Below are 144179 nucleotides of genomic sequence, written 5' to 3' on the forward strand. Positions count from 1 at the left end.
AATCAAGTAGGCTTCATCCCAGGGATGTAGGGATAGTTCAATATACAGAAATCATTCAGTGTCATCCACTATATAAACAAACTCAAAAAATCAAAAAATAAACTCCCCAAAAACATGATCATCTCATTAGTTGCTGATAAAGTATTTGACAAAATTCAATACTTCTTTATTTAATCCAATATTTCGACAAACTCAAAACAAACAAACAAATGACCATTTCATTAGATTCTGAGAAAGCATTTGACAAAATTCAGTACATCTTCACATTAAAAGTCTTGGAAAGATCAGGGATTCAGGGGCCATTCCTAAAATTATTAGAAGCAATATACATTAAACCTGTAGCCAACATCAAAATAAGTGGAATAAAACTTGAAGCAAGCCCACAAAACTCAGGAACTAAACAAGGCTGCCCATTCTCTCACTACCTATTCAATATAGTACTCAAAGTCCTACCCAGAGCAATCAGACAACAAAGGAGGTCAAAGGAATACAAACTGGAACAAAAGAAGAAAAAAATATCACTATTTTCAGAAAATATGATAGTATACTTAAGTGACTTAAAAAAAATTCTAACTGAGAATGCCTAAACCTGATTAACAACTTCAGAAAAGTCACTGGAAACAGAATTAACTCAAACAAATCAGTGACCTTCTTTTACTCAAAGGGAAAACAGACTGAGAAAGAAATTAGGGCAATGACACTGTTCACAATAATCACAAATAACATAAAGTGCTTTGGGGTGACTCTAACCAAGGAAGTAAAAAATCTGTATGACAAGAACTTCAAGTCTCTGAAGTAAGAACTTGAGGAAGAACTCAGAAGATGGACAGATCTCGCATGCTCATAGATTGGCCAGATTAATATTCTAAATCAATCTACAGATTCAATGCAATTCCCAGAAAAATTCCAACTCAATTCTTCACAGAATTAGAAAGATCAATTTGTAAATTCATTTGGAATAACAAAAAAAAAAAAAAACAGGATAGTGAAAAATACACTCAACAATAAAAGAACTGCTGGGGAAATCACCATCCCTGACCTCAAACTGTATTACAGAGCAATAGTGTTAATAAAAACTGTATGATATTGGTACAGAGACAGGCAGGTAGATCAATAGAATAAAATTGAAGACCCGGAACTGAACCGACACGTTATGGTCACTTCATCTTTAATGAAGGAGCTAAAATCATCCAGTGAAAAAGTGATAGCATTTTCAACAATTGGTATTGATTCAACTGGTGGTCAGCATGTAGGAGGATGCAAATTGAACCATTCTTATTGCCTTGTACAAAGCTCAAATCCAAGAGGATCAAGGACCTCCAAATACAACCAGGTACACTCAAACTAATAGTAGAAAATGTGGGGAAGAGCCTCAAACAAAAGTGCACTTGGGAAATTTTTTTCTGAACAGAACACCATTGCTTATGCTCTAAAATAAAGAATTGACAAACGGAATTTCATAAAATTACGAAGCTTCTGTAAAGCAAAGGACACTGTCAACAGGACAAAATGGCAACCAACAGATTGGGAAAACATCTTTACCAATCCTATGTCTGACGGAGGGCTAGTATACAATATATAAAAGAACTCAAGAAGTTAAACTCCAGAGAATCAAATAACTCTATTTAAAACGGGCTACAGAACTAAACAAAAAATTCTCTCCTTAGTCATCAAGGAAATGCCAATCAAAACAAACAACTGTAAGATTCTACCTCACACCTGTCAGAATGTCTAAGATAAAAACCTCAGGTGACAACAGATGCTGGCATGGATGTGGAGAAAGAGAACACTCCTCCATTGTTGGTGGGATTGCAAGCTGGTAGAACCATTCTGGAAATCAGTCTGGAGGTTCCTCAGAAAATTGGCCATTGTACTACCTGAGGACCCAGCTATACCTCTCCTGGCCATATACCCAAAAGATACTCCAACATATAACAAGGACACATGCTCCACTATGTTCATAGCAGCCTTATTCATAATAGCCAGATGCTGGAAAGAACCCAGATGTCCCTCAACAGAAGACTAGACATAGACAATAATGGAGTATTATTGAGCTACTAAAAACCAGTGATTTCATGATATTCTTAGGCAAATGGATGGAACTACAAAATATCATGCCGAGTGAAGTAACTCAATCACAAAAAATCACACATGGTATGCACTCACTGATAAGTGGGTACGAGCCCAAAATTTTGGATTACCCAAGCTACCATCCACAAACTACATGAAGCTCAAGAAGAAGGACAACCAAAGTGGGGGTACTTCAATCCTTCTTAGAATGGGAAATAAAAATATTCACAGGATGAAATATAGAGACAAAGTTTGGAGCAGACTGAAGGGAAGGCCATCCTGAGGCTGCCCCACCTGAGGATCCTGCTCATATATAGCCACCAAACCCAGACAATATTGATGATGCAAATAAGTGCATGGTGACAGGAGCCTGATATAACTGTCTCTTAAGTCTCTGCCAGAGCACGATAAATACATAGGTGGATGCTTGCAGCCAACCATTGAACTGAGAATTGCATCCCCTTCGAGGAGTTACAGAAAGGATGGAAGGAGCTGCAGTGGTTTGCAACCCCATAAGAACAATACCAACCAGTCAGAGCTCCCATGTTCTAAACCATCCTCCAAAGGCTACACATGCACAGACCCATGGCTCCAGCTGCAAATATAGCAGAGGATGGCCGTGTTGGGTGTTGCTGTAAAATTAAATAAATGGTTTATTTTATCCTGTACTGGGTCCAGCACCATAGTGCTCCATGACATCTGTTTGATATTTTCATCTCAGTTAGCAAAATTTCTCAGTTGCTTTGCTCCATCCCATATCACACTGCCAATGGCTACTCTCTGAGCCTGGCAACAATCTCTCTACCTGTCTAGTTCCCAAGGCAGGTTCCCACCATGCCAGACACACACATCCCAATTCCGTGGTGGCCCAGTGTCTCCATCTCCAGACACTCTCTGGAATTCAATTAAATTGCCACATGAAAGAACATACAACACAATAACCTCTAATCCAATTGATAAGATATAATTGCCCACCTAGACATACAAAGCCTTGTACACATCCATCTCTTAAGACTATTCATAGCAACCTGTAAATGTGCAGAGAGGAATCTTAACATCCACCTCCATGTTCTCTAGAATGCTTCTTCCCCTCTTTGCTTTACTCTTCTCCTTCTCTCTAAAATTTTCTCCCACCCATCCTTCCTTCTCATCCAATGAAGGTCTCGTTTTATCTTGTACCTACATTCATCTGCATAATGACCTCATCCTATAGTTGGGTATCAATGGGAGGAGAAGCCCTCGGTCCTGCCTAAGCTTGATTACTCAGTGTTCAGGAATGTCAGGGCAGGGATTCGGGGTGGGTGGGTGGGTGGGTGGGTGGGAGGGTGGGGGAACACCCTTACAGAAGCAGGGGGAGGGGATATGTGATAGGGAGTTTATGGATGGGAAACCAGGAAAGGCAGTAACACTTGAAATGTGAATAAAATTTATTCAATAAAAATGGAGAAAAAAGAAATTAAAAATGCTAAATTGGTAACCTCTTGTGTGGAAGGATCAGCAGGTAGTAACTGAGGACAGTTTGAGCATCAGCAATGTATTTTGTATATTAAGTATTTAGAACTGTATATGAAGTGAAATATCAGGACTAACTTCTCAGGTACCTTTGGCAAAGAAATCTGGAGTAAAATGCCTTGTAGAATCAGAATAATGCTAGCCATTGTAAAATTCCACAGACTATACACTACTTTGGTATAATTTGGCCTAGAGGATTCTGAGGGCAGAGGGCAGTAGATAATATGGTGGAAAAAACTGGTGCCACATTTAGAAAACTGCAAGATTTCTCAGAAGAGTGACACTTATATTACATATATAATAAACTTATTCTTCGTTTGGCGAAAGCAATGCCATTTTCAACATTCAAATATGTATATAGGAACATCATGGAAACAAGGAAACTATTGGGAAGCTATATCTGCCTAAAAGGATTTGGTTTGCGTCTAGGAAAAGTGTAAGTAGTAAACATGAAGAAAACAGAAATAAATTTGTATACTTTTTCTGTTGTAAGCTGGCTAGTAGTTGGCTTATTGGGAAGGTAACATGAATATTAGCATTAAATATTGCAGTGCTTGGTTATGCTAACTGATAAATCTTTTTGGAATGGGAAACTAGAGTGGAATTTATTTGACATGAAAGAAATATGGGCTTTGGGCATTGCATATGCCACATTTTCACCACTTGACAGCTACTTTAGCAAACTTGAATTTAAAGGGGCAAATATTTGTTTTCACAAACGTTTTCAGTGGTTTTGTTCTATTCAGTTGTCTGTGCCTTGGGGTGTGATCTAAGCCTGGTCAACATGTCAAGAAGCATGTGGTAGAATGAAGCTCATTTCAAGAAACCGGGTTTCAGCATGCTATAACAAGGAGAATTCAGGATAGGAGAACCTCAAAAGAGAGATGTCTGATAATTTTCCTACAACCATGATCTACTTTCCAAATTCTACAACCCTCTTATAGTCTACCCTAATTTAATCTTACAAGCGTCCACTAATTATGAAGTCAGGGCCTATAGGCTTTAATCTCTTTCTCTAAACTCAACCTCTGAATGCTGCTTGCATTAAGGACCAAACCTCCAATATATGAGCTATTTCAGGCTATATTTACATAAAAATTATAACTGATATATACCTCGTGTGCAAATAGCCACAGAGACAAAACCGAATATGTGAAGGTGTTCTCTAACTCCTTGTTGTTCTTTTTTCATTTTTTTGAGCCTCCTGGATGTTTTTAATGCCGTCATATTACATTGTAAGAAAAAGTTAATTCTTAAAATTTTTACCATATGTTCTATATTGGAAACTTTCTACCTAGGAAGTCTGTTTAAATTCAAAATGATCATCATCATTAACTTTTCCAGGCATTTCATTGTAATTTGCCAATAAACTCTAAATCAAGTATCTGAGATTGGACATAGGATAATCACATTGACTTTTTAGATGTAGGTCTGATAGTATGTTATTGGCCTCTTACAAGGCAGTGTAATAAATGCTTCTCTATTGGAATTCTAATATAATTTATTTTAAGAGGTCTATGTCCTTACAAAAACCTTATATGATGTGTTCATTATGATAATTTCCCAATTAAATTACTGTTAATGATAAAAATAAGCTAGAGAGGGGTTGAGGATTCAGCTCAGTGGTAGAGCGCTTGCCTAGCAAGCACAAGGCCTTGGGTTCGGTCCCCTGCTCCGAAAAAAAGAAAAAAAAAATAAGTTAGAGAGATTTACTTATCTCAAAATGTTTCTGTCAAAATATGAACACTAATAATCCAGCTTAAGAATAAGTTAACTCCAATCTTTTAAGTAACCACATACTTTATGGTAAACTTCAGGAAAATAAATGTCTTTAGGCTAAATATATCAGAAATTCTACTTTTAACTTTGATCTCTTAATGATATGAGGCTTCAATATCTAGAGACGAATTAGAGCAGATCATTTCCAAAACTGGAGTTATTTCATGATTTGACAGAGGTTCCTGAGGTTTCTAATTATTTGTAGTCATGGAGATGGGGAAAATTGATTGGTGTTTTTCAAGCAATTGGTCACAGAGCTGTTCAACCTAGAGTCTGGTATTTAGCCTCTTGACTCTGCAATGCTAGAAATCAATTGAACATGGAACATGTATCTGCCCTGAGTATACTTTTCCTTACATTACTACTTGTATCATGACAACTAAAGTAACATGATGAATTAAAGCACACAGTATTGCTGCTATTTACTTGATTCATCTCCTTTATCCTGTTTAATCAGGGGAGTATCAAGGCACCATAATTCACTGAGAATAAATTAGGGGTTTCATTTCAATTTCACAAAATGTCTCCAGATCTGGTAAATATCACTGGCTTAAAGCATTTAGAGATCAAAGTGAGAATTTAACAATCAGATAAGCTGAGAACTGATATGAAAGAATCATTTTGTAAGATAAAAAATCAGTAGCACAGATATGTAGTAACGTGCAAGCATTCTGGAGAGACTTAAGTTGAAAATGGAGGACATAGAATTTCACAAATTCCACCCACAGTCACCCCCCATTTAGAGTGGAATAAAAATTAGAAGGAATTGCAAAAATCTTTTATATTGGTGATTCTCTAAAATAAACATTTTAAACCTCATAAAAGATAGAGTGGTAGGTATGTGAAACAAAGTACTAGCAGAAATATGTGGCCACTCCCGGTCAAGTTACAAAATGATTTCAAAGAAATTGAAGAAGAGATATATTAAAATTGTTTAAACATGAGAGATTTATTAGATCTATACATTAAAATAACACTATAAATATGCAGAAAGGACTCTCAAGAACACAATACTTACCCAAATAAATCATATACAACACATGCACCACCCTAGCTATACAAATAGAAGCACATGTAAAACAAACAGCTTTAAGTTAAAGATAACAGAATTGAGGCCCATGTAACTGAGAGATAATTTAAGCAACATCTGGAAGTCCCAGTCCTAGATTTACATGGATGAAGGTATATGTTCAGTCATGTACTGTAAAATAATGTTGTAAAAGTACTATAATTAAAATTTTAAATCCCAGAAAGTGAACAGTAAATATTTTTTCATAAATTTTTTTCTTCTAAATAAGACTTAAACAAAATTTAAGGCATGTCGAAATAATGAATTTTAGGGTTATTTTATATCTGATTATTAAAATAACATTTAAAATTGGAAAAAGAATCTAAAGAAAACTAAAATATAAGTAGACTATTAATTTTCTATTTTCTGCTGGGTCGTGATTATGCCACTTTTATCCTTTCTTTCTTCCAAATGTATCCATTAAATTTATTTTTTTATTAAAATTCCTTCTTAAGGCCAAGTTAAATTGATAACCTTCTTTGATTAGTGATCTTAAGGTGCGGCTAGAGCAAGAAGCTGCAAATTTTGCTTCTCCTTACCAAATACAAATAGTACATACATCTGGAGGAGAGACTCTGGCTGTCTAACATGGGTCTCCCATGTTACTGATGCCATTGTTTAATCACTTTTCAGTTACTTGGTCTTCAAAAGTCAAATGGGACTACAGTATACCCTTTGCTGTTAGAATGTTTTAATGTTTGACAATAAAAACATAGGAATTCATAGAACTGTACCAAATACATACAAGTTCTTCAGTATCTGTCATAATTTTTAACTGTTTTCATCTTTCATTATTTGGACACTGTCAAATGAGTTTTCTCTTTCTGTCTTTGTCTGTAGACCTCTGTTTGTGAACCAATGATGTGCTTTTCAATATGAATTGGTCAACTTAGGGTTTAAGTTTAGTTTATCCATGTAGTAATTATTATCGAACTATACTTATAACTAGGGTGTAATCAAAACATATGAGTTATATTCAAGTATCAACATATATACAAGCTATTTTCAATGTAATTTTCATATCAGATTTTCTAAGTTCTCTTTGTATGTCATGTCAAACAAATGCCCATTTCTCCACTACTCCTTCAACATTTTACAGTATAACCTGTATGTTAATATCTCAGGGAATAAACTCACAGAGCAGTCATAATGCATTCTTTTTCAAGCACTCAGAGAATAACACCCAGAGTTTGAGACTATGAGTTCATGAGGTTCAGACTCCATTCTCTGTTTTTAAACTTCACTTAAGTTTCCACTGGCTTGATTATCCTACCTGGAGGTAGATGCAGTTTCAAAATATAGCATTTTTTAGTATCAACAATAGGAAACTCTGTATGTTTAGACATGTTCAAGGTCATAGGAGAGAATGGCACTAGATCTTTCTTAATAAAAATAGTGGAGTGCATGATTGATTGAAAGTTCAAAAAATGTATTAGAAACAATAAAAAACTAAATGTGAAACTCTAGCAAACCATGGCCAATACTGAAGTTATAAAAAAATATTCCTTTTAATATAACTATGGTCAGAGAAGTAGTCATGCCACAAAACTGAGGGTTGATTATAATATGCACACACATGTATAAACACACACACACACACACACACACACACACACACAGATACACACACTTTTATTCCTAGCAACAATGAAAGAGAAAGTTTAAGTATAAAGAGTTGAATAGGGTGTGTAGTGGTTTGAATAGGTTTGGTTCCAATAGACTCTGTTTGAATTTGCTTATCCCTTAGAGAATCACACTATTAAGAGGTATGTTTTTCTTGGAATAGGTGTGTGATTATTGGAGGAAGTGATGTTCTAAGCTCCACCCTGTGCAGAAGAGAGCCTTCCCCTGACTGACTGAGAAACATAGTCTCTTCTGACTCTCTTCATATCAAAATGGAGAATGCTCAGCCCTTCTAGCAAAATGCCAGCCTAGATGCTGCCATGTTTTCCACCATGATGATAATGGACTGAACCTCTAAACAATTAGATGTTGGCCCTTATAAGAATTACCTTGGTCATGGCATCCCTTTACAGCAGTAAAACCCTAACTAAGACCACACATTCATGTCTACTCAGAAAGTAAGAACTGACTTTATTTGAAAATATAATCTTCGTACTATAATCTTACTAACCATAGATATAGCAGCCTACTGGATTTATGTTGGCACAAATCAAACACTAGAATCCTTATCTCAGTGCATACACAGTATTTAGAAAGTGATATGAAAACAGAAGCAGATGCTATACTGACACATCTTTAAGCCAGAGAGTGCAAGGCATGTGGAGACTCCAGAAATCAGCAGAGACAGACAGGGGGCATTTTTCCCTCAGAGCCTATGAAGCAGAAGCATAAGGACAAAACTTCATTGTGAGAGATGAGTTGAATGGTGATAACCCTTCTTAATAACCCTTCTGGCTAATGCATCATTTATTTCTGGCTTCCTGAACAGTGGGATGATATTTTTCTCCTTTACAGGTCACCATATGTGAGAAAATTTATGACTAAAGCCTATGAAATATAAGAAACCTAGCAAAGAGGATGTTAGGGAAAAAACCAACTGAAGAGACTCTCCAGGAAGGAGGGGGAGCTGAGGGGCAGGAGCAAAGGAACCACCACTGCAACCGGGTTCCTTTCTGATGCTCTTCCTGGCTAAACATACACTGAACTTTATTTATGCTCACTCCCATCTTTTATTGATTTAAACCTTCTAGTTCTTCATTTTGCTTTATGTATGGTCTTGAATTCTATTTGAAGCCTCAGCTGGGTTTAAACTTTGAGTACTCATTCTGCCTCAGAATTCCAAGTGCTGTAATAACAGGCATGAGTTCCAACCTTAACTAATTGACCATTGAAAAGAAGCACAACTAATTTAATAACAAGAGATTAAATGATAGTTAACTACCGCTGATTGATTATAACCCTTTGTGATATCAACAAATAACTGTTTACTTCTCTTTTACTGTTCCCTGCACATCATGGAAAGAGCACTGACTTGTCATCCAGAGTCCACTGTTGTCTTAAGCAGTGTGACTAGAAACTAAAGTAGCATCATGCCACCTATGTGCGATCATGGATTGTGCCAGACAACCATCAGCAACATCAATGAAGAAGGTACATGGAACATGGTGCGATGTATGTGCACATTTTCAATTAACATGATTGCACAAAACACTTGATTAGGCTGTTCACTAGTAGGTATCTATTACTTAAGGGAGCAGTTTATATTTAATAAAAATATTTGATATTGCAATAGTAAAGTCCAAAAGGAAATGCCACAGATTCAGAATTACTTCGACTGCTCATTGGAGTGCATAAACATTGGAATTGGTTAACTTTGACATATAAATCTTTAACTTGTGAGTTCTTCATAGTGCAGTTTTAATGTAAAAAAATTCAAATAACCCTTACTGCAGAAGTCAACTATATTTAGCTTGCACTGAATGGAAAGGGGATTCTGTGTAGATATGAATGTTATGAGGCAGATATCATTTAAGTTATTTTTAGAACTACTTGTCTCATGATAAAAAAAATTGAAAGTAGAAAAATTGTTAATGAATAAATACAAAGAAGCAGGTATTAAAGATAGTGCAATACAGAAATATCAAGACACAAAAAATGTTTACATGTGAAAATTAACAATGATAACCTTAGAAAAATTAAAGGAGGTAAAAAAAATAGAAACTCCTAAAAATATTTAGGATTAAATCCCAAAGGAAACGTAAAGGTTAGTACAATGAAAATAAAGTTAGCTAATTTGAGAATGTTTAATCAATAAATGATGTAGGGAAACTTACACAATGTAGGAAATAAAGGTGTGTGTCCATTCGTCATAGTTAGGATTTTACTATTGTGAACAGACACCATGGCAAAGGCAAGTCTTATAAGGACAACATTTAATTGAGGCTGGATTACAGGTTCAGAACTCAGTCCACTATCATCAAAATGGGAGCATGGCAGCATTCAGGCAGACATGGTACAGGAGGAGATGAGAGTTCTACATCTATATCTGAAGGCAGCTAAGAGAAGACTGGCTTCCAGGAATCTAGGATGAGGGTCTTAAAGCCCACTCTCACAATGCCATACTTGTTCCAATAAGACCATACCTACTTCAGTAAGGTCATACTCCTAATAGTATCACTTCCTGGGTCAAGCACATTCAAATCACCACATTCCGATCACTGATCACCATAGGCTTGTTCAAACACATATGTCTATGCGAAACAAACCTGGTCATAGTATAATGCAAAATACATTTAATCCAACTTCAAAATCATCAGAAGCTATAGCAGTCTCAACAGTGGTAAGAATACAAAGTTCAAAGTCTCTTCTGAGATTTATGCACTTAACTATAATCTTGTACAACATCAAAAATATTGGACCAAGGCAAGACAGAAAACCCACTGGGTAAATTCCAAATCCCATATCTCCATGTCTGATGTCAAAGCACTCTTCACATCTCCAACTTCTTTCATTCTTGTTGACTGCGGTTGGCAGATCTACCATTCAGCAGCAACAAACTTCATTATCTTGGGCTGGTTCCACCCCATTTTAGCAGCTTTCCTCAGCTAGTATCCTATGGTTCTGGTATCTCAAACATCTCAGTGTATCTAAGGCAACTTCCATTTTTCAGCTTTTTACTGGCTGGTTTCTGTGTCAATTTGACACAAGCTGGAGATGTCATAGAGACATACCTCATTGTATCCAGCTCTAAGATATTTTCTCAATTAGATATCAAGGGTACGAGGGCCCATTTTGAGTGGTGGTATTCCAGGGCTGTTAGTCTTGGGTTTTATAAGAAAGCAAGCTACACAAGCCAGGAGAAGCAATCCAGTAAGTAACATCCCTCTATGTCCTCTGTGTTAGCTCCTGCTTCCTGACATGCTTGAATTCCAGTTCTGACTTCCTTTGGTGATGAACATCAATGTAAAAATATAAGCTGAATAAACCCTTCCCTCTAAAACTTGCTTCTTGGTCATGATATTTTCTTCAGAAATAGAAACCCTGACTAAGAAAAACTTATTATTCCAATGTCGTGTATCCCCCCACCCCCCATGATCTTCTGTGCTCCTTCAAAGAGCTTGGATCACTTCTCTAGCTCTTCCTCTCTGTAGGAATCTTAGGCTGTTATTGACTCCACTTCACTGCTGTTGCTGCTGTTCTTGGTGATCAGCCCATGGTACTGTCATCTTCAATCTGCCACAGTAATCCACTGCAACTAGGCCTCAGGAATAGTCTCTCATAGGCTCCTTTCATGGTGCTAACTCAAATTCTTTGTGTGAACCCTTCAGTCCTAGGCCACCAACTACATCAATGCCTGCACCTCCACAAATGGCTTTCCATGGCCTCTCACAGTACCAAGGCTCAGCTTCCCTTCGTGACCCTTTCATGCCTTCAAAAACAGCACTACCTTGCCTGGGCCTAAGCTTTTCATGGCCATGTTCCTCAAAGTGTGGGACAAAAACCTATGTCTTCCAGCCTCAAGAGCTAGATCACAGTATACCTTTAATTTCTAGATTGTAATTCATTCCAGATTAAACGTCCAAACAATCCCTTGTTCAATACAAAGACAAACAATAAGCTTAACTGGGTGGAATCTTGCCCTGAGGTCACCACTCCCTTGATCTCTTAATTTCCTTGAACTCAGGATTCAGTTCCATTTCACTTTGAACCATACAATATATATTTATTTCTTTTGAAGCATGCTACTTTTCATTAATGAACCTAAAATAAAACATAATATCAGAATGAATAACACAATTAACTGCATGTATGAGGTAGTCATTTATTGGCATTATTATATTGGAAAAGAAAAATCTATTCATAATGAACAGAGAGTAAAGATTCCTTTACAAAATCCATATCTTAAGCTATATATCATTTAAATACATGAAAATGGTAAAAGAGATGTCAGGGCTGCCAAAAGAAATATACACAACCACCCATGCTGGCCATACCAACCCCGGTAGCCAGAAGAAAGACATCCCTTGGGTGCCACTATCATGGACAGATGTGCGGTGGAGTGATGGAAAAGATAAATCATGGTGGAGAGATGGGAAAGAAAGCATGGCTGAGGTCTTCCCATACTATGAAGAAAGGTAGAACTGGATATTGGATGGTAGTGACAAATAGACCCATATGAGGATGCCACGGTAAGGTTCTGGCCCAGGATTTCACCAATGGCCATGTCTGCGTCCATGATTCTGCTGTATTTGGGGCCTATGTCCATGTTTATGGCTCAAGTTATAAAAAAAAGCCAAGTGGATGTCCATGGTCTGGGCTGCCATGAGAGACTATGTGGAAATCTGAGGGTTATGCTGTTGATATTGGGGGAGTAGGGATTGTGCATGACACAAATTCTAATCTGAGTGGCCTGCACTGTCACTTGAGGCCATTGAAACATCTGGGCCCACACTGCTACAAGGGCCACATATGGGTGTGTGTTCCTATGGCACCTTGGAACTGTGTTGATGTTACAGGCCTATGTTACTCCCAAAGGCTGTGCAAATGTCCCTGGTCTGAACTTCACTGTGATGAGCTGGGCCCACACCTCTCCTGAGCAGCACAGTAAAGCTGGCCCTGGTAGCAAATGTGCAGGTGGTCTGGCCCAAGGTCATGAGAGCAGAGAGATGTCTTCATGTTGGCTGCAGCATTGTGTAAGTCAGGGAAGTTCTGGAAATATAGCCCAATTGGTGCAGGCACAGGAGAATTGGTGAGCTGACCAACTAAGTTATTTCCCAAATCCAGATCTGGATCTTTGAGTTTCTCCACCCCAATATCTATTCAATCTGTGATCTGCTGGAGCACATGAAAAGGTTGGTCCTAAAGATCCAAAGCTCCTAAGGATCCACATGACCCAAGGCAACAATGGAATATCTAAGTATTACCATGAGGATCCTGTATTAATAGTGTAGGAGAAGCCAAAGGCTTCAAAACAGGTGAATGACTCATTGTAATGAGCATTTACAAGTAAAGATGCATGGACAAAAAGGCATACCCTTTGTTACACTGTGAAAGACAAGACATATTTTTTATCCGATTTTATTTGGGGGGTTGGTCGTAAGGGAGAGGGAAGATGTGAAGGTAAATGAGTGGGTCTGGGAAATATAATGTGAAATTCCCTAAGAATGAATAAAAAGTGTAAAAAGAATTAAAGGTCCCACTGCAGTTAAGGCTGCAGCAATCAGACAGTATTCTGACCTGCTTGGCTATGCTTAGTGTTTATAGTCTTTGAGTGGAGAAGGAATCCAGAAAGCAGAGCCAGGAAAGGAGATCTGAGGTTGGGAAGTAGAGGAAGGTTATTGTGTCCTTGCCTGAGTGCTAATAAATGTCTTTCTAACATTCCTTGATATGTGGTTATGTTATTACAGTACCATCAGAAGACCCCCAGGCTTCTGTCTTAGAGATCCTAATGTAGACTTTTGCTATATTACCCTTAGAAGATCTGAACTTTCTTCCCTAAAACAGTTAAACTTGTAAATCAATAATAGGACATACATTAAAAAATATAGCCAATAACGAACTTTATCAAGGATACATAAAATTCCCCTGAAAATAACCATGAAATATTATAATAATCCATCAAGATTTAAATGGAATCAAATGAAGATAGATAACTGAAAAACGCTTAAAGATATATGACTAATTTAATTGTCAAATAAATACAATTAAAGCCAGATATTGCTATCATTACATGCCAAACCAAAATCATTTAGTGTTGTTTTCTCATATGTATGCATTTTTAAATGTGTTGTGTGTGTGTGTGTGTGTGTGTGTGTGTGTGTGTGCGTGTGTGTGTGTGATTTATTAGTCCTGCTTAATGAGTAGTAAAGGATAGGGGAAAGAACCAGATATGGTATGTCCATGAACATACAGAGCTAAACAGCAAGGTCACTTCTACAATAAGGATTTGACAGCACTGGAGGGACAGAGACAGATGAGTGGCAGGGTTTTTGTTAGTAAATAATACAGCCCCCAAAACAAATAAAGTACACATTGGAAAGGCAGAGCCATCAGGGAGGGAGTTAGGAAAGATGTGCAGAGGTAGATTTAGAGAGACCAACTATTAGGGTAATCCCCTGCTAGTCAAACCTCCTGATCTTGCTGGAAGGGATAGCTTGAAATATCCAAGAGAAGATCTAGGGTTTCTAGTTACTCCAGACAGACAGCTACTGGTGGCTCACTCAGACTTCTGGGAGATGACAGCTCTTTAACTTAGTTCTCTGCCAGGGTCTGGACATCCTTTTGGCAATTCACTTATAATATGTGCTTGATCCCTGTCAGCTTCACATTATTGGCATCTTTAGAGCTGACTTAGATCAATTTGCTGTCAAGAGGTGCAAACTCAGATTCCCAGAAGATGAAGACCCAGTCCTACCTATTGGTCTCAGATTGCATAGTAGAAAAAAAAAATACTTGCAATTCTTGTCTGGAAACATTGTCACAAAAGTAGTGTAGCATTATAACATTTTGCATGTACCAGGTTCCATGATCACTTACCATACTTCCAGATGATCTTCCTGCAAAAAAATGAAAACATTCTTGCACTTGTTACTTCCTCTAGCATTGATGACTTGTAAACATTCATGGCACTAAACACATTGAAACAGCAAAACCAGAAGCTATGTTTTCAGAAATGAAAGAGAGACAAGGAGAGCCACACTGGAGCTGAGTTTCCTCAGCTGCTTCAGGGAATCACATAAAAGAAGTTTTAGTTCCACATATTAGTGAAACTATATAGCAATAGAACTTCTATGAGAGCCAGAACATGTAACTACTTATACTACTTTGACAAGTTACCTGAATATTTCTTTCAGGATAAACATACATTTACTATATAGTCCTCAAATTCCACTCCCACAAAAATGGAAGTTAATGCTCATAGAATAAAAAAAAGTTGCATGAAAATATCAGTAGTGTTTTATTAATGGTAATTCCAAACTCAGCTCAAGAGATGGAGTAATTTTGAAAGAATTAACTTAATGTAATACTGTAGCAAAAAATATTTAACAAATTCTGGCCTAGGGTTCTTGCCTACCTTAATCCATTTATGTCTCTAGATGAAACACACACACACACACACACACACACTCCAGAGCCTTATACTTTTAGATATCCTTATGCAGCACAGTAGCAGGTTAACTGCCTATCCATGCTGTTAGAATCTTCTTTCCTATCAATAGTTCCAAGTTTTCACTTACTATTTGCTATGTTGCATCTGATCTGCTCTTACCCTAATTGGGCAGCCCTCTGGGCAATGTTCTCCTGGCCCTTAGCCTATGGAAGCTTTCCTTTTTCTTCCTGAACTTTCTTCTCCCATCGCCACTCTTTCCTTTTTCTCCTCTTGTGGTCCTCTGTCCCATAAGCCCTCAAAACTTCAACTCCACCCATGACTCTTCTGCCCAGCTATTGAATGTGGGCTCCTTTATTCAACAATTGGAATTAACCTGGGGGAAAGTACCAAGAGCCATGTGTAAACTCCAGGTTTTTCAGACAAGCACATGACATTATAATAGACAGTAAAAGACAAGAAGACAAAACCTCAACATAATACTTAAAATTAAAAAGAAAATATAGTTAGTGATATTGGCACATATCAATGGATTATCATAGATTTATGTAGGGTGAAAACAGACAGAAAGATGGTTGTACAAATTGATTTCATTTTCATGGCATTCTATAATAGGCAAATTTAATTAGTAACAAGACAGAAAAATAATAGCCTTGGAGTGAAGGGAATTGCCCAGAAATGGATACGTGAGATCTCCGTGTGTCTGGAATTTGATAATAAAAGTGGTCTTTGTATTACTTCAAATGGATTACAGGACCATGATGTCTTTCCCAAAGGCCACATTGTGTAGGTAAATCAATGGACGATAAAAAAAATGGAGAGAAAGATTAAAATGTGATAGAATAATCTAAATGCATGAAGCAGCTTCGACTGAAAGAGGCAAGGGATATAACACTGACTTAAGTATCTTCAAGAAAAACATGCAGATGGCTGTATTTATATCTCACCTCCAGGGAGAAAGTAGTAAAAGGAGTAAACTTCATTGTTCAAATGCTCTCAATATTTCCTTCTCATAAAACTCAAGTGTGTGCAACAATATTTTCCTCTTCTATATGCTGTGATTCATTCATTCAGAAGCCTCTGTGTTTTAAGAAGTGCAATGTTCAGATGTGTCTCCTACCCAGTGACATTGGCAATATAAATATTTGAAGAGGTGGAATTCTTGCTGTGATTGCAAGCAGAGATTGTTTTTCCTGTGATTTAGTGGAAAGATGTTGGAAATGTGGTGGCTATGCAGCTGTATTCACACAGAAGTCCCTCCTTTAATAGTCGTTTGAACCTAGATGGTCTTAACGAGCAGCCATGCCGGAATCCCCTGCTTTCATTCATTTTGTCAAATAGAAATTGAAGAGATATGTTCTTGAAGGAAGTTGTTTGAGCAAAACAGCTGACACCTGCAGAGGAAGAAGAGACAGCTTTCGAGAGTTCTAGGAGCAATGGGGGAATAAGCTTTAGAATAATTTCCTAAAGGCTGTCCTATAGTAACTTTAAAATCTTTAATTTCTAGTCAATGCTGGTGTGCTGTGTCCGAGAAATGTAAGTCTTTGCCTTACGGTTCTTATTACATATTCTCATAAGATATTGGAAGGACCATTTAGTTGTTGCCTCAGCCATGCAAACAGGTACCTCTGTATCCTCAAAACAGCCTCTTTGAGGCTTCGTTGCTAACTCATTTAAACTTGGGATTTCATAGATGGGAGCTCTGTGACAATGAAGAGGATAAAATGAATCTCTTTTTGTTTTTAGTAACTGAAAACCTTTACCTCAATGGACTGTCACTGATTCAATGTAATAGGAAAAATGGTCCCACATATATGTGTGCATGTGCATGTGTGCATCTTCTATCCCTCTGCATGCCAACCAATCCCTCATGGTTCAAGGTCTATCTTCCTGTCCTCTTCCATTCCTGCCACCACCCCAATTGCAAAATAAACAACGAAAAGACAAGTAAGTGGTAATGGAGTTGATGAAATTTGTAATCTTCTGCAAAGAAAAAAAAATAAACACATTAGATTACTGCCTGACAAAGACTGTTCTGAAAACAAGGATTACTCTGCCTGAATGCCCTTGAAGTCATAAAAGTTCACTGGCTCAGCAAACAGAAGTGCAGAACAAATTCTAAATAAACCAGTGAGGTCTACCCAAAGAAGTTATTGGCTTAAATAGAAGCAATCTATGATACTGAGAATGTTTCACACCCAGACCACTTTCCTCTAAAGCAGAAAATACCCTCTATTTAAAAGTTGTAATATTGGCCTCTAGCCAGATAATTAGCTATGACCATGATGTTCTCTAAATTTGCCTAATTGGGTCTGGCTCTGCTTAACATAGCTCAATGTTGCTTTGAATTATCCTTCTTTATGAACAAAACTCCATTAAATAATTCGAATGCAAAATTTGTTTGTTTCAAGACAGGGTTTCTTAATGTATCCTTGACTGTCTTGGAACTAACTGTGTGCACTAGGCTGGTTGTGAACTAAGATATCTGCCTGCTTATGCCTCAAGAGTGCAGAGATTAAAGATGTGTACTTTAAAGTGGCTTTACCTCTTCTGTACATCTGCAACCGTAGTGCAGCTGGGTTGTCATGTGGGACTCCTAAAGTGAGAGCAGGGGCTCTGACTCTGTTGCTTGCCTTTGGACCACATTCCATAACTGGGCTACCTGCTTTACTATCAATGAAAAAGATGCACCTAGTTTTACCAGAACTTGATATGCCAAGCCTGGTAGATGTTCATGGGAGGCCTTCTTTTTTCTGAGGAGAGAGGGAGGGAGAGAGAGTAGGAGTGAGATTGGGAAAAAAGGAAGGAGGGAGGGAGAGAAGGGTGAAGGGATAGAGAAAGGGGGGGAGCTTATATCAAGAATCATCCTATAGCTACATTCATGCAAGAGAATCTGATTTGGTTTTATGCAAAGTTACATTTATCTAGGATTAATTTATTAATGTTTCTGTTTTCAAAAATACATTTACACTAAAGAATAAAGTGCATCTGTTTTGAAGATACCTTTAAAGTTCTTCTCATTTGGAGTGGTTAAAAGTTATCCTCCATAGGCTAGGTGAGAACCAAAATTCTCTAACAGTTTGTTTTTTTGAAAATAAAATAGAATACAAGTCAATTAAGTCATTCTAAGCCACAATATAGTCCCCAGTTAGGTTGGCTAAAAGCACTGTGCAGATGAGGCATCATACATGAGTAAATGAGTAAAAGGCCTATTAAGTCTTTGTTAAACCACATACTTCAGATCCATTATAGAGGCCCCTGGATAGATTTCACTGTTGGAACACTAGATTAGCCTGCAAGATGTTCTCAAGTTTGAACCTTAGCAATGCAAAATAAGATAATATTCACCATTTGTTAATTCTTAGTAATTGTGTAGATTGCCTCATTCTGGAGGTGTTTTGGGTGGTACACAAGAAAGAATGCATTTCTTTGTGGAAACATGCATTCGTAAAACCTGAACCTCAAGAAGAGAGTAATGGCATCTCAGGCTGTTGAGTGGGAAGAAGAAGGTAGAGGCAATACATAGAGCTCCATATGACTCCAACAAAATGACACCTCTCTTAGCAAAATTCTTCAAATTCACAAGCATTTTCATAGTACTGATAAGGTAATCAAAATATAAAAAGTTGTTTTAGTTTCCTGTGTATTTTTAAGCTCTAATAGTTTAAATAGCCAACTGGTCAGAAGAAAAAAAATAAACATTCCAATAATAAAATGTCTTTGGGATTAATACTTAGGTTTTTCAGGATTTCAAGAACTCTCTCTTAAGCCCAGAGGCAATTTATGAAAATAGTGATTGTACATTTTAAATTAAGTAAATTCTACTAAAAAAAAGCAAAACAGCATTATAAAATACCAAATGAAATTATGAAACTATGACACTATGAAATTATATTGATGAGATACTGGGCTTTCAATTCAGTTCCAATGCCATCATATCGGCTTTTGTGCAAATATCATTCTATTTTTATTGTTATAATTCTGTCTTTTGTACAACTGGAAAACAGGGATGGTGATACCTCAAACAGGTTTTTTTTTTCAGGATTGTTTTAGCCATCCTGGGTATCTTGTGTTTAGTTTATGTAGATAAAAATTGCCTTCTCAAGCTCTCAGAAAGATTGTGCTGAAATTTTGATAAGAATTTCATAGAATCTATGAATTGCTTTTTTGGGGAGGTTATTTTTACTATGGTAAGTCTATGTTAATCTATTAACATGGAGATATTTACATCTCCTGATAATTTCAATTTCTTTCCTCTAAGACTTCAAATCCCAATATTCAAAATTTGTGTTATTGTTATTTTGTTTGTTTTGTTTTTGTTTTTGTTTTGTTAGAAGTACACAAAGATATTTTAACTTATTTGATGATAATATTGACGGTGTTGTTCTCATGATTTTCTTTCTCTGTCCATTTGTCTTTTGTACATAGGTGGGTTACTGACTTTTGTGTGTTAGTTTTATATCCAGCTACCTTGCTAAAAGTGACTATTAGCTATTGGTATTTCCTGATGAAACTTTTTGTGTCACTTTTGTATACTATTAGATTATCTGCCAATATATACATATGCTTTGACTTTTCACTTTCCAATTTGTATAAACTTTATTTCCTTCAACTGTCTTATTGCTTTAGCTAAGATTTCAAGTACTATATTAAATAGATATGGAGAAACTGGAAAACTTTGACTTGTTTCTAATTTTAGGAAAACTGCTTTGAGTTTCTCTCCATTTAGGTTAATATTGGGTATTAGCTCCTTATAAACTATTTTTATTATGCTAAGGTATGTGTCTTGTAACCCTAATATCTTTAGGTATTTATCATAAAGGTGTTGGAATTTGTCAAAGGTAAGGGGTCTATCCTTGATGTTTAGGTGTGTTTCTGGTACGAAGCAAAGAAATAGATCTTTTTTTGTGTTCATTCTGTTAGTCCGGGTCTTTTTATTTGGGGAATTGAGACTGACTTGATATTTATGAATATCAGTGACCAATGGTGAATGATTCCTGTTAATTGTTGTTGCATCTGGTAGTGATGGTAGTATGCTCTCTCTCTCTCTCTCTCTCTCTCTCTCTCTCTCTCTCTCTCTCTCTCTCTGTGTGTGTGTGTGTGTGTTTCTCTTCTTTTGAATTTTCTGGTCTAAGATTTACTTTTTCCCTAAATTTTCGTGAATGACGTTAACCTCTATAGATTGGAGTTCAGTTCTTAGCCTCTTCTGTGGGGCTAGATTTGTAAATAAATATTGCTTAAATTTAGTTTTCTGTCTTATTTTCACATTGTAATTTCTTCTATAGTAATTAAAACTTTTGCTGGGTATAGTAGACTAGGGTGGTATTTGTGGTCTGATAAATTCTGAAGTATATCTTTCTAGGCCTGTCTAGCTTTTTGATTCTCTGTTGAGATGTCAGGTCTAACTCAAACAGGTCCATCTTTATATGTTACATAGTGCTTTTTCCTTTTAGCTCTCAGGTTTTTTTTCCCTCTGTACCTCCTGTGTTTAATGATTATCTCACAAGGGAATTTTATTTCCTGATCTAGTATATTTCATGTTCTGTATGCTTTTTGTAATTCGATGGACATCTTCTTTAGGTTAGGGAAATTTTCTTCTATGATTTTTTTTGAAAGTATTTTTTGTTCTTTTGACCTGTGGTTTTTCTCTATACTCTATTCCTACTATTCTTATATTTGGTCTTTTCATAGTGTCTCAGATTTCATGGATGGTTTATATCAGAACTTTTGTTAATTTTATTTCAATTTCAATTTAAAATTTTCTTTGACAAAAGTATCTGTTTCTTCTCTATTTTCTTCAATGTGTGCTATTTTATCTCCCATCTTTTGTATTCTGCTGATGAATCTTGCTTGTGAATTTCCTGTTTGAGTTTCTAAACTTTTCACTTTCAGATGACCCATGGTTTCAATTTTTTATGATTTATTTATTTAGTATATATAAGGTCACTGTAGCTGTCTTCAGACACACCAGAAGAGAGCATCACATATCATTACAGATGGTTGCAAGCCACCATGTGGTTGCTGGGATTTGAACTCAGGACCTCTGGAAAAACAGTCAGTGCTCCTAACACTGAACCATCTCTCCAGACCTTTATTGATTCATTCCTTGTTTTTGATTCCTTTGTGGTTATTAGGAAAGTGTGATATCTGCATATGGCCTTAGGAAAATCGTCTATTTTACTAATAAATGTGGGCACAGGAGTTTTCAGACAAAATGTATTTCTGTGTATTATGACCTATGACTTAGAAATGGCAAAGGGTTGGGGATGATGAAGGGGCTCCATAAGAGGGAATGAAGTAGAATGTTCCATCAGATTCTATTTAGTTACTCACTTGGACATTTAGACAGTGAGGAGAAGCCACAGCAGAAGATTTTCTAAAGAACTGGAAGGATGGGGGTGTTGAGCTTGGAGAACTATACACAGATGAAATAGCTTATTGCTTCCCTGATCATAGTGACCTAGAGAGTGCATCCTGGTGTTGAGAGCTAGGAAAAAGCAATCACTGTGACAAGTAATCTTGGAAGGAAAGATCTATGTGAGCCACTGGAAATGGTGGAGGAGGGGAAGCAAGACTGCTAAAGGTGTTCTGCTGCAGAGATATGTGTGAGACTAAGAGATTATATTGTGAGGAATGGCAAGAGGGGTGAAGATCTGCAGTTACCTAACCTACTTCCTTGGCAGTAGTGGCATGTGAATTCAGAGTATTTCCCGGAGTTCGGGGATGGGATAAATAAAGCATGACAGGAAGGATAGTTAGAAGTGTTAGATCAGTGCAGTCCACTGAGGATGGGGCCAAAGGGCAAGGGGAGGCAGATGATGTTCTACTAAAGATCTAGGGATGAGACTGGGGGAATTCAATTTGGAGGATCTGAGGAAGACGTGAAAAGCTTGTCTTTTCCTACCTCTTTCTCTAAACAGGGGCCAGAGGCTTAACAGGCAGTGAGAGAGTTAGGAGCTGGGACAAAGACCTGTGGGTTCTCGTAGAGATAATATGATTATGAGGATGTTGCTGAGGTTCTGTCTCAAAGGTGTGGATGGGACTGGAGCATTGGACTTGGAAGAATTGAGGGTGAAATAGTTCTTCAGGGTGGAGTGCTTCTGATAGTCCTCCTAACCACTTTACTTTTTTGGCTTTGTTCTGTAGATTCTGATTTAACATTCTTGACATATAAAAAGTATTAACACTTTACTGTCACTATTATTATTATTATTATTATTAATTATTTCATATATTACATCCTGACACAAGTTTCTTCTTCCCGTGCTTCTACTAATCTGCTCTATCTCCCATCTCCCCTTTCCCCCAAATCCACTTTCCCATCATTTCCCTTCAGAAAAAAGCAGGCCCCCAGGAATATAAACTGAACATGGCATAACAAGTCACAATAAGACTATGCACATACTCTTCCATCGAGGCTGGATGAGGCATCCCAGTCAGAAGAAAACGGACATCAAACCAGGCAAAAGAATCAGAGAAAATTACCAGGCAAGCCCCCCCGTTAGGATTCCTATGAGAATGCCAAGAATATCAAACAACCATAACAGATACAGAGGACACAGCTCAGATTCAAACAGACTCTGTTTTTGTTGCTTCAGTTTCTGAGAGCCCTATTATCCCTGCATAATTAATTCTATGGGCTCATATTTTAGACTTTCGAAAATATTTTTTGTGAAATTCATACATCAACACTGCATCTACATAACTTCCACTTTTGCTCCTTCCCCTGCAACTCCTTCTCTGTCCTCATTGATATAAAGAATCATAGTACCTTTATGCATAAAATTGGTGAAGTTCATTTTGAAGAACAGCCCTCTGGATGATTCCTTGGGACACTTGGAATGGATGATGATGTATAAGAGGAACCTCTGAGTCCAACCACAAAATCTTCATAAGTTATGCTGTGCCTGCTCACCTTACATCATAGAAAAAGGATTGGAAAGGTTCATGCATTTTTACTTGAGTATTCAGCCACTCTTCCCAACAAGTTTTATGGCATTCTACTTTAATTACATACGCTTGTTGTGGAGGGGATAGAGGAAATAATGAAGGAAGGATGAAAGGAGCAATTTCAACCTATGTAGTCAGGGAAAAAAAACTGTCATTTCAGCGGGCAGAGTGTGGATAATTTTTAAGGTCAACTATTGTCTTAGGGCTTCCATTGCTCTGAAGAGATGCCTCAACCAAGGCAACTCTTACAAAGTGCAGCATTTAGTTGAAGCTGGCACACAGTTTCTGAGGTCAGTCCATTATCATCATGGCAGAAAGCTTGGCAGCATCCAGGCAGGCTTGTCACTGGAGGAGCTGAGAGTTCTTTCAGGGAGCCAGGAGCAGACCGTGGAGGGGTGTTTCAAAGCCTATCCCCACAATGACACATGTCTTTTAAAAAGCCACACATACACCAAAAAGGCAGCACCTTCAAATAGTGCCACTCCCTAGACCAATCATATTTAAACCACAACAACCATACTCCTGCCCATAACTTCCCAAAAACACGTTTGTTCTGAGAGGTAAACCTTGCAATCATACCGCATTTTCTCACTGAGACCTAAGAAGGAGAAGCATATATTTGAATTTCTTCCAGAGAAGTAATTTTAGCCAAAAAAATGATAAGATTTTTTTTTAAAAAGGCTCCTTGAAAGCCTGAAGAAAGGTTTTCTTTCACCTCATGCAATGACATTCACAATGACAATAGCTGCAAATGTCCCTTGAATAACTGAGAAAGCTCAAAATAGCTACCCAACATAAAAGTAGTGCTTAATCTGAGATTTCTACCCTCACCCCTAAAATTCCTAACATTTTTTAATCCAATGTAGGATCTTGGCAATTTCTGTAAGAACATACTGAAGTAAAATATGCATCAAACTTTGAAGGATAAGACTTCAAAGGACTTATTCACATTGTTATGATCAGGGGAGATAGACTGAGCTCCATTCCATGAAAACAAAATGTGTTGAGCACATTAAATTATTGTTGAGTTTGCAAATGTTTTCCTCTCTGATTCAGACATCTGTGTTAGACAATTGGTTCTTATTCACTTATTGTTTTTGTTTATTCAGAGACAAGAAGATAGGGACTATGTTCTTTGATGATATATTTCAAAGGGATAATCCTTGGGTTGTAAAGAAAAATATTTTTTGAGCTTTAAAGCATACAACAAGCTGAGAAATAATTATACATGTTTTAAAGGAGAAGAGAATTAATTTACAATTTCAAAATTTCTAAAGCAGAAAAGTCAGAAAAGATAACAGAAAACTACCTAACTTTCATCTCGTGATTATAAACAAGACTTTATCTATGTCAATATGTATAAAATCTTTCAGATAGATTAGCTAGAAGAACATTATTTTCTAAAGGGGTCAAGAAAGAGGCAGTTTTAATATTCTCATTCACAGAGATTCCCCATTTAGACCCCTTCTCATTAGATCACAGGAGCTTAGAGAATGAGAATTGTATTATTTTTAGATAAAGTTGTCCTTCAGACCCAAACTGACCAAGACTCGGGAGACTGTTGCCTTTCTTTTTTTTTTTTTTTTCCGGAGCTGGGGACTGAACCCAGGGCCTTGAGCTAGCTAGGCAAGCGCTCTACCGCTGAGCTAAATCCCCAACCCCGACTGTTGCCTTTCTTAACAATAGAACAGACACAGTCAGAAAAAAAAAAAAAAAGCATACAAACTTGTGCTAGTTACTATGATTACCTATTAAGCTAAGGAGAACTAGGCAATGTAAATTCTCTGATGAATCTATGCCGGTCCTTGGGTCACTTGTACATGCTAATACATTATCTGTGTCTTGTGGATAAAGGTACAAGGTTACAATGGAATATGATGAAGTTAATAGAGAACCAATTTTTTTTTTGATAATTTCAAACCACTATGACTGGCCTTCTTTACCAAGGTAGTGATCCAAAGACTTTAGTAGGTATTTCTGTAACAAATCATTACCAAGATTGATGTCTATTTCAGTGGAATTTTAGTAAAAATGGTTGCCTTCTATTGTATAGGATCCCCTGCCCCATACATGGCTTCATGAATAACTAAGTAAAACGCTGACTTGCTGTAAGCAACAAGAAAATTTGTAATTAATGGCCTTTAAATTTGAACTGCAGTATTAGTTCTTTCCTAGCTCTTTAGCCTCTCTGCTGTCATTGTATTTTTTTATTTTCCATCTGCCATAATCTATTACTGTTTCTTTATTAATTAAAATTGTTCTTTGACAATGTCATACATAATAAGTCATAAGACCCATGGAGAAATTACTGCTTCTATTTAATATTGTGTTCTAATTCTCTTACATTTCACATTTTCTTAATTCTTTCATTAGTCCGTGCCTCCTCCTTGTTTGATCCTTTCACATTTTCATGTCTTTTGTTTTGTTTTATGAAATATTGAATGAAGTGAAAACTTAAGCATTCTTTGCAAAGTATTGGATGGTGTACCAGTCTGCAAACCCACCAACAATGGAGGAGTATTCCTCTTTCTGCACATCCTCACCAGCATCTGCTATCATCTCAGTTTTTTTATCTCAGCCATTGTGAATGGTATGAGGTGGAATCTCAGGGTTGTTTTGATTTGCATTTCCCTGATTACTAAGAATGTTGAGCATTTCTTTAGGTACTTCTAAGCCATGTGATATTCCTCAGCTGAGAATTCTCTGTTTAACTCTGTACCCCATTTTTTTAATGGGGCTATTTGGCTCTCTGGAGTTTACCTTCTTGAGTTCTTTATATATATTGGATATAAGCCCTCTATTAGATGTAGGATTGGTAAAGATCTTTTCCCAATGTGTTGGTTGCCTTTTGGTCCTAATGAAAGTGTTCTTTGCCTTACAGAAGCTTGACAGTTTTGTGAGTTCCCATTTGTTGATTCTTGATCCTAGAGCATAAGTCACTGGTGTTTTGTTCAGGAAAATTTCCCCAATGCTCATGTGATCAAGACTCTTCCCCACTTTTTCTTCTGTTAGTTTGAGTGTATCTGGTTTGATGTGGCGCTCCTTGGTCCACTTGCATACAAGCTTTCTACAGGGTAATAAAAATGGATCATTTTTCATTCTTCTACATGCTGACCTCCAGTTGAACCAGCACCATTTCTTGAAAATGCTATCTTTTCTCCATTGGATGGATTTAGCTCCTTTGTGATCACATGACCACAGGTGTGTGGATTCATTTCTGGGTCTTGAATTCTATTCCACTAAGTTATCTGCCTGTCTCTGTACCAAATCCATACAGTTTTTATCACTATTGCTTTGTAATACTGCTTGAAGTCAGCAATGGTGATTCCCCCAGAAGTTTTTTTATTGTTGAGGATAGTTCTGGCTACCCTAGTTGTTTTATTCCAAATGAATTTGCAAATTGCTCTTTCTAACTCTATGAAGAATAGAGTTGGACTTTTGATGGGGATTGGATTGACTCTGTAGATTGCTTTTGGCAGAATGGCAATGTTAATCCTGCCAGTCCATGAGCATGGGAGAACTTTCCATCTTCTGAGATCTTCTTCAATTTCTGTCTTCAGAGACTTGAAGTTCTTGTCATACAGTTCTTTCACTTGATGGGTTAAAGTTACAACAAGGTATTTTATATTATTTGGGACTATTGTGAAGGGTGTCATTTCTCTAATTTCTTTCTCAGCCTGTTTATCCTTCTACAGGAAGGCTACTGATTTGTTTGAATTAATTTTATATCCAGCTATTTAGCTGAAGTTGTTTATCAGGCTTAGTAGTTCTCTCATGGAAGTTTTGGGGTCACTTAAGTATACTATCATATCATCTGCAAATAGTGATATTTCGACTTGTTTCTTTCCAATTTGTATCCCTTTGACATCCTTTCATTTTCTGATTTCTCTAGCTACGACTTTGAGTACTATATTGAATAAGTAGACAGAGAGTGGGCAGCCTTGTCTACTTCCTGACTTTTTTGGGATTGCTTCAAGTTTCTCTCCATTTAGTTTAATGTTAGCTAGTGGTTTGCTGTATATTTCTTTGACTATGTTTATGTATGGTCCTTGAATACCTGATCTTTCTGGAACTTTTAGCATGAAGCAGTGTCCAATTTTGTCAAATACTTTCTCAGCATCTAGTGAAATGATCATATGGTTTTTTCTTTGAGTTTATTTATATAGTGGATTATGTTGGTGGATTTCTGTATATTGAACCATTCCTGCATCCCTGGGATGATCATGATCGATGATCGTTTTGATGTGTTCTTGGATTCAGTTTGTGAGGGTTTTATTGAATATTTTTGTGGAAGTATTTATAAGGGAAATTGATCTGAAGTTCTCTTTCTTAGTTGGCTCTTTGTATGGTTTAGGTATAAGCATAATTGTGGCTTCATGGAAGAAATTCGGTAGTGCTCCATCTGTTTCTGTTTTGTGGAATAGTTTGGACAATATTGTTATGAGGTTTTCTATGATGGTCTCATAGAATTCTATATTAAACCCATCTTGTCCTGATCTCTTTTGAATGGGAGACTTTTAGTAACTGCTTCTATTTTGCTGGGAGTTATGAGGCTGTTTAGATGGTTTATCTGACCCTCATTTAACTTGGTCCCTGGTATTTGTCTAGAAAATTGTCCATTTCCTCCAGATTTTCCAGTTTTGTTGAATATAGGCTTTATAGTAGGATCTGATTTTTTTTTTAATTTCCTCAGATTCTGTTGTTATGTCTCCCTTTTCACTTCTGATTTTGTTAATTTGGATAATCTCTCTGTGCCCTTTGGTTAGACTGGCTAATAGTTTATCTGTCTTGTTGATTTTTGTCAAATACCAGTTCCTGGTTTTGTTGATTATTTGTATAGTTCTTTTTCTTTCTACTTGGTTGATTTCAGGCCTGAGTTTGATTATTTTCTGCCTTCTACTCCTCTTGTGTGTTATTTGCCTCTTTTTTCTTCTAGAGTTTTTAGGTATGATGTCAAGCTGCTACTGTGTTCTCTCTCTAGTTTCTTTTTGGAGGCACTCAGAACTATGAATTTTCCTCTTAGCACTGCTTTCTCATTGTGTTCCATAAATTTGGGTCTGTTGGGCCTTCATTGTCATTAAATTCTAAAAAGTCTTTAATTTCCTTATTTCTTTCTTGACCAAGTTATCTTTGAGTACAACATTGTGCAACTTTCATTTGTATGTGGACTTTTGTCATTTGTTTGTTTTTGGTTTTGGTTTTTTTCTTTTTTATTAAAGACCAACCTTAGTCCCTGGTAATCTAATAGGATACATGGGATTATTTCAATCTTCTTGTATCTGTTAAGGCCTGTTTTGTGAGCACTATATGGTCAATTTTTGAGAGGGTAACATGAGGTGCTGAAAAGAGGGTATGTTCTTTTGTTTTAGGATGAAATTTTCTATAGATATCTGTTAAATCCATTAGTTTCATACTTTCTGTTAGTTTTTCTGTGTCTGTTTAGTTTCTGTTTCCATGATCAGTCCACTGTTGAGAAGGGGTTGTTGAAGTCTCCCAGTATTATTGTGTGAGACGCAATGTGTGCTTTGAACCTTTTTAAGGTTTCTTTTATGAATGAAGTTGCTCTTACACTTGGAGAATAGATATTCAGCATTGAGAGTTCATCTTGGTGGATTTTTTTCTTTGATGAACATGAAATATTCTACCCTCCCTTTTTTTGATAGAATTCAGTTTAAAGTCGATTTTATTCTATATTAGAATGGACACTCCAGCTTGTTTCTTGGGATGATTTGCTTGGAAATTTGGTTTCCAGCCTTTTTACTCTTAGGCAGTGGGAGGTAGTGTCTGTCTTTGTCCCCGAGGTGTGATTGCTGTATGCAGCAAAATGCTGGGTCCTTTTTCTGTATATAGTCTGTTAAACTATGTTTTTTTATTTGGAAATTGAATCCATCCATGTTAAGCCATATTAAAGAATAGAGATAGTTGTTTCCTGTTATTTTGTTGTTAGAGGTGAAATTATGTTTGTGTGGCTATCTAGTTTTCTGTTTGTTGCAAGATCAGTTTCTTTCTTTATTTTATTTTTTATTTTATTATTTTTATTTATCTATTTATTTATTTTGCTTTTTCTAGGGTGTGCTTTTCCTCCTTATGTTGGAGTTTTCCATCTATTATCCTTTGACAGGATGTATTTGTGGAAAGATATTGTGTAAATAAGGTTTTGTCATGGAATATCTTGGTTTCTCCATCTATGGTAATTGAGATTTTGCTGCATATAGTAGCCTGGGCAGGCATTTGTGTTCTCTTAGGGTCTGTATGTCATCTGTTCAGGATCTTCTGACTTTCATAGTCTCTGGTGAGAAATCTAGTGTAATTCTGATAGGTCTGCCTCTATATGTTACTTGACCTTTTTCCCTGACAGCTTTTAATATTCTTTCTTTGTTTTGTGCATTTGGTGTTTTGACTATTATGTGGTGGGAGAAATTTCTTTTATGATCGAATCTATTTGGAGTTCTTTAGGCTTCTTTTATGTTTATGGACATCTTTTTCTTTAGGTCAGGGAAGTTTTCTTCTATAATTTTGTTGAAGATATTTACTGACCCTTCACCTTGGGAATCTTTGCTTTCTTCTATACCTTGTATCCTAAGGATTGATCTTCACATTGTGTTCTGGAATTTCTGGATATTTTGGGTTAGGAGCTGTTTTCATTTTGCATTTTCTTTAATGATTTTGTCAATGTTTTATATAATATTTTCTGCCCCTGAGATTCTCTTTTTTATCTCTTGTATTCTGTTGGTGATGCTTGTGTCTATGCCTCCTGATCTTTGTCCTAGGTTTTCTACCTTCAGCCTTGTCTACCTATGTGATTTCTTTATTGTGTCTATTTCCATTTTTTGATCCTGGATGGCTTTGTTCAATTCTTTCAGCTGTTTGGTTGTGTATTCCATTAATTGCTTAAGGGATTGTTGTGTTTCTTCTTTAACAGCTTCTACTTGTTTACCTGTGTTGTCCTGTATTTCTTTAAGGGTACTATTTTTGTCCTTCTTACTTCCTCTATCATCATCATTAAATGTGATTATAAATCCAAATCTTGTTTTTCCCATTTGTTGGGATATCCAGTATTTGCTTTGGTGGGAGAATTGGTCTCTGATGATGCCAAATAATCTTGGTTTCTGTTGCTTAGGTTCCTGTCCTTGCCTCTTGCCATCTGGTTGTCACTGGCATTAGCTCTTTTGCTGTCTCTGACAGTGGCTTGACCCTCTTGTAAGCCTGTGTGTCAACATTCCTTGAAACAGACTTTCTCCCAGTGGGTTCTGAGTGCAAAGAGTAATCACATGGAAAGCCCTGGGTGCAGGAGAAAACCTGCATGATCCTGTCATAGACTGCTCCTCACTTCTGTATCCAGAGGGCTCTAGTGGGGTTCCTCTTTGGCCAGGAATATGAGCAGAAGTGGTGATCTCCCCTGTGCTCTCCAGATTGTTCTTAGAGTCCAGATATCTCCCCAGAGGATTTGTGTACAGAGAGCTGTGGAACCCAGTCAGCTCTGGGTACAGGCAGAAACTGGAAAAATCCTGTCACAGACTTCTCCTCTGTTCCTCTGTCCTGAGGGCTCCAGGTGAGTTTTTGGAGCAGAAGTGGTGGTCTTACTTCTGCTCTCAGGTGTTTCTGCACTCCTGGCAAATGGCTTTAAGCTCTGAGAGCAGGCAGAGACCAAAGGGATCCTGTCTCTGATACTCCTAGCTTCCTGTTATCAGAGGACTTCAGGTGGGTTCCCCTTGGGCCAGGAATGTGAGCAGAAATGGTGGTCTCCCCTGAGCTCTCAGTATTGTTTTACTTCAGAGAGTACAGCTCTCTCTCCCATGGGATTTAGGTACAGAAAGCTGTGGGACCAGATAACCTTTGGGCACAGGCAAAGACTGGAAGGATCAATAATATTCTCTTAATCAGAGTAAATTCTCTTTTCAGTGAATGGTGATGAACAGAGAAACCTTGCAAGGTTAAATTATCTTAGATTCCTTTGATATTCCTGTACTAGCTCCTACTAGTTCAAGAATTCCCAACCTAATTAAACAAAAACTCGACAGTGTTAGTGTCCCATAGGGATCTGTTCATTGTTATCATCTTCATTATTATATAGTAAAACAGTGTTGTGAATTCCCATATATTTTATCAAATTTCTTCTATTTCTTAAATACTTGTTTCAGTGAAATTAAAAAAAATAGTTTGAAAAAAATTTCATTCATCATTTAAAATATACCTTGTAGTATGTTATATGATGGCTTCAAAACAAGTGAGTCCTTATGTAAATAAGAGCCTCCTTCAGAACAATATGTGGAGGTTCCAAGAAATAAAAATTCAGACAACAATCCATCCTGAGAAAAGTTTGCATTCTCTACTGCCTGTTTTGGCATGTCAATTTAATACAAGCTGAAGTTATCACACAGAAGGGGCCTCAGTTTAGGAAATGCCTCCATGACATCCAGCTGTAAGGCATTTTCTCAACTAGTGATCAAGGGGGAAGGACACAGCCCATTGTGGGTAGTGCCATCCCTGGGGCTAGTATTCTTGGGTTCTATAATAGAGCAAGTTGAGCAAGTCAGGGAAAGCAAACCAGAAAGTAACAACTCTCCATGACCTCTGCATCAGCTCCTGCTTCCTGTCCTATGTGAGTTCTAGTGCTGACTTCCTTTGGTGATAAACAACAATGTGAATGTGTAAGCTGAATAAACCCTTTCCTCCCCAACTTGCTTCTTGGTCATGATGTTTGTGCAGGAGTAGAGATTCTGACACACTCAAAGCTGCTTAAATGGCTGGACTTCTAAAGAGACAGTGGGCATTTTAGAAGAATTTATCCATTTGTATAAGACTAGATTACTGTGGAGGTTTTACTAAGTTATAAAAGTATGTTATTCTAGATACACTTTAAAAAAATAATACTGTGAGAACTTCTGTGTTTCATTCCTACTAACTAGCGACACAAAAACAAAGAAGAAAAAATGCTTGGCAAACATGCCAGTATTTCTGACTTATACCATATCCTGGAAAAATTAGTGATTTCTTCTCCTCTCCTTTTCGGAGAGGAGTTCAGACAGCATTTGAGTCACATTGTGCAGTCTTTACCATACGATTCAAAGACCATGGGGAGCTTTTGTACCAGCCTTTCTAAGTTCTAAATGCTAGCATATTCTATGACTACAGGGTATTTAGGGGTTGCAGTCAGAATCATGGTGGAAAAGGTAACTCTAGAGACCCTAAATGTCACCTCCGCATTTCACAATTGTTCAATCAGGAAAATTTTATCAGGTTCATCAGACATCAAACCAGAAAAAAAATTACTTTCTCAACCTTTATCAATGAATGATATAAAATTTTCTGATATTTAAATATCTATAGACACTTCTGGCTTATTTTTGGATGTAAAAGTATTTTAAGACTGATTAAAATCATACAGAATATAAAATGCTAACAAAGCATCTTCTTCCCATGAAAAGTACTGGATGCAATGAGAGAGAAACTGGATTTCACATAAACTCAGAGGTCAGAGGCACAATGAAAATATCATAAAGTGCCCAAGGCAACATTGTATAGCAGAGTTCACTGATTTTAATATTTTCTCTTCATCTTTCACATTCACTCAACAAAGATGTATTGAGAAAATATAAGGAAATGGACTTTCCATTCTTCAGAAATTTCTCTTTAAAGTGCCTCTGCTTTTGTCCTCTTGAGGCAGGATGATCTTATCATTGCCTATTGCTTATAAAAGTCATTATATAAAAAGTATGGTTGATGAGTCCACGATGTTTTAAAGATATTCTCAGGTAAAACTGAAGGTTTCAATATCAATTTACTTTTCAATACCATTTAAATTGGGAAGTTGTGTTAGGTAAGGGCAGTCTTTCTACCACTCAGCAAAGTATGTGTGCTGATTAGTTATAATGAAGGAGGATAAGTAAAAACACTTTCAATAGAAGCTCAACGAAAATAGTTTAAATTGTTTTTGTTTTAAAAAAAATGAAACTACTAATGAACAAGAAATGAACCTCTGAATGTTTTACCACTAACTTACATAGCACAACTGCCAGTGTCTATCAGTACTTCCCCAAGATGTGAGAGTAATTGATGAGCTGGATATGTTCCCAAGGTTCTTCCTAAACCAAAGTATACAATTACTCAAGTCACCTAAATATTGGGCATTTGTATGCAAGTAAACCTGTGAATCCAAAAAGAAAATCTGTAAGGTGGAAAAGAATAACCCACTTTTAAGGGATTCAGAGTACAGCATTGGGATTTCTGGAGTAGTTGAACAGATGGTGAAAGATAAATTTAAGTCTGTAGAAAAAGCCAATGCATCTATCATGGGAAAGCAGCTACCAGCATGCAGAATATGTTGCCCTTTTATTTTTAGAGTAAACTATAATGTAATTCACTGAAATAGCAGTGGGATATCATAAATATACTTGTAATTATGGGTTTTTTCTCAGTGTGTGACCAAAGAAATCTGCATGATCACTACAAGGACTAGATAGCTAGAAATAGTCAAGGAATCCTTGCAGCTTTTGAAGGTCTTTTAACAGAGAGAGAGGAGAGAGAGAGAGAGAGAGAGAGAGAGAGAGAGAGAGAGAGAGAGAGAGACACTAATTCAGAGCTAGATTTGAAAGAATTTTATTTTGTATTCATGCAAAAATCCCCAAATTAGGTGTATGAAGATCGCAAGCTATAAATGAATTGAAGAAAGCTTAGCTGGAGGATTCATTTTCAAAATATGGACAGGCAGTCAGACATTTGTGTCTTTATTCACTATTGACTGGGAATGACTGCCTTTTAATGATAATTATTCATATGTGATTTTACTGACTTATTGCTCATACATGCCTGCATATAGGAGGATTGGAAGTATAAATCATTATGCTAAGATGAACTACGATGATCACTTTCACTTTATTAGAAAAATGACTTGCAACTGTAAGTGCTACTCATTTTATTCCACATATAGATCTTATATTAGAGGCATTCATTGCTCTTCAAAGTATTCAATAATAAGAGAGTATCCTTCAATGAGTAAGCTGGATAATTAGTGTAGACCATGGAACCTACATATACATATACATATATATATAATTATCTTGAGGCAGAGTGTAATCTTCATTAAATTACTTTGACTAATTTCAACATATGAGAGCATTGAAACTCACAAAGACTGATGTGAAAAATATTTGCTTTTCGTTAGTTTGCAACAAGTAGTGTTGTCCATAGAGAGCGAGACTTCTTAGCACTCTGCTGCTAAGCAGAGCATTTGCTATTTACTAAATGAGCAATTTCTCTGTCTTAACTCAATGGCTTAAGAGCCACAGAATAAAGATAAGATATTTCACCAGATCTTGTGTTCATGATGTTTTTTCTCTTTTACTGTTTAGTATCTATAATACAGTATATTACCAAAAATTTCTTTTACAATGACAAAAATAACATCATTTTAATATTAAACTGAAATGTCACAAAATAACTCAAATATTTTGTTGTATTCAAAAATAGTTTCATTGATAATTTTAATAGATGAGAAAATATGAGCATATTTTTAATAATTTAAATAAGCATGTCTCAGAATGACAAAAATTAAAGTACTTGTTTTATCTTAGGGAAGAAAGTATAAGTAGCTAATGAGAATACAAACAGAAAGTAAAGGAGGAAGACTGTTAAATCCTTCTCATGGGTCTTTTAATTCAAAAAATGACTGTAGATATACTGTATATTTACTGAGCTCCCTGGTGTTTGTTATTAATTCATATAATAGTAAAAGCTTTACCCATTTCATCAATAAGGACACAGAAAGTTTTTGCGTTAGATTTTCATTTTTCCCAGAGAGCTAACTTGCAAAGTTATTCTTTCAGCAAGTATTTATCTTACCCAATATAATATCAATAATATCCTTGACAATAAAAAGGAAGAAAGAAAAAGAGAGGAAAGATGCCTTATATTTATGGTAAGCATTCTTTCAGAAATTCAAGCAGTAATCAGATTTTCATCCAACTTAATATATGATTACAGATTTTTGATACAGGTATTTGAGAAAATTCAATGGTAATGTGGGGAGGTTAGATGGAAAAGTTATGAAGGATGGTTAACTAGGTGGGTAGTTTATTATTCTGGGTTCACTAGTAACAGAATTTATAGAATAAATCTCTCTATTTTTATAGAAAAGAGATTTTATTATAATGATTTACAGGCTGTGATTCATCTAGTCCAAAAATAACTCCAACCAACAGAAAGTCCATGAATTTAGCAGTTGTTCAATCCACAAATATTGGTTGCTGTAGAATTAAATAATAAAGAATCTCATTGGTGGGTTCACTACCTGCCTCCATTGTTTACATTGCCAAATGAAAGCACACACTTATCCTTTATATTTTAATATAACTTAAATAGCACAGTAGCTGGGCTATTGCCTAACTACTGTGTGGTTAATCCCAAGTTATTATTTACTAATTCTATGTTCTATCTTGGTTGTCCTGGACCCAGTTGGACAGCCCTCTGTAGCCTGCCTCCACATGGTAGCTATGCCTTTGTGTCCTACACTCTTCTCAGGCATGCCGTTTCTTCACTCCTCATCATTTTCCCAGAATCGTGGATTTCCTTCTACTCTCCCTTCTGGTTTCAAGCCCTGGAGTCTTAAAGTTCCATGTCCGTATCCACTCTCCAGCTATTGACTGTTGGCATCTTTATTTACCTATCAGAACTAATTCAGGGGAGGTTCTCAGAAGTTATGTGCAGATACTCTCATACAGTTTCTTGGGGAATATATAATTAGCATTTATAATACAAGCAGCTACAGGCTTTCTCAGAATCTCTTCAGTAAACATCAGGATCCCAAAGAAGTAGACTCTTATGCTAGTGAAGCAATGGGCTTGCTAGCAAAAGCTTCTGTAAACAGGCAAAAAGAAAGATCTTTCTTCTTCCATGCCCTTTGTATAGACTGCCAGCAGAAAGTGTGGCCCAGATTAAAGATGAATTTTCCTACCTCAAACGGCCTGTATAAAGTTTTTTCTTCTCACCTCCAAGATCCAGATTAGAAGTGTATCTTCCATTTTTAGATAGTTTAATTAAGACAGGTATGCCCGATCATTTGGGTTTTAGTTAGTTTCAGATGTAGTCAAATTGATGAGGAATAACCCCCACAGTTACAAAAGGTTTTCTAAGTAGGAAACATAATGCCTTCTGTGTAAAAATCAGAAAGTGACTAATGAAGAAAAAAAATGGTGAAATATAAAGAAAATGGTCTAGGATTGAAAAGACTTTGTTTTTTAAGTACTAAAGTATAGGGAATTGTTCTGGTGCTAAGGTTCTGTTCCCCAGTTGATTCTTGACATAACACTAATGATTCAAGGGGTCATTTGCTGGACAGAAGGAAAGAGGCAGGACTTCTGGGTTTCAGGAGGTAAGCTAATAAATGGAGGAGAGGAAGGGAGAATTTTGCCATGCTTTGGAGGGAGAAAAGGTGAGGAGTCATGTGAAATCTTGGGTGACAAAACTACATAATACACCAAAGTGTCATCCTATGATAGCTATGTAAGTGGGGAAGGTGGATAGGCCCCCAGATCCTGGATCTATAGGTCCTTACAAGATACCCAGTGTTAGAGCATTCTCTTTTCAGTTCTATAGTTATTGGAGTACTTGAATAAGCCACTCTGGATGTCATTTAAAATTATTTCTTATGCTAGGTCAAGTGAGCTTCTGAGCTCTCCTTAATAATCACAGAGGTAAAGGTTTTATGTCTGTGCTGGAATCACCCTTTGTTCTATTGCCATAGAAACAGCCCTTACTGTTCCCACACTTGGCCATTATCCTCTTTCTGATATTAAACTATTTTTCCTTAGGCAAAAATTGCATGCCCCTGAGCTCTTCTATTTAACTATGACTTCATTCTGTCCTTATGAAAATGTAAATTAAATGCTTGCATTTTACTTAGGAATAAACTACAAGTTTTCCACCTGAAATTTTTAAATATTGTAATGAAAACTTTTAGTTAAGTTATAAAGGCCTTTCAAAAACAAAATATCTTGGTGTTGGGGATTTAGCTCAGCGGAAGAGCGCTTGCCTAGAGAGCTCAACGCCCTGGGTTCCGTCCCCAGCTCCGAAAAAAAGAAAAAAAAAGAAAGAAAAAAAAAACAACAAAATATCTTATTTATAAGGAACATTCGTACCAGGAGAGATAGCTACATATTCATCCAGAGCACATGCTCAAAATCAACTATAACTCAAACTCCAGGGAAGTTTACACCTATTTTTGGCTTTCAAAGGTAACTAAATTTACATGAACATATCCAAAACTTAACACACCTACATACATACACACTACACATAAGTAAAAAAAAAAAAGAGAGAAATTTAAAATCTTAAAACATCTGAATATTACCTATATAAGTACTCTCACCCTTTAAATGAAACTGTTGAGCGTGCGTGCGCACACACCACACACACACACACACACACAAAACAACAACAACAAAATGACCTAAATGTCTAGAAAATGAAGTTCTTTCCAGGAACAAGCTGTTTGTTTCCTTCAAGCTCAGATGATAAAATACAAAAGGTAAAGACTGCAAAGATGAGTTGGTTGGGCTCATAATCACACAGGGACTTCAGGGCACTGTATTGGGAAGGCAGTTAAGATCCTGTGGCTCTACCCTTCACAGGAAGAAGGAGGAGAAGCTGATGTTCTTCAAACCACAGTCACTCAGGAAGCAGAGGGAGCTTTAGAAGAACGAGGCACAAGCTAAACTCTCAATGTCCAAGTCCAGTTCTTCAGAATACCAGCCTACACTTTCCAAAGAGGCTTCTCTGCCACTGAATTAATACCACAAGCAAGCACCAAATATTTAAAACACAAACTTATAGTGGGCATTTGAGATTTAAAATTTAGCAAAAGTCACAACTTTATATTCTGGGAAAATTTCAACTTGATAGCCTCATGGCTATATCATCTTCCACTGTGTAAATGTAGACATTTTTTAAAAGACTTGGTGACTTTGTATGATGTTTTTATCCTTTGAAGTTAGCCAGGAAACCTACAACTTACAAATATAAAACAATAATTATACACTATGAGAGGAAGAAGCAAAAAAAGTAACACTTTTCCTATCGTCTAATGTTTCATATCTAACAAAATAAAACTTGCAAAATATAACACCAGGATTAGGATGAGTTATGACGCTTACTCAAATACGGGTTTCTATGAATGTCTACTTGAGTGGTTATAATCGAGCTGTGAGCATAGAATTAATAAATCATTACATATCCATGGCTCATCTGCTTATGGAAAGAGAGTTTCAGTAGATCACAGCTATGCTCACTCACTTACACATTGTTTACAGAGCCTATACTCTGAAAGTGGAGAAGATGGGTAGTTTGACATTGATGTTATATGGCACAATGCTGAAAATAGCCCCTCTGTGTTCCCTGAAGCAAGATTTACCCAGGGACAAGTAGGGTATTGAGAGGATTAGAATAGGGGCACAGAATCAAGTGTAAATTAGTATCTACAAAGTTTTTGAGAAGTGGCTGAAACAATGATAAACTATCAGGTTTTCTTCTAAGGGAAAAAGGGGACAAAATGAGAAAAGGTGATGTAAATTACATCTTCTATACCATGAAGAACCACTGAAAGCAACAGACATTTAAGTCTCTTTGAAGTCTTGTGTGGGGTATTTGATATCTTATATATGATTTAGTGTTAACATTTTAGTTTTATTTTCCATTATACCACAACAAATAATACCCAGTTGTCAGGGCTGCTTGGATTTTCAAACTTTAAAAAGAGAGAGAGAGAGAAAAAAAAAACATGTCTTTAATACACTTGTATTTATTTCTGCCCAATTGCTTTGTTTTATGATTTTAAAAACTATTGCAGACCTTGGCATTAATAGGGATGAGTAATATCAATGACCTTAGAGCCACAGTGTTTTACACAGCATTTTCAGTGCCAGATAAGGGATATCTCCCTGTGAATTTTTGGTCAGAGAGCACTCCAGTGGCTGCCCCAAACAACAGAAGATATTGACATTTCTCTTGGTTGCCTGACAAAAATGCATGGTTAAACCCTACTGGTGAAGAGTCCATGTACTTTGAATATAAGATCCAAAGAAATCAAGCTTAAATAGAGTTGGAAGCACCTTCTCTTCTTTATAATATTCATCGTTCTAGAGGGGCCTTAATAGTACTGTTGCCAGCTGTTGGGGGACAAACTAATTGCTTTATCTAGCTATAGACCTTCCGTGCTTCAAAGTTGCCCAACCCAGCAAGATGTGCTTGTTCAATAGGGCTATGATTGTTCGGGCGGTTAAACAACCCCTTCTAACTTGGACTTGAGGCCTACTTTAAGGGGAAAACATGCATGCCTATAAACCTGGTCAAAAGCCTGTGAATAAAAAGGTCCAAGAATCAAGAGAAAAAAATATCATCATGATGTATTTTCTACATATGTGTATTTATACAATCAAAAAACAAAAACCTCATAGACATAAGTATAAATAAATAATGTTAATGAAACATAGCTGTTCTGTGTGCTATCAAGCCCAAATTCTCACTAGCTTGCTTTTTGTTTGTTTGTTTTTTGTTTTTGTTTTGTTTGTTTTTTCTCTCATGTACTCAGTATATAAAGAAGAGGAGGGGGAGGGATTAGGGGGATGTTTGCCCAGAAACCGGGAAAGGGAATAACACTCGAAATGTAAATAAGAAACACTCAAGTTAATAATAATAAAAAAAATGAACAAAATCAAACCAAAAAAAAAAAATAGAACCTAAATAGCATCTTTAAGAAGCTGTTTGGTTCTCAAGTTTAAATTTACTGTCTTAAAGTGGCAGGGATCAAAAACAGAGTCACTGGTTCCCTAATGGAGAATAAAAACTGAGAATGTGGGTTGTGGGGAAGCAGATCAATTAAAGGACACTAAGAGACATCCTTCTTGAACAGGGAAGCTGTTTTTAACATCTAATACTGTTGACCTACCTATCCTTTACAGACCCATGAATATTTAAATTTCCTCATTCAGTTAAGCAGAAAATGATACTGACTTATTTCCAGCTTTGCCTTATTCCCCACTATCCAGAAAAGGCTAACCTGATAAAAGAAAAAAAAATGACCTTTTAGGGAAACAGAGTATCGATTTGATGACAACTTCCTGGAGGACTGGGGCAGGATTCTCCAGAAGGCAGTATATGTTTGAGTCAAAGGTTAGTATATAGTAGTAGTGTTTTACCCATCCAGGAATCAAGGTGTGGAAAAGGGAATAGTTTTACTCATTATCACTCTCAGTGACCCATTAGCAAAGTTTTTGCTTTATGTTCCCACATCTTTAAGGTCTGCTGGCATGTAAATTTTGTTGCTGAGCAGGGAACACTCCTCCCAGGAGCCAAAACAAACCTTCCATTGAAATGGAAGCTCAAACTTGCCCTGGCCACCTAGATCTCATAATGCCCTTCAGCAAACAGGCTAAGAAAAGCATAACAAGGTTAGGAGGGGTTATTGATCCAGGATATCACAGAGAAATTGAATTAGTTCTGTACAGTGGGGATAAGAAAGATTAAGTCTGGAGCTCAGGAGATCCTTTAGAGAAACACCTGGTGCTATTGTTACTGTGCTCTGAGTGTTAGTGTCCTCTCCTGTGATTAAAGTCAATGCTAAACTACAACAGCCTAATCTAGGCAGGAATGCCAAAGGGCCCAGTCAGAAATGAAGGTAGGGGTAACCACTCCATGAAAGGAGCCAAGACTTGCTAAAGTGCTTGATGAGAGAGGAGGGAATGGAGAATGGGTAGTAGAGTAAGGTTATTGTAAATACCAGCTGAAACCATGTGACCAGTACAAAAGACAATTATAATTGACAAAAGCATTTCTGTCCTATTTTGTTAGTGATGTGTTTGTACAAGTGGTTTCTTCCCTTGATTTCTTAATCTTGTGATGTCACCCCAGTGCTTATACATTTAAGTTTGAAATATTAAAATGAATGTCCCTAAAGGGACATTACCACCTATTCTAAGTTTATATTATGTATTGGCATTCTGTCTAAGCTCCACCCCCACAGTTACCTGGCAACAGCCAGGTATACCTGACTCACTATAAAAGGGCTGCTTGCCCGTCCTCATTCTCTTGCTCTTGCTTCTTCCTTTTGCCTTCTTCTCCTCTTCCCCTTTGTCCCTTCTCTCCCCATTCCCCTCTCCACTTCCCTCCACATGCTCATGGTTGGCCTTTACTCCTCTCCATTTCTACTCTTCTTCTCTCATTAAACCTTTCCACGTGGAACCGTGTTGGTCCGTTGTGGTTTGTCCGGACGCAAGCTGAGATTTCTACCTCAACATTAAGTTTGAAATTATATGCGTTATCTTTATACATGTTAGGTAGAAATATGAACTTACTATTTCTATTGGGAAACTAAATATGTAATATGGAAATATGGCTGTGTGTCAAATTGACAAAGGGATGATTTTGTGGATTTGTCATGGCTATTCTTGGAGTCTATTTTTGGGGGGATTCTAGAAAATACTAAAGATCAACTGAGAAACTTGGCCTTGTGGATTGCTCAATTACTGGATTCTTGGACTTTCTGTTGATAGACAGCTATTGTTGAACTAGCTGAACCACATTCTATAAGCCATTATAATAAATCCCATATAAATAAAAATTCTCAAAAATATTTCATGATGTAAGTAAAACTTATATATCTATGAAATGTGTAATATTATATGTAGTCTATCATACATATAGAGTATACATATTATATAATATATAATGTAAAACCCTTTATTGTAGACCTCTGAAAGGTATACCTCACAAAGAATTTACTGTGAGTTTTACTCAGCATCCTAAAATATTTTTAAAGATTTTTATTTCTCTTTATAAACAATAAATTAGCATTTAATTATTTAAACATATTTAAATAAATATATAACATATATTAGTGGATACTGAATTTTTTTCTAAAATTTTTAACATAATGTACTTTTGACTGAAATATTGTGTCCTCACAGTATTACAAGCATTCTCTTGCATGTGACTCTCCTTTTTCTTTTAATGGACATATGCATGTTAAGACATAGAGATGCAGCTCCCAGGCAGGTCAAGTAAGGACTGGTGACAGGTACAATAGGGACCAGAATGCTGCCTTTGAGAAGAAAATGTTTTTCTCACTTGGCCTTAAACTATGTTCCACTGTGTCCTGTTTCTGTTGAAGCAGTTCTCACGCTCTCTTGGTAACGGTGAGTATATTTTGATAATAAGAAGAGGGGTGATTTGTTATGTGAATATTTTGAGAAGAAACTTTGGTTTAGTCATATTTCCTGGTTTAGTCTTGCCTCAGTTATTCCTGGTATCGTGGAAATAATGATCTTATGGTATCTTGCCAAAATGGAAATTGCAGTAATGCATATTCATATCTGTATAACGATTAATAAAGCTTGCAACTGTGTGCAGTTGCTTCTGCCTTTGCTCTGCAGCCCATGTCCTGGTGGTGTGGGATGTACCCAGGGCCGCCAATGTACTAGACATTGACATATGTGTGAGATACAGTCTGATTTTGTAACACAGGTTGGCACAAGCTCAAGACAATTTTCCTGCCTCATACTGTCAGGTGCTATGACCTCAAGATGTGACTACATACTGCAGGCTCTTTTCTTTTACAGATCTCCAAACTCTGTCTCTGACATTTGTGGATTTGACAGTGTATTTTGCTAAAGAGAATTTTTACAGTTTAAATAGTAAGGGTTCCAAGATTAAGAGATCTGGATGTTCATTTCTTTTGTAGATTTGGGATTATTCATTTCTCATTTTGAAGACTGTTATCTTTTCCTTCATCATAGCACTCCAATACATGTTAATTTTCTTCTTTGGAATGCTCTAAATTAAAACTTAAAAAGAAGGCTGAAGATATAGATAAATGATACCATGATTTACAATGTTTAAGGCTGTAGGTTCAACTCTACAGACAGAAAGAGATACAGAAAGACATAGAGGGTGAGAAAAAAAGAGTGAAATGTATATGGATTTCAGCACATTTTATGTCTCAATGTCTTGTGTATTTATTTATCCCCTTGATAAAGTCTTGTAGCTTTTCTTTTCGGTCTTTCTTCTTTTTTTCTTTTTTTCTAATATTTATTCCTCCGGTTGGATTATTTTAAAATGACTTCTGCCAAAGATTTCCGGTTCTTCTACTTGATACAGTCTGGAGTTGAAATTGTCTAGTAGAATTAAGTTCTCACTTCTGTATATTTTTTACTAAACTTATCCTTTCCAATTTTATAATATTGTTTTTATATTTGAAACTATTATACATAACTCAATGCTTGCTTTTCTTTCTTCCTATAACTCATGTGTACATTTATCTCCTTCACATTCATGGCCATATTTTCTTCAATTAATTATATATGTATATATTTTCTGCAACCTTTATGCAATGATCCCTGAGATTTAGGGTTGCATTGTAGGTACATTAGTTGGGACTGGACACCATGTGATTCTTTTCTCTACATTTTGACCAGCTGTAATTTTCTCTAATGAATTCCATCTAAATGTGCACAGAAAAGGGGCTTACAGAGAAATTTCATAGATGAATGGTGAAAACTACATTTAATTGTATAAATTAGGTATAAGTATAAATATTTAGAGTTTAGTTAGGAATAATGCTGATTTAATTATGTGGCAGCTGGAGGTTCTGCTCCAAGATCATGACTACCTTAATCCCAGGTACTTGGCTTCCAGTATTAGCTATAGATTTGTCCATTGTTGAAATGGTCTTCAGTCCAGAGAACTGTTTGTTACCTTCAAGTTATTCATATAACCACTGGATCCCTAGAATTATCATACTGGTCATTTTAGTGTTTCATAGGTATCATATCTAGGGAGGAATATTGGTTACTTTTGTAGATCAGAAAGTTGATTTATTCCTATAAATCTAGGGGAATGTAGTTTCAGTATCAGCCACTTCTTTGTGGAAACCTCTCTTAACCTTAGCACTTTCAGTCAAAGGGTTTTATGTATAGCCACATCATTTCTATTTTCATAAATTCTGTCCAACATTTCTTTAAGAATATATTTCTAAAATCACCAACACCAAACTGACTGTTCCATCCCAAACAGCTTTCAACTAGTGTCCAAGCTAATTATTTATAAATTAACTAAATGAGCCCATCTAGCCTATCATTGATGTTTCTAGAGACAGTGGAAGGCTTTTCTTGTCCACTTTGTTTCTGTTTGTTATTTTAACCAAAAGTTATCAAAAACTATAAGGAAGGACACCATATTCATCAAAGGAAAAATCCACCAAGATGAACTGTCAATTATGAATATCTATGTTCTGAATGCAACAGAAACTAAACAAAGACAAAGTAAAACTAAAGGAAGTTATCAAACAAATGGATTTAACAAATATCTATACAACATTTCACCCTACAGTCAGGAACTATACCCTCTTCTTAGCACCTCATTATACCTTCTCGAAAACTGAACATATAATCAGACTGAAAACAAGCCTCAACAGATACCAGAAGATTGAAATAATCTCATGCATCCTAGCAGATCACCATGCATTAATGCTGGTCTTCAATAACAATGAAAACAACAGAGATCCCACATATGCATGGAAACTGAACAACTCTCTACACAAGGATAACTTGGTGAGGGAAAAAATAAAGAAATTAAAGTGTTAGACCCAATGTGCCCTACGTCTGTGAGGTCCCACTCACGAATACACAGAGATGGAGATCGATGCAATCAAACAAGAGGTTTAATGATCCAGCGCACTGGGGTTGCTAATCAGAAAAGAGGAGACCCTGAGTAGGAAAAGCATATACTTTTTATATACTTGTGGAGGCCAGCCTTTGGCAACAGCATGAGTTGGTCCTTGATAAAGAACATTGACCTTTACATTTCTCAATGGTGAGATGAGGGACTGATAAGGAACCTGCCCTCTTCGTGGTTAGCTCATTTTCTTGAGCAAGGTGTTTTTCTAAATTCTTTGGAAACTCCCTGGTTCTGATAACAGCAAGTCCCAGCCACCTGGTGTTTTCCTTTAGGTGTCCATAGTCATTAGGTTTAAATCTTACATCCCCCCTTCTTCTTGTGGACATTTCAATCCTGAAATTATCCCTGATATTGTTGAGTCTCGTCATGATTTAATGCTTGATATTGCTGCCTCAACATCATTGTCTGCACTGTGCTGATTCATTCTCTAATAAAAGCTAATGCTCTCTTTCTCCTTTTCTCCTAGCTAGTCCCTCCCTAACTTTTGCATTGGAATCTTTTACCACTCCTGAATGCTCTATATAGAAGCAATACTCTTCTTTGAGAGCTGCACACTGGCCTCCTTGCTGGAGAAAAAGGAGATCAAATCCTCTCCTATTCTAGAGTACTACCTCAGAAAGAGAGATCAGGGACTCCTGAAGCTTAGAAATGGAAATTTCCATTTCCCTTTTATCTGTGTCCATGGCAGCCTTTAAGCTCTGGTAATTCTGATTATGTATGGCCAGGGCAGATGTTCCTATAGCTGCCCCTGCTGCCCCTAACCCTAGCCCCAGCAGAATGGACAGTGTGATGCTTATAATTTCCCTCTTGGCTTGTCCTTTATCACAGTGAGACAATAGCTCCTCATAGGGATGGTGCATAATTCTGGGTACCAACTGTAGCAGAACACAAAAGTCCTGAGTGTCATTTAAGACCTGCATACTAACACAAGGTGTGACTCCAAAAGAGCAAACCCACAATCCATCCGGTGGGGGCAAGAGGTAGCCTGAAGTAGAGATGCTAGTCAAAATTTGGCCACAGTGGAGCTCTTGCGAGGGAGGGACCATTCTCATGTAGAGCCCTCACCCAGTAACTGCAGAGTGAGCCTGATATTCAGCCATTGTTGCCACCTCATAGGTTGATATCCTCTATCTGGTTAACTGCCCCTGCAAATGCTATGCCCTCATAATGGGGTGGGGGGCCATGTCATAACAAAGTCAACATGACTTGGTGGCCTTAAAGGCTTCCCTAACTATGTTAGTTAAGTGGAAATTCTCTGGGGTCCCTGAGGAGGAAGTGAGGGTGTCAGGGGGGCACATTCACAGGAGGTGTGATAGACACTAGTGCGACAGGAGGGGCAGGGGTCTCTGGGGTTTTGGCTGAGGTCTGGTGGAACTCAAAACCAGGTTCGGTCCCAGAGAAGTGTAAGGGCTGTCTACTTTAAGTTTGATGGTAAAAAGTAATCCATTGTTACATCTTTCTTTATAAAATCTAAGACCCCTGACATACTCCTGTTGCCAGTCTGTGGCCTTTTCCTTGGTTCAGTGAATGTGATCTGGAGCAGAAGGCACCAATCATCACATTTGGGTTCTTTACCCCATTCTGAGTTCCCTTGGGTCTGGGTTTTTGGAAGGGTGTAGTTGGCAGCCACCTTGATATAGTCCCAGTTCGAGGTGGGTCACCAGTAGGTATTGCCCGTGGTCTCACAACCCCAGTTTTTGCAATAGAAGTTCACTTTTCCTCCACACTTGGGGTTAAGGATCTTCTCCAATGAAACCTGGGGCATATATGGTGACGGCATTCAACTCGCACATCCTCCCCAGGGATCCAGGCCCCACCGTCCTGGCGGCGAGGCTGAGTTTAGTGCTTTTTGGGTGAGGCTGTGCCCCTCCACAACCCAGTTGGTCAGGGCCCCAAAGGCCAGCTTACAAACACTAGGAAATAGGTCCAGCCACCAAGTACCGGGATAAGTTACTTTGGACGTGTCGTCTATAACGTCCCCAAACCCATTCACCACTTGCCAAGTCAGATTGTGGGACATGTGGAGGCTGGAGCCAACAGGACACAAGGGGAGGGAGCTAAGGCACAGTACCAGCACTAAGGGGAGGAACCACATCCTTGGATTTCCTGGTGAACTTTAGCTTTAGGGGGTTCTCGGTGGTCTGGGCTCTCCAGCTAGAGTGATCCTTTTCCTTATCCTCTGTTAGGGGGGCTGTTTTTACATGTAGGGCATGGATCCAGGCAGCTATCCCATCTACCTTGACAGCTGTTGGCGTGGTTAGCAGCACCAGGGTCTTTTCCAGTAGGGCTTAACTGTCTGGGCTTGGTGTCACCACACGTAGACTGAGTCTCCGACCTGGAAATGATGAGATGTCTCAGGAGTCCCTGGCTCGTAGGCAGCTGACAACTGTGACCACACTTCCTTCTGTACCACCTGTAGACCTTTTAACCTAGCATACAAATCACTGTTACTGTGACAAGTGGGTTCAACAGTGTCTCCCAATAAGGGCAGGGGGCCAGGGGTCCTGTACAGATCTCAAAAGGAGTCAAGCTAAAATGGGAAGGAGTGTTTCTGATCCTAAACAGGGCCAGGGGAAGGAGCACCACCCAGTCTCTGTGGTTAATTTAGTTAAGGTCTCCTTTAGAGTTCTATTCATCCTCTCTACTTGTCCTGAGCTTTGAGGTCTGTAAATACAATGCAGTTTCAAATCAACCTCTATGTACTTTGCCACTCCACGACTTACCTTGGCACTGAAAGCAGGGTCATTATCAGATCCAATTACTTCGGGCACTCCAAACCGGGAAAAGATTTCTTCCAGTATTTTCTTGACCACTAATGTAGCAGTCTCCTGCTTTGTAGGGAAGGCTTCTTCCCATCTTGAAAAAGTGTCTATAAAGACAGGAGGAATTTGTACCCATGCTTGCCTGGTTTTACTTCAGTGACGTCTACTATCTAGTAGACTCCCAGTCTGTCTCCCCAGAACGTTTTACCAGGGTCAGTCCTACTTTTGCAAGCATTTACCTTGTGACAGGGCACACAGTTGTGGACTACTTGTTCTACCAGATGTTTCAGTCCTGGAATATGATACTTAGATTTTAAAGCTGTCTGGGTTAGTTTGCTCAGCCCCAGGTGGGATCACTGGTTCATTTACTACCATCCTCCATGCTTGCTTTTGAGGTAACATCTTCTACCCTGACGGTGCATACCAGAGTCTTTCTTCTGATCAAAGTGGTTGCTATGATCCTTTTTTGTGATAATCACTAGATCTTCGGCAGAGTATTAGAGTTTGGGTTTGGCTGGTTTGGGATCACCGGTTATTGTCACCAGGATGGCTCCTGAAGCCACAGCTCAGGCTTCATGGTTGGCTAAGTTGTTCCCCTTGGCCACAAGGGAGTCACTCTTCTGGTGAGCTGGACAGTGTATAATACTCACTTTAGCTGGCTTACGCAAGGCCTTTAACAAGGCCAGGATTTCAGTTTTATGTTTCATTTCTTTCCTTTCAGAGGTCAACAGTCCTTGTTGCTCATGGACGTGTGCTGTGGCAAAGGCATACCTGTTGTCAATATAGATGTTGACCTTCTTGCCCTCTCCCAACTCCAGGGACTAGGTGAGGGCGATGAGCTCCACCTTTTAAGCAGCGATCCCTCCAGGCAGAGCCTGTGCCCACACCATTTGCTGTCCATCCACCAGGACAGCACCCACTTTCCTCTGTTCTCCTTCCAGAAAACTGCTTCCATCCATAAACCAGGTAGCCTCAGCATCTGCCAAGGGCCAATTGGACAGATCTTTGCACCAGCCTTGTGCTTCAGCTAGCACTTGCTGGTAGTCATGGTTGGGAGGCTCAAGGTCAGGATCTGGGAGCAGGGTGTCCAGGTTCAGACCTGTGGGAAGTGCAACAGTAATCCTGTCACAGTTGAGCAACAGAGCCTGATAATGAGTCATTCTGGTGTTAGTGAGCCACAGGTTGGGAAGCTGGAGAACAATGTTCTCCATGGCACGTGGGGCTGATATTACCAAGTTCTGTCCCAAAGTCAACTTGTCTGCATCCCTGACTAGCACCATGACTGCAGCCACAATCCTCAAATAAGCAGGCCATCCCACCACCATGGGATTTAGTTTCTTGGAAAGGTATTCCACTGGCTGCTTCCATGGTCCTAATTTTTGTGTTAGGACCCCCTTTGCTATGCCCCTATTCTCAGCCACGTACAGATGGAACGATTTAGTCACATCTGGAAGGTCTAGGGCAGGTGCTGATATCAAAGCTGTTCTAATGTCATTAAACACCTGTTGCTCTCTCTGCCCCCAAACAAATGGTTCCTTGTTTCTGGTGAGTGGGTATGGGAGGCCACCATCTCAGGAAACCCAGGTATTGACAGAAGCCCGCTGTGCCCAAGAACTCTCTATCCTGCCTTTGGTTAGAGGGTGGCGGGATGTGGAACACAGTCTCTTTCCTAGATTCTGACAACCACCTCTTTCGTTCTCTGAGCTGATATAGGTAACTGACCTGTTGGCGGCAGATTTGGGTCTTCTTTGCTGAGGCACAATAGCTCAGTTCCCGCAGTTCAGTGACAAGGCATTTGGTTCCTTTTAGGCATAGTTCTCTGCTGGATGCTGCTAAGAGAAGGTGTACCGCAAGAGCATCACCTGTTGGTTATCTGCCTGAAAAGCGGCTAGATCTTGATGTAGGGATTCGTCAAAGATGGTGGGAGAGTTCTTGAAGCCCTGAGGTTGCCAGGTACTGTCTTACTAGGTTCTCTGGTTTCCCTAACTACTGTGGCCAAGATCCTATGGTGATTCCTCTTCTGTCTTCTTTGTCTTTTAAGCTCTCTAGCTTCCTGCTCTTTCTGCTTTCTTACTTCCTTGTCCTCCTCAGACTCCCTGTTATGGGACACTTTTTCAGCTACCTGCACTAACTCTCTTAAAGACTTGTCCTGTAACCTTTCAAGTTTCTGCAACTTTTTCCTGATGTCTCTGCTGGATTGATCAATGAAAGCAACTGTAACTGGTGCCTTATGTTCCTCACTGCTAGAATCATAAGGGGTGAACTGGCGAAAAGCCTCCATGCATCTCTCCAGGAAGGCCAAGAGAGATTCATTTTGCCCTTGCACTACCTCTCTTCCCTTAGTCAAATTGGTGGGGCATCATGCTGCCCCTCTGAGACCTGCCATCAGAGCCTGGCGATAGACCTTCAGGTGCTCCCTACCTTCAGGTATGTTGAAATTCCAGTTTGGTCTGGTTAACGGGAAACCTATGTCTATATCCACTGGTAGGAGAAGAGTGGCCTCGAGGAGAATATGCTGCTTCTCCTCAGTGGTGAGCAGGACCTGAAGGAGCTGCTGGCAACCATCCCAAGTGGGTTGATGGGAGAAGAGAAGTGAATCAATCAGGTTAGTCAGACTCTGAGGGTTTTCAGAGAAGGAGGGGTTATGGGTCTTCCAGTTGTAACGGTCAGCAGTGTACCTCTCAGTCCCAACTTCCCAGAAAGAGTCTGGAGCATCCTCTAGTACTCCTGTAGTTTGCAACATTCAGGCACATATGCCCAATATTGTAAGAGTTGATGACCTTGGTCATCAAGGGGACCATAGGCCCGGAGGCCTATGTCTGTGAGTCTGGTCAGGCCCAGTTCCTCTTCAACTGTGAGTTCCTTGGTGCCTCTGACCCAGAGGATCAATTTTCTGTTTCCCTTACCTCCTCTTGTGGAGCCGAGGTGCCTGCAGGTAACTCTGCTTGAGGCCCCACAACTGGGGCCACTCGAGGCTGGAGAGAAGGGGGACAGGGAGGAAGGGCACCCAGAAGGAAAAGGTCAATGCTTGCATCGGGAGGACGTTTTTCTTGGACTGGTCTTGGAGAGTGAAGACAGGCACCCATGCAGGTCCTGAAAAAGGAACAAAGGGATGGGCCCACTGGGGTGGATCGGGGACTAAATCCTCCCAGACAAGGATATACTGAATTTTGTCTGGGTAGCTCTTAGACCAACAACAAACACACACTGCTTGATTGCTGTTACAAGAGTCAGGGAGAAAGAGCCATTGGCTGGCCACCCACTCTAAAAAGTGGGCCACTCTGAGATACAAAGAGTTTCCCATTTCTGTTTCTTTGCATCTACTGATAGGGTATGGGTCCTGGTCTTAACCTCTGCCCAATATTTGAGAATCAAATTCAGAGGAATTGATATAGTCTGTCCCATTCTGTCCAAAAATACTGTCAATCTAAGTCCACACACAAACAGACAAACAGAAAGTACAATACTGATGTGTCCCTGTCACGAGTGTCATAGAAGAAAAACTGAAAAACTCGGCAGTGGACTCCTGACCGCTGTCCCCCAATGAAGATGAACCTTCTCAGTCCCAAATTCCCAGAAAGAATCCGGAGCATCATCTAGGACTCCTGTAGCACGCAACATTCAGGCACATATGCCCACTGCTTATGGCTACCTCAGGTTGGCAACTCTCACTCAGTTGCAAACCAAAACCAAATTTCCCAGTGGCTGCACAGATTCACAGAACCAAGAAAAATGAAACAGACATTTAGACAAGATGCAGACAGAGACAACCATGGTATCTGCTTGAGCTATCCTCCAGTCTCAGGTCACTAGTCCCAGCAAGAGGTTTAATGATCCAGCTCACTGGGGTTGCCCTATAATTGGGACAGAGGCGATCATGAGTAGCAAAAGCACACACTTTTTATACAGTTGTAGAGGACAGCTTTTGGCAACAGCATGAGTTGGACCTTGATGATGCACCTTGACCTTTATACTCTTTAATGGAGAGATATCTTTGGCACATGGACGGTGTACTGATAAAGGCCCTGCCCTCTTCATGGTTAGCTCATTTCCTGTAGCATGGTTTTATTCTAAATACTTTGGAAACTCCCTGGTTCTGATAATGGCAAATCCCAGCCACCTAGTGTTTTCCTTAAGGCGACCAACGTCATTATGTTTGAACCTTACAAAATACTTTTTAGAATTTAATGAAAATGAAGGCACATCATTCCAAAATGTATAGGACACAATGAAAGCAGTGCTGCTCAGAGAAAAACTCATAACTTTGAGTGCCTCCATAAAGAAACTGGAGAGATCATACACTTAGATGTGCAGCTTAATAACATATCTGAAAGCTCTAGAAAAAAAAAGAAAAAAGAAGAAGGAAATGTATGCAAGAGGAGTAGATAACAGGAAGTAATGAAAGGAAGGGCTGAAATCAACCAAGTAGAGACAAAGAGAAATATACAAAGGATCAAAAAAGTCAGGAGCTGGTTCTTTGGGAAAATCAACAACTCTTAGAAGACTAACAAGAGGATTCAGAGAAAAAAATCCAAATTAACAAAATCAAAAATGAAAACAGAGCCATAAGGACAGAAACTGAGGAAACTTCAAAAAACAAACAAACAAACAAACAAACAAACCAACAAAAACTTCAGGTCCTACTCAAAAATGCTATATTCAAGAAATCTGGAAAATGTAGATGAAAGGATGATTTTCTAGACAGATACCAGGTCCCAAAGTTAAATCAGGATCAGATTAGCCATCTAAAAAGTCCCATAACCTTTAAAAAAAAATAGAAGCAGTCATTAAAAGTCTCCCAACATAAAACAGGCCAGGACCAGATGGGTTTAGTGCAATATTCTCTCAGATCTTAAAAAAAGCCTAATACCAATACTTTTCAAACTATTCTTCAAAATTGAAACTGAAGGAAAACTCTCTAATTCTTTCTATGAAGTCACATTTATGCTGATACCTACACCACACAAGGACCCAACAAAGAAAGAGAACTTCCAACCAATTTTCCTTATGAATATCAATGCAAAAATACTCAATAAAATTTTTGCAAACCAAATCCAAGAAAATATCAAAAACATCATTCAACATGATCAAGTATGGTTCATCCCAGGGATGCAGGGATGGTTCTATATACAGAAATACATAATCCTACATAATCCTACATAAACAAACAGAAAGAAAAAAAACTACTTGATCTTCTCATATGCTGAAAAGGCATTTGACAAAATACAATACCTCTTCATGTTGAAAGTCTTGAAAAGATCATGAATTCAAGGCCCATATCTAAACATAATAAAAGCAATATACAGAAAACCAAAACCAACATCATATTAAATGGAGAGAAACTTGAAGCAATCCCACTAAAATCTAGGACACAAAAAGGATGCACATTCTCTCCCTTTCTATTCAATAGAGTCTAGCCTGAGCAATTAGAAAACAAAAGGACATCAAAGTGGTACAAATTCGAAAGGAAGAAGTCTAGATATTATTTGCAGATGATATGATTGAATAAATAAGGGACCCCAAGAATTCCAACGGAGAACTCCTAGGGTTGATAAACTACTTCAGCAATGGGGCTGGATATAAAATTCACTCAAACAAATTAGTGGTCTTCCTCTACTCAAAGGATAAATGGGCTGACGAAGAAATTAGGGAAAGGACACCATTCACAATAGTCACGAGTAATGTGTAATATCTTGGTGTCACTCTAACCAAACATGTGAAAGATCTGTAGAAAATGAACTTCAAGTCACTGAAGAAAGAAATTGAAGAAGACCACAGAAGATGGAAAGACTTCCCATGCTTATGGGTCTGCAGGATTAACATAGTGAAAATGGCCATCTTACCAAAAGAAATCTACAGATTCACTGCAATTCCCATCAAAATCCCAACTCAAGTCTTCAAAGGGATAAAAAGATCAATTCTCAAATTAATCTGAAATAACAAAGCACAAGAATAGCAAAAACTTTTCTCAATAATCAGATAACTTCTGGGTGAATCACAATCCCTGACCTCAGGCTGTACTACAGAGCAATAATGATAAGAGCAGCATGGTATTGGTGTAGAGATAGACAGGTAGATTAATGAATAGAATTAAAAACCCAGAATTAAGTCCACACTCTTATGGTCTCCTAATCTTAGACAAAGAAGCCAAAATTATACAGTGGAAAAAAGACAGCATATTCAACAAATGGTGCTGTCTCAAGTGGAGGTCAGCAAGTAAAAGAAAGCAAGTTCATCCATTCTTATCTCCTTGTACAAAGTTCAAGTACATTTTGATCCAGGGCCTATACATAAAGCCAGATATGCTGAATATAATAGGAGAAAAAGTGGTAAAGAGCCCCCAGCACATCTGCACATGGGATAATTTCCTGAACAAAGCACGAATTGTGTAATATGTAAGATGAACTATAGGCAAATGGGGTCTCATAAAATTGAAAAAGTTCTGTAAGGCATAGGACAGTGTCAACAGTACAAAACAAAAACCTACACATTTGAAAAATAGCTTTATCAACCCTACATCAGATAGAGGGCTAATATCCACTATATAAAAAGAACACAAGGAGTTAGACTCCAGAGAACCAAAAAACCCTATTTACAACTTGGGTATGTAAAGATCTACACAAAACATTCTCATGTTAGCCATCTCAAATGGCAATGAGACCTCTAAAGAAATGTTCAAAAAACAGTCAAAGGGGGCTGGAGAGATGGCTCAGCGGTTAAGAGCACCGGACTGCTCTTCCAGAGGTCCTGAGTTCAATTCCCAGTAACCACATGGTGGCTCACAACCATCTGTAAGGAGATCCGATGCCCTCTTCTGGTGTATCTGAGGACAGCTACAGTGTACTTATATATAATAAATGAATAAATCTTTAAAAAAAAAAACAGTCAAAGGGATCAAATTGGAAAAGAAATCAAAATACCACTATTTGCAGATGATATGATAGTATATTTAAGTGACCCCAAAAATTCCACTAGAATACTGCTGATAATCGACTTCAGCAAAATGGACGGGTATAAAATTAACTTAAAGAGATAAATAGCCTTCTTCTACTCAAAGGATAAACAGGCTGGGAAAGAAATTAGGAAAATGACACCCTTCACAATAATCACAAATAATATAAAATACCTTTGTGTGACTTTAAGCAAGCCAGTGAAAGGTCTGTATGACAAGAACTTCAAATCTCTGAAGAAAGAAATTGAACATGATCTCAGAAGTTGGAAAGATCTCCCATAGTTATGGATTGGCAAGATTAATATACCAAAAATGACCACCTTGCCTAAAGCAATCTACTGATTCAATGCAATCCCCATCAAAATCCCAAGTCAATTCTTCAGAGAGTTAGAAAGCAATTGGCAAATTCATTTGGTATAACCAAAAAACCCAGGAGAGCCAAAACTATCCTCAACAATAAAAGAACTTCTGGGGGAATTACCTTACCTGACCTCAAGCTGTATTACAGAACAATAGTGATAAAAACTGTATGGTATTGGTATAGAGACAGGCAGGTAGGTGGTTAGAATAGAATTGAAGAATAGAATGAACCCATACACGTATGGTCATTTGATCTTTGACAAAAGAGCTAAAACCATCAGTGAAAAAAAAAGACAACATTTTCAAAAGATGATGTTGATTCAACTGTCTTGTACAATGATGAAGCCAAATTGTATCTTGGACCTCCACATAAAACTAGTTACACTGAAACTAATGGAAGATAAAGTGGGCAAGAGCCCTGAACACATGGGCAGTGTGGTAAATATCCTGAACTGAACACCAGTAGCTCATGCTGTAAGATCGAGAATCGACAAATGGGGCCTCATAAAATTGCAAAGTTTCTGTAAGGCAAAGACCACTTTCAATAGGACCAAATGGCAACCAACAGATTGGCAAAAGATCTTTACCAATCCTGGCATGGATGTGGAGAAAGATGAACATTCCTTCATTGTTGGTGGAATTGCAAGTTGGTACAACGACTCTGGAAATCAGTCTGGAGGTCCCTCAGAATACTGGACGTAATACTATCTGAGGACCCAGCTATATCATTCCTGGGCATATACACAAAAGACACTCCAACATATAACAAGGACAATGCTTCACTATGGTCATAGGAGCCTTATTTGTAGTAGCCAGAAGTTTGAAAGAACCCAAATGTCTTTCAACAGAGGAATGGATACAGAAAACGTGGCACATTCACACAGTGGAATAATACTCAGTTATTAAAAGCAATGACTTCATGAAATTCTTAGGCAAATGAATGGGACTTGAAAATATCATCCTGAGTGAGGTAACACAGTCACACGCACACAAAAATCATACATGGTATGTGCTCACTGATGAGTGGATATTAGGAAAAAGGCTCACACTACCTACTGTACAACTCACAGACTGTATGAAGCTCGGGAAGAAGGAAGACAAAAGTGTGGAATCTTCAGTCCTACTTAGAAGGGAGAAACAAATAATCATGAGAAGTAGAGAGAAAGGGACCTGAGTGGGAGAGAGGAGGGGGAGACAAAATGGTGTAGGGTCACATTGATAGGAGATTAAGAAGAAGTAAAGAGCATCAGGGAATTGACCAGAATGTGTAGCAGTGGAGGTTGGGGAACTGGTAGTAGCCACTAGAAAATTCCAGATGCCAGGCAAGCTAGAGGATTCAATGTGGTTGACATTAGCTGAACTACTCTGCAAAGTGGACTGAGAAGTGTAGGGACTGCTTGGTGTCAAATTAACTCTAGCAGTGTGTTCTACTCTTCTGACTCTGTTTCTTTCTTCAACTACCTCTGCTAAACAAATTGAACAGAAATGAATTGGACTCCATTGTACATACTTCTGCACTGACTGACTCAACTAAACAGAACTGACTGATTTCCAGCTCCTCTCTGTCATTCTTCCCTGCTCTTAAATGGTCTCTCTTTGCTGTTTGTTTTCATGAGAATCGGGTGTAGTGTATCTTTTGATTAATGCTCTCAAATCCTTCTCTGATTCACTTTGTCTGCCCCTCAATTGTATGTCACTTTTCAAACATGGCTGCATCCATATACAAATTCGCCTTGCTTATATTGAGTGGTATTAAAGGTATTAACGGTATATACTAAGGGCATGTCAGTATCCCAGCCAGACCATGCTAAAATCCAGGGAAAGTCTGCATTCTGGCCAGATCACATAGGTCTAAAAGACCTTTGGATGTGATCCCTTGCCACAACAGCCATGCTAGTGGAACAAAATTTCTCTAAACCTCAATCATGTCATTTGTAGTCTGTCTTCCTGTGTTTTCACTACTCATGCTGAGCTCAGAAAAAAGAGTCCCTCGAGTTCCTCTGAGCTGGTTTTTACATCAGTAATTCTCTGGCATGTTTTTTCCCATTTTCCCTAAATATATGATGCCTCTTTGTCAAGAAATTTTCTGTATTCAGGTGTCTTCTCTTCCCATTTTTTAAGTGGGTTCTACAGCAGAATTTTCTTTCTTATTTTCCACTGTATTTCCAAAGTCCAGAATATAAATAACCCAAATATGATACGGGGTTAGAATCCCATTTTGACATGGGATATTTGCTGTGGATTTTACAGTGAGAGGAAGTAGAAAAGACATTTAAAAATAAAATCAATGAGAATCCCGTTATTTATTTTTTTGTAAAGCTGTTGTCAGTAAAATATGACATATTCCTTTCTAGCTATTTGATATATCTGATAAAAGTTTAGAAATATACAGAAACAAATAAAAATAAAGGCATATTGCCTTGAATTGATAACTAGATCTTTCTCTCTTTCTTCCCTACTGATTTTTTCCATACTGATGCCGTCTCTCTGTCTCTTTGTCTCTCTGTCTCTCTCTGTATGTTTGTGTGTGTGTGTGTGTGTGTGTGTGTGTGTGTGTGTGTGTGTGTGTGTGTGCATGCTTCTCTATTTCTCTTATTAAGCTATATCTTGGCAGAGCAGTTGCTTGAAAACCATATTGAAACCTGGAGAGTATATATGAAACCATTAACTTTATCTACTCTAACACAGTTAACATAGCATTCAGAAAACTTCTGATACTAAATCTGTGTCATCTAATTTAACTTGGTTCTGACACTGCCAAATTGGAACTACTTTCCATTGTATGGATAAGGCCCTACCCCTACACATCTGCCCCAACTGGAAACAACTGTTGACAGCTCTGTATTTTGAGTAGGACTTCTGTCCAGGTGACTCTAAACCAGAGTTCCTACAATTTCTTGAGATCTCAATAGTTTAATAGATCAGCTTATGGTACTCAAGAAAACACTTCAATTCCATGTGGTGATTAATTATAGATGGCAGAAAAGAAGTAGGTGATGATCTGTGAAATGGCCCAGCTGAAAAAGGCTCTTGTCACCAAGCCTGGCAATCTGAATCTAAACCCTAGGCTCCACATGGTGTAAGAAAAGAACTAACTCCTGCATGTTTTGCTCTGATCTCCACAGGTGCACCTCAGCATGTGAGCACACACCAATATACATGAACATATCTAAGTAAATACATGTGATTGTGTCTACTTTTTGAAATATAAAATATGAAGATGAACAGATAGAGGAAACACAAACACGAGATATATGAAAATGATTTGGGGGCTTTGTTGCCCTCTTAGAAAACTCCCTAACTGATTCTCCATATGTTAGCTACTCAGCACATCAAATCTTGCCCTTGCAGGTTTAATGAAGATGTCACAATGTACGTATGGCTGATTTACTGTGGCCATTGGTGATGAACCCAGATAATCTCTCCACCTCAGACATTAGGTGATAAGACTGAAAATTCCAACCATAATTTTTACTTTTCTCCACATGCAGAAACTGGGCCTCATTTATTAGGCTCCTTAGTTCTCCAGGTTTTCTTTAGTTTCACTAGAGGGGGTTATTGAAAGACATTTGGAAAGTGAACATGCAAGGGAGTCACGATTCTCCCCCAGCATTGGAAGGTAGATATGGGGGATAAACTGTGTGTTAGCATTAGAGTGGCTTCTGGCTAAGTACCTACAGATGCTATATTATGCTGACACAGGAAGGTATATTCTCGGCATCAGATTTCTTTATGTACATTTTCTGTCTTTCAAAAAAAAAAACCAAGCCATTATTTTGTTTCTAAAAGTCATCTGTTTGCTTTATTTTTATTAATAAAAATCCCCATGTAGGAGATAACATGGGCAGGAGCTAGCGATGGCTGGGACAGCTTTCATTCTTTCAATAGTGAAGAGAGAGCAATTTATCTCCTCACTGTTACTCTAAGTTCCCCTAGAGATTTAAAGGACTGTCAGGCCAAATTGACATCCATGTCTTCAAAGTGCAGAAGCCTTTTAGGACTAGTTCACATAATAAAGCAAAGTTGAAAGATTTATTAAATTCCTTTAATACAGCTTGAACATGAATGTTAAGAAAATGAAAGGCATGCACAAGAAATTAAAGCACACTCAAGTGACATATGTGCTTCTAAAGGAAGGAGACTGGAGAATAAAACCCAAGAGTGTTTGAAGGTTTCTCAAGGTACATTAGTCTTGTGCACCCTTTTGGTGGCTCTCATTTTACATCTAAATAGTAGATAAGAATCTTGCTCTTGTTCTTGGCTCCAGGATAACTAAAAGAAGAATCAAGGGCAGTGCCAAAGGGCCGTGACCATATGCAGTAAATTCGCTGCATGAACTGTGCCCGTGCGTCCCCAGGGATAAGGACTTTAGAAGTTCGTCACTCGGGTTGGGGATTTAGCTCAGTGGTAGAGCGCTTGCCTAGGAAGCGCAAGGCCCTGGGCTCGGTCCCCAGCTCTGAAGAAAAAAAAAAAAAAGAACCAAAAAAAAAAAAAAAAGAAGTTCGTCACTCAGGCCATTGTAGAGGTTTCTGCTGTCAGGGACGTACCTGAAGCAAGCATCTTCAATGCTATATATGCTTCAGAAGCTTATATCAAGCTGCATTATTGCATGAGCTGTGCCATTCATAGCAAGGTTGTTAGGAATCGATCTCCTGAAGTCTGGAATGACAGGAAACCCCTACCCCTGTTCATACCTGCTGTAATGCACCACAACTTCCACCAAAGTCCAGGTAAAGAAGTGGTTTTGTTAGGGCAGAAGGAAAAATACCTTGGAAAAATTAAATGGAAGTTATACTATAATAAAATAACAATAATAATCTTGCTCTCTGTCTCTCGCTATTTCTCTGTCTCTCAGAGAGTGAGAGACAGTCTCTCTCTAGGAGAGAGTGGGAAAGAGATGGAGAAAGATACGGAAAATTGTGTTTGAGTGTGTGTGTGTGTGTGTGTGTGTGTGTGTGTGTGTGTGTGTGTTTGTGTTCCCTTCTCTTTCATGGAGTGTAGATTATATATCTCCATCTAAATTGGGTCTCATGTGAGATTCCTAGAAAGTGTAGATTACTGACTAGGAAGGGAAAATGTATTATCTAGTAGTTAAGTGTGTTGAATTCTTGCTCTACTCTTGATTTCAGAATGAGGGGCTCATTTTACCCTTCTTACAGGTCCAAGACTTTCCCTGCTCTTCTATCTTGCCTCCTTTCAGTTGTGTGTGTTGAATCAGGAAAGGAACAAAGCTATATCAAAGCATGCTAAGCGGTCAGGTGCTTCTAGGGAGATTCACTGGAGCCTCTGATAAATCCTCCAGTTAGGCAGCTAGTTTATTAAGTTTCATTACCTTGGGAATGACTTATTCTTTGAATTTCTATAGTGAATTTCAGAGGCAGCAATTCTGAGAAATGGATAAAAGCTAACTTTTACATTCCAACTAGACCAGAGTCAAAGATACAAAGGAGTTGAAAGAAGAAGAAACATAGATGGAGAAGACATAACTTTGGATAAAGTTCATCTGATATCACTAATAGTAAAAGAACACAGTAGATAAAATATAGTTCTGCCTGTAGCTAAAAGTTAACTAATTGCTAACTTTAGCACAATAATAAAATCTAAGGGGGAAAAGAGAGGAAAGTTAAGAACATGCTAAGAATACCAAAATTGGATTTGGATTTTGTTTCAGTTAATAATGAAGACAAGGCATGTATTCCATCTTGTGGAATAAGGTTCAAATCTAGTAAAAAGATGATTGACACTAAACAGTATTTGTATTAGTATTAAGCCAGTCAGTGAACCTTGCTAGAGCAGTCATTGTTTAGCTTATAATTTTCACAACTAGATTAATTTTCTCCCCTAGTAACACACATAGAACAGTCTAATAATATGAAAGTTGACCAGTAGGGTGAAACTTCCAGGCCTGTCCCACCTTGATTTCACAAGAACTTGGTCTCAAGTTCTTGGTATCTTCAGCAAGAAATTCATACCATAAAATTCTGGAAGGTAACCAATAACAATGGCAGTAGACTGTAATGTTTGTAGCTTCTGTGGAATACCCCTGACCAACAACTCAAAAAGACAACTCTTTTTAAGGGGTAGTGTGAATAACTCAAGCATTATGTGGGAAAGAATATGAATGGATATGCATTTATTGGTATTAAATAAAATATATATTAAAAACCAATACGTTTGGGAAGTTAGTACACAAAATGACTAAGGATATACAAGATGTCTACTGAATAATAGTGGGAAACCAATATTTTGTTGGTTACAAGGAGTATTTATTGACTCTTAACATATGGGGAATCAAGATCAGAAATCTAGACCTAACAGCATAAGGCATTTATTTGGTTTCATTCATACTTAGATACTGAGATTTGGTCTTGCTCTGCACTGTAATGTTAAGTGCCGGCCCCCAAGATCTGGAGTCTGGATGTAGGCCCAAGTGACATTTACCAATTTCTGATTGGTAAACCAATATGCCAAGAGCCAATAGCTGGGCAGTAGACAAGACAAAGAGGTGGCATTTAGTTTTCCCAGACTTGACATTGGAGGAAAACCACAAGGAAGAAAAGAAGGTGAAGGGGGAGGAGGAAAATGCCATGGGTTAGGAGTAAAAAATAGGCCCTCATTTCATGCCAATTGGAGTTAAAGCAACCCAAATGAAACATAGTAAGTAATAACTTAAAATTATAGATATGAATATAGATTCTAATAGCATAAAAGGTAGATATCTGTGCAGCTCTAGTGCTTATTAAGACTTATTGTAGATATAAAGATTGTGTGTGTAGCTTTTATCTGGGAACTTCATGGTCAACATCAGGGTTGAAACTCTGGGTTGATATTAAGTTATTTGGTAAAGTATTGCCTCCTCAATGTCTAGTAAAAACTTTAAAAAATAATTAAATTCAGATTCCCAAATGGAAAACACACACTGTCCCTTTAAGTTTGGGAGGTGTAGAAAATTGGTTTCTTACTTGCACAGTTTTTTCCCAAGGTGAAGGCAGGTTCAGCACAAGGGCAAAATGCATGCTAATTTGGCATGCTTGATTCTGGGGCTCACCGTGAAAGCTAAGACACAGCTGACCCCTCAAAACCAAACTAAACAACACAGGGGGCTGCAGGCTTAGATTCCAGCCTGGGGTACTTCCAAACGCTGGGTTACACTGCCTTGGAGATTCAACTAAATTTTGTGCATGCTAAAACCTCCTGTTGTGAAATGAAGCAGGCAAAGTCCTGCTGCTCACAGGGCAGAAAGCAGCACTGCATGCCTCGTGCAATAAAAAAAATTATACAGAATAAAATAAATTAAGATATCAATTTTATCTTAAGGAACTAGTTCCTTTCAATATGGTCTCCACAAGAATATTGGAAATGCTGATCCTAGCACACACACACACACACACACACACACGTGTGTGAGTGTGTGTGTGTGTGTGTGTGTGTGTTAGCCTGAGGATAGGCTTATACAGTGAATAGAAAGGAATTTAAATGAAGTTAAATATAGAAAATAATATTAATTATGTAAAGAGACAGGGGATATAAGTATATTTAACTACAGAAGGATTAAAGCCCAAAGAAGGGAAAGATAAAGGGAAATTTATTCCATGTTTTTAAGGAAAGAAGAGAAATATGTATGGAAATTAATATAAATGTTAATGATAGAATGAGAAATTAATAAACCCTAGACTTTTATCTCAACATGTAAGAGACAAAAGCTAGAAATAGTTAGGTTTCTTGTGACTCTGAAGCCAACCTAATCTACAAACAAATTCAGCTTGGTCTACTCAGAGAAACCCTATATCAATAAATAATAAAAGTAGTCTGTAATTGTTTTAATTATTAAAATAAGTTTAGTGGTTATAATGGTATTTAAAAATCCTTTTTTGAGAGGTCAAAGTAGAATAGACCTAAATAAAAAAAAAAGAGGCTGCTAAATCCATTTATACTTTTGATGACTTTGGCTTGCTAGACTGAGGACTTGCTGTTTTGGGGAGAAGTTTTATATTTGTGTTAGTAAGAAAGAAAAAAAATGCTTTAGACTCCTTCAAAGGTAATAAGGATTGGGTTTGATAGAGGAAAACACCCAGAAGATCTTGGCTGCAGATAGGAATAAAAAAAAAATCAAGAAAATCAAACAGGACAGGTAACATGATTTGCTGATTCCTCTATGAAAGAACATCTCCAAAACTGACTGAGACATAAAAAAAAGCCAGCATTTCAACTATTCATAGCTAAAGGATCCAGTTGGCTACAGAATCCTCAAAATTAATCATGCCATCATCTTCTATGGTATGAATCAAGATTTATTACAATTTGGTTATTTATCAAACTAACTCATAAAGTGTTGAGATAGAAATCTCGGCTTGTGTCTGGACAAACCACACCAGGCCAACACAGTTCCACATGGAGAGGTTTAATGAAATGATGAGACAAGGGGGAGGGAGGGAGGGAGGGAGGGAGGGAGGGAGAGAGAGAGAGAGAGAGAGAGAGAGAGAGAGAGAGAGAGAGAGGAGGAAGAGGAGGAAGAGGAGGAAGAAGAGAAGGAGGAGGAAGAAGAGAAGGAGGAAGAGGAGGAAGAGGAGGAAGAGGAGGAGGAAGAGGGGGAGGAGGAGGAAGAGGAAGAAGAGAAGGAGGAAGAGGAAGAGAAGGAGGAAGAGGAGGAGGAAGAGGAGGAAGAGGAGGAGGAGGAAGAGAGGAGGAAGAGGAGGAGGAGGAAGAGGAGGAGGAGGAAGAGGAGGAAGGGCCAGAAAATGTCTGCCTTTTATTTAAATGTGACATAACTGCTCCCAGGTAAAGGTGGGAACTAATCCAAAAGTATGCTGGGGTTGTATGGCAGTTGCCATGGCAATAGATGCACAGGTGACCAGGTCACTGTTGAAGGCAAAAGCACTTCCTGATACCAACATACCTCCCTTTTTCTTATTATAAAAAAGAAGGAAAAGAGGAGGGAGAAGCTGATGGAAAAAAAGTGAATGGGGTGCTATGTCTCTTAGGCTACTTCCTCTTGTCTTGGGGTGTCATCAATTTTGCGGTATAGCTGACTTTTACCATCAGAGTCCACTTGGTAACCATTCACTTCAGGCTCCTCAGTTGACAGTGGCTGGTAATCCTGTAACAGAATTTTATGTATCTGTCATTGAAAGAATGTAGAGACAAGATTAATGAGACAGGGAGTGAATAGTAACGCCAGGAAGATGACTAGAAAAGATGTTATTTTAGGGAGTATCCACTTTTGTGTAGAATTTTTGAAAATCCCAGAATTGGAGGCCTTACATTCCTTGAAATTCTGTATGTTTGATTGAAACTCCTCACTATCCCAGATTGGTTGAAGTAGAAACAGCATTCTTCTCGGAAGAACAGACAAAGACCACCTTCTTTAGCTATCACAATGCCCAGCCCCCATTGGTTCTGAAGCACCACAGCTGCCAAAGAATCTGTTCTGGATAGTAAGCATGGTTTCAGACACTTTGTCAAGCTTGTAAGTGAGCTTATTATATTGGGTCATGGAAGTAGTTATCCCTGCAATCCCAGTGCCAGCACCTATGGCTATTCCTGTAGCAACCAAGAGTGGCATGACCTGAACTGTCCTCTCATGTTGGGCAGCTATCATATTTACAACTGATATTGGTAGGGGCTCATTTCCCTGGATTACCCCTAATTCAAGGAAAAGAAATACAAACGTGCAAACTCCTGACCAGCTAGAAGGCAAATGATGATATACCTGGGTGCCACAGTGGACTGATGTGTTTTGGACTGCTAGGCATTGTGGCAAAGATGAGGTTTCAAGGATTTTGGTTCTACTGCAGTCTAGGGAGCCAAGTGTTCCTACAGAACATGCCGTGGGTATCTTAAAACAGTTTGCCACACCAAAAAGAGGGATAGAGAAAAAGTGACATCAAAGTCAGGGCAGCTGGCAAAGGGTGAGGTAAGGTTATTGGGTAATACCACTGGAGAAGCTTTAAGTGGCAGCTGTGGGTTAACTGGAGGTACACATAGCCAGCAATATTTGAAGCCGTCAAGTCAGGTGACATTAGGAGTTGGTATGCTGAGGTCAAGGTCTGAAGTGACAAGTTGGTGCCACTTATGAGGGGGTATGTCAAAGAGGCAAGGGCCTCAAAGGAGTGTTTGATTATTTCCTGTACTTTTCTGGTATCTAGAGGTTGAGCAATTGAGACATGTTTTCTCTGAATGTGAATAGTACTTACTGGAGACCCTGCTTGATGTTTTTCAGTAGAGCTTACCAACAACTCCACCTGGGATTCCATGGATCTTGTATGTAGAAAAGCATGTCTTGCGCTGCTAATAGAAGTGATTGGTCCATGATCCTAGAATATGTATCTGCCAAGACCACTATTGGCAGCCCCCATATTCATCTGGCCATTTTTTACAATTGTCTTTTCTCTGGTCAAACAGAAAGCAAGTAAAGAGATCATAATACTTAGATGGGATAACCTATATTGGGATGACAGCAATTTGGATTGGCTCCTGGCCTCCAGACATGGAGCAGTTTCCAGACCCTATTTAGAAAGACTGTTTATTATCTGTGGGAGTTTCTTGAGCCTCAAATCTCCAGATGTACGGGTTACCCTGGATAGAAACAAACAGCCAGGGGAGGATGAGAAACCCATGTCTAGTCCAGTGGTGTTGAGCGCAACTGATGAAATAGAGTCATTTTCTGGAATTGGAGACAAGGTCTTGATGTCTTCTGGAGCTTAACAGAACATAGTCCTGTTACGGTCAATGTTTATGAAGAACGTTTAGGTGGAGGAGTAAAAGGTTTGAGGTGGGACAGATGACCCCAGTGAGAGTCCCTCGAGTTTAGGAGCTGTAGGTGTCACGAGAATCACCTTAAAATGACCCTGCCATTTAGGGGAGAGTGGTGAGGGCTGATGGTCTGGGGGAGATAGCAGAACTTGGTCTCCAATGTTGACAGGAAGCTGACAAAGGAACAGTATGTGGCTGAGGTAGAAGGTGGTCAGCAAAGTCCCATAGGAGAGAGTGAGGGTGGCAAAGTAATGGGGTGAGTATATGGTCTGGGAAGAGAGAACATTTAGGTGAAAGATCAGGAGTTAGACCTGGACTTCCATAAATGAGTTCAAAATATGAGACTTAGAGAGGTTGTTTAGGGAGAGCTCATAGTCTGAAAAGAGCCAGAGGTAGGAATTTTACCCAATCAAAGTGAAGTTCCTGTGGCAGCTTGACAAGAGTGGTTTTTAAAGAGTGGTTAGTTCTTTCTACTTTATCCAAAGCTGAGCGTTGTAGGCTTATGAAAGTGCCAGGAGATGTCTATGGCCTTAGACAGAATTTGAGAGATTCGGGAGGTAAATTCAGGACCATTGCCTGACTAGAGGGAATCTGGGACAACAAGTTGGGGGATGATCTCTCAGAAGAGATCAGAGACTGTCTGAGCCCTTTTGTTAGTTGTGGGAAATGCCTCTACTCACCCTGAGAAGGTGTGTACCAAGACCAGGAGGTACTTGGCATTTTCGACAGTGGGCCTGTAGTTAAAGTCAAGTTGTCAGTCAGTTCCAGGAAGAGAACCTCTGGCCTGATGGGTAGGAAAAGAGCCAGCAGGATACCTTGAGTTGGAGTCTGACATCTGACAGACTTTGCAAGAAGCAGTGATAGATTTTAAGAAACTAGATGTTAAATCCTCAGGAGTAGGCTATAGGTGGGTCTTAACAAAAGAAGACAACACTTGGTGGTTAGGATGAAAGACTTAGTGAAGATAGGATAGAATTTGGTGAGTGTCAGGGGAGTGAAAGTGTGGTTGTGGGTTGTAGTGTAAGAATGTCCTGGAGAGGGTGAGATGAGTCTAGGACCCTAAGGCTCGCAGATCTCGCTGCCTCATCACCTCAGTTGTTTCCCTTGGAGACAATAGACTCATCCATCTGGTGGGATCTGCAGTGGGCAATTCCAATAGCTGAGGGAAGATGGGAAGCCTTTAGCATGGCCATAATTTGGTTTGCATTAGTTACTAATCCTCCTTTAGTCATAAGTAACCTGTGTTGCTTCCAGATAGCAGCGTGGGACAGGCAGATTTGGAAAGCGTATTCGGGATCTGTGTAGATGTTGAGGGATTGTCCCTGTGCCAATTGAAAGGCACAGGTAAGGGCTATTAGCTCAGCCTGTTGGTTGGTTGTATAATCAGGGAGGGCCTGTGCCTCACCAGGTCAATATCTGACACTATGGAGTATCCAGTTCTTCTGGGCCCTTCCTGTAGAAAGGAGCTGCCATCTGAATACTGGGTATAGTATTCAGGCAGTGTGTCTTCCTGCATGTGTGAAAGATGAGGTAATAGTTCCTCTAAAGTTTCAGTGCAGGAGTGAGGTAGGGAGTGGTTAGTATTTGGCCCAGGAAGAAGACTGGAAATATTGAGAGGTAGACATGATTGGAAGATGAATGTGGAATTGTCTATTAGTGCTACCTGGAGAAAAAGAACCCTGGAGGGAGGAAAGTCTGTAAGCCTTTGTAAGTTAGGAGATGTGACAGGTTATGCGATGAGAAGATAGTTATAGGTGACTCAAAGGTTAGGGTTTGTTTTTATTCTCCAGTAAGGAGTTCAGCACCTGCTAAGGTACAAATATAGGGTGCCCATCCCTGAATGGTTAGATCTAGTTTTTTTTTTTTTGACAGGTATGGTACAAGTGCAAAAGAGGGTTCCAGTTGGTGGCCTAGGGCCCCAATGGCAAATTCCTGTTTTTCAGTTATGTAGAGGATTAAAGGACCAGTCAGGTCAGGGAGATGCAAAGCTGGGGTCTTAAGGAGAGCCTGGTGGAGTCTTTGAAAGAGCTTGATAACAGGTTTGAGAAGAGGTTCACAGGGGTCGCCCAATGCATCTTCACATAAAGGGTGAGAAAGGAGGGAAAAGGAAGGAACCCAGGAACATAAAAAACTAGCTATTCCTAGAAATGATAAAAATTTCTTTCTTCGTAGAAAGGACAGTTAGAGACTGAATTAGGTTCTTTCTATCTAAGCCTTGTGGGTTGGGGTAATTGTTAGTTCCAAATAGGTGACTTGAGGAGTGGACAGTTGGACTTTATGAGTTGAAACCCTATAGCCTGGCCTGGAAAGGAAATTTAGAAGAACACAGATGCCAGCTTGGCTAGTTTTTAAGGAAGGATACAAAGGAGAAGATCATCTATGTAAAATATGAGCTTAGATTTAAGGAGAGGCAAGGATGATAATTTAGAAGTCAGGGCCTGGCCAAACAGGTTTGGCCAGAATATCTGAGGTAAAACAGTCCAGGTAAGTTGCATAGAGAAATGTGTGTCAGGATCTGTCCAGGAAAAGGCAAGTATGTCCTGTGACTGGGCATCTAGAGGGATAGAGAAAAATGCATCCTTGAGATCTAGGACTGAGAAATGGGAAGTCCCCAAGGGGATAGTGGAAAGAAGTATATAAGGGTAAGCCACAGCAGGATAGAAGGGAACAACTGCAGAATTGATGCGCCTGAGGTCTTGAACCAGGTGATAGGTTACATTTGGCTTTTTAACTGCTAATATAGGGGTGTTAATGGGGAAAGAGGTAGGGTGAGGGAGGTTTTTTTTCCTTAAGAGTCCAGAAATGATTGGCTTAAGAACCCTGAGGTTCTGGAGAGAGAGAGAGGGTTATATAACTGGTAGGGTTCAGTAATTGCATGGCAACAGAATGATTAGCAATAGAGGGGGGTTCTGGACATACTAGACTTGGGGCCTACCCGAGAAGCTGGTAAAGAAAGCAACATGTTCATGTTAGTAGGTTTGCTAGCAGGAAAAATGCAGAGGTGCTGCAGGCGAGCTTGGGTTTAAGCGAATGGGGGAGCAAAGGAAATAGGCTCCCAACTTAGCTAGAAGACCCCTTCCCAATAAGGGGACAGGGCATGTTGGCACTACCAAAAAGGAATGGATGAGAGGTACACCCCTAGAAATGAAACTAAGTGGTGGGTTTGGTGAGGAAGTTAAGGTTACTCCCTACACTGACAATAGGGAAATCAGAGAGAGAAGTGGATCCCCAAAACTCCATTAGGACTGAGTAAGCCATAGTCAAGCCTAGGAAATCAGCTGGAGAGTTATCTGGACAGAATGTCCCTCTGTCCTGTGCAACATGATGGCAGTCAACAGCCCAATGTCCCTCTTGATGGCACCTAGGACATGCCCAGCTTGGTTTGCAGAAGTTAGGGCAAGGCCTCGCTCAGTGACCTTATTGACCACATTTGTTGCACAAGCTTGGTGGTCCCTTAGCCCCGGAAGACCAGTGGCTGAGGCTGGTCAGACAACGTTCACCTACATATGGTATTTTTTGTCTGTGAGACTTCTCATCCCTTCCATGGTACACTTTAAAGGCCAGCACCAAAACTTCTGCTTGTAGAGTTAGGGGCCCTCTCTCTAGCTTTTTAAGTTTGTCTTTTATGTTGGGGTAGCTCTGAGAAAAGAAATAGATCATCAGAAATTGCCTTCTGGGTTTTCAGGGTCTAGGTTAGTGTATTGCAATAAAGTTTTTGTGAGGCATTCTAAAAATCGGGATGGGTTTTCCTGTTTTTCTAAATGACCTCTTGAAATTTTTCAAAATTCACTGGTTTTAAGGCTGCCCGGCAAAAACCAGCCGGGAGGCAGGTTATGAACCTATCACTGGATAAAATACCACCTGTGGAATTATAATTCCATTGGTGATCTTGGTCAGGTACTGCCTCAGAACCAACTGAATATGATCCATCTGTTTGATGGATCTTGTCTGCATGTATTCTTAGCTCCTTCCAGACTCACCAGCATTCCCCAGGAAGTAAATTATTACTAAGGATCATATGTACATCATGGAAAGTCAAGCTATAAGATTTGGAAATGTACTGGAACTCTTTAACCTAGTCTCTTTTCTATTTGAGAAAGCCCATTCAGGGAAAAAGGAGCCTGTACCCTGACCAGCCCATCTACACCGGCTACCTCTCTTAATGGAAGGACTGGTGCTGGATCAGGCATCTCTAGCAATGAAGGGTTTGGGGCTTTGGCTGTGGCCTTGGAGTGGGTGATGGAAGGGGTGAAGGTATGTTTCAATGCAGGAAGATTGGAGCATCCTTCAGCTGGTACAGGAGGAGGGGTCTGGAGAGGTCGATCAAGAAGGTTCTGAGGTAACCTGGTGAGGAAGAGAAGCTAATGCGGCAGCTTGGATTTTCTGAAGTGTAGAAACAGGCCTGTGGCAAAGAGGATGTGGCTTGTTATCTGGGTCAAGGGTTGTAGTGTCATCTGTTGTATGTCTCATGGCTAAGAGGAATTGGGTGGGACTATAAGAGAACACAAAGAGGGTGTTGGATAGAAGGTAGATAAACACTTGAACATAAAGGACCTCTTTCCATTTAGGAGACCACTGGCAGTATGAAGATCCTGTAAAATTGGGGATCTAGTGTGCCATTATGTGAACCATTGTCTAATAGATACTGAGTCCAGATATTCTTGCAAAGATATATCAGGTTTTGATATCCTCAGGTGAGGCATTAGTTTTAGAGATTTGAAAATTTCCAGGAGACAACCCATTGGGGAGTCTGGCAGTATATTCAGAGACATTGAATTACCCATTGGGGGAGTTATTGAATTATCCATGCAGGAGGACTAAACCTACCAATCTGCCAGTACTTGTGCGAGAATTTTAACAGTGATATGGTAGCAGGAAACGTGAAACCATGTGGTTGGTGGGTGCTACATGACCCACATGGCAAGAGCTAGCACTACATTGTGAACCACTGAGGGCAGCAGCTCACATAGAGCCAGCTGCAGCATCAATTCCTGAGTCCCACAACAGCCAACAAGTGGTGGTGACATCAAATTTGGATGGTGCACAGCAAGTGGAGGTGAAGGGAAGCACTGTTGTCAGCCCTGCTCTCACCCACGGCTGTGGCAGGTGCACAGAGGCAGAGGGGCAGAGCACAGGGTCAGGCATGGTCATGGGTAGGTCAAGTTCTCTGTACAGGCCATCAATGTTTGGACAGAAATCTTGGCTTGAATCCAGACATGAGGCAAACATGGTCCATATGGAGAGGTTTAATGAAACGATGAGACAAGTGAGAGGAACGAGAGAAAGAAGAGGAAGGGGTAAAATATGTCTGCCTTTTATTTGAAATGTGACATGACTGCTCCCAGGTGAAGGTGGGAACTAAGCCAAAGGTAGGCTGGGAATGTGTGGCCGTTGCCATGGCAACAATGCACAGGCAATCAGGTGACCTCACTGTTGGAGGCAAAAGCAGTTCCTGATATCAACAAAAAGACAACTGTCTTTCACCTGCTCATACAAGAGGCAAAAATTCATCATTAACTGATCTGTACACCTTGCACATCCCATACAATGTCTTTATAGAACTAAATATCGGCTGTAACAGTTATATATTACAGAATTAAACAACAATAGTGCAGCTCTGACAAGATTCACCCTAGGGAAAGAAGAAATGACCTGCAGTTCCTGTTCCCTGCCCTATTCTGTGTCAATTGATGCTATTTCCAGAGACATGCTTCTAGAACTGCTTCAGTAATGGCTGCTAATCCCCAGTGAACTCAGTTCATCCTGCTACTTAGACAGTTACAGCCTAGACTTCAGTTAAGGCCTGAACTGTCTCAACACATAACGACTGCATAACAAATAACTCTAGGAAACATTGTTTTGATTTAATCATTTTTTAATTCACCTTTGAGCCCTAAAAAGGAATTCTCTACCCCAATTCAGCAGGAAGTAATTCTAAGAACATCATTGATACAATCCTTTAAGGTGGGGAAGATGACTTTGGTTATTTTATAAATTATGAATATATTGTCATTTTAAGGGATAATTTACAAATAATTTTAATTTTTGACAGAAAAGACACTAAAGAGAGAGCTTAGACTCAGGAATTTCTATCTTTCATTTCCTCTTATCTATTTTTTCATTCTTAGGTAAAAAGAAAGAGGTGGAAACAGAAAAAAAGGGGATACAGTAATATTACAGAAATTAGACAAATATGGAAGGTTTATAAAAATCTACTTTTAAACAAAAGCATTTTATAGCCATAATCTATCATTGGAAGAGATCTTTATATTTTGATGCAGAATTGAGGTTATATTTTGTTACATTGACACAGAATTTTGTTATTGAAATGAATTTTAAGGATCATTTTGAGCTTTTAGGTAGGCATTGTACCTACCCCACTCATTTAACAATGCAAGGCTTGGTCCCACTCCTTTTAATAGCTGCTATTACAAACTGTTTAGAATAATTAAGTAATCCAAGTCAGATGGTCAAACTCATGGTCATATTAGATTCTAATTTAGTTAGGACTGGCTAGTAAATAAAGATGTCAGCAGGCAATAGTTGGGAAGAAGAGACACAGGTGAGGTTGAGGTTTCCTGGGCTTGAGATCAGAGGAGGAAGATGCCATGGGTGAGGAGTCACGAATTCAATGCCCTAAGGACTAGCCAATTGGAGTTACAGACAGCCAAGGTGAACCAAAATAAGTAATAACTCAGGATTACTACAGATAGGAAAGTCTATTCTAGTAGCACAATTGATAGATATCTTTACACCACTAATCTAGTGCTGATTAAGGCTTATTGTACATGTAAAGGTTGTGTATATGTCCTTTATCTGGGATCTAAATGGTCAAAGGTGAGGTTAAAACACTGGATTGTGATTAAAAATTTATAAAGTAGTAAGGCATTGGTCAAACTAGTAAAAATTAATATACAATATAGAAAGAAAACAAAGAAGTAAGACTTAACATATTGAAGAAAGTAGTCAAAGGAGGAAGGAAAATGAAAATGTGACATACCTTGGAGAAATTGGTTTCACCCATAAAGATTAATAAAGTTATGATGTTTGCTAAAAATTGGTGTTACTAGAGAGAATTATATTAAATATTTTAAGTCGAACTCAGGATTACAAACATCATACACTCTGTAACTTGTAGTTAGTTGATTTTATATTAAGATATGGAATCATGGACATATATATGACATGAAAACAGAAGCTATAGTATCTCAGGCAGTAACAGAGACTAATGAGAAAGGGAAAATAAAAGTAAAGATAGAGGATAAGGTGATTTATCTTCAAAGCACATTTCAAACCAATATAAATTATATGCCAATCATACAAAATGGTAAAACTTATACTCTGTTTTAAGTTGATGTATTCTTGATGACAGTTCCCTTGGTTACTGTTATAGAAGCTTAGTAACCGGTATCACAGCTAACATGATAAAATTGACCTTAATTTAATGTTATTATGTTATGTTTATTGCTGTCTTGGTTTTATTTGAAGGACTATGGCATGTCTCCTCTCTGTTTCAATTTCCTCAGAAGCTATTCAGTCTGCAGTTTTACAAGTACTGACAGAAAATGTTGGAAAGCATGAAAAAGTCTATATTTCCATGGGTCAAAAATAAATTATGATTGATTTATCGTAGAGCTCCTAATCCCTGGGATGAAGAATAGTGAGAAATTTTCTTGATGAATTAAGGCGTTCAATAATGTTTAAAATATTAGGGATTTAGGAAACTTTGATATCTGCTTGGACAAAATACATAGATATAAAATTCATGAGCATATCAAAGTTAGTAAGAATATTACTTATCAATACATAGATTTGATGCAAACTCTTATAAAAGTTCAAACCACACTCTTTTGCAGAAAGGGAAAATTCATATACTGTATTTGCCACAGAATTTCCTGGAACCCTAAAATATAAAGAAAGCCTAGAAAAACCACAAAGTTGGATGATACAACTCCTAACGTTGAAATAGCAGAGTAAATAGCTGAGAGGCATGAAGCATGAGCTGTAGTTAACCCACCATCTCGAGTTTGGAGATGAAGATATTGAGGAATTGAAGACATATAGACCTTTGCACTGTAACCAAAGCAACTGAATTCTGCCACAACATGCATAAGATGAAGGCATTATATTCAGAAAAACCTCCATCCTATAAAGCTGACATCCTGTATGTAACTAAATGAAATGAGAAGCAATCACAGGCCCCAGTTCTGCCTGCTCAAATTGTTGACCTGCAGAATTATAAGAGGGTATATTCCTGGTGTTTGAAGCTGCAAGAAGTGTAGAAACTTGGCTTGCAGTCAGACAAAACAGGTAATAAATAATCTTTATGAACTTCCTCATGGTTTGTCTCCCTGTGGCCTTTGCCTGTGGAAAGTGCAACTGTGAATTAAGAAGGCGAAAGAAGGGAACTGATGTTTATTTCAGATTCATTCCTACTAATTATTCTTAAATTGATGTATTGATATAATAAATTCTAAACTGGAACATCATATAGTTACAGATTCTATCTGGATCTTCTATTACTTGTAATGATGGTTTGTAGCTCTAGACAATGGATTTGACCATAATAATAGAAGTAATAATCTTCTAATGGTAATTCAAAAAAACAACTCTCAAACCCCCACTGAACCACCTTGCATATACCCAAAGAGGCCGGCTCTTACCCAAGACACAGATCATCCCCATAGACCCTCCACAATAACCCCCAGCAAAGACTGCAGCAAGGCTAGGAGCTGTGGGATTTGTACTACCATTGGTCAGAGTATCAGCATCATCGTGGTCTGGGACCACAGCAAGAGTGGTTTGTATTCCACCTCACCACACTGCCACACTGCCAGCCTTCCAAGAGGCCATCTAAATTGACACACTCAGTTCCATATGCTGCTTGAGACAACGGATCCAAGAGGATATTCATAGCAACCAAAGGCAGAGGCAACTAGTTGGTGAAAGGGAAGAACAAGAACATAATCAACAGAAGCCAATAAAATATGGTACCCATCAGAAACCAACTCTCCTACCTAACCAAGAAGAGCCCACCACACCTGAAGAGCAAGACTTAGACCATATACCTCATCTCATTAAGATAATAGAGGTCTTTAAAGAGGAAATAAACAGAGAGACCAAACCGCCTGGTCAGGTGGGCACTCCTGAGGCTGCAGAGCGGAAGAGACCACCAACACTGCTCACCCCTGCCCACATCCCTGGCCCAAGAGGAAACTGTATAAGGCCTCTGGGCTCCTCTGGGGGAGGGCCCAGGAGTGGCAGGACCCCTGCCTGAGACACCTCCAGAACCTGAAGGAAACAGACCGGATAAACAGTTCTCTGCACCCAAATCCCGTGGGAGGGAGAGCTAAACCTTCAGAGAGGCAGACAAGCCTGGGAAACCAGAAGAGACTGCTCTCTGCACACACATCTCGGACGCCAGAGGAAAAAGCCAAAGACCATCTGGAACCCTGGTGCGCTGAAGCTCCCGGAAGGGGCGGCACAGGTCTTCCTGGTTGCTGCCGCTGCAGAGAGCCCGTGGGCAGCACCCCACGAACGAACTTGAGCCTCGGGACCACAGGTAAGACCAAATTTTCTGCTGCAAGAAAGCTGCCTGGTGAACTCAAGACACAGGCCCACAGGAACAGCTGAAGACCTGTAGAGAGGAAAAAATACACGCCCAAAAGCAGAACACTCTGTCCCCATAACTGACTGAAAGAGAGGAAAACAGGTCTACAGCACTCCTGACACACAGGCTTATAGGACAGTCTAGCCACTGTCAGAAATAGCAGAACAAAGTAACACTAGAGATAATCTGATGGCGAGAGGCAAGCGCAGGAACCCAAGCAACAGAAACCAAGACTACATGGCACCATCGGAGCCCAATTCTCCCATCAAAACAAACATGGAATATCCAAACACACCAGAAAAGCAAGATCTAGTTTCAAAATCATTTTTGATCATGATGCTGGAGGACTTCAAGAAAGACGTGAAGAACTCCCTTAGAAAACATGTAGAAGCCTACAGAGAGGAATCGCAAAAATGCCTGAAAGAATTCCAGGAAAACATAAATAAAGAAGTAGAAGCCCATAGAGAGGAGACACAAAAATCCCTGAAAGAATTCCAGGAAAACATAAATAAACAAGTAGAAGCCCATAGAGAGGAGACACAAAAATCCCTGAAAGAATTCCAGGAAAACATAAATAAACAAGTAGAAGCCCATAGAGAGGAGACACAAAAATCCCTGAAAGAATTCCAGGAAAACACAATCAAACAGTTGAAGGAATAAAAATGGAAATAGAAGCAATCAAGAAAGAACACATGGAAACAACCCTGGATATAGAAAACCAAAAGAAGAGACAAGGAGCTGTAGATACAAGCTTCACCAACAGAATACAAGAGATGGAAGAGAGAATCTCAGGAGCAGAAGATTCCATAGAAATCATTGACTCAACTGTCAAAGATAATGTAAAGCAGAAAAAGCTACTGGTCCAAAACATACAGGAAATCCAGCACTCAATGAGAAGATCAAACCTAAGGATAATAGGTATAGAAGAGAGTGAAGACTCCCAGCTCAAAGGACCAGTAAATATCTTCAACAAAATCATAGAAGAAAACTTCCCTAACCTAAAAAAAGAGATACCCATAGACATACAAGAAGCCTACAGAACTCCAAATAGATTGGACCAGAAAAGAAACACCTCCCGTCACATAATTGTCAAAACACCAAACGCACAAAATAAAGAAAGAATATTAAAAGCAGTAAGGGAAAAAGGTCAAGTAACATATAAAGGCAGACCTATCAGAATCACACCAGGCTTCTAGCCAGAAACTATGAAGGCCAGAAGATCTTGGACTGATGTCATACAGACCCTAAGAGAACACAAATGCCAGCCCAGGTTACTGTATCCAGCAAAACTCTCAATTAACATTGATGGAGAAACCAAGATATTCCATGACAAAACCAAATTTACACAATATCTTTCTACAAATCCAGCACTACAAAGGATAATAAATGGTAAAGCCCAACATAAGGAGGCAAGCTATACCCTAGAAGAAGCAAGAAACTAATCGTCTTGGCAACAAAAGAAAGAGAATGAAAGCACACAAACATAACCTCACATCCAAATAAGAATATAAAGGGAAACAATAATCACTATTCCTTAATATCTCTCAATATCAATGGCCTCAACTCCCCAATAAAAAGACATAGATTAACAAACTGGATACGCAACGAGGACCCTGCATTCTGCTGCCTACAGGAAACACACCTCAGAGACAAAGACAGACACTACCTCAGAGTGAAAGGCTGGAAAACAACTTTTCAAGCAAATGGTCAGAAGAAGCAAGCTGGAGTAGCCATTCTAATATCAAATAAAATCAATTTCCAACTAAAAGTCATCAAAAAAGATAAGGAAGGACACTTCATATTCATCAAAGGAAAAATCCACCAAGATGAACTCTCAATCCTAAATATCTATGCCCCAAATACAAGGGCACCTACATACGTAAAAGAAACCTTACTAAAGCTCAAAACACACATTGCACCTCACACAATAATAGTGGGAGATTTCAACACCCCACTCTCATCAATGGACAGATAATGGAAACAGAAATTAAACAGTGATGTCGACAGACTAAGAGAAGTCATGAGCCAAATGGACTTAACGGATATTTATAGAACATTCTATCCTAAAGCAAAAGGATATACCTTCTTCTCAGCTCCTCATGGTACTTTCTCCAAAATTGACCATATAATTGGTCAAAAAACGGGCCTCAACAGGTACAGAAAGATAGAAATAATCCCATGCATGCTATCGGACCACCACGGCCTAAAACTGGTCTTCAATAACAATAAGGGAAGAATGCCCACATATACGTGGAAATTGAACAATGCTCTACTCAATGATAACCTGGTCAAGGAAGAAATAAAGAAAGAAATTAAAAACTTTTTAGAATTTAATGAAAATGAAGGTACAACATACCCAAACTTATGGGACACAATGAAAGCTGTGCTAAGAGGAAAACTCATAGCGCTGAGTGCCTGCAGAAAGAAACAGGAAAGAGCATATGTCAGCAGCTTGACAGCACACCTAAAAGCTCTAGAACAAAAAGAAGCAAATACACCCAGGAGGAGTAGAAGGCAGGAAATAATCAAACTCAGAGCTGAAATCAACCAAGTAGAAACAAAAAGGACCATAGAAAGAATCAACAGAACCAAAAGTTGGTTCTTTGAGAAATTCAACAAGAAGATAAAACCTTAGCCAGACTAACGAGAGGACACAGAGAGTGCGTCCAAATTAACAAAATCAGAAATGAAAAGGGAGACATAACTACAGATTCAGAGGAAATTCAAAAAATCATCAGATCTTACTATAAAACCCTATATTCAACAAAACTTGAAAATCTTCAGGAAATGGACAATTTCCTAGACAGATACCAGGTATCGAAGTTAAATCAGGAACAGATAAACCAGTTAAACAACCCCATAACTCCTAAGGAAATAGAAGCAGTCATTAAAGGTCTCCCAACCAAAAAGAGCCCAGGTCCAGAAGGTTTAGTGCAGAATTCTATCAAACCTTCATAGAAGACCTCATACCAATATTATCCAAACTATTCCACAAAATTGAAACAGATGGATCCCTACCGAATTCCTTCTACGAAGCCACAATTACTCTTATACCTAAACCACACAAAGACACAACAAAGAAAGAGAACTTCAGACCATTTTCCCTTATGAATATTGACGCAAAAATACTCAATAAAATTCTGGCAAACCGAATTCAAGAGCACAGCAAAATAATCATCTATCATGATCAAGTAGGCTTCATCCCAGGCATGCAGGGATGGTTTAATATACGGAAAACCATCAACGTGATCCATTATATAAACAAACTGAAAGAACAGAACCACATGATTATTTCATTAGATGCTGAGAAAGCATTTGACAAAATTCAACACCCCTTCATGATAAAAGTCCTGGAAAGAATAGGAATTCAAAAAAAAAAAAAGAATAGGAATTCAAGCCCCATACCTAAACATAGTAAAAGCCATATACAGCAAATCAGTTGATAACATTAAACTAAATGGAGAGAAACTTGGAGCAATCCCACTAAAATCATGGACTAGACAAGGCTGCCCACTCTCTCCCTACTTATTCAATATAGTTCTTGAAGTGCTAGCCAGAGCAATCAGACAACAAAAGGAGATCAAGGGGATACAGATCGGAAAAGAAGAGGTCAAAATATCACTATTTGCAGATGACATGATAGTATATTTAAGTGATCCCAAAAGTTCCACCAGAGAACTACTAAAGCTGATAAACAACTTCAGCAAAGTGGCTGGGTATAAAATTAACTCAAATAAATCAGTTGCCTTCCTCTATACAAAAGAGAAACAAGCCGAGAAAGAAATTAGGGAAACGACACCCTTCATAATAGACCCAAATAATATAAAGTACCTCGGTGTGACTTTAACCAAGCAAGTAAAAGATCTGTACAATAAGAACTTCAAGACACTGAGGAAAGAAATTGAAGAAGACCTCAGAAGATGGAAAGATCTCCCATGCTCATGGATTGGCAGGATTAATATAGTAAAAATGGCCATTTTACCAAAAGCAATTTACAGATTCAATGCAATCCCCATCAAAATACCAATCCAATTCTTCAAAGAGTTAGACAGAACAATTTTCAAATTCATCTGGAATAACAAAAAACCCGGGATAGCTAAAGCTATCCTCAACAATAAAAGGACTTCAGGGGGAATCACTATCCCTGAACTCAAGCAGTATTACAGAGCAATAGTGATAAAAACTGCATGGTATTGGTACAGAGACAGACAGATAGACCAATGGAATAGAATTGAAGACCCAGAAATGAACCCACACACCTATGGTCACTTGATTTTTGACAAAGGAGCCAAAACCATCCAATGGAAAAAAGATAGCATTTTCAGCAAATGGTGCTGGTTCAACTGGAGGGCAACATGTAGAAGAATGCAGATCGATCCATCCTTATCACCCTGTACAAAGCTTAAGTCCAAGTGGATCAAGGACCTCCACATCAAACCAGACACACTCAAACTAATAGAAGAAAAACTAGGGAAGCATCTGGAACACATGGGCACTGGAAAAAATTTCCTGAACAAAACACCAATGGCTTATGCTCTAAGATCAAGAATCGACAAATGGGATCTCATAAAACTGCAAAGCTTCTGTAAGGCAAAGGACACTGTGGTTAGGACAAAACGGCAACCAACAGATTGGGAAAAGATCTTTACCAATCCTACAACAGATAGAGGCCTTATATCCAAAATATACAAAGAACTCAAGAAGTTAGACCGCAGGGAAACAAATAACCCTATTAAAAAATGGGGTTCAGAGCTAAACAAAGAATTCACAGCTGAGGAATGCCGAATGGCTCAGAAACACCTAAAGAAATGTTCAACATCTTTAGTCATAAGGGAAATGCAAATCAAAACAACCCTGAGATTTCACCTCACACCAGTGAGAATGGCTAAGATCAAAAACTCAGGTGACAGCAGATGCTGGCGAGGATGTGGAGAAAGAGGAACACTCCTCCATTGTTGGTGGGATTGCAGACTGGTAAAACCATTCTGGAAATCAGTCTGGAGGTTCCTCAGAAAATTGGACATTGAACTGCCTGAGGATCCAGCTACACCTCTCTTGGGCATATACCCAAAAGATGCCTCAACATATAAAAGAGACACGTGCTCCACTATGTTCATCGCAGCCTTATTTATAATAGCCAGAAGCTGGAAAGAACCCAGATGCCCTTCAACAGAGGAATGGATACAGAAAATGTGGTACATCTACACAATGGAATATTACTCAGCTATCAAAAACAACGAGTTTATGAAATTCGTAGGCAAATGGTTGGAACTGGAAAATATCATCCTGAGTGAGCTAACCCAATCACAGAAAGACATACATGGTATGCACTCATTGATAAGTGGGTACTAGCCCAAATGCTTGAATTACCCTAGATCCCTATAACAAACGAAACTCAAGAAGGATGATCAAAATGTGAATGCTTCACTCTTTCTTTAAATGAGGAAAAAGAATACCCTTGGCAGGGATGGGAGAGGCAAAGATTAAAACAGAGACTGAAGGAACACCCATTCAGAGCCTGCCCCACATGTGGCCCATACATATACAGCCACCCAATTAGACAAGATGGATGAAGCAAAGAAGTGCAGACCGACAGGAGCCGGATGTAGATCGCTCCTGAGAGACACAGCCAGAATACAGCAAATACAGAGGCGAATGCCAGCAGCAAACCACTGAACTGAGAATAGGTCCCCCGTTGAAGGAATCAGAGAAAGAACTGGAAGAGCTTGAAGGGGCTCGAGACCCCAAAAGTACAACAATGTCAAGCAACCAGAGCTTCCAGGGACTAAGCCACTACCTAAAGACTATACATGGACTGACCCTGGACTCTGACGCCATAGGTAGCAATGAATATCCTAGTAAGAGCACCAGTGGTAGGGGAAGCCCTGGGTCCTGCTAAGACTGAACCCCCAGTGAACTAGACTATGGGGGGAGGGCGGCAATGGGGGGAGGGTTGGGAGGGGAACACCCATAAGGAAGGGGAGGGGGGAGGGGGATGTTTGCCCGGAAACCGAGAAAGGGAATAACACTTGAAATGTATATAAGAAATACTCAAGTTAATAAAAAAAAATGACATCATAAAATTTTCAGGTAATTGTATGGAACTAGGAAAAAAAATCATCCCATGGAAGGTAACCCAAACTCAGAAAGATAAATACGGTGTATAATCACTTATATGTGAATATTAACCATTAAATAAATGATAACCAAGCTACAATCCAAAGACCCAAAGAAGACAGGCATAGAGGAAGGGACTGAGGTGTAGGAAGGGGAGACACATAGATCTCCCTGGAAGGGGAAAAGAGAACAGATTTTATGGGTGGACTAGGGATAGAAGGGGACAGAGCAGGAGGATAAGGTAGAGGGGGAAAGGGGAATAAAAAAAAAGAGGAAATAAACAATCCCCTTAATGAAATACAGCAAATACAACTATAAAGGAGAAGGAAATTAATGCATTGTTTCATGGCCTAAATATAGAAATAAAAGCCAAAAAAAAAAAAAGCCCCACAAATGGAGTCAAACCTGAAGATGGATAACCTAGAAACAAGAGCAGGAACTACATATGTAAGCACCACCAAGAGAATACAAGAGATGGAAGAGAAAATCTGAGGTGTAAAAGATACCATAGAAAGAATGGATACAACAATCAAAGAAAATGCCAAATGTAAAATAATGCTCCCTGAAAACACCCAGAAAATTTGGGACACTACAAAAATATTAAATGTAAAAAGATACTAACTGAAAACACTCAGGAAATTTGGAACACTAAGAAAAAGACCAAACCTAAGAATAATAGGAATAGAAAAGACTGAAGATTCAAAGGCCCAAAAACATCTTCAACAAAATCATAGGAGAAAATTCCCTAATCTAAAATAAGAGATGGCTATAAATGTATAAGAAGCTTATAGAACACCAAATAGTTGGACAAGAAAATCCTCCCACCGCACAATAATCAAAGCACTAAATGTAAAGAAGGAAGAAAGAATACTAAGAGCTGCAAGAGAAAATGGCCGAGTAAGATATAAACACAGACCTGTGAGAATTTTACCTGATTTTTAAACACAGAATCTAAAAGCCAGAAGATCCTGGACAGATGTCCTCCTGACACTAAGGGACCACAGTTGTCAGCACAGACTACTGTAGCCAGCAAAACTATCAATCACCATAGATGGAGAAACTAAGATATCCCATGGCAAACCAAATTTAAACAATATCTTTCTACTAATCCAGCTCTACGGAGGATACTAGAAGGAAAGCTCGAAACAAGGATGGTAACTATAACCACAAAAACACAAGAAATGAGTTATGTCACAGCAAAACCAAAAGAAGAAAATCATACTCACGGCAACACATCCAATATCAAAACAACAGGAACTGATAGTCATTGGTCATTGGTTATTAATATCTCTCAAGATCAATGTACTCAATTCACCAATAAAAAGATACAGGCTAACAGACTGGAAATGTAAACAAAGTCCCTCATTCTTATGCATACAAGAAACATACCCCAGCAACAAAGATAAACACTACCTCACCATAAAGGGCTACTACCTCACCATAAAGGGCTGGAAAAACGTTTTCTAAACAAACCCAAGAAGCAGGCTTAAGTAGTCATTCTAATATCTAATAAAATAGACTTCCAAATCAAGCTATCACAAAAAATCGGGAAGGAAATTTCATATACAACAAAGAAAAATTCCACCAAGATGATGCCTCAATTCTGAACACCTATACCCCAAATACATGGGCACCCACATACATCAGAGAAACTTTACTAAATCTCCAGCCACATATTGAAACCCACACAATAACAGTGAAGGTCTGCAACACTTGACTCTCACTAGTGGACAGGTCATTGAAACAGAAAATAAACAGAAACATGAAGCTAACAGATATTATGATACAATTAAGCAGATATCTACAGTACTTTTCAATCCAAAAGAATATATTTTCTTCTCAACAGCTCAGGAAACATTGTCCAAATTATATGATCAGACACAAAGCAAGCTTCAACAAATATAAGAAGATTTAAATAGCACCTTGCATTCTATCAGATCACCACAGATTAAGACTGGACTTCAACAGCTGCAGAAGCAACAGAAAGCCCACATACTGGCAGAAACTGAAAAACTCTCTACTCAGTGACAACTTGGTCAGAGAATAAGCAAAGAAAGAAATTAAAGACTTTCTAGAATTCAATGAAAATGAAGGTACAATATACCCAAACTTACGGGGAACAGTGAAAGCAGTACCAAGAGGAAATTGCATAGCACTAAGTACCGTAACAAAGAAACAACATAATCGCCCATCTTAAAGCTCTAGAACAAAAAAGAAATAGGCACACCCAAGATGAATAGCCTGCAGGAAGTAGTCAAAGTTGGGGCAGAAATCAATCAACTAGAAACAAGGTAAGTGATACAAAGAATCACCAAATCCAAGACCTGGCTCTTTGAGAAACATCAAGAAGATAGATAAACAATCTTTTGGCTAAACTAATGAAAAGGCACAGATACTGTCTCTGTATCCAAATTAACAAAATCAGAAGAAGAAAAAAAGGAGACATAACAAAAGAAAACAATGCATTACAAATAATCACTGGTTTAATTCAAAAGACTATTCCAAAGAAAATGGAAAATCTAAATGAAATGGATGGATTTCTCAATAAATACAACAAACCAAAGTTTTACTGAACAAAATAGAAACTGAAGTAACATTGCCAAATTTTATAGGCCACAGTCACCCTGATACCTAAACCATGAAAAGCACAATAAAGAATGAAACTTCAAACCAATTTCCCTTAGGAACATTGGTGTAAATATACTCAACAAAACACTCCCAAATCAATTTTAAGGATACATAAAAAAAACTTCCACCATAATTATGTAGGCTTTGTTCCAAGAATACAGTGCTTTATGAACATATGAAAATCTACCAAGTAATCCACCATGTAAACCAACTGAATGGGGGAAAAAGGCCTTTGATCAACTCAATAGAGCCTGAAAAATCCTTTGAAAATAATTCAGTACCCCTTCATATTAAAAGTCTTTGAGAGATCAATGCTAAAAGGCACTTACCTAAAAACAATAAAAGCTGCATGTGACAACCTGTTGCATCAAATATTTAAAAATGTACCAACCCATACTAAGGTCAACTATTCTCTCGCTCTTGTGGTCTCGCTGCCTCCATGGCTTCCAATCACCCACACTACTGTCTTACGTCATTTGTTGTGGGTTGGGGGAGACTGGCCTGTTCTCATCTCCATAGACTGATCCAGAGTTCTGAAATCTCTTCACCTCACTCTCTAAGTTCTCATGGTGGGTCACTGCCATGCCAGCCCGTGCATTCAAATTGCCGTGGCTGGCTGGGGTGTCCTGCCACTGTACCTTTAAATCCTTTGATGGTGAATCCTGGCAGATATGCCATTTAAGCCTGTGCCTCTTGTTTGCCACATGTTGTTCCGCAACCTCTCTCTCATCCAAAAGTTAGTCACTTTTTTCTGTCTTCCCTCTTCCCTCTCCAAGCCGGAAGTCCTGCCTACTAGTTGCCTAGTGATTGGTCCTCTGAAATCTTTATTCATTAGGGGAAGATACACAGTATCAAATCAAAAGGAAAGAAACTTAAAGCAGTTCCACCAAATTTAGCAACAAGTCAAGAATGACCACATTCTCCCTATCAATTCAGCATAGTACTTGAAGTATTACCTAGAGCAATAAGACAACTATAGGAGATCCAAGGGATGTACAATAGAAACGAAGAAATAAAAATTTAACTATCTTTACATAATATGATAATGTACATTAACGATTTCAAAAATTCTACCAGAGAACTCCTATGGCTGATAAACACCTTGAGCAAAGTGGATAGATTCAAAATTAAGTAAAAAATAAATAAATAAATCAGAAGCCCTCCTTTATACAAGCACTAAACAGGCTCCGAAAGAAATTAGGTAAAAATATCATTCACAATATTCATAAATAATATAAATTGTCTAGGTGCAATTCTAACTCATCAAGCAAAAGACAAATATATTTGTATTAAAAGAAGGAAACTGAGCAATAAATTAGAAGATGAAAAGATCTTCCATTCTCATGGATCAATAAAAGGAACAGTAAAAAATAAAAGGTCATCTTACCAAAAGCGATCTACAGATTCAATGCCGTTTTTGTCAATATTCAAACACAATTCTTTACAAACTGTGAATGAACAATACTCACCTTCACATGCAAAAACAAGATTAAAAACAAAACAAAACAAACAGAAAGTAAAAAAAAACAAAAACAAACATACAAACAAACAAAAAAACCCAGTACAGGTAAGATAATCCTGTACAATAAAAAAAAGTATGGGGTATCATCATTCTTGATTTCAAGCTGTACTGAAAGGGCCAGAGTTGGGTCAATCTGAGGCCAGTAGGAAGTTTCCACCACAAACCTCTGAGTGCAGAAAGATCCCTCCCTTCCAGGAAGAGTAGAGCTTGTTTAGTTCCTGGGACACTTGCAAGCCAAACTGTTGAACAAAGCCACATGTGTCTCCCCATCTGACCCCTTCAGAGAGTCCTGGAATGGTCCACTTACCACGAGTCAGTTTGGAGGTCGCTTTGCACCACCAATAGTACCCTGCCCAGTTAACATTGTACAAATGTTGCACCAATTGTTTGAATTCTCCCCAGATTGTTTGCAAGGTATATAACTCCCTGTTCGAGTCCGTTCAGGGTGGTCTCTTTCTGAAGGGAGTCAACTCCATTATGAGTTAGATCAATAAAGCTCCTCTTGCTTTTGCATCAATCATTGCCTCATTGAGTTTCACTCAATGGGTCCGTGAAGGGGTTCAGATCAGACATCACAGTACTACCAAGCATTAGTACTAAAAACTGCATAAAACCAAAGAGGTCGATCAATGGAATTAAATTGAAAACCTAGGTGAAAATCTGCACACCTACAGAGAATTGTTGCAAAGAAAGCGAAAACAATACTGGAAAAAAGGAAGTATCTTTAACAAATATTGCTGGTATGTTTGAATGGCTGCATGTAGAAGAATACAAATACATCAATATATATTACTATGCACAAAACTCAAGTCCAAGTGGAACAAAACTTCAATATAAAACTGAAAACACTAAATTTGTTAGAAGAGAACGTGGGGAATAGCCTTGAAGGCAATGACATTCCTTCTATGATCCACCTATAAATTACTTAGCAACAGCCATGTAGGCGTAAATTGCTGTAAACGGGACTGTTTGGCCTCTCCCTCTCCCTCTGACTTTCAGTGACTCTCTGCCCCTTTTTTCTCTCTATAACCCTCTTTTCCCTCTGTCCTCTTCCCCCTCCCTCCTCTCTCTTCATGTGTTCCTGGCTGGCCTTTTCTCTTTCCCTTTTGTTTTCTCTTTCTCTCCACTCTCTTTCTCTGCCTCTACTCCATTCTCAACTACCTTTCCCATGCTCCCAAATAAACTTTGTTCTATACTAGGCCCATTATATGACTGGGACCTTGAGTGGGGATAGATCCTTCAACATGGGCCCACTGAGTCACCCTCTCCCACCATACCACATTGTGCTCCACAAAACATATCCTAGTTTTATAAAACACATCATTTGGTGCCAAGACCTGGATTTCCAAACTCACAGGTTCACATTTCCTACTGCCATTACCTGGACTTTCCAGACATTAGATTGCTATACCTATCTATTCAAACACCTCGCAACTTGATAAGTTTCCCCCACTGGTCATAATAAATGACCTCTGGTCTCAAGAGATGGCTGTTGAGATGCAGCCATCCTTTGGTATCCTTGGGGACAGAGGTATTCACAATCATGACTGGTCCTCCTCACTGACTGTTTTTCTTAGGACCTCTTCCCTTGGGTCAGCTCTCTTTCTCTCCTTGATAGAGTTTCTTTCTCTCACTGCTGGAAAATCCTAGGCCTAGAAACCCTGTTCCCCTGCCTCTGAGGATCTGTCTTGGATCTCAGCCCCTAGTTCACCTAATGATGACCTGGTGATCTGGCCTGGCTGCTGCCACTCCTAGTTATTGATTCTTAGGATAATTGATAAATTCTACTCTCATTCAAAGAGATTACTGCTACTTCCAGGGTCCCTACTGGGATGCCTCTTTAAAAGATTTCAAATTCACATGCAAATTTGGCTGCAATACCCACTAGATACTAATTCTAAATGTCCTGATAACAGTGCTTTGGGGGGAAAAAAGCTTTTACTTCTTTCACCAGTGATATGGAGAAATGAAAGGTTTTTATGGAAGCTTTCCCCACCTTTGCTCCCAACCTGTTTATTCCTTTGCTGTCTGTTCCTGGCTTGCCACCCTTCTGATGCTCAACCACACTCTCCAGATCCTGTTTCAGACTTAATTCACTCTGTCGCTCCTCCCCACTGCTGCAGTCACCAGCTGCTTGCTCCAGTGGGCCATGTGTTGCCTAACCCTGCTATGCTGCCTTTCTGATCCTCATACAGAATTTGCCTGCAGTGACAGGGACAAATCTCACATTCACATAATGATGCCCTGTCTGCAGGACAAAACATGTCTGTTTGTCTCTTGGTTTATTTGCCTCTGCAGATACATACCCATGCTTCTATAGATAAAATGCTGTTCTATTCTAAGGTATACCAAGCACAGGGCTTTCCTCCACAGGTGGAAGAATTACTTCAGTGTCATCTTAGCTAAGGCCCATCATATGGCTGACCGTAGCTTCAGCACCATCTTGGTTAAAAGAAGTCTCAAGACTATTCAGCGTCTTTGTGATGGGCAGTTCCCACTTCATTGCCTTCTCACTTTCCAATAGCCTGAGTTAAGGTCTCCAAAGACACTTTTTAACTCAGATAGGTTTTCATATGATTTCTATCCTTCGGTAAAGAAAAATTTTAACATTAATTTAAAGATTTACAATAAAAAGGTTAAAATCATTGCCTTAAAGACATTTAGCCTTGTTTTTGCTACTATCATTAAGTTATAATGCACTCTATTTCTTTGCCTGATATTATAGAACAAATAATTAAAAAACAAATGTAGATCATCTAACCCAGATGTGCTTGGTTGATACTAGCTCTCAATCTTGTCAGAAATCTGCTAAACATAACTTTAAAGGTTTAAGCTTATTATGATAGCTCCCAAAATCCTAACAGTGACCCCCATCCCCAAGGTCTCTCAGAAGATGTGGGCACAGCAACAAGAGGCTCTCAATTATCATATAATAATCACTGAGAAAGACCCTTCCATTGCTTTGCTTGCTGCCAGGGCTTAGCCTAAACTATGGACAAACAGAGAACACCTGGAGAATTAAATGTCTCATATTGACTAAGTCATAATGAGTCATTTCTTTCACAATCCTCCTCCACAGAAAAAAAAAAAACTTCTCATCTTCTAGGCCTGATGGCCAGACTGCCTCTGCCCAAGTTGCAAGGGAGACCCAGGGACCTGGGAGGACAGTGTAGGTAGTAGACTGTAGACTAATCTCTGTCATTTTAATTAATATATGACATCTAGATTATAATGTATTCTTCTTACATTTCTGAATGCATTGAGAGCTAAGCTAACTATAGCTGGACAGCCAGAATACAGACAACCAGTTCCTTACCATAAGATAATCTATCATCATATTGGTTGCAGGTGTAAAAATGGAACAGAAATTTAGGGTACAGCTAAGCAATGACTGGCCCAATTTGAGACTCGTGCCATGAGAGAGAGGGCCTACTGCTGATGCTTTCCACGATATTTTCCTATACTTGCATATAGGCATGTCCTCTAATAGGCTTCGCCCATCAACTGTTAAAAACAGATGCAGAGACCCACAGCCAAGCGTTTTCCTGGGCAACCAAGATCCTGTGGAACTGGGGGAGGAAGAATTGAAGGAGTCTGAGAGGTCAAGGATGCTGTGGAGTCCAGCATGGCCTTGGTGGGGAAAGAATGAACAGTTACTGCTCCTGGGAAAAGACCAGCTCACAAGGGCCTCCACAAGAACTGATGCCTTGCTTTGGGCATAAGGCTTATTTGTATAATAATATACATATTTTATAGTCTTCCTTTAAAGGGTATTCTCCCTGTTAACGTTAATGATTCTATGATAATCAGAATTAGCACAAGTCTGGGAGGCAAAGGTGTAGTCAATGTCTTACTAAACTGATAAATGCTGGATACTTCAGGACAGACCTTAAGGCTATGAAAAAGAACTCTAAAAACATGAGCTAGAAAATATATAATTTCTCAAGTATGCAAAAATAAAGATGCTATATGAATTATATGAGGGACCTCATAAATATAAAAAAAAAGAAGGACCTACGCTATGAGTCATCTTGCCAGAAAGATATAAAGACATTTATGGAGTTGTGATTGCAGGAGATTCCACCCAGCTAAGTTTTGTTTGTTTTTTTGCTTACAAAGGCAGACAATTTCCTAAGTTCAGGGTCAGCCTGGGACACAGCATGGTTAGGCCCAGTTGTGGTAGAAATGGCAGTTTCAGGATGGAAGTCCAAGCCAGCTGCCGCATTGTGTTTACCAGAGGCAGGCAATTCTCTGAATCCTTTTAAAATGTTAAAAGAAAATGTGTGCTTTCTGTCTCCTAAGAACTATGAGGCTAGGGTCATGGGATTCATAGGATCACCAAATGAGAACCATGAGTTAATAACTCAATTGATATATAAATTTAAAAAAATGGGCTTTTGTTACATGAGATGAGCTAGTACTGATAACAGTCCTTCACAATTTTCTCTAGAAACTATCTAGAGGTGAGCTATCTAGAGGTCTCTAGAGAGTAAAAACAACTCTTCAAGAATGTTTCTAACCTGATTTCTCATTTTGATCAGAAAATCCATGGAGAGAAAACACAGGTCCTTCAGAATTTTTTATAGCTCTTTTAAAATGCTTTCTAACAGGATTTCTGACTTGGTCAGAGTCCAAAGAATTACTTAGAGAGCTGACACAGCTCTTCTAAAATTTTTTCTAGAAGCTTACCAGACAAGGCTGTCTGAAGACCAAAAATGTCTCTTTTAGAGTTTTTTTTCTTTTTTCTTTTTTTTTCTTTTGATCAGAAAACCCAAGAATTACCTTTAGAATTTTACTAACAGGATTTTGACTTGGCTGTAATATCCAAGAATTCTTTTATAGCAGCTGTTTTGTTTTGTCTTTTTGACTTCCGTCAGAAAACGCATGAGCTATCCAGGGAGCTTTTAGAAATTTTACTAGTAGAGAGAGCTATCTCAAGCAGAGTATTTTTAGACAAACAAGAAGAGCATAACTCTCTCTCTCTCTCTCTCTCTCTCTCTCTCTCTCTCTTTCTCTCTCTCTCTCTCTCACACACACACACACTCTTTCTCTCTCTCTTTTTCTCTTTTTCTCTCTCATACACATAAACAGAGGCAGAGAAACAGAGACAAAGACACACACACACAGAGAGAGAGAGACAGAGACAGAGAGACAGAGAGACAGAGAGACAGAGAGACAGAGAGACAGAGAGAGAAATCTAATCTAGAAAGCCCTCTCAACAGAACCTACGCTGTCAGCTTGGACTCACAATTTGACTTTGAGTCAATTTTTTATTCATTTTACCTCCCACAAACACCTTTTTAAGAACCCCCTTTCCAACCGAGGCTGGTACTTGACAAGACACCTTTTGATATCTATCTTCTAGATAGCTCACCATAAGAAATTCTATAGAATCAACTCACCTAGCCCATGGAGACTCACAGAGACTGAACCACCAATCAGAGATCATGTATGAGATGGATTTAAGCCTCTGCACATTTATAACAGTTGTACACTTTAGTCTTCAGGTTGCATCTTTAACAGCAGGATCAAGTTCTGTTTCTGATGACATCCAATAATTTCCCATCCAAGGTAAAAATGAGAGGTCACACCACATACTTGGAATTCTTGCTCTGTTTTTTTTTCTTGTTTGCTTTGTCTTCGCATATCTTATTTTTGTTTTCAATTTTACTGCCTCTAACCCTTACCCTTTCTGTGTTCTGCGTTTATTGGTTTTGATTGTGTTTTCTCTGCTGTTACTTGCCGTGGCTTATTGGATTGCTAATGTTCAAACTTTCCTTTCTATTAGCTTTCTGGTCATTTGATTCATGTTAGAAGGGATTCAAATATCTTTTGTTTGTAGATAATAATGAAGTTGTTTTATATTGTTCTACTTTATCGAAAAAGTGGTTCTGGAGTTGAGTTATGGATTTCCCATCTACAGACCAAAGCATGTTTATTTAAATGTGCTCTCTTGTTCTATGTCAGGTGAACCACCTGATTTTGTAACAAGGAAAGAGAGGAAAGCAAAACAATTTAAAAAAAAGAAATAGAGGATTGGTTTAATTTCACTTTAAAACATGTTTGTTAAAATGTAATTCTTATTTAAAGATATGTAAGAATATAATGAAATATTTCTATACCTTGAGAATTTTAAGTTTATTGGATGTGTTTGAAGATCTGTAATAAGAGAATAATGTAAAATTCATAACACAAAAGATTGGAAACTAAAAGTCTATACGTAGATAATCTTAATGGAACCATGTGGCATGAGACCATATTGACTGATCAGACTGTTTGCATCATGTGGTTTGCTACAAACTTAGTTTTATTGGAATGAAGGCAAACATGGCTTACAGCAATCTTCACTAAGGTTAGTGGGAATAAGTGCCATGTGACGTCACTGCCATCTTGAGTAATGGTGACCACGTGGGATAAAACAACAAAGAAGGCAACAATAGGTATCCTAGAGATTTTTAATTTGGATGACTATTTTGTAAGATTATTCTTGTCCTGAAAACAAAATTATAAAAATAAAGTTAATGAAATATAGGATCTAAATCCAGTGCTTGTTTAATAAGGTATTAAAGCTGTACCTCAATGTTTTAAAAATGTACCTCATGCTACCAGGTGGACTTTATAATGTAAGAGTACCCCAGATGTTCCTGGTTTAATATAGGGATCAAGAAAAAAAGCTGAGTCTTGGCACCATGTATTGGGCTGGAGTTCTTAAAGAAAGCCCAGTTGAATTGGGGGCACCAGAAGTTTTAGAGATGCTGGTGCCATGTGGTAGCAATTAGGAATGACAGCCACAATGACATGAAGCCTGCTAGATACTAGAAGACAGGCTGTGCATGTTGCATAGGGCTGAACTGGAGAGATTACCCAAGCCCCTTGGATAAGCCCAGAAGATTCTGACTGAAACCCAGATATTTAACATGGAGTTGTTCATATAGATGAAGTTTGGTCATGCCTTGTCTAAATTGTGATTGTGGCCTCCTCCCCCCGCCCCCGACTTTTTGATTAAATTTTCTAAAACATAAAATGTTAAACTTTTACAGATGATAATAAAAACCTGTCCTTCTTTCAAAACATACTTAGAATATTTAAATTTATAAGGCTGTCGGATATTTTAAGTTTATAAACATGCTTTATATTAGTATGTCTTCTAGGAACACAGATACACAGATATAAACAATAAAAGCAAAACACCAGAAACTGGGATATCCCTACCTCATGATGCAGCCAGATGCTTACCTAAATTGTATGGCAAAGGGCCTACAGAATGTTGCTTTCTACCTATGGTCTATTCAGGATACTAGAGACTGACCTAATCATGTGTGTTTAGCCTCCTTGTCTTTGCTATCTTGGCAAAACTTATGCTATTCTGGTAAACTGATTGATAAAAGAAACAGGGATATTGTCAGAAAAAGTAAAGTTGTCAGTCTCTCTATGCACTGTATGATTTGAAGGTTTATTTTTATACTAAAAGAACTTCAATTCAAAAATAGTAATTTTAACAGCTACACCAACAGGGATAAAAAGGACAAATCCTAATGTTATAAAAAGCTACTAACTTATTTTATGCTGTAAGACAATTAAGACATATAAGTTAATAGCCAACTAATCAGTGATCAAATGCTTTAATGTGTTTAGAAGTATACTTTAAGTCATGATAAGAACTAATGTAAATTATATACAGGAATAATCTTTATTTAGCCTCTTGTATACATTTTTCGGTTTAAACCTAAAAGAAACAACTAAAAACAAGTAAAGTTTACTTAAAATTAGGCATGGTATATAGATGACTTTTAAAACTTTTCAGTAACTTGCTGAATATAGCATTTAAATTGTTTACTGGAAAAAGTGTCCTGTAATAGAAAGAAACTCTCTCCCTACTTATTCAATATAGTACTCAAAGTCCTAGCCAGAGCAATCAGACAGTGAAAGGAGATCAAAGGGATAGAAATTGGAAGGGAAGAAATCAAAATATCACTATTTGCAGATGATATGATAGTGTATTAAGTGACCCCAAAAGTTCCACCAGAGAACTACTTCACCTCATAAACTTCAGCAAAGTGGCTGGAAATAAAATTAGCTCAAACAAATCAGTAGCCTTCCTTCACTCAAAGGATAAACAGGCTGAGAAAGAAATTAAGGAAATGACACCCTTCATAAAATATCTTGGTGTGACTTTAACCAAGCAAGTGAAAGATCTGTGTGACAAGAACTTCAAGTCTCTGAAAAAAGAAATTGAGGAAGATCTCAGAAGATGAAAAGATCTTTCATGCTCATGGATTGGCAGGATTAATATAGTAAACATGACCATTTTGCTAAAAGCAGTCTATAGATTCAATGCAATCCTCATCAAAATTCCAACTCAATTCTTCAGAGAGTTAGAAAGAGCAATTTGCAAATTCTTTTGGAATAACAAAGGATGTGGAGAAAGAGCTACACTCCTTCATTTTCGGTGGGATTACAAACTGGTACAACCACTCTGGAAATCAGTCTTGAGGTTCCTCAGAAAATTGGACATCCTACTACCTGAGGAACCAGCTATACCTCTCCTGGGCATATACCCAAAAGATCCTCCAACATACAACAAATGCTCCACTTTGTTTATAGCAGCCTAATTTATAATAGCCAGAACCTGGAAAGAACCCAGATGCCCTTCAACAGAGGAATGGATTCAAAAAGTGTGGTACTTTGACACAATGGAGTACTACTCAGCTATCAAAAACAATGACTTCATGAAATTCATAGGCAAATGGAATAAACTAGGAAATATCATTCTGAGTGAGGTAACTCAATCACAGAAAAAACACACTTGGTATGCACTCATTGATAAGTGGATATTAGCCAAAAGCTTGAATTATCCAAGATGCAATTCACAGACCACAGGAAGCTCAAGAAGAAGGATGACCAAAATGCAAATGCTCCCGCTCCTTCTTAGTGACTCAAGGAATGGCCATTCAAAGCCTGCCCCACATGGCATATATATATATATATATATAGATAGATAGATAGATAGATAGATATAGATATATAGATAGATAGATAGATGATAGATAGATAGATATATAGATATAGATATAGATATAGATAGATATAGATATAGATATAGATATAGATATAGATATAGATATAGATATAGATATAGATATAGATAGCTCTATACATATCTCCACCAAAACTAGATAAGATTGATGAAGCTAAAAAATGCTTGCTGAAAGGGACCGGATATAGATCTCTCCTGAGAGACACATCCAGGTCATGTCCAATACAGAGGTCAATGCTAGCAGCAAACCACCAAACTGAGAACAGGACCCCCTTGAGGGGAATTAGAGGAAATATTGAAAGAGTTGAAGGAACTTACAACCCCATAAAAACAATGCCAACCAACCAGAGCTTCGGGGGACTAAACCACTACCGAAAGACTATACATGGACTGACCCAGGGCTCCAACTGCATATGTAGCATAGGATGGCCTTGTTGGGGCACCAATGGGAGGAGAAGCCCTTGGTCCTGCCAAGGTTGGATCCCCAGTGCAGGAAAATATGGGGGGGGCAGTAAGAGGAATATATAGGGTGAATACCCTTATGGGGGAGGTGGAAGTGAGGGGACGGAGGCTTATGGACAGGAAACTGGGAAGGGGAATAACCTTCGAATTGTAAATAAAGAAATTTATCTAATAAAAAATTTAAAAAAATCTTTAATACTAAGATACCAGTACAATGTCACTGCATTAGAAGAAGGAAGCTAGTGGTGTCCAGAGAGAGAGAGGGAGGGAGGGAGGGAGGGAGGGAGGGAGAGAGAGAGAGAGAGAGAGAGAGAGAGAGAGAGAGAGAGAGAAGCTTTTAGAGCAATCCTATGGTCTCTCTCTATAGGATATTATTTGGCACACACTTGGATTATGATGATGCTAACCTCTGGGAAAAATTACCTCTGGGATTCAAACCAAACTCTGCATACTTTGGGTTGAATGCTCTATTCTTCATGGCCAATAGAAGTCAATTCTCCCCAATTCCTTCTCCAGAGGATAATCCCTTAGATACTCTATATCTGGCAACTGAAGGCCTATGCTCTCTTCGCAGCAACTGATAATATAATGCTTTCTTATATGATAGCTTAAGACCTGTTACTGATGCCACCAATGAAATCATGGGGACTTTCAGAGCCTATGGTAACCGTTTAGTAGATAATTTTTTGTCATATTAATTGATACCTAACACTTGTATATACTTCATGCTATAACCCATAGTTTTTAGATCTCTGATAATGTGATGGATAACTGTAGCCTTATCACATTTTCAGCAGTTGCCTGGTCAATAAATTTCATATATAAAATCTAGGCTTGCTTTTCTGGAGCTATTAAGTCCCTCGGTGAGAAAAGCAAATCGGTCAAGTTTCCCTTGCCAAGAGGCTTCCTATTAGAGGATAATCAGCTTTCAGATATGACTTTTCACTATTCCTTTATTTAAAAGAACTTGTTTTGCAATGACTGCTCTCAGTAATCAACAACTTGTCTCTAGTGATAATTTAATAATAAATGGTTCCAGGATTATATAAATTATAAAGTTATAACAAATATTTAGAATGAGAAATATTTCAAATTTCTTTCATCCTGTATGTTATTATACTAATATTTCAAAATTTCAGAGTTTTAACATTAGTCAATAGAGTTTTGATAAGCTATTAGTCTAGACTTGATAAAGCACTACTTTTTCTTTTTGTAAACTAAAAACATCATGTATGCTTCAAAGATTTGAGACAGACCTAAGATGAAATCTTGCTCTAATGGGTTAAAGAAAATCCAGGTAAGTATTTCTGTCCATCAACAGCCTCAGTTTTCCCATCTGCTTATTCTTGAGGGTGGGATCTCTTCCCCTTTTTCTGATCTTGGGATTCCTCCTCTCACCCAACTACAATGAACATGAGCCTGGGAATTCCAAATGTAACATATTTCTTTATGTTCTTAAACATCTACCTCCAGTCTATATGTGTTTTCCCAGATTTCCATTTGGCTGAAAAACATCATTCTGGAATCAGCTGGAGACTATAAACTACTCCAAAAGTGATCTACATCACACCCAAGTAGTCTTTCAAAATAGAGAGTCTTGAACTGCTGAAAGCTGATGTGAACCAGTCCACCTGATGTGATTGCTCTCTGTTTTCAGCTGGGGCAGCAAGTCAGATGTTTCTGATGAATGCCCCTTTGCATGAACTCCCAACCAACCTTTGACTTACATTCTAGCATTTCTGTGCCCTGACAATGACTCATAATCCAGCTAAGAAATAATTACAGGAGACATGGCATAGCTTCTTATCTGTAACAGGAGACTAGAAGGTTAGCTAGAAAGAAAACTCCCTGGCAATAAGGCAAAATAGCTACCTATAGTGCTTATTGGCATACAAGAAAAGGTACCCACTAAAACTGAATTAACCTAAATAAACCAAATATGTAGATGGGTAGATTCATTAGTTTGGTACTGTGAATAGGAATGGCCACCATAGACTCATGTGTGTGAATGCTTGTCCCATAGGAAGTGGTAGTGTTAGTGAAGTTTTGTTAGAGACAGTGTGTCATTGTAGGGATAGCTTTTGAGGTCTCAGTATATGTTCAAACTATGCCCAGTGTAAATCAGTCTTCTGTTGCCTGTGGCTTAAGGTGTAGAACTCTCAGATAATTCTTCAGCACCATGTCTGCCTGCATGCTATGATGACATTTTTGCTATGATGATAGTAGACTAAACTTTGAGACTGTAAGCCAGCTCCAACTGGATGTTTTCCATTATAAGAGTTGGCATAGCCATGGTGTCTCTTCATAGCAATAGAAACATAAACTAAGACAGAAGTTAGAAGTTGGTACCAGGGACCTGGGGACATGGGCTGTGCTAGGCCTAATCATGTTTCTGTTTGGAGGAATGTGGATTTGGGGACTTTGGAGTTGGAGACAAGTGAGACTTAATGGGCCATACTAGTCAGGATATGGAAGAGAGTGGTACTGGCTGTAATTTGAACTGTGGGGTTCTAGATCAAGAGGTTTCCAAGGAGAAGAAATTTAGTATGTGTTCTAGAGACATCTCATGTGATTATTTTGGTTAACAATATGGCTGCATTTTGCCTTTGTCCAAGAAGTCTGCCTAAGACTAAAGTGTCGAGTTTTGACCTAATTCTCTTGGCAGAAGAAATCTCAAAACAGTATAGTATTTAGTCTGTCATGTGGTTATGAGTTTTCACTCTTACAAAAATGGAGCAAGCTGTACAATCTAAGGAGAGAACCGGTACCAAGAAGTAGAATGGATCTAAAATATCTGTTCAAGGAGATAAACAGATTAAAGGAAAGCCTAATTGTAAATGGAATAAAGGAAATGGAGACCTTATGGCAAGATTCTACCCAGCTAAGTTTCCATCTTCTGAGAAAAAATTAAAAGCATCCCAAGTCTAGACAGAGTAGTATACATCTTAAATGTCAGCACAAAGGAGACAGAGGCAAGCAAATCTCTGAGTCCAAGGTATGTACAGCAAGATACAGGACAGCCCATCTTAAGCAGTGAAGGAAAACCATCAAAAGGAGAAAGTTAGTAAGGATATAATTGAGGGAAGAGGCTATGTTCCAGTCCCAGCAAGCAGGAAAACTTGGCATGTTTTGCTGTGTGGTTCTGAGTTTAGAGTTGGTATTAGAAGGGGTTATGGAGTCTCCCTTCATAACCAAGGAAAGCCATTAAGGCTAGATATATGAGAGGGATGTCCCTGCATGGCAGCCCAGAGAGGCCACTGTGTGAAGCTGTAAATGTGAAGCCTGGATTGCCTTGAAAACCCCAAGATTTTAGAGATGCCAGAGCTATGGGATACCTGCCAAGGACAGCTGGCTGATCACAGGGAGTGGAAACAGGCAAGAAATAAAAGTATATTGCAAACAACGAAGCTGAAAGCAGGTCCTCTGAAGAGCCCTTTGACATCAGATATGGAGAGTTTGCAGTTTGCCCAGCTGGTTTTCAGTCTAGCTTTTCCCCAACATTTACTCATTATGTTCCTTTTATTATCTTTTGCTAGTGTAATGCATATACTCTACCATATGTTGGAACTATATGATCTGCCTTTTGATTTTGGTTTTGGGGGGATTACAGTTAAGAGATTTCATGTATCTTAGAAGAGGATTTGAACGATGAACTGTTAAACAGGTTTGAGACTTTTATGGACTGTAGATACATTTGAAGTGAGACTAAATGCACTTCTGCATTATGTATAGCTACAAACTTATGGAGGCCAAGAAGTGGAATAGAGTGCTTTGTATAGGAATGGCCTCTATAGGCACATGTGTGGGAAAGCTTGGCCATAAGAAGTGTCACTATTAATAGGTATGGCCTACTTGGAGGATGTATGTCACTGTGGGGATTAGCTTTGTGGTCTCATAAAGGCTTAGCTAAGCATAATGTCCCATAAAAGTTTAAGCTGAGAATCTTTTGCACCCTGTGGATTAAATGTGTAGCACTTGCAGCTGCTTTGATGGTACCATGTTTTCCTGCTTGCCATCATGTTTCTTGCTTAATAATTGACTTAACTCTGAAGCTGTATGGCAGCTCTAATTAAATGTTTTTCTTTATAAGAGTTGCCATGGTCATGGAGTCCCTTCCCAACAATAAAAACCCTAACTAGGATAATTAGCTAAACTAATTCTGTAATATAATAAGTTCTTAACCTGCTCTATGCCAGAAAGGAGGTTATTTTGTGACTTTAAGAAAAACATTTCTATGCAAATTATAAATAATTTGTGCAAAATAATAATAATAATAGTATCAAAAAGAATTTACAATGTAATAAACAACTAATTCCACTTCACATTTTTGGGCTCCTCCTGGACAGTAACTCTGATTTTATCCATTGCAGGACCTTTGGCTATTTGGTTTCTGATAATTACTATTTGTACTTGCACCATGAGAGTTTTAACTAGATACATAAAATCCTTTCTGGGTGTCATCAAGCTGATGGTTATAATAACTCATTATGAAAAGTTACCTACCACATAATTAAGGATTTGACTCAGGAACTACTGAAGGGAGGGATGTGATGGCTAACATTATGTTTTAAATTAAAATTACTCTATTTAGGAAATGTATAAAACAAAAATGCTTCTAATCTGTAAGGCTCACTTGCCCAAGGACAGACAATTTCCTGAAATGCTGGGGGCTTTTATTCATGAAAGATAACAAAACACATTTCACTTCTGCAAACAAGCAAGGTTACCCAATTGCACATGATGTATGTGAGAGATCATACACATGCAGAAGGTATGTATGCAGGAAGTACAGCAGGATGTATGGGCGCCTTTGATTGGATGAAGGTGGCAATTACATAAGCCTCATGAGTTTGTCTTTATAAGCCCATGACTAATGTGATTTGACTCCATATTTTGAGCATGAGTGTTGGGCATGGACCTGGCAAGTATCCATGGTCCTGACTAGTGTTTTTTAATACTTCATACTTGGACTAATAATTGAGGTAGCGGTGGTCTTCTTATGCAGTGGGATAACACTATTTCCATCATAAATTATCTGGGAGCCAAGCCAGCCAGGAAACAAATAGTTCAGATGTAGGTAGTGTAGACAGCTCTTGGGACTGCTTCTAGAAACTTGCCAAGAATTTGACATTGGGTCTGGACACAGTATTAGGCAGGAATTAAACTTTGGGACAGGACAGAAAAGTAGGCTCAGATAAGAATTTTTACATTTGGGCTAATATAAAGCTCAACATAAGCTCAAATGAGGAGTATATATTATTCTTTTATCTTGGGCATCCTGATAAGCCTTTAGAAAAACTGATCCCTGAACTTTGATTATTGCCTTGTTTCTTTCTTGACCTAGAACTGACCTTTTACTTTGCATGTACGTAGAATGATATAACAGCACACTGAAAAAGTAAGCCCACTTCAGCTTCAGCTCTGGCTGTAGTCATGGTGTAGTATTATCTAATTGTCTTTTTATTTTCAATCCTCATTCTCTCCCTTGGGACTTGGTTGACTGACTGAACTGTCTTGGTCAAGGTAGACTACATTCAGTTCACATTTGGTGTCCAAATAGAATCCCCCAGACTAGTTCACTACGTTTTATCAGTCTACCTGTTACATCCTCTCTCAGATCTCAACCCACATTCCTAAGACATTAAGCAGATCCTGGCAAAACATCCTGCTTTCCTTCCTCAGGTAGACTACTTTAGCTTCCCCATCCATGAGTCTAGCCTATTTCTATTTCTAAGTGTCAGCTCAAAATAACTAGAAACACATTCTACATACAACTCCCAGTTGCCACAAATAGCAGAATCTCATAATCATTTCCTAGCAGGCAACCTACACCCTTCTATGAAACAAGAAATGTAACAGAAACCAAGGAAAAACTCTACTTAACAAAAACAGGACCAGATATCTATATTAAGGAATACAATCATCTCAAACACAAATAATTAGATACCGGCAGAAAAAACAACAGCCTGTACAGTAACTCTTCACTAGAGTCAAAGCAATCCTATTAGAGAAGGCCCTAAAAATGCAATTTAGGTAAAGCACGAGGCATGGACTTTACAATAGCACTATGAATACTGTAGAGATCTGTGAAGACGGCATGAACCTAAACCTATGAAAACAAAAACAGGACAAGGAGAAAATGAACAAAACAGTGTAAGACTCAAAGAGCCTCAGTAACAAATCCAAACAAAGGCTAATTTAGAAACTTGAAAAGTGATCTGAGAATGCTAGAATGCTAGAGATGGAAAAGAGAATCCCAGGCACTGAAGAAGCAATTAGAGGAGTGGCAGGGAGGTAGGGGGATGGTTATCTTTCTCAAAGAAAGTGTTAAATTTAAAAAAAAACCTGTGTTCCATCAGTGGTGGTTGCATCAGTGTGAATAGTGCCCCAGTCTAAACCTCTACCTGCCTCCCAAGTATCAGGCTTTAATCCAATAAACACAGGTGCATCATGAACCTGCTTTAGTCCACCTGACTTCATCAGCCAAGGGTTCAGCCCTGCCCAGTTGGAGTTCTATCTTCTTTCTATCCACACTTTGAACAGCAATGATGGTTTTAGATTGTGGTGCAGAAAACATGATGCCACAAGCCACAGCTCTGCCTGCTTCTCAAGAGGTCAGCTCTAAGTTGACACACACACGGGATGCCTGCTCAAACCCAAGACATTCAATGCCATCTCTCTTGCTGGAGTTGTACTCCAATTAGGGATATTCATGCCAACTAACACCAGAGAAGACTAGATGGCAGAAGGGAAGCCCAAGAACACAATCTACAAAAGCCAATACAATATGGTACCATCAGAACCCAGCTCTCCTACTACAGCAAGCCCTGGATAGCCTAATACACCTGAAGAGCAAGACTGTGGCCTTAAACCCCCTCTCATTTAGGTCATAGAGGCCTTTAAATAGTATACAAGTAGTTCCCTTAAAGAGATACAGGTGAATACAATCAAACAGGTAGAAGCCCTTAAAGAGCAAACAAATAAGTCCCTTTAAAAATACAAGAAAATACAATCAAATGGGCAAAGGAAAAGAATAAAACAGTCCAAGACATAACAATGGAAATAGAAGCAATAAACAAAACACAGATGGAGGCAAACCTTGAGGTGGAAAACCTAGGAAAGAAAATAGGAATTATAGAACCAGCTTCACCGAAAGAATATAAGCAATGTAAGAGAGACTCTCAGACATAAAGGATACCACAGAAGAAATGGATACATCGATCAAAGAAAATGACAAATGTAAAATGTCCCTAAGTAAAATTATCCAGGAAAATTAGGACACTATGTAAAGACCAATTCTAAGAAAAATAGAAATAGAAGAGGGTGAAGATTACCAGTCCAAAGGCCCAGAAAACATCTTCAACAAAATCATAGAAGAAAACTTCCTTAACTTAAAGAAAGAAATGAATATATATGTACAAGAAGCTTACAAAACACCAAATTGATTGGACCAGAAAAGAAAATCCTCCCACCCACATAATAATCAAAACACTAAATATACAGAACAAAGAAAGTATATTAAAAGTTGTAAGAGAAAAGAGCTAAGTAACATACAAAGACAGACCTGTGAGAATTACATGTGAATTCTCAACAATGATTATAAAAGACAGAAGTTCCTAGACAGATGTCTAGCAGAGCCTAAAAGACCACAGGTGTCAGCCCAGACTGCTACACTCACCAAAATTCTCAATCACCAAACTACCCACAAAACTTTTCAGCCCAAATTTATCCTGTCTACAAGAAATGTAGGGTTGGTGCAGAGACTGAAGGAATGGCCGACCAATAACTGGTCCAACTTGAAACCCATCCCATGAATAAGCACCAATCCCTGGCATTATTAATGATATTAATTGTATGCTTGCAGACAGGAACCTAACATAACTCTCCTCTAAGTGACTCTACTCAGCAGCAATTGAAGCAGATACAGATACCCAGAGACAACCATTAGAGGGAGATTTGGGGCATTTATGGAGGAGTTAGGGAAATGATTGAAGGCCCCGAAGTAAATAGAACCCACAGGAAAACCCCAGAGTCAATAAACCTGGACCACTGGGACCTCTCAGAATCTGAGTCACTAACCAAAGAATATACATGTATGGGAATATGACCCCTGGCACATATGTAGCAGACAGACAGCTTAGTTTTCACGGTTACCTTTTCCATCCTTGGTAGCAGAGGATTTGCCAAATCTGCTCAAGACTTGATGTGTCTGGGTGGGGAAATATCCAGGGGGAAGCACCCTATCAGAGGAAAGGGAACAGAGGGATGAGGGTGAGGACATGACACAACAACAAAATAACATGGACCAACAAACAAGGTGAAAGTCAGAGACAGACAGGTGAGGTTGTCTTTGGAACTCATATATTCACCCTGGCATACATGTACCTACACCCATATTGATAACACATATAAAATATACTTCTAGTAGTACTAGTACTATTATTATTGCTTCTAGTAGTAGTAGTAGTAGTAGTAGTAGTAGTAGTAGTAGCAGCAGCAGCAGCAGCAGTACTAGTATTATTACTATGTAAGGCATGTGGAATGTACCACCAAATAGGCATAAGAATTCCTGAGGTGAACAGGATTCAAACCCTGGGAATCTCTGAGATTCCACATTGCATGGGTGGGCCTTCTCCCTCCATGCCTCTGGGCCTACTTTGGAGCATGTAACCATAACATTCAACTAAGGTAACTATAAATAGTTACATAACAAACAGCGCCTGACCTCTTCATGCTAATGCCCAGCAGGCCTCCCCATCTCTGTGATACCCTGCATGCAGCTGCCCACCGAGGAAAGTGCCCTCTTCAATCACGTGCTGGTGAGTGGTGACCTACTTGACCTCTGTGTGCTTTCTTTACCTCAGAGCTTGACTTTCCATGATGGTCTCAGGGAAGCATTCTTGAGCTTGGAGCTACTCCTGTGCTGCCTCTGGGGGTGGATCCTTTAACTGACCCTTGTTCTAGGACCTTTTCCCTTGAGTGAGATTTTTCCTCCCTTTTTGAGACAGTTTAACATGCCAGTCTGGACCTGGATAAACTGCTGTATGGCTCAGCAACAGCAGCTCTGAGGGTAGCCCCAGCACTGGTAGGGGCAATTAACAATTCCTATTCTCACCTACAGGTCTATCGGTCTACAGGCGGTGGCCTGTCCCTATTTCCTCGGATATTTTGGTCTAATTTACACTAAGCAGAAAACAGTGTCTCTGTCTGGCCCCATCCCCAAGTCTTCCCCTCTACTGGTCCTCATTGTTGCTATACTGCTGTAGCCCCTGATTTGCAGCAGCAGGAAAATTTAGTCTGTCCCCATCCCTTGCATCCTGCCATGGATTCTGCTTGCTAAGACCCAAGTGCAAGCTCTCTTTCTCTCTCTTTCTGTCTGGGACTTTGCTCTCCTGTTCAACCTGCCACAGCCTTGAGAAAAATAGCTTTCACACAGTCTTTGCCAGTGTGCTGACACCGCCACCTGCGGTGAAGAACTTTTCAAGGAACACCTGCCAGTTTGGGAAGAGGCAAGTATATATGCAGATGAACATACACAATTGGATCTGAGGCAGTACCTGACCAAGATCCCTGATGGAATTATAATTCCACAAATGGTATTTTAGCCAGAGATAGATTGATAACCTGCCTCCTGGCCAGTCTTTACAGGGCAGTCTTAAAATCAGTGAATTTTCAAAAACTACAAGAGGCGATACAAGAAAAACAGGAAAACCCATCCCAATTTTTAGAACACCTTACCAATGCTTTACTGCAATACACTAATCTACACCCTGAAAACTCTGAAGGTAAGCAACTTCTGATGACCTATTTCTTTGCCCAGAGCCACCCCAACCTAAAATACAAATTTAAAGACACTGGGTGGGGGGGCACCTAACTCCACAGGCAGAAGTTATGGCTCTGGTCTTTCAAATATACCATGGGAGAGATGAGAAGGCTTGCAGACTAAAGTACCATATGCTGGCAAAGGCTGTCGGACCAGCCTCAGCCACTGCCCAGAACTCCTGGTCTTCTAAGGCAAGGAGACTACCAGGCTCCTGCTATAAATGTAGTCAACAAGGTCATTGGGTGAGTGCTTGCCCTAATACCTGCAAACCAAGGGGGGGGGTGTCCTTGATGCTATCAAAAGTGACATTGGGCTGTCAATTGCCCTCAGGCTGCATAAGACAGGGGGACATTACATCCAGACCTCCAGCTGATTTCTTAGGCTTGGCTATGGGGCCAATGAAGAGACCTGAGTTTCTTGAACCTGACTATTGCCACTACCAGCAGGGAGCCCTAAGTAACTATCATGGTATGCGGATAGCCCATCTCCTTCCTCTTGGACACTAGGGCCACTTACCTGGTCCTAACAGAGTTTTGGGGACCCACTTCTCTCTGCCATGTCTCCATTGTTGGGGTAGGGAACAGCCTTACCTTCCTCACCAAACCCCTTCGTTTAGCTACATTTTAAGGTATATACATCTCACCCATCCATTTTTGGTAGTGCCAACATGCCCTGTTCCCTTATTATGAAGGAATCTTCTAGCTACATTGGAAGCTTCTATTTTTGCTCCACCCATTTGCTCAAACTCAGGCTTGCCAGCAGCCCTTCTAGCTGGCTAACCTACTAACACGGACATGTTGATTCCTTTACCAGCTTCTCAGGTAGACTCCCAATTCTGGAAGGTCCAAAACCCTTTGTTGCTAAACAGTCTTTCCAAATAAGATCTGGAAACTGCTTTCTCTATCTGTCCTTTTTTTGTGTCAAAATGTTTTAACACATCCAGGACATGTTATGTAGGACAAATGCCTCCTTTTGATCCACAAAAAGCTCATGTTGTTAACTTATGTTATCTCTTTTGTAAACTTATAAGCTACAGGAAACCCTCTCAGACTACCTCTCAAATAGACCAAATAGACTCCACTGAGATAAGTACATCTGCCTAAAGTTCCCATTTTTTACCTATTCCAAAGGGTGGGATTCCTCTGGGTTTCAAATATACACCTAAGCAAAAAATTTCGTTTTCTCCCAAAGGCACTTAATCTTATTCTCTACATGTAATATATATGTGTGTTTGTGTGTGTGTGTGTGTGTGTGTGTGTGTGTGTGTGTGTGTGTGTGTGTGCATGTATGTGTTTCAGCATCTTGTCAAGTCCAGGCACTTACTACACCCAGGACAGCTCCAGAGAAGCAACCTCCAGATGTCCAATCTCCTCTTACAGACAAAGATGCTTCTATTGGGCCTGGTTCTTCTGACCTATCCTCAGATGATTCCCCAGACCCTGGACAACAAGGAAACAGCTGACTCCTAAGACTGTACAAACATCCCATACCCATTTTTCTAGGTTCCTTAGAGACATGTCATCCCAAAGCAAGCAAGAAGTAGTTAGAGATCACAATGACCCTATTGCTGCTCCACCATCGACTCTAATTTTTCTTTTCTTAATTGAACCAAAATGGAGGAATGTTGGTATACTGTCTGAGCACCACCATCATAGCTACCTGGCAATAGCCAAGTATGTTCTGTCCCACAGTTGCCTGGCAACAGCCAGGTGTGCCTGACATCATAAAAGGGACTGCTTAGCCCCTCCTTGTTCTTTTGCTCTTTGTTCTTCTTTTACTCTCTGCTCTCCTGCCCCCTTTGTTCCTGCCCCTTCTCTCCCTACCCCTAACCCTTCCCTCCACATGTTCATGGCTGGCATTTTTTCCTCCCCTCTTCTACTCTTCTCTCATTAAACCTTTCCATGTGGAACCATGTTGGTTTGGTGTGTTCAATCTGTGAAGCGAGCCAAGATTTAAACCCCAACAATTAGTAGTAGTAGTAGTAGTAGTAGTAGTAGTAGTAGTAGTAGTAGTAATGATTCACCTCTGCTACAGTTTGAACAAATGTCCTCAAAGGTCCACATGCTAAGACATGATTTTCAGTAAGATGCCTCCATGGAGATAGGAGAATAAGAAATCAAATAGTATGAGAGGTGTGCAAGTTTTGAAAATACACTACTAAATTAGGTAATATAAGCAAATTACAATCGTGTGTCAAAAGTATACCTACTAAATACATTTAAATCAATTACAGAATTTTGTTTTCATGTTTTGATTGTGGTGGTTTGAGGTCAGACACTCCATTTAATTTATGGAGTTGGAACATATTGAGGTACTCAATTGTTGCTTTTGTGAAAGCTAGTTAAGGAACAGGATTTGTCCCTGAAAGCTTAGGACAGACAATATCCTGTGATAAAGGAATATTAAAGATTCATATATCACATAATCCTTTGATGGGGTGATTAACATGGTTAAGAAATTTCCCGTCTCATTTATGATACTAAAATTAAAATTCTACTTTGGCATCAGTTTTTCAGAACAAAAAAAATTCTGTAAATTGTTTTAAATGCACATATTATTTTTAAATAATCCTTCACTCTCAGAACAAATTTTAAAAATCTTCAAAATTGTTGTGGAAATCATTTCAAAATCTAGGTAAGATATTTTTAAATGAATAAAGATTAATATTTCTAATGCAATAGACAGATTTTTGATGAGTGAGTCATGTATTTTACACACACACAAAGAGAACATTTTAACTGAACAACTAATGGATAAAAACAATTTCTTCAAGTGAAAAGCAACTGATGAAATCAGATGTAAAGCTATAAAGTAGGTGATGTGCAGTTAGGGTTTGCTGACTGTATATTTCCTTTGCTGAGAGTACAATTGAATTCACCACCTATCTGAGGGGGAACGTCACTGGCTAAACTGCGCATGTATTTAAAAGTGTGGTAGACTTATGATCACCATGGAGGAAAGTATACTCCAAAAAATCAAAGCAAATATTAAAGCGTTCAGTAATGCAAAAACCTTCAAATTTTATTTGTTTAATTTCCAAGCTAATTTTATCATAATGCTGATTATTCTTAGACTAATCTTATCGTTTAGTTCTTTTTACCAAACAGGACAAAATAATCAGCTTATATTCTTTTTGCTACAAAAGGTTGTTTTGTGGAAACAAAATGGTTGGTAGCTATTACTACAGCCATAATTGATTTAATTCAAGAAATCTTAAATTACGTATTCATTAATAGAGCAATTTCCTAGGAATACAAGATGCAAATAAAAGTCTTTAGAATGCAGCAATAAGCTTTATTATTCATTTTAATTTTTTAATATATTTTATCTCTCAAATAGTGTATGTGGCTGAATTTATAGTTATTTGTTTGTTAATGATGTCAAGGTCTGAATATTCCATGTTCTATTCCACTTATGGACAATACATAACAGTTAAGCTGAATATATTTGAGTTGGTTTGAATTACTTACAGTGATGTTATTTTTAAGTATGAACTTGTTACAAAAATCTTCCCAGAATTAACAATTATTTCTAGTCTACCCCAAGCTGTTTTCGATGCCAAAAATTATTTCTTGTCAATTTCAATCTAAGAAAGAATTTAAAGACTTTCTAGAATTCAATAAAAATGAAGGCAAAACATACTCAAATTATGAATCACAATGAAAGCAGTGCTAAGAAGAAAGTTCATAGGGCATAGGGCCTTCATAAAGAAACTGGAAAGAAACTGACAATTTAACAGCACAACAGAAAGCTGTAGAACAATAACAAAGAACAAACAGACCCAAGAGGAAGGAAATAATCAAAAGCAGGCCTGAAATTAATCAATTAGAAACCAGGAAAACATTACAAAGCATCAACAAAACCAACAGCTTTGAGAAAACCAACAACATCGACAAACCCTTAACAAAACTAGCTGAAAGGCAAAGAGACAATATCCACGTTAACAAGATTAGAAATGAAAAGGAAGAAATAACAACAGATGATGAGGAAAATCAAGGAATCATTAGGTATTACTTCAAAAACCACTACTCCACAAATTGAAATATCTAAATGAAACTGGTGATTTTCCAGAACGATTCCACTTATCAATGTTAGGTCAAGATCAGATAAAGAAAATCTAAATAGTCCTTGAAGCAGGTATAAAAAAATCTCCCAACCAGACAAAGCACACTGCCATATGGTTTTACTCAGAATTCTACTAGACATTCAAAGAAGAGAAAATATCAATTCTCTTCAAAATATTCCACAAAATAGAGAGAAAGGGAACATTGGCAAACTAATTCTATGAGGCCACAGTCACGATGATGCATACATAAAGCAGTCAATATTTCAGACCAATTTTCCTTAGGAACACTAATGCAAAAAAAAAAAATACACACAAACTGTATCTAGTAGCACGTCAAAACCATGATCAGTTAGGCTTTATCCCAGAAACATAGCGATTATTCCATATACAAAAATCCATCGATATATTCCACCATATAAACAAACTGAAAGATAAAACACATTATCATATTGTTAGTTGCTGAAGTGACCTTTGACAAATTCAACATCTCTCGTGTTAAAAGTCTTGGAGAGATCAAAGCTTCAAGGTGTAGCATGAATTAGCTAACCTGTGCTGTGCTCATGATGGGTTGCATATATGCAGCTGCCCCAGAGCTCTCTGAATTCATGAATGAAAGACACACACATGCCAGTTAATTTTAATTTGTCTTTGCCAGCTCAAATGCTGATCACTTCTAATCCTTCTGTTGCAAGCAAACACTCACCTCCAGTGCTCTGGATTTAACATCCTTTAAAATCTATGTTTCGTGGTTGCTACCCCAGCTCAATTGTGGCAGTGGCCACTAGGACCATTTATCAGAATTCTTACATGACTAGTTTCTCAGAGATTTGGAGATAGTTCTACCTCAAGAGCCTGAGCTACCACTCCTGGGCACATATCCAATAAATAACCATCATATCACAAGGACATTTGCTCAACTATGTCACCACAACTTTATTCACAATAGCCCAAAACTAGAAACAACCAAGATGTCTTTCAACTGAAGAATGGATAGAGAAAATGCGTTCATTTATAAAAAATGGAATACTCCTCAGCTATTAAGCACAAGGACATTGTGAAATTTGTGAGCAAATGGATCGAACTAGAAGTCATCATTCTAAGTGAGGAAATCCAGACCCATGCATGGTATGTACTCACTGATAAGTGGATATTAGTCATAGGGTAAATAATACCTATCTAAATTTCACAGACTTAAAGAAGTTAAAGTAATATTTAGGGCCTAAGGCAGGATGCCTAAATTTCACTCATGAGGGGAAATAAAATAGTCAGTGAAGGTTGCTGGACGGAGGGAAGGCAGTGGGAAAAGGGTTAGAGAAGGAAACAGAGAGGAGGAAATCAGGTTTTGGAAGGGTGAATGTAAATGTGTAGCGAAGGTCAAGCCAGGCTCTTGCCCCACTTTATGTAGTTTTTTTAAAGCTACAATCATTGATTTTTATAATGTTATAATCCATAAAATGGATCCAAAATATTCATGTGAGCTATACTCAATGCCGAAAAAGCTTCAACCATGATTTTATTCCTTATTTTATAGTCCATAAAGTGCTCTCAAAATATTCTTGTGAGCTGTACTCAATGTCAAAACTTTCAACCATGAATTTGATTTCCCCTTTTCTTTTCCTTTTTTTTTTATTAACTTGAGTATTTCTTATATACATTTCGAGTGTTATTCCCTTTCCCGGTTTCCGGGCAAACATCCCCCTCCCCCCTCCCCTTTTTTATAGGTGTTCCCCTCCCCATCCTCCCCCCATTGTCCCCCTCCCCCCAACAGTCTAGTTCACTGGGGGTTCAGTCTTAGCAGGACCCAGGGCTTCCCCTTCCACTGGTGCTCTTACTAGGATATTCATTGCTACCTATGAGGTCAGAGTCCAGGGTCAGTCCATGTATAGTCTTTAGGTAGTGGCTTAGTCCCTGGAAGCTCTGGTTGCTTGGCATTGTTGTACATATGGGGTCTCGAGCCCCTTCAAGCTCTTCCAGTTCTTCCTCTGATTCCTTCAACGGGGGTCCTATTCTCAGTTCAGTGGTTTGCTGCTGGCATACGCCTCTGTGTTTGTTGTATCCTGGCTGTGTCTCTCCCGAGAGATCTACATCCTGCTTCTGTTGACCTGCACTTCTTTGCTTCATCCATCTTGTCTAATTGGGTGGCTGTATATGCTTGGGCCACATGTGGGGCAGGCTCTGAATGGGTGTTCCTTCTGTGTCTGTTTTAATCTTTGCCTCTCTATTCCCTGCCAAGGGTATTCTTGTCCCCCCCCCTTTTTTTTTTTGGTTCTTTTTTCCGGAGCTGGGGACCGAACCCAGGGCCTTGCGCTTCCTAGGCAAGCGCTCTACCACTGAGCTAAATCCCTTGTTCCCCTTTTAAAGAAGGAGTGAAGCATTCACATTTTGATCATCCGTCTTGAGTTTCATTTGTTCTAGGCATCTAGGGTAATTCAAGCATTTGGGCTAATAGCCACTTATCAATGAGTGCATACCATGTGTGTTTTTCTGTGATTGGGTTACCTCACTCAGGATGATATTTTCCAGTTCCGACCATTTGCCTACGAATTTCATAAAGTCATTGTTTTTGATAGCTGAGTAATATTCCATTGTGTAGATGTACCACATTTTCTGTATCCATTCCTCTGTTGAAGGGCATCTGGGTTCTTTCCAGCTTCTGGCTATTATAAATAAGGCTGCGATGAACATAGTGGAGCACGTGTCATTTTTATACGTTGGGGCATCTTTTGGGTATATGCCCAAGAGAGGTATAGCTGGATCCTCAGGCAGTTCAATGTCCAATTTTCTGAGGAACCTCCAGACTGATTTCCAGAATGGTTGTACCAGTCTGCAATCCCACCAACAATGGAGGAGTGCTCCTCTTTCTCCTCATCCTCGCCAGCATCTGCTGTCACCTGAGTTTTTGATCTTAGCCATTCTCACTAGTGTGAGGTGAAATCTCAGGGTTGTTTTGATTTGCATTTCCCTTATGACTAAAGATGTTGAACATTTCTTTAGGTGTTTCTCGGCCATTCGGCATTCCTCAGCTGTGAATTCTTTGTTTAGCTCTGAACCCCATTTTTTAATAGGGTTATTTGTCTCCCTGCGGTCTAACTTCTTGAGTTCTTTGTATATTTTGGATATAAGGCCTCTATCTGTTGTAGGATTGGTAAAGATCTTTTCCCAATCTGTTGGTTGCCGTTTTGTCCTAACCACAGTGTCCTTTGCCTTACATAAGCTTTGCAGTTTTATGAGATCCCATTTGTCAATTCTTGGTCTTAGAGCATAAGCCATTGGTGTTTTGTTCAGGAAATTTTTTCCAGTGCCCAAGTGTTCCAGATGCTTCCCTAGTTTTTCTTCTATTAGTTTGAGTGTGTCTGGTTTTATGTGGAGGTCCTTGATCCACTTGGACTTAAGCTTTGTACAGGGTGATAAGCATTTCCCCTTTTCTTATTTGTCCTGGTGTATCAGGAAGGTCATTAGCATCAGGAGGCACAAGTTACAGTGTGTTGCTATTTGCTACAAATTTAGGTTTACTTTTTTACCCAAAATCACATTTGTGTAAACTTGCAAATTGAAGGTAAAAGAAAAATTTGAAGCTATCTCATCAGAGCTGAGCTTTTCATGTACAAGTACTGAATAATTGTGGAACAATTAAATCAGACCTACCATTTATATATTCTTGCCACACTCCCAAGACATCAATCTGAGGAATCAAGTATTTAATGTCATTCACTGAAATTTCATATCTTAATTCCACCAACGAAAAGGAGGAAAAGAGAAATAGAAAATTTTGTAGACATTATATAAACAGGGATGGCATCTGTACTTTGCTAAACTACATCTTGCCAAGTTGGAAGAACATAGTCTTACGTCAAATATATGGCTGTTATAATTAAAAGCATAGTAACTCTTTTTCTGTGTTATGGCAAATATTACAAGTAAAATGTTGTGTGTAGCTATGAAAAAATCTTAAAACACTCAAAATTATTATTTATTTCAAAATAAAATATTTAGCAGTTTATAAAATCTCTGATAGAACAGATGGATTAGTCATGCTATAATTAAAAATATAGCAGAGTGAACATGCATTATGAACACTTCAAAATGCATTCCTCCATGAAAATAAAATGAGTCAGCAGTCATCTCCACATAACTGTGATATTCTTACTTTTTTCTCACTTACGACAAGATCAAAGCAAAACAGCTGGTTAAAGGAAATTGTAAGTTATTGGACATAAAATAACAGCATCTTCTACATACATTTTTATGCTAGTTTTTATAATCTTTAGCTTTTGAAAAATACTAAGGTACGAAATGACTATCACCTATGTGTGATCTGGACAGCCAGCCAGGCATGTGTTTGCAGGACTTTGTATATTATTTAGTATGAGTCCTTTAGAAAAGGACTTTTCCAATTGGCTAAAAGATGAAAGAAAAATGTTAGGGTCTTCAAACTTGGAGTTGAAAGGATCTTTGGTCTTTTGCATATTTATTTTCCTAATACTTAAGATTTTAAAGCCATTTTGTTATTGTCAATGGAACAATATTCAGTTTTGCATTCCATCTAAATGACCAATTAAAATACAATAAAATCATTGTAATGTACAAATGATTTCTCTATTATCATTGCTCTCTAAAAGCATGTCATTAGTACCTGAATTTTCTAATAGCACGATATGTGTGCACTCTACAAAATATGTGAGTCATCTGGGTATAGATCCCTGTCATGGCAAACTGGTGATCTTCTAGGACTCTTTACTGCAAAGAAGTTGGATTACTAGTCATTGCACTATAGAAAAGAAAAAAAAGCTTCTCAGAGGCTTTCAGAATTCTCTTAATTTATGAAATGAAAGAAACACACATGCACACACAAACCACACCACACACACACACACACACATACACACACACATACACACACACACATAAACACACATAAACACACACACACAAACACACACACACACATACATTATGCCATTCTGGAAGGATACTGAGTAGTCAAGAACATATTTGAGAATTAGAGCATTTCCTTAGAACATACACGTTCTTTCTTTCACTCACTAATATCACAGACATAACAGAAAATAACGTTTGATATGCAGTGTTCAATGCATTCCATTCTGTCTTCTGCAATGGGTTCAGTCATTCAGTCTTTTCAAACTGCCATTTTTCACTTTCATTGTTCACTGTCAGAGATCGTGAGGATGTTCTACTTATATAATACTGGTATCTTGAACCAATCACACTTCCTTTGATGTACTATTGTGTAAATATTTACAACTGAAACATTGACTTCTGTGGAAAAGAGGAAGGAACCTAAAATACAGGAAGTTTATGAATATGTAAATATTTATATTCACAATGTATGTATATTTGGTTCTGAATAGCTTATATAATTTAATTTGGATTTTTTACTGAAATTTTTTCAATGTACTGTTATAATTTCCCATACCACAACTGCTCCTAGTACCTCCCTACCTTCCTTCTCATGTGAATCTTTATCTTCCTTTAGAAAACAAAGCTAATCTGAGGAATAATAAAGTAAGGTTAAAAAAAAAACCAAATCAGAATAAGAAAACAAAGAAAGAGAAGAAAAAGACCAAAAGAAAAAGCACAAGAAACACATGTAGGAACAAAAACACATACTTTCAGACACACTGGAATTCCATAAAAATAGTACACCATAGGTTATAACGTATATGCAAAAGATTTGTAAGGTTTTAAAAGAAAATGCCCTGAGATCTGCATTATGCTTCAACTACCAAAGATGAACCAATAATAAGGCCTTAACATCTATTTGTAAAAGCAACCAAGTGTCCTGACTTAGTTGTTTGGGGCTTCCCATGGAACTCCGTTTACTAACAACTGAAATTGATGTAAACCATTTCTGGTACTGGACATTTCATTTGGTGATAAGACATGTCCAGTTGGGGCTTGGCCTCCCATAATATTTGGTGAATTCATCTGAATCAACTTGGTGTGTGTGTGTGTGTGTGTGTGTGTGTGTGTGTGTGTGTGTGTGAGAGAGAGAGAGAGAGAGAGAGAGAGAGAGAGAGAGAGAGAGAGAGAAAGAGAGAGAGTGCTTCTACTAGGATCACTCAAATGGTACTTAGTTTTAGCTATATCTCCTTGGGATCACCCAGTCCCTTACGATAAACCTAACCTCTTTGGTTACATGAGTTTTAATTTGTATATAATTTACTTAACAGTTAACATCCACATATATGTAAATACATACCATATCTCTTGTTCATGATCAAGATTATCATCTCACTTTGGATGAATTTTTCCTTGTTCCATATACTTACATGAAAATTTCATGATTTAATGTCTGCTAATATTGTACTATATAAACCTACTATATTGTTTTCATCCATTCATCCCTTGACAGATATCTAGTTATATTATTCATAATAAAATATGAATGAACAATATGAATTATAAAAACATGGATGAAGAAGTATTTCTGTAACAAGTGTCCTTTGGTATGTGTCCAAGAGTGGTACAGCTGGATCTTGAGGTTTATTGGGTCTCAGCTTCCTTGAAAGGCTGCTTTCCATAGTGGTTGTAAAATTTTGCACTTTCTCCAGGAATGGATGAATCTTCTCCTTTCTTGTCAACAAGACTTGTCATAATCCTTTTTCTTTTCCTTTCTTTTTTTTTTATCCTGGCCATTCTGACTGGTGTAAGATTAATTATCAAAAAGAGTTTTGATTGATATTTAGCTGATTACTAAGGATGTTAAACATTACTCATGATCTATTCACCTATGTGAATTTCAATTTTATCTTATTTACCAATGTGTCAAAAAATTTTGTGTGCCACTATTATTCTGCTTTTATTGTCAGAGCTCTGTAGTACAATTAAAGGCCAGATGTGGTAGTAACTCAAGTAGTTATTTTATTAGTTATGAAGGTTTTAGATATCCTGGTAAGTTGGTATCTTTTGGGGTGGTGGATCTTTGTTTTTATATGAAGCTGAAGATTGTCCTTTCAAGTTCTGTGAAGAATTGTGTTAAAATTTTGATGGGGGTTGCTCTAAAGCTGTAGATTGCTTTTGATTGGATAGTCATTCTTACAATATGAATCCTAAAGATCCATGAACGTGGTAGATTTTTTCTCTCTTCTCATATATTCTTCAATTTACCTATTTAGTATCTTAAAGTTTTTATCATACAACCTTTTCACTTGCTTGGTTAGAATCGTTATAAGATATTATCTTACATGAAGCTTTTGTGACAGCTACTGTTTACATGATTTTTCTGTTTGTTATATATATGTATAAAGGCTACTGATATTTGTATGTAGATTTTTGTATCTTGTTACTTTTCTAACAGAGTTAATAGCAGTAGGAGTTTATTCATGGAAATTTTAGTGTCATGTATGCACATTATCATCTCATATGCATATAAAGATACTTGGACTTCTCTTTCTGTCTGTAATCCTTTGACCATTCAGTTTTATTTTTGATCTTGCTAAAACACCAAATATGGAGATAGTGGACAAACTTGTCTTGTTTTAGGGAATGCTCTGGATTTCTCTTCATTTAATTGGGGTTGGTTTATAGTAAACTGTGTTTATTGTGTTGAGATATGTTCCTGAAATCCACAAGATTTCCAGGACATTTACAATGAAAATGGTGGAATAAGTGCGGAATTTTGTTGAAGGTCTTGTATTTTTGTCTAATGAGACATTATTTTTTGGTTTTGATTTTCAGTTTTTATATATAGTACATTACGTTTATTAAATCTTTATACATTAAATAATCCCTGAATCACTGGTAGCACATCTACTTACTCATGGTGAATGATGTTTTTCACTTGTTTCTGGAATTGGTTCATAAGTATCTTATTGAGATTTTTGCATTAATATTCATAAGGGAAATATGTATATATGTATATTGTTTTTGATCTTTCTATGGTTTAGGCATTAGGTAACAGTGACCTTGAAAAATGAATTGGTTAATATTCGTCCCTTTTGATTTTGTAGAATAAATAGGAGTATTTGCATTGACTCCCCCATGAAAATTTTGTAGAATTCTAGAGAGATATCATCTGGCCTGGGACATCTGGATTGGTAAAATTTTAATTACTACTTCTCTTTCACTAGAGGTAATAGGTTTGTATTAATTACCTTTGTGATCTTGATTTAACTTTGGCAAGTTGAGAAAATTATCCAAAATTTTGGATTTTCAATTTTGTGGAGTACTGTTTTTATAGGAAGTCCCTATGATTCTCTAGATGAGGCTTGCATCTGAACGTGTTGCAATTATGGAGAAAACTCCATGAAGTTCTGAGAAGAAGCTATGTTCATTTGTGTTTGGATGAAATGTTCTGTAAATATTTGTCTGGTAAGTTTGGATTGCAGTGTCAGTTAGCTCCAGCATTTCTCTGTTTAGCTTCTCTCTGAATGACCTATCTATGGAAAAAGTTTCTTCCTATCACTGTGTAAGGGGTCAGTGTGATTTAAGTTCTAGTAGTGTTTCTTTTATAAACTTAGGTGTTCTTTGGTTTGATGCATAGATACAAAGGTAAGAGATCAATGGAATAGAATTGAAGACCCAGAAATGAACCCACATACCTATGGTCACTTGATCTTTGACAAAGGAGCTAAACCCATCCAGTGGAAAAAAGATAGCATTTTCAACAAATGGCCCTGGTTCAAATGGAGGTCAGCACATAGAAAAATGCAAATATATCCATTCTTATTGCCTTGCATAAAGCTCAATTCCAAGTGGATCAAGGACCTCCAAATAAAACCAGATACACTCCAACTAATAGAATCAAAAGTGGAAAAGAAGCTCTAACTCATGGGCACTTGGGAAATTTTCCTTAACAAAACACCAATGGCTTATGCTCTAAGACCAAGAATTGACAAATGGGACTTCATAAAATTGCAAAGCTTCTGTAAGACAAAGGACACTGTAATTTGGACAAAACAACAACCAACAGAGTGGCAAAAGATCTTTACCAATCCTACATTTGATAGAGGGTGAATATCAAATATATATATATATATATATATATATATATATATATATATATACATATATATATATATATATATATATATATATATATATATATATATTACACAAGAAGTTAGACCAGAGAATCAAATAACATTATTAAAATAAGGGGTATAGAGCTAAACAAAGAATTCTCAACTGAGGAATATTGAATAGCTGAGAAGCACCTAAAGAAATGTTCAACATCCTTAATCATCAGGAAAATGCAAATCAAAACAGGCCTGAGATTCCACCTCATACCAGTCAGAATGGCAAATATAAAAAAAACTCAGGTGATAATAGATGCTGGTGAGCATGTGGAGAAAGAGGAATATTCCACCATTGTTGGTGGGATTATAAACTGGTACAACCACTCTGGTAATCAGTCTTTGGCAGACTCTTGCAAACTTTGGTCATTATAAATACTTTATTAGATATTTTTAATTTGCATAAAATTCACCTGGAGCCTCTTTCTAAGTTAAATTGGTATTGTTCCTGTTATATTGCCCAGAGAACATTCTAGGTCCAAAGCTATTTGCTGATGTGTAGAGAATTGTACAGGTATAGAAATTTGAATTACATAACACCACCAACGATTTTTATGATTACTGTCTAGTCTGGTACAAGAGATGTCAAAAGCAGCATAACATTATGAGGTTATTCTATTTGTGTAGTTCTTAATTGCAATGAAACTTTCTGCACCAATAAGTGTACTCACAATTCAGCAATACTTTTTTTTTTCAGATACCATTTCTTACAGTGTACTAACTACTGGGAGTATAGCATACTGCATAGAGGCAGTAATGACTGTTTAATAAATTATATGTATCTAGAGGTTAAAATAATATTTTCCCTAAGTTCAACAATCTATTTCACATAATTGTAAGATTTTTTTATATATAGTTCTACAATAGTGTGCTTAAAAATGTCACATTTTTGATGTTGACTACTGATTCAACTGATTCAAAAAGGCTATAATTTCTGTCCTTTATTTAATTGGTGGTATGCTTTCATACAGAGGACAGTGGTAATTTGTCTATTCAAACTTTTAATTAACTTAACTGGAGGATTTTAAGATGTTCACATTTGAATGATTTTATTTGGAATTTTTCTTTTTTCCATCAGATACTATGTGCATCCATTCAAGGGTGAATGATGCTGTGAAATGAAGTTACAATTTATTGGTAAGAATCTAGACCCTTCAATTATCTGATAGCTAAAAACGGTCACAAAGAACCATTTCAAATAGCTTGTTTTGCTTTGTAAATATGTTTCTAATTATACTGAAATGTGTCTTTTCGGTTTACTTTTTGTTATATCCATATTTGATCTAAATTTGATCTAGTAAATGTGGTCAACATCTATATACTCTTTCATTATATTTTATTTACTATTTTTTACTTTTCATGTATATCAAAGACAAAAGAATGTATGTCTTTTCTCTAACATCCCTCCAAACTTGATATTTCTCAGGTGTTTTATATGATCATTTGCTGACATAATTTTCCTATTTGCTCCATAACAAGTTCATGAATCGTTTTCACAAATTGTGGAAATTCATGTAACATTTAAAAAGATATCACTTGTTAATTCGAATGGTCCTGAAGCCAGAAGATATGAAGGTTTAATAATCTGATTTGTTCATAGGCAGAAGTTGACCTAGAATCTAATTGTTTTAAAGATCATTTTTACATGCTTAATATAGTAGAATATATTTAATCATTAAGGTCAGGGTGTTACTCAAACATCTCAATATTGTGCTAAACATATCTGACGTATAATTAGTTTATATGTAATGTCAATAGATTTTAATAGCTGACAGAGATTTAATAAGGTAATATGATAGTGTTTTCTTTCAAATCAGTGCTTCTGTTATACCACCATTAAATAATTTCAAATATAAAGGCAGGGGAAGCATTTATGCAAATGAATAATGAGGAAAGTTCATACCATGAGAATAATAAAGTATCATTACATCATTATAATATTTTAAACAACAAATGGATAAATGTAAACATTCACTAATAAATAAAGAAATTATTTCTTGGGCTGGAGAAATGTCTCAGTGGTTAAGAGCTCCGACTGCTCTTCCAGAAGTCCTGAGTTCAAATCCCAGCAACCACATGGTGGCTCACAACCATCTATAATGGGGTCTGATGCCCTCTTCTGGTGTGTCTGAAGACAGCTACAGTGTACTTATATAAAATAAATAAAATAAATCTTTAAAAAAATTTAAAAAAAAGAAATTATTTCTTTGTCATGGCTTTCATGAATGTATTCTGGGAACTTAAAAGACTTATAGAAGAACAATTCTTAGTTTCATACCAGTTTATGTAAACACAGATTTTGGTCTCCTATCTCAAAAAGCAAAACTCAGAAGCAAAAGTAATAAATCAGATCCAGACTTGCTAGTACAGGCCTGTGATCCCAGGTATGCTAAGGCTGAAGCAGGATGACCACATATTAAAAGCCTTTCTGAATTATAGAGTGAGCCCAAGGGAAGCCTGGGCAAGGAAAAACATGTGTCTAGAAACAGCCCAGTTATCCACGAACTGAGGAGATAATGAAATGTAGAACTTTTACACAATGTAATATTGCTGAGCTGTTAAGAAAAGTGAAAATTTGCAGGTAAATGGATGGTACTAGAAAACAAGAACATCCTGAGTGAGGTAACCCAGACCTCACAAGACAAATACTAAAGTCTTTTCTCTTCCTAATGGAGGTTACCTTTTTATATTTTGATATGTGGTCAACATCCTGTAGAGGGCCGCTATAACATTCGCCACCACTAGTTGGCACTGGCTTCCACTGGGCCCCAAGTGGAAGGCCAGGATAGTTTTCGCCATTACAAGATGGCGCTGGCCTCCACCGCGCCAGCCGACTTCCTTTCAGGAAGTTAACTGTGTGCACATGTACAAGAGTGCCTTCGTGCCAGGTCTTTGCCCACTCCGGGGCATGCCTAATGAGATCATGGGTAAGCGACCAATCAGGTGTGGATGCGCCACGCTAGGGTGTATATAAGCCGCGCTATGCCAGCGTGCGGCGCCTCTCCTTAAGATTCAATAAACGTTTTAGCTGTAGCAAGGATTCGTATGTCCCCGCGTGTTTTCTTGCTGGCGAGGTTGCGTGGGACAAACATCCTAATAATCACAGTAAGGGACTAAGGGAAGAGATAATTACCCAAAGAAGAGAGGAATAAAATAGCAGGATTAAATGGAGAGGAGGAACTGAAATGAGGATTAAGAAGAGAATAAGGGGAAGGACAACTATCACTAAAGCACTTTTGAAAAAAAATATGAAAACCTACTGTTGCCAAGCCCTTATCCCTGACACCAGATGATCCTTGGGGGTAAAAAGTAAGAAGGTGTAGGAATCAGCAACATAAATTCCTTCCAGGAGCCAGGTAATAAGCAGAAGCAGACACATTTAATGAAATCCATGTTTGATTACATAAGTATGTTCTCTTAAGTAACAGAGTTTGGTAATCAAGTTATGGAGTCACTAATACTCTCTTGCTTGAGCAGAGGTATATATGGAACACTTTTGGCCATTAACAACCATGAACGTGTGACCCTTTCCTAGCCTTTGTTTTTATTTGGTAATATATGATTTCCAGGTGGAGTATTATCTCCCCTTTACATGACAACTCCATATTAAGTTCCTTTCATATAAGGATATATATTTAGTATTTTCCTTAGTAGCCAGTTTTTGTATAGATTTTTAAAAGGTCTTTTGTGTTAGTCATTCTCTTTTTTTCCCCCATTTTTCCAGAGCTGAGGACCGAACCCAGGGCCTTGCACTTGCTAGGCAAGCTCTCTACCACTGAGCTAAATCCCCAACCCCATGTGTTAGTCATTCTCATTTATCCTCCTCTACCATGCCTTCCTATGACCCTCCTTATTTAATCCTATTATGGTTTTTCTTTTATTCCTTTATTCTATTTCTCCTTCCTTGGAAGATTCTATTCCCACCTTGAACCTTTTACTTCCTAACCTCTATGACTATTCTAAATTAACACACATCTAAAGCTTAAAAGCTAATATCAACATGCACAAGTAAACGTGTAATGTTTGTGTTCCTGGGCCTGGTTAACTGACTTAAAATGATTTTTCTAGTGCCAGCCATTTACCTTGGAATGAATAATATTATATAATAAGATTATACCTCATTTTCATAATCCAGTCATTAATTCATGAACATTCTAGACTGAGCCCAATTTCTGGCTAAGAACAGAGAAGCAGTGAAAACAGACAAGCAAGTATCTCTGTAGTCACATGTAGATTCCTTTTGGTATAGTCCCAGAAGTGATTTAGCTGGATCTTGTGGTAGATATGTTTTTGGAGTTTTGAGATTTTTCTACAATGTTTTTCATAGTAGTTGTTTCTGTTTGTTGTTCTGCCAATGATAAGTATTTACTTTACTCTTTCTTTGCACTTTTCCTAAGGTGTGTTATCATTCACTTTATTGATCTTGGACATTGTTTCTGTTCTCACTTCCCTGATGACTGAAGATGTTGATCATTTTAACTTTTTCTCAGAAATTTGTATTTTGTCCTTGAGAACTCTCTATTTAGTTTCTTAATTTAAATTTTAATGGGGTTATCTGTTTTCTTGAGTTCAGAATTTTAGTTATTTTTATATTCTAGATGTTGAATTGTTTCTATTCTCTGTCTTTGCCATACTTTTTTTTCTTAGCTATACCAAATATTTTTAGCTTTGTAAAGTCCCATGTATGACTTGTTGGTCTTAATGCCTGTGACCTACTGGCATTGTGTTAAGAAAATTTTTACTCCATCAACAAGTTCCAGCCAATTCTTTATTTTCTCTTCTATCAAATTCAGGTTATCTGGACATATATTCCACCTATCTAGAGTTGAATTTTCTGCAGAGTAGTAAATAGGGGCCTTCTTGCATTTTTGAATGCAACCATCCAGAATTAAATCACTGTTGAAGATGTTGCCTTTTCTTCTGTGTAGAGTTTTGGCTTATTAACAAAGAACTAGGAATCAGTGTATGTGTAGAGTTATGTTCAGGTCTTCAATTCAATTCCATACAAAAACTTGTCAGTTTAATGTCATTGACATGCTTTTTTTATTACTATACTTCTGTAGTAGAATTTGAAATCTGGGAAGCAATTCTTTTATCATTCAGGATTGCTTAACTATCCTAGAATTTATGAGTGTGTGTGTGTGTGTGTGTGTGTGTGTGTGTGTGTGTGTGTATGAATGTGTGTGTATGGGTTGTGATATGAGTTTTACTCATTAATTTATTAGTGTGTGATAATGCTACTATGATTGTATAGAAGGAATGAGCAAGTGAATCACATCATAATCTTCCTATTTATACTGCTTAAAATGATATTTCTGGGCTCATACATTATTTTGAACAAAGGAATAAAACATTCCTCTTTAATTTGGATCTTAGATAAATCTGAGTTATTTTATAGTCAAATGTGGAAATCAGAAAGTAGAAGATGATTATCCTTAGAAATACAAACTTGACAATTACGTGTTCACTATTAGCCTATGCCCCACTACTGTATTTTAGACTTTGTCCTCTCTTGAGTTGTGAATATGTCTAAGGTTTGAAGATAATTTATCATATGGAGAGTTTAAAGGTTATTAAGTTTATTCTTTTCTTTAACATTGAAACGTGTTTTTGGATGATTCATTTTTAATCTTTTTTTCCACCTAATAACAAACAAATAAATTGTTTAAATTGTTCCCTATGGATTATTCACTCTATCAAATTAAGGCTAAAACAAATTATGCATTGAATTAAGTAGTAATAATTCAACAAGTTTCATGTCTGCTGGAGATTGGTTCTAGTGTTTTGATTCAATCAGGAATCTGTGTATGCAAATGTAAAGGTCCTTATCCCCAATTGGCTTTTGAACTGTCAATGTTAAAGATGCCAATGGCCAGGGGTTGGGGATTTAGCTCAGTGGTAGAGCGCTTGCCTAGCAAGTGAAAGGCCCTGAGTTCAGTCCTCAGCTCCAAAAAGAAAAAAAGATGCCAATGGCCAACTGCTGGACACAGACAGGACACTTAAAGTTGGGCAGGTGAGGGTGCAGAGAGGAATAGGGAGAATTACCATGACTGACCACTTCCCTGGTTTCTCCTGGAGTAGCAGGGTAATATTTAGGAGTGTCTATCCTTTCAGGTAGCCCCTGCCTTGTAAAAATCAGCTAATGTTAGTGTGTCTTTCATTCCCAGATCCAGGGATAGCTCCTGGGTAGGTGCACATGTGTGACCTAGCAGGAGCCAAAGAAGTGTAGCAAAAACTCCCACTATACATTTCACTAGAATTTGTACTATTTCTAGAAAAAAAAAAACGTGATAAAATTAGAAAGTATAGCCACTAAAACCTATTTCAGTAAATCCCTTGGGCATGAACAAGAATTGAAATCTTATTTTTTATCTTCTTATTTGAAATGTTTCCCCAGCTTCTTTACTCCTAGTTTCTATATCTGTCTATCCTCCTCATACAAAATGGAATACGTCCTATTATTTGACTTACTACATGAGAGTCTTTTTACACATAAGTTTTAGTTTCATAAAATTGAATTGCTATTGTTAAAAATTATACTGTATAATATTTTATGTTTGTCTTTAAGAGTTTTTAATCCGTTTTGAGAAATTTGCTTTTTACAAAAAGAAAGTGAATTATAGCAATACAAGGTAGAAAAATGAATAGATTTTTCATAACTATTACAAGATTTTCAAGAATGTCACACTAAAAAATTAATTCTTCCATAACCTAGCAAGTACTTTTTAGCTCTCTTAAATATGCTGAAAAGTGTATACTATAGCCAAATTACTTATCAGTCCCATTGCACATCAGAAAAAACAATTTTCTTAAACTTTTTCTGGTTGGAGATTTAAAGTATTTTAACAATCAATACCCAGAATAAGAAAAAGGTAAATAAATGCATAATTAGACAGGTAACACTACTTTTCTCCACAAGTAGGGACAAATATTCATTTGTTTCTCCCAGTGACAGCTTTGCAAACACTGCATCCCTTTGAGTTCCTTTCTCTCCCCTGTAATCGAAGGCACTGCACTAATGCTGTCTCTGCCTTCAAACTGACTCTTAAATAGAATGAAGCAAAGCTGCTTTTGGAAAATCCCAGCTTCACATACACATACAAACATTTAATCACCTTCTGCTACTTTTAGAAATTACAGAAAGTTATTGCAAATCACTGAATTCAGAAATCCATATTTGCCACATTTAAAAAATATGGTTAAACTTCTAATTTGAACTTAATTCAGAAGTGATTTTTTTTTAATCCAGACAATGCTTTCGCTTTTCAATTATTTTTTGGTAAAAAAAATTTAAAATTACTCTAGAAAAGCTGAGACTGTAAAATAATTCTTTTTCCTTCCTTGTTCTTTAAACTTACCCAAAGTTCTATTACATAGGTGTACTTTATTTAATTCTAAGCTCCTGGACAATTTATGTGAGTTCATAGGAAGTGATCCAAGTGCTGATTTGAGCAATATAATCCATCATTAGGAAATAACTTTAGTAAGGTAGCTATTTTTAAATGTATTCCAAGTTTTAGGATGAGAAGATGACTCTGCAGTTAAGAACTTATATTGCTCTTGTAGCAGAATTGAGTCCTATTCCCTGCACCTGAGCAAGTTAACAAGTGCCTGGGACTCCTGCTTCAGCAGAGGAATATGATCCCCTCCCCCGCCACTTGTCCACCAGCATCAGCACAAATGTGCACATAACAACAACAACAACAATACAAAAACACACAGACACACACACGCACACACACACACAATTTAAAAATAATGGATCTTTAAAATTTGTTACAATATTAATTAAATGTTGAAATTTCTTAACATTTTTAAAACTTTTAAGTACTTGTGGGGTTGATTCACATAAAAATTATCATCTACCTAAGTGAGACATTTTTGTATTCTGATTATGTAAACATAGAATTTAACTTGGGAGAATAGATTTCATGAAGCTTAAATGACAAGTCAGCATTGCAGACATCATGGCTTAGAAAATACATGATATCACCAAGGAAACAAAAATTAAATAAATATTGCAATATGTCGCCTCTTATTAGTTGGTAGATGTCTTAGTTAGGGTTTTATTGCTGCGAACAGACACTATTAAAAGGGCGAGTCTTATAAAGGAAAACCTTTAACTAGGGCTGGCTTACAGGTTCTGAGATTCAGTCCATTATCAAGGTAGGAGCAGGGCTGCCTATAGGCAGGCATGGTGTAGGAGGAGCTGAGAGTTCTGCGCCTTCATCTGAAGATTGCTAATGGAAGACTGACTTCTAGGAAGCTAGGGTGAGTGTCTTATGCCCACACCCACAGTGACACACCCACTACAACAAGGCCACACCTCCTAATATTGCCACTTTCTGAGGCAAGCATATGCAAACCATCACAGTAGACTTGACAGAAAATATAACTATATATTTTTAAAGTATTCTCCTAATATTGAAAATGTATCTTCAGAGATTCATTAAGGTTTTCTTTTCATTGAAACTCTTCTCCAAACATCATAGCTGATCCTTCTCATGTGATCTCAATTACACAATAAAATCAAAACTTCAGGAATGTAGATCATGGGCATGTTGAAATATTCTTTAAATTCTCACCTACAATAAATTCTCACTTACAAATATTTCACAGAGATCATAACCAGTCAGTGATGACTAAAATCATTTCACTGATCTCCAAATATCCACTATTTTGTTATTTCACATAGCATAACAAACCTCTCAGACTGTTAGAAGGATTAGGGGAAGTCAAGGAAGTGCAGTAAGAGCTATATGATCCTTTTTAGGAAATATTTTTCCTCCCAAGGTTATCAGGAAATAATCTACCTGCCAAGGCTAATGACTCTATGATAATTAGAAGCAGCATGAGTGTGGGAGACAAGGGTGTGTCTGTGTCCTTAGAGAAAATAGTAAATTCTAATACCTGTGGAAAATTCTTAAGGCTGTGGGAAAGAAGAAAACATTAGTTCAAAAATATATAATTTCTCAACTATATAAAGTATTAGGAGTCAATATGAATTGTATAAGAAAACTTCAAAATTGAAAATAATAAAGGGAACTACATTATGAGCCAGCTTATCAGAAAGATATTAAGGAAGGAGATAAAAAGATTTAGGATGTGGTGATCAGAGGGCAGAGCTCCATCCAGCTAATTTTTAGTTTGTGCTTACAAAGAAAAGCAGATTCCTGAGTTCTAGGTCATACTGGACAGAGAAAATTTAGTTCCTTGCACAGGCTTGATAGGAATGGTAATTTCAGGATATTGTCCCACCCAGTTAGTTTATTGTCTGTGGTTAACTAACAAAGGCCGGCATATTTCTTGATTCTTTTATAATGTGAAAAGCAATGTGCTATGTGTCTTTTTCCTAAGTTTCAAAGAAATGATAATTCATGAGGTGGTCAAAAGGGAATCTGAAGTAAATGACTGAATTGATATGTAAATACAAGACTGGGCATTGCATTTCATGAGATAATCTAACAGAGAGCAATAGAAGTTCTTTTTAAAGAATATTTTCTGTTGAAGAGCTCAACTATCTGCAGATCCGTGGATATGTAGTACAGCTCATTTAGAATTTTTTTTCTAACAGAGTTTCTGATTTCAGTTGCAAAACCCATGAGAGCAAACATAGCTCTTTCAGAATAATTTATATTTCTTTTAGAATTTTTCTAATATGATATCTGACCAAGAATTCTAAGACGCTGACCCTTGGTAGTGGTACTTATTTCAAGATGCCTTGAAGGACCCTAGGAGCTTTCGCCAGACTTACACCGACCATCTCAGGTCAAGACTAAGCGGAGTACCAGCTTCCTGACTTGGGGTCAAGGCTAGGTCAAGTTCCATTCTCCACCTACAGTTCTCAGAAAGAGCAGGAGCATTCCTGAAAAACCACAGAATGTATTGACTATGACTACCTGACCTCTGGTCCCAAATAGAATTCCAATGCATGTCATAATCTGCCCATGCTTGATAGCCAATAGATTCAAAGGTCAATATGCTTAGCCAAGAAGCTTAAACTGTAACCTTGCTGGTGTAACCTGTACCCCTAAAAAGTATCAGGGTCACCTTCTAGTCACTTGCCATGAGGGGCTGATTGAAGGTTACCCCCAACATGCCAGAAAAATAAACCTCTTGCATTTGCATTTGTAAGGCTCGAAGTGAGTCTTAAGTATCGGGAGACACAACCCCCACCCCCCACCCCCCACACCCCCACCCCCCGCCAAGTGGATACAAGAACGGAGTGCAATACAAATGTAAGAGGTTTATTTTCCAGCGAAATGGGGTCGACCTTCAATCATCTCCTTGGGGCGTGTGACTAGAAGGTGAACCTGAATGGCTGTAACAACAAGCAGTTTTTATACTTTTTAATGGCAACAGGTTGCATCATCAAGTTTACAGTTTAAACTTACATGACGTGCCTTCGAGCTCTATTTGGGACATGAGGGTCAGGTGACTATCAGTCAGTATAATTCTGTGGATTTTCAAGAATTTCCCAGCTCCTCCCAAGAACTGTAGGTGAAGACTGGAACTTGGCCTAGCCTTGATCCATGGCAGGAAGCTGGTACTTGGCCTAATCTTAACCTGAGGTGGTGGGTATAAGGCTGGCGAAAGCCCTTAGGATCCTCATAACGTACCTACTTTCTACCAGGCCAAGCCTTATGCGCTTATGCTCTTATGCTTCAGTAAGAACTAGGGTCCTTCACATGTAACTCCATTCTTGTGTCTCACTAGTGGGGGTCTTCTGGTAGTAAAGACTCACTTCAGACCTTACATTTGGTGTGTTGGGAAGCCAGAGCCACTATGAGGTATGGTGGAGTGGTGTTCGGAGGAACAGCTAGAGCTTGAAGTCAGATACTGCGGTTGTCTATATCCATGCTGTCTGTGTTCATGGTGTCCTTCTTTCTTTTGGTTTGCTCATGAGAGCGACTGTAAGGCTTAGAGAGCCTCTGGTCTGGTGCAGTCAAATCACAGCTGACAGACATGGCTTAAGGTTGTGACCACAAGGAGTTTGAATGACACTTCAGATTCCCACCCCTGTCCCTCCCCCACTGGAGGGAGTCAGGAGGACTCTTCTCCTTCTGGAACCTCTTAGACTCAATACCAGCATAAGTTGGCTGAGTCACCTGATTACCTGGATTCTGTGCCCTCATTAAGTGTGTGCTATGGGTCAGGGAATGGGCACTTTAATATTAATAAATTCAGTTATTGTTTCAGAAGACAGAGCAATGCTAGATTGACTGCTGCTAGATATAAATAAATAAATAAATATATTTAAAACACCTAGAATTGTAATTAAAATCTGACGAATACCATAATTATATCAAACATCTTATTAATGTTCTCACAAGATTTGAAAACAGGAATTTAAAAATATAATCATAATAAGTAATGGCAGGAAAAGAAACATGCATAAAAATAATGGAGATGATGTATTCTGTATGAAATAATCTAACTAATAATTCTTTTGGGTTTATTCTGTGAAAATCATGTGCAAGAGGGAATCCTTAACCACCTCCAGTGAGTTTGTTCATCATTAGGAAAATACAATTAACTACTCTCTTGATGTTCAGAAACTTCCAGATTCACATGACCTGAATATAACTTTCAATGAAAAATGTAGTTTGAGTAAATGTTATCCTATTTGCTGTGTGCCAGAGGATTAATTAGTCTGTAAATAAAAATCTTAGTTTATTTAAAATTGCTGTTTGAAGCACTGTAGCACTGAATGTCATGTAAGAGAATACTTTTACTTTAGGAAATGTAACAATGATAGAACAGTACATTTTCAGTAGAGACTCACTCTCCATATGCCCTATATTTATATTTAGTTTTTAATCTCTCCACATTTTTCCAGACCTTAGGCATAAGAACTGTCTTTCTAGTAAACACTACAGTATTCTACTATATATTAAGTACACATCTTTACATATTGCAGTGTAAGTAGCCTTCAATCAGATGTTACAGGGTTTTGAATGAAATACCAGGAAGAAAATATCGTTTCCTCTTCATTAAATAATTAGGGACAGCTGAGGTTACATCTTTCCCAAGTTGCATGACCTCTTCCTTTTTAATGTGAGACATTTTACCACCTCTTATCTTCTGGTAAGTGTCTCTATAACATAAAAGTCAAGAATCCAGAAGATGACTCAGAGCAAAGCAACATCATCTCTTTCTTAGTTTGTATAGAGATCCAAAAATGAGGGTTACCATGCTTTTAATTACTGTGGCAATGAAGGTCAGCAACTCCTAAAAACAATGACAGGAACACAAATCAAACAAGAAACTGTCTAAAATTGAGCCTCATTCAGTTGTAGATTCAGACTCCTCAAAAGGGAGGGGCGTCATTTTATAAAGATACTAGTAATTAATGGTAGTGATATTTCTTAATTTCATGATTTCCTCTAGGTCTTAGAACAAAAATAAAAAAAAACATAATTCTTTAACATTTTGCTCTGCTGAATCTTGAATTAATTTTTAAACTGTGAAAACAGTCTTCAGCTTAGTTGTAAATCAACCTATATTATGTTCAGAAACAAATTCAGAAAACTGTTTCATGTCTTAATGAGAAGTATTTTGTGGCTAAAGCCAATATTAAGTTCATGAAAATAAATTCATAGCTACTAGTTTAATCTAAGTAATAAATAATTATCATAAGAATAAGCAAAGTAAGCTGATTTTTTTTTTTTTTTTTTAGAAAAAGTGGCCTGACATTTTAATTTCTTGGGCTGTTAGAGTATTTATCAACAAATATATTTAAAATAAAATACTAATAAATTGTATTCATCACCCAATTTATTTCTGCAACATGTCTTTTAACATTAAGAAGTGTTAATTTCTCAAGGCTCTCTCTTACACCGAGAAAGCTGATTCACAGAGAACTATCCATCAGGAAGCAGTCTATCTCTTTGTATTTCTAAAGGTTATCCAAACCAAAGTCCATACTTAGGACCTCCTCACTCTATCTGAAGTTCCCTCAACTTGTGCTATCAACTAAATGCTCACTGGTCCTTCTTAGAGGACCCATTCTCTGTTGTTTCTTATTCATCCTAATGTTTCCTGCATGCTCAAATTTCTACGCATATATTCCCAATTTCCTTATGTTTCCACATATCCTTTCCAGGAACATCCTTCCTTCCTGTATCTTATTGCAAAGATGATAAAAATCAATGGAAATCTGCATTGGCTCTATCTGCTTCGGACAGTCGTCTCCCTTATGATGTCATGCTCTTTGTGGCACATATCAGCCATCTTATCTATAAATGTTCTTATCAGCACTATCTATAGATACACATGAGATCAGTAGCTCAGGACATATTTCATATCAAACTGCAAGCAATAATGAATAAGTACTATCCACGGCATATTTTGAAGAACATGCTCCCTATGGCATTGCCAGCATCTGAGAATGTCTCGCATCTATAATTCCAGGTTACAGTGTTACATTTTCTGTTCCCTCATACTATCCCCTCTTCTCTCATGGTCTTCTTACCCGATTTCATTCTATTTAAACCTCGGTGGAGCTCTTGATTTTCTCCTCTCCTCTAGCCATCTCATGCCTTTGTAATTAATGATCTGCCCTCTGAAGCTATACCAAATATTCCAAAATATTCTCCAAATGTTACCTTCCTCCTATCCAATTTACATTTAGGAAATGTTTATTTTCTATGGTAAAGAATCTGTAAGGGAAAGTTTAGTTTTATCTTTATTTAACTTTCTGAAGCATATAACAGTCAGCCAGACGCTTCCACATCACAGCAGAAGAATAAGCTCTTTTGCCCACTCGACTACTTACACTGCTCTCGTGTCACAGCCACTGCCCAGATTTTCTTGAATCCAAGTTTCTCATATATCAGTTATGTTTTCAGAATTACAGAATGCTTTTTATAAGTATTCTTCAACCAACAAAGATCAGGGTCCAGAAAACATCAGATCTGCAAACTGGCAATCACCTTTTCTTTCTCTACTTAGAAATGAGGGTTTCTATCACCCAATGCTCTTTGCAAACCACCTTCATTTGTAATCATTATTCACTCACTTCAAGGCAAATCTCAACACTGTGTCTAACCACTTGTCCTCATCCAGGAAGATCGCGCTTCAAATCATTACTTTCGTGATTAAATAACTAAATCTTGCTTTCATTAGACAACTGTAGCAGTGCAAAATGGACAGACTGAAACCAGAAACTGATGTAAGATGTGGACTAGGAAGTATATTGAGGTTCAACGAAGTTTCCACATCCCATTGAATCAATAGATGTTACAAGTTCCGTGTCCTGGGGCCAAATTTTAAATACTGAGATGGAGGTTTGAGAAGGGAATTTGTCAACAGTATGCTCTCTGGTGTTTTGTCAGCTCAAATTTCTTTTACACAGCTTTCTCTTTTCCTGCTCTCACTTTTCTCACAAGAATGAATGCAAGTTTCTCTCTCCCCCCCCTCTCTTTCTCTCTGTTAAACACACACACTCACACACACACACACACACACACACACACACACACTCACATACACATACACGCACACTTCTTTTCAGGGTTCTCCAGAGAATCAGAATCAATAAATGGAGATCGAATAGAATCTAAGCAGTAAGTTCATGTAATGTGGGGACAGGCCACTGTAACATCTGTAGACTTGGGAGTGTGAATATTACAAGCCTGCAGTTTTGACTCAAGCTCACTTCCAGCCACTCTGGAAGTTTTAGAAAGTTTTATGCATACTTTATCTCCCTAACTCTCTCATGTTATATATTTATTACTTTTTAAACATCCTCCTCCTCCCCCTCCCCCTCCCCCTCCCCCTCCCCCTCCTCCTCCTCCTCCTCCTCCTCCTCCTCCTCCTCCTCCTCCTCCTTCTTCTTCTTTGCTTTTCTTCTCTTTGTTGATTACTGGCCAATTAAATAATAACCACAAGGTTTGGATGGGTTTGAGACATGGGATCAGTATAATGCCTGCTAGGATGAACATTATGTTTTTGTAAAAGTAAAAATAATGGAAGATTAAAATACATTCTGTATATAAAATAAAAAAATTGTTTAGAACTCTGAGTCCATGTGTGAAATTAAAATCTATTTCACCTGGAGTTATGATAGCAACTCATGATCTCATAACATTTGTATCTTTGACATCAAAGCCATAGCACATACTTTTGAGTTATAAGACACTTTAAACATACTCCTTTTTTAGTTTTGCTTATTATACATATTAAAATGATCTCTGATTCTCTTGAGCTTAAAAAGCCTAAAAGTAACAGTGATGTTCAAGCTGAATGACACTGAATCATAGACCATGAATGTGAATCACAACACTAAACAGTTAGAATCTATAATATCCAAATTTCTATAGTGACAACAAAATAAATAATGTATTAATTAATAACTTGGATGCATAATTAAGCTAATCATAAATATAATTGTATAGATTTCTCCAATGCTCAAGATTTGAAATGTTTGTACTTGGTGAAGACATATCTTATGCAACATGGAGTCATATAACTAGTACTTCATGAAATGTGTAGTAGTATCAGTCTGAATGCTAAACCATTAAAACTATGGCAATAGTGCAGAAGTAGTCATGTTCAGATGACTGAATTCACCTTAACTGACAGTGCATTTTCTAACTGGTATAAATATGCTACCTAACCATTCCCACACACTAATATTTTAAGATTTATTTATATTAGAGATGAATAAAACGATGTTGTGATATTTAGCAAAACTGCTGAGAGGCTTGTGAAATAATTTAAAGCTTTGCTAAATTTAAAAAATAAAACACATGCTCTTGCCCCTTATTGCTATACAAGAAAAAGCAGATAGTACTGTTAGGCAGCTAGCCATTCTAGCAGCTAAAAATTAGTAATCCATGACAGGTTTCAATGATAATGGAGGCAAGCAATGAGAATGTAGACATTCTTAGACAAAGAAATTAATTTTCCTACAAACCCAAATCACTTTTACACTTAGAAATTTTAGGACCTACTCAAATATTGTCAGAACTTCGCTATTTAAAAATCTTCTTGGCTTTAATAAAAGTGAGCAAAATGCAACGCTTGCTTTTTGCATAAAAGTAATATAGGAAACAACCACTCAGCCATGAGGGCCCATCCCATTTCTTCTAAGTGATCATTCAGAAACCAGACTGAAAAGTGACCAAAACAGTTAAGTTGACAGCAGAATCTTCCTATGAAAAGAATGCCTTCTATTAACTAGTGGTCTTCAACTTACCTACTGCTGGGATACTTTACAATATTTTATGTTGTGGTGACCTACAAATATAAAATTATTCTGTTGCCTCTTGATGACTGTAATTTTGTTGCTACTATACATGTAATATAAATATGTGATATATAGGATATTTGATATGTGACTTGAAAGAGGTCATGTCCCACAGGTTGAGAACCACTACAATTATGCTCATTAAGACAGCAAGCTAATGGTGAATCTCCTCAGATAGGACCCATGGTGTGTTCTTTAACAAAGTGTCTGTCTTTCTTTTTTTTTTTTTTTTCCCCGGGGCTGGGGACCGAACCCAGGGCCTTGCGCTCGCTAGGCAAGCGCTCGACCGCTGAGCTAAATCCCCAACCCCTAACAAAGTGTCTGTCTTAAGTACCCAAAATCTAAGATGAGATAGTGGACTAAACCAAGAATATCATGGGAATTATGTCCTACATCCTCATGTGCTGTACACTAGAGGGGCATAACTCTGAACTCCAAAGCTTCACATTCTTAAAATAAACTGTAGAAATATAAATTAATCTCTTTAAGGATTACAAAACTGTTTCCATTAAACCAATATCTTCATTTAATAACTCTATTCACAAAACCTCAAGCTATTCTGCCAAGCCATTTTTGGTACAGATTTTCCTCCCCTCTTTTCTCCAATCTCTCATTGAGGTTTCATTTTGCAAACCACAGAAACCTACAGCCTCAATTTGTGATCACAAATATTCCAGTTTTTTTTTTAAGTGAAAGAAGGCTTCCTTTTTAACTCTGACCATTCTGTTGACAGTGAGGTTATTTGGTTTTGTTGTTTATTTGTTTGTTTGTTTGTTTTTTGTTTTGTTTTGGTTTTGGTTTGTTGTTCTTTTGTTTTTTCATATTAAACATTTAAGTTTCAGGGCATATTGAAAGTATGTGTTATTCATGTATCTATCCATACCCTAGATGTTTTCATTTAAGTCAACTATGAATAGTTCATTGTTTTCTGCTGTTTAAACTATTTGACTATATTGTCTATGGTTCCTTACACTATCGATGCACATTGGGATGGATTCTCATAATAAGGAAGATATAGCATCTGTTTCATACTTGTTTATTTCTCTAATGTATTATCACTTTCATCAAACTTATCAGTTAAAACACATCCGTCTTTAAAAACTGACCCAAAGTAAAAGTATTTAAAGTAATGAAGAAAATGGTATCTGAATATTTTATCACCTTATTCTGACATCACTCATATCCAAGTTCAAGTCCGTGGGTGTCAAAATTGCACATTTCCGAATATGGCTTTGGCTTCTTTATCAAACTAGGAAGACAATCACTGTTTTTTGTTTGTTTGTTTCACAAATCATATGATCATTGATGCTAAAACTAATATAACTCTGAACCTATTTTAGACAATAATAACAAAACCTAACAGCACTTTCTATTGATGTCTCCTCTGTAATCTTCATTGCTCTTTGAAGCAAACATCCACAATAAATATTATGGCTTTAAATGTTATGTATAACTTCATTCTCTTAAAGTTAAATCAATAATTTAATCTATGATTTGTACATTTGACGTTTTACTTATAAAGGATTGGTTATTTCACTTCACACTAAATTCCTACTATTATGATTATGTTTTAATACCATTTATTTATCCTGGTAATTTAAATTATTACTTCTCTTTGAATTGATAAACATTGGGAATTGCCAATTACCAATTTAGTTGATTAAGAGTTGAAGAACATATTTTCCTATTACAAAAATTACAAAAAATTAAAATGTTACTACAACTATAATCTCCATATTTATAATTTATTGTTGGTGTCTTAAAATAGACTAGTCATCTTCAAAAATATAGCTACATAGAACTTGTTCATATTTTTTCATTGCTATATTTTAAAATGACTATTATAGAGTTGCCATTCTTCAGCCAATATAAAAACTATCCAAAGTAATAAAAGAATAGAAGTCAAAAAGAAAAATTAAAAAACTTGGATATAGATGTTTTATTTTATTTGTAAACAATTTACACTGCCAAGTGTGAAGTTTTGAGATCCAGTCCTTTTATTGGAGATACATTTTCAAGTTTTCCCCAATGACATAGAAATTCTTGTTTTACTCTGTTTGGATGGATTTTTACCATACTACTTGTAAATAATGTGTAGCAAATTCATATGCTGAAAATAACTTTATCTCAGGCTAAACAAATCTATAGTACATAGGTTTAAAAATCTAACTACATAGAGAACTGTATCATTTTTACAGATAAATTTTAATATTTGAATCAAGTATGTTTGGAATTCCTCAGGGAAATTCCAATCTGATGGCTATTTATTTATTTATTTTTCATTTTTGGAGCTTGAGCAATAATCTTGCTATAACTAAGTAAAGTAAAACATTTCATTGATGTTTTACTTGATGTCATACTATATAAAATGTATTTTTCCTTTTAAACTGATGCCATGGGGATGATCATGTATTATGCTCCTTTGTAGAATATGAAACTAAGCATTCATTTCTGATTCTGCCTTGAAAAATATCTTTGCAAAAGTTATGAAACTCACAAAAGCATTTTTTTATGTTGATAAAGAGTCAGTTGCCTGGATACATTATTAATTGTACTGAATAAATACCTACAGGTTTTTTCAAATTTGTTACATTGCTTGCCACTATTCTTTATACTTTTTCTGTTAATATGGAATAGCAAAGTTTCTTTTCAGTAATTTTTAGTTTGAATACAAATGGTTTCAGTAATGAAACTAGTATGTTGTTAGCAAGAAAAACATTTAAAATATAATATTTCTAACTCTTTTATGAGAAACAATAACAAAATAACATGAAGATGATCACATAAATACAGCTGTATTAGATACGGTCACATACTTCAATTCCTTTTAAAATGGTTTTACATGAGTTTGTTATCTGTAAAATTATATTTACATTTTTAAAGACAGCAAGATTTTAAAATGATAATGATTCTGATTTATTTTTTTCAAGTTTATTTTGGTGAATTTTGTGAATTCAAGCTGCAAGACAATTTAACTTATAGCCAGTAATCTCTTCGGATTCTAGTGATCATGATAGCTTTCTAAGTACTTGGTCATTGGCTTTAGAAAGCGTAACATCTTTGTCAGTAGGTGTGTGGTTGTGTTCTTACCCATGACTAAACATTGGAATGTCGCAAAAACTACAATTTAACACTATTGGTGTCTTATAGATAAAAAACAAGCAATTATGGTCTTTATAGCATGGTATTAGTTATATACAATTATCTATAACGTAAGTCAAGAATTATCATTAATAACATCAACAATATTAGAAAAATAAAATATAAATCTTGTAGATAGTATAAAGAAACACAAGTATTATGTTCTTAAAATAATTCTTCCTTTGAACAAAACCATCTAAGATTTAAAAATGGAAATAGAAACAATAAAGAAGCACAAAGGGAGACAGCCCTGGAGATAGAAAACCTAGGGAAGAGATCAGGAGTCCTACATGCAGAGAATCTCAGGGGCAGAAGATACCCTAGAAAACATCGAAACAACTGTCAAAGATAATGAAAAACACATACACACACACTCAAAAAAACTCTAGCCCAAAATATCCAGGAAATACAAGCCACCATGAGAAAATCAAACCTAAGGATATTAGGTATAGAAGAGAGTGAAGACTTCCAGTTTGAAGATCCAAGAAATATCTTCAACAAAATTATAGAAGAAACTTCCTTAACCTAAAGAAATAGATGCCCATAAACATACAAGAAGCCTAGAGAACCCCAAATAGATTGAACCAGAAAAGAAATTCCTCCCTCACATACTAGACAAAATACTAAATTCACAAAACAAAGAAAGAATATTAAAAGCAGTGAAGGAAAAATGTCAAGCAACATATAATGGCAGACCTATCAGAATTACCACAGACATCTTACCAGAGACTTTGAAAGCCAGAAGATCTGTCATACAGACCCTAAGAGAACACAAATGCTAGCCCAGGCTACTATATGCAGCAAAATCTCAATTAACATAGATGAAGAAACCAAGATATTCCATGACAAAACCAAATTTATAGAATATCTTCCTACAAATCCAGCCTTACAAAGGATAATAGATGGAAAACTCCAAAACAGGGAGGGAAACTACACCCTAGAAAAGCAAAAAAGTAATCTTGCAAAAAAACCAAAAGAAGAGAGACACACAAACATAATTCCACCTCTAACAACAAAAATAACAAGAAGCAACAATCACTATTCCTTAATATCTCTTAACATCAACGGACTCAATTCCCCAATAAAGAGACATAGACTAGCAGACTGGATACGGAAAGAGGACCAAGTATTTTGCTGCATACAGGAAACACACCTTAGAGACAAAGGCAGACATTATCTCGGAGGAAAAGGCTGGAAAACAAATTTTCAAGGAAATGATCCAAAGAAACTAGCTAGAGTAGCCATTCTAATATTGAATAAAATTGACTTTCAACCAAAAGTTATCAAAAAATGTAAAGAAGAACACTTCATATTCATCAAAGGAAAAATCCACCAAGATGTACTCCTAACCCTAAATATCTGTGCTCCAAATGCAAGGGTACCTACATTCATAAAAGAAACCTTACTAAAGCTCAAAGCACACATTGCACCACACACAATAATAGTAGGAGATTTTGAAACCTCACTGTCATCAGTGGACAGTTCATGGAAGCAGAAATTAAACAGAGACATAGAGAAATTAACAGAAATTATGGACCAAATGAACTTACCAGATATTTATAGAACATTTCATCCTAAAACAAAAAATATAACTTCTTCTCAGCAGCTCATAGTACCTTCTCCAAAACTGACCATATAATCTGCTATAAAAAACAAGCATCAACAGATACAAGAAGATAGAAATAATCCAATGCATCCTATCAAATCACCACGGACTAAGGCTGGTATTCAATAACAACAAAAATGACAGAAAGCCCACACATACATGGAAGTTATACTCAATGATAACTAGGTCAAGAAAAAAATAAAGATATTAAAGACTTTTTAAAATTTAATGAAAATGAAGGCACAAAGTACCCAAAATTATGGTACAGTGAAAGCACTGCTAAGAAGAAAACTCATAGCTCTGAGAGAGTACATATTGTCAGCTTGATAGAACATCTAAAAGCTGTAGAACAAAAAGAAACAAATACACCCGAGAGGAGTAGAATCCAGGAAATCATCAAACTCAGGATTGATATCAACCAAGTAGAAACAAAAAGCACTATACAAACAATCAACAAAACCATAAGCTGGTTCTTGGAGAAAATCAAAAACATAGATAAACCCTTAGCAAGAAGAACCAGAAGGCACAGAGACAGTATGCAAATTAACAAAAGCAGAAATGAAAACAAGACATAAAATAAGAAAATGAGGAAATTCAAAAACCCATCAGATACTACTACAAAAGCCAATTTTCAAGAAAACCAGAAAATCTGGAGGAAATGGATGATTTTCTAGACAAATACCAGGTACCAAAGTTAAATCAGGAACAGATAAATCATCTAAACAATGCTATAATTCCTAAAACATAGAAGCAGTTATTAAAAGTCATCCACCAAAAAGAGCCCAGGAACAGGTGGGTATAGGACAGAATTCTGTCAGACCTTCACACCAATTCTGTCAGACATTATACCAATAATATCCAAACTATTACATGACATAGGAACAGCCTGGGCATTACCAAATTCCTTCTACGAAGCCACAATTACGCTTATTCTTAAACCACACAAAGACTCAAAAAGAAAGAGAACTCCAGACCAATGTCCCTTACAAATATTGACATAAAAATACTCAATAAAATTCTTGCAAATGGAATTGAAGAACGCATCAAAATGATCATCCATCATGATCAAGTAGGTTTCATCCCAGGGAATGCAGGCATGGTTCAATATACAGAAATCCATCATCTTAATCCACTATATAAACAAACTCAAAGAAAAAAAAAACTACATAATCATTTTATTAGATGCTGAGAAAGCATTTAACAAAATTAAGCACCCCTTCATGATAAAAGTCCTAGAAAGCTCAGGAATTCAAGGCCCATAGCTAAACATAGTACAAGCAACATACAGCAAACTAGTAGCCAACATTAAATTAAATGGAGAGAAACTTGAAGCAATCCCACTAAAATCAGGGATTAGACAAGGCTGCCCACTCTCTCCTTACTTATTCAATATAATACTCAAAATCCTAGTTAGAGCAATCAGACAGTGAAGGAGGTCAAAGGGATACAAATTGGAAAGGAAGAAGTCAAAATATCACTATTTGCAGATGACGTGATAGTATACATAAGTGACCCCAAAAGTTCCACCAGAGAACTACTAAGCCTGATAAACAACTTCAGCAAAGTGGCTGAGTTTAAAATTGACTCAAACAAATCAGTAGTCTTCCTCTACTCAAAGGATAAAAGGCTGAGAAAGAAATTACAAAAATAACACCCTTCACAATAGTCCCAAATAATATAAAATACTTCGGTGTGACTCTCACCAAGCAAGTGAAAGATTTTTATGACAAGAACCTCAAGTCTCTGAAGAAAGAAATCAAAGAAAATCTCAGAAGATGGAAAGACTATCACTATTCTAATTTAAAAAACAACTATCCATGAAGCAACTGTTATAAAATATTACAATATGTGTGAAAATTCCATATATTTAGAAACTTCCAATGCATCATATTTTTCTTGATATACATATGTTTAATAGTGCAGACTATCAGGCTAGCATGTTTCATGTTGTTCCTTTCAATTTACAATACAGAACATAGTCCTATTACTAAGTCAGGGGAAATGAGTGGGGAACATAAAATGCCAACATATATAGAGACTGTAATCAATGATAATGCTGTCTAGGTATGAAAGAGATGACTTCAAAATCATTTTAAAGTTATACACAGATTTATTTAAAATTATTATTAAATGATTCTAGTGATCATGATAGCTTTCTAAGTACTTGGTCATTGGCTTTAGAAAGCATAACATCTTTGTCAGTAGGTGTGTGGTTGTGTTCTTACCCATGACTAAACATTGGAATGTCGCAAAAACTACAATAACTGATGCTGAGGTCTGAATTATTCCATAAGAGGAATACTCTATAAGGTAATTAACTTAAGTGATGAAATGATCCACTCAGGTACAAGTGTTCTTATTGCTATAAAAGAATAACTGAACATGCCAAAGTGTTATTCACAGCTAATCATGAGTCACTTGAGATCATCTCTATTGGAAGTTCAAAACAAAAGATATAGGTCACACTGGCCTTGAATTCGTGAATGTCTTACTTCTCTCTCTTTTAGCAAACATTACCAGCATGCACTACAAGTGGAAACCAAAACCATACAATGGAAAAAAATCTTGAAAAAATGGTGCTTAAATAATTGGATGTCAGCATGTAGGAGAATACAAATATATCCATATTTATCACCCTGTACAAAGCTCGAGTTCAAGTGGTTCAAACACTGCAGCATAAAACTTGATAAACTAAGTCTGATGAAAGAGACAGTGGTGAGTAACCTTGAATGCATTGGTAAGTGGCAACTTACTGAACAGATCACCAATGCCTCCAACACTAGGATCAATAACTCTCATGAAACTGAAATTATTCTGTAAGGTAAAAGACACTGTAAGTAAGACAAAAGGGGCACCTAGAGAATGCAAAAAGGTCGTTATCAACTCTATATCAGACAGAGGACTTGTATCTAAAATATAGAAAGAACTCAAGAAATTAGAAATCAACAAATTTGACTGGAGAGATGGCTCAGAGGTTAAGAGTATTGAGTGCTCTTGCAGAGGTTCCAAGTTCAATTCCCAGCAACCCCATGGTGGCTCACAACCATCTGTAATGGGATCTGATGTCCTCTTCTAGTGTGTCTGAAGACAGCTATGGTGTATTCATATCCATAAAATAAATAAATAAATCTTAAGAAAGAGAAATCAACAAACCAAATAAACAAATTTTAAAATGATGTACAGACCTAAACCAAATTCTCAGCAGAAGAACCTCTAATAACTGGAAAGTACTTAAAGGAATTTGCAATATCCTTAGTCATCATGAAATTCAAATTTCAATGACTTAGAGATTCTAAATCGTATCCTTCAGAATGGCCGAGATCTAAAATTCAATCAACAGCTCATCCTGCTTAGGATGTGGGGCAACAATTCTCTATTGTTGGTGTGAGTGCAAACTTATACAACCACTTTTGAAACTCATTTTGACAGTTTTTCATAAAATTTGGAGTAGATCTACTTCAATTTTCATACACACCACTCCTAAGCATTTACCTAAAATATTCTCAACAATTCAACAATGACACTTTTTTAGTGATGTTTGTAGTAACTTTATTCATAAATTCCAGAAACTGAAAACCACCTAGATGTCCCTCAAAGGAAGAATGGATAAAAAAAGTGGCATACTTACAGATAGGAGTATTATTTAGTCATTAAAAAATAACATCACAAAATTTGCACACAAATGGGTGAAATTTGAAAGCAGTGAGTGAGTGACCCCAAATGAAAAACATGATATATACTTACTTAAAAGTGGCTATTAGTCATAAAGGACAGAAAACCATGGCTACAGTCACACAGAAGCTAAACAGCAAAGAAGGCACAAGGGAGGATGCTTAAATCTCACCAAGAAGAGGAAATAAAATAACCATTAGGGATAGATGGGTTGAGGAAACAGGGTTGAGTAAGGGATAAGGGGGGGCTGGAGGATTCACATCTGGGGAAGAGAGAGGGAGAGAAAACTGGAGGGAGAACTGGAATTAGGGGGGATCTCTGATATTACGTAGAAACCTTGAGCAATGGAAACTTGAAGGAACAAATGAAGGTGAAACTAACTAAGATTCCTAGCAATAGGAGATATGAAACCTGAAGAGATCACCTCCCTGTAACTAGAAAATATATGAGGACATCAATCCCGCTACAAAACTTTTGGCCCACAATTTTTCTTGCCTACTAGATGTACAGAAATAAAGATGGATCAGAGTTTGAAAGAGTGGCCAACCAATGATTGGCCCAGCTTGAGACCACAATAAAGCCTTCACCTGACACTATTAATGGCACTCAGTTATACTTGCACACAGGAGGCTAACATAACAGTCTTCTGAGCGGCTCAATGAAGCACCTAATAGAAACTGATGCTGATGTTTCAGTCCTTCTTAAAATGAGGAACAAAAATATTAGTAGGAGGGGATGTGGAGACAAAGTTTGGAGCAGAGAATGAAGGAATGGCCATTCAGAGCCTGCCCCACATGGGTATAGAGCCCATATATAAACAGCCACCAAAACTAGATAATAGATGAAGCCAAGAAGAGCATGTCGACAGGAGTCTGATGTAGCTGTCTCCTGAGAGGCTCAGCCAGAGCATATCAAATACAGAGACAAATGCTAGCAGCAAACCATTGAACTGAGAATGGGGTCCCCATTGGAGGAATTAGAGAAAGGATTGAAGAAGCTGAAGGGGCTTGCAACCCCATAAGAACAACAATACCAACCAGCCAGAGCTCCCAGGGACTAAACCACCATTTATAGAGTACACATGGACAGACCCATGGCTCCAGCTGCCTGTGTAACAGAGGATGGCTTTGTTGGGCACCAATGGGAAGAGAAGTCCTTGGTCCTGCCAAAGCCAGAACCCCCAGTGCAGGGCAATTTCAGGGGATGGGA

The 144179-nt window shown here is 37.8% G+C and overlaps 1 long non-coding RNA gene across 2 annotated transcripts; it reads right to left on the minus strand.

Annotated features, from left to right (window-relative positions):
• Positions 1-63632: 63632 nt before the first annotated feature.
• LOC102550092 (uncharacterized) lies at positions 63633-106895 on the minus strand. 2 transcript variants are annotated; one of them, XR_005493509.2, is made up of 3 exons: positions 106689-106874; positions 103530-103615; positions 63633-64344 (listed from the first exon to the last, which is right to left on the minus strand). It is a non-coding gene; the product is annotated as an uncharacterized LOC102550092 (long non-coding RNA). The 2 variants fall into 2 exon arrangements; XR_359767.5 differs by lacking the exon at positions 63633-64344 and adding an exon at positions 92166-92368 and having other exon boundaries at positions 106689-106895.
• Between the last annotated feature and the right edge of the window lie 37284 nt (positions 106896-144179).

Source organism: Rattus norvegicus, chromosome 14 (assembly GCF_036323735.1).
Source record: "Rattus norvegicus strain BN/NHsdMcwi chromosome 14, GRCr8, whole genome shotgun sequence".
NCBI lineage: Eukaryota > Metazoa > Chordata > Mammalia > Rodentia > Muridae > Rattus > Rattus norvegicus.